The sequence below is a fragment of the Monodelphis domestica genome, chromosome 7 (genome assembly GCF_027887165.1).
Source record: "Monodelphis domestica isolate mMonDom1 chromosome 7, mMonDom1.pri, whole genome shotgun sequence".
In the NCBI taxonomy this organism is placed as follows: domain Eukaryota; kingdom Metazoa; phylum Chordata; class Mammalia; order Didelphimorphia; family Didelphidae; genus Monodelphis; species Monodelphis domestica.
In genome coordinates this window covers 174,203,732-174,325,627 of record NC_077233.1, presented here as the reverse complement: position 1 = coordinate 174,325,627, position 121,896 = coordinate 174,203,732, and the positions used below count along the sequence as shown (strand labels likewise).

The 121,896-nt window shown below is 39.6% G+C and overlaps 5 protein-coding genes across 23 annotated transcripts; 4 read left to right on the top strand and 1 right to left on the bottom strand.

The window, feature by feature from the left end:
* Window positions 1-345: 345 nt before the first annotated feature.
* On the top strand, window positions 346-42,389 carry GLYR1 (glyoxylate reductase 1 homolog). Of its 13 annotated transcripts, none has more exons than XM_056806119.1 (16): window positions 346-447; window positions 1,406-1,442; window positions 2,657-2,736; window positions 16,830-16,968; window positions 20,650-20,751; window positions 27,801-27,887; window positions 28,493-28,549; window positions 29,216-29,266; window positions 29,362-29,435; window positions 34,509-34,608; window positions 36,051-36,161; window positions 37,134-37,235; window positions 38,627-38,789; window positions 39,130-39,309; window positions 39,637-39,761; window positions 40,086-42,389. In XM_056806119.1, the coding sequence occupies exons 1-16, from the start codon at window positions 410-412 to the stop codon at window positions 40,158-40,160; spliced, it is 1,521 nt and encodes a 506-aa protein (XP_056662097.1). In that variant the 5' UTR covers window positions 346-409; the 3' UTR covers window positions 40,161-42,389. The 13 variants fall into 13 exon arrangements, with proteins under 13 accessions (XP_056662097.1, XP_056662096.1, XP_056662095.1 ...); XM_056806118.1 differs by having other exon boundaries at window positions 20,650-20,883; window positions 27,801-27,878; window positions 36,069-36,161; XM_056806117.1 differs by having other exon boundaries at window positions 20,650-20,883; window positions 27,801-27,878.
* Window positions 42,390-42,751: 362 nt separating this feature from the next.
* Window positions 42,752-49,589, top strand: ROGDI (rogdi atypical leucine zipper). Of its 2 annotated transcripts, none has more exons than XM_001367354.4 (11): window positions 42,752-42,955; window positions 43,275-43,346; window positions 44,161-44,243; window positions 44,765-44,819; window positions 45,734-45,814; window positions 46,387-46,482; window positions 47,341-47,439; window positions 48,089-48,202; window positions 48,298-48,347; window positions 48,533-48,659; window positions 48,973-49,589. In XM_001367354.4, the coding sequence occupies exons 1-11, from the start codon at window positions 42,911-42,913 to the stop codon at window positions 49,012-49,014; spliced, it is 864 nt and encodes a 287-aa protein (XP_001367391.1). In that variant the 5' UTR covers window positions 42,752-42,910; the 3' UTR covers window positions 49,015-49,589. The 2 variants fall into 2 exon arrangements, with proteins under 2 accessions (XP_001367391.1, XP_056662099.1); XM_056806121.1 differs by having other exon boundaries at window positions 42,813-42,955; window positions 48,533-48,718.
* Window positions 49,590-49,873: 284 nt separating this feature from the next.
* SMIM22 (small integral membrane protein 22) lies at window positions 49,874-51,427 on the bottom strand. 2 transcript variants are annotated; one of them, XM_056806122.1, is made up of 4 exons: window positions 50,753-51,427; window positions 50,256-50,403; window positions 50,091-50,170; window positions 49,874-50,005 (listed from the first exon to the last, which is right to left on the bottom strand). In XM_056806122.1, the coding sequence occupies exons 2-4, from the start codon at window positions 50,389-50,391 to the stop codon at window positions 49,964-49,966; spliced, it is 258 nt and encodes an 85-aa protein (XP_056662100.1). In that variant the 5' UTR covers window positions 50,392-50,403; window positions 50,753-51,427; the 3' UTR covers window positions 49,874-49,963. The 2 variants fall into 2 exon arrangements, with proteins under 2 accessions (XP_056662100.1, XP_007498792.1); XM_007498730.3 differs by having other exon boundaries at window positions 50,256-50,411; window positions 50,753-51,406.
* A 1,093-nt stretch (window positions 51,428-52,520) lies between these two features.
* Window positions 52,521-63,946, top strand: SEPTIN12 (septin 12). 2 transcript variants are annotated; one of them, XM_007498729.3, is made up of 11 exons: window positions 52,521-52,672; window positions 53,015-53,092; window positions 53,803-53,997; window positions 54,486-54,611; window positions 54,785-54,866; window positions 55,645-55,782; window positions 56,016-56,133; window positions 56,414-56,509; window positions 62,882-62,978; window positions 63,268-63,319; window positions 63,477-63,946. In XM_007498729.3, exons 3-11 carry the CDS (start codon window positions 53,832-53,834, stop codon window positions 63,670-63,672), a joined length of 1,071 nt encoding a protein of 356 aa, XP_007498791.1. In that variant the 5' UTR covers window positions 52,521-52,672; window positions 53,015-53,092; window positions 53,803-53,831; the 3' UTR covers window positions 63,673-63,946. The 2 variants fall into 2 exon arrangements, with proteins under 2 accessions (XP_007498791.1, XP_056662098.1); XM_056806120.1 differs by having other exon boundaries at window positions 63,463-63,946.
* Window positions 63,947-68,462: 4,516 nt separating this feature from the next.
* LOC100616964 (zinc finger protein OZF-like) lies at window positions 68,463-77,265 on the top strand. 4 transcript variants are annotated; one of them, XM_007498733.3, is made up of 4 exons: window positions 68,463-68,689; window positions 71,201-71,289; window positions 72,234-72,360; window positions 75,587-77,265. In XM_007498733.3, the coding sequence occupies exons 1-4, from the start codon at window positions 68,638-68,640 to the stop codon at window positions 76,879-76,881; spliced, it is 1,563 nt and encodes a 520-aa protein (XP_007498795.2). In that variant the 5' UTR covers window positions 68,463-68,637; the 3' UTR covers window positions 76,882-77,265. The 4 variants fall into 4 exon arrangements, with proteins under 4 accessions (XP_007498795.2, XP_056662086.1, XP_056662087.1 ...); XM_056806108.1 differs by having other exon boundaries at window positions 68,464-68,689; window positions 75,590-77,265; XM_056806109.1 differs by having other exon boundaries at window positions 68,470-68,578.
* Window positions 77,266-121,896: the final 44,631 nt, after the last annotated feature.

The following is a 121,896-nucleotide window of genomic DNA, read 5'->3' as shown; positions in this document are numbered from 1 at the left end:
GCGCTGCCGGGGGGGCGGGGCAAGGCGCGCGGCCGGATCTGTCAGCTGTTCGGCTCCGTGCGTCCCCACAGTCGTAGCCGCCCCCGTTACGATCCCGTCCTCTCAGCTACAGCCGTCACGGTTCGGGGGGCGCTCGCTTATCACGCGCCGGAGCCGGGGGGAGGGGGAGCGGGAGGTGAAAATGGGGGGAGGGGTAACGGGAAGTCTAGGGGTTCGGCGCGAGGAGGCCCGGCGTTGAGGTCACGTGCAGAGAAGTTACCCAATGCCTTTCGAGGACGCGGTGGCGTCACGGAACAGCGTGGGAATGACAGCCGGCCCCTGTCACGTGGAAAGAGCCACGCCAATGGGCGGCACCGAGGTAGCCTGAAGTCCCGGCAGCCCGTGCGCTGTGGGTGGTTAAGTCGGTAAGATGGCGACTGTGAGTCTGCGGCTCGGAGACTTGGTATGGTGAGTAGCAGCGGGGCCCCTTCGGGAAGATGGGGTGACCAAGGAGCGTTGGGGTCCCGCCCTAAGCTACAGTTTCCGAGCCCTGCCCCAGAGGCTCTGGGCCTTCCAGCACGTCTCTAGGTACTGGCAGCGAGGAAAGGGGACTGACGGACGGAGGAGGCACCAAGGGAGGGGGCGCTGGGGTGGGGAGAGGCGCCGGACGGAAGGGGCAGCCCGGCCCTTGGGGGAAAGGGGGCTGGCCGAAGGCGGGAGGGGGTGCTTCAATGGGCAGTCTCTCTGTTTTAGAGCCTCGCTGCTGGATCTCTCCCTGGGGTGTCTCCTGGCGCCTGGGTTTGGTAGGGGGAGAGTACGGCCGGCGGGGCGCTGTCGGCGCCAGCTGGTGCCATGGGGTGAGCTCAGATCGTACGCTGTTTGGGTCACCGTGTCCCAGGGGTCGAGTCGGGACTCGCTGGCAGGAAGATCCAGGTGACCAAGCCCTGAGGTTTGTTTGGTGGGACAGGTCTCTATCTAGCTGCGCAACGAAGTAACCGGACCGAACCACAGAGGCAGCGAGTCCGCGGGGACCAACTGTGGTGTTGAAACCGGACCGTTGGCTCAGTTCTATGAAGAAATAGTGGGGGGAGGGACTTCTCTTGTGCGCTCTAAGCCTGGCAAAGATCGCAGTATGTTCTTATCCTCCCCTCGTGGCCCCTGGACTGCTAAAGAAAGAAAGATTTACTGTTACTGCTGCTGGCCTGTATAATTCATTTCTTGATACTAAGAAGGCTTCGTTTGAAACAGTAAAACTACACTTTGAAAGAGAAGAGAGAAGTCTCTCATAAGGAAGATTTAGAGCTTTGTTCTTGTAGTTAGAAGGTGTGAGCACAGATTTGGGAGCTAAATTATAGGCAAGATGGGTTGAAGAAGTGGATGGGCAGGCTTTTCGAGTATAAGGAGCTGACTCTCTGCTTTTTTTTAGGGGGAAGCTGGGCAGGTATCCTCCTTGGCCAGGAAAGGTAAGTGCGTTTATGCTAGAGGAGGTACATTTCAGAAAGTTTGTTATGGGGAAAATAAGAATCATTACTGAAAGTCTAAATAATTAAAGTATCTTTTTATTTTGGTATGAATAAACTGCCTATCAGAATCTCCTCCTGTTTCAGAAAGTGGGAGAATCTCTGTTTTCTATTGAAGTAACTTGTGGGAAGAGGTAAAATTATCCAGCAAACTAATTCTGTCTTTAGTTTAGATCATAAATGCTTGAAAATACTTAAATGTGGAGGACCAAGATTTGTTAAATCAGAAGCCAAAATCTTTTACATTAAAAAAAAAGTGACACCAATGCAGTGATTTGTGGTAGAGCAAGTTCAATATGAAGTCAAGAGGATCTATATTAAACGTTGAATCTTACTGCTTATTCCATAGATAAATGAAATAGATCATTAACAAAATCACTTCTTTCTGGGCCTCACTTTCCTTATCAGAGGAAATTTAATGCTATAATATGGGTCACTTCCAGCTCTAAATTTATGATTTTGTTGATTCTAGTAACAACTAACTTGTCAAGATTTGACATCTTAGATGTAATACAAAAGAGCCCATCATAGTTCTCCAAATATCCTTTTGTCCTCTTTCTTTTCTTTGACACAAGTTAATGAAATATTTTCATCGATTTTTTAAAAATCTAGAATCCCTTAAGAATCCACAACTCTAATCATGTATTTGTCACTTGTTTCTCCTTCTGTACTTTGATCATCTTTCAAAAGATGTCCATGTTTTTCCAGTAGCATGTACATGATCCTTATTGAAATACTAAACTCAGATATTACTGGCATTATTCTGTTGCAAGTCAAGTAATCTTAACAATTAGTTCACATCTCTTTTGAAGTACTAGAACATCTCTGTTATGTCATAAGTACCAATCAATAAGATCTTGGATATTGGGAGATTTTCAGTTATCACAATAGAAAAATAACATTGTGGAAGAGTGTGTCTTGAGCAAAGGATATTTTAGTAAAAATTCTCCTCATTGTGTTTTTTCATGTTTTTCTCTGGAAAGCTAAAGATATAAGAAAGATTTCTATTGGTAAGCTTTGTAAGCTTCTCAAGGGCAGATACTGCTTTATTTTTTCTTTATATCTCTAACATTTAGCATAGTGTCTCATGTTATATGCTTAATAAATATGAATTCAATTATCATAACTGATCCTTTTTTCCCCCTTTTATCCTCTAGATTGTAAATCCACCCAAAGACTTGAAGAAACCTCGTGGAAAGAAGTGCTTCTTTGTGAAGTTTTTTGGAACAGAAGATCAGTGAGTAAATCTCATTTCATTTAATTAATACCTGCTTTGTTTTAAACACTGGGGGTGCAAAGGTAAAGAATAGCACAGGCCTTGAACTTGAGGACTTAAAACCTAATATGAGAGATTGTGACAGGTATATAACTATGATACAAGGTAGAATACAATATGGGCAAGGGAAGATCACTTGATCTAAGGAGTGAGAGTAGCTTATTGGAGGAGGGATACTTAAATAGAGCCTTCTTTGAAAAAAAGAGATGAATTTTATCCTATAGTTAGAGATCCATAACTTTTTGACCAGGCAGTTAGATGGTCATATCTTTGCATTTGGAAAATTAATTTGGCAGCTATAAGAAGGATTAATTTGAAGGGGAAGAGAATTGAGAAGACTCTTAAGAGAAAATTACAGTAGTCTAGGTGAAAGATGATTGCGACCTGAAGAAGGATGGTGCAATTTGAGAGGAGAGATTAAAATAATTATGAGAGTAATTCATTCATTCATTCATGGTACTGACTTAAGAGGACTTGGAAACTCCTGAATCATGAGGTACAAGAGGGAAAAAATCAAAGATGGCTCTGAGATTTCAAACCATAATCACTAAGAGGAAGATTGTGCCATTAATAAATATAGGGAAGTTGGAAGGAGGAACAGATATGGGGGAGGAAGATTTGGTTCCATTTTGGACATAATGATTTTAATTTTTAGTACAAAACTGGAGCTGAGAGGAAATTTAGAATTAGGTATATAAAATTGAGGATTACTTAAATAGACATGATAATTGTAGCTGTGGAAGTGGGTGGTATCTCCAAGGCTTCCACTTTGAAGATTTTGAAAAGTTATTCTTCATTATAGCATCTGACCCACAACCAAGCAGGCATGCTCTGAAGAAAAGAGCTTTGGATTCAGTCTGATCAAACAAGAATTGATTTGGCTTTTATAAAAGTCTAAAGCATTGTGAATAGACAAAAGTGCCAATTATCATAGAACTTAATTATCTATTAATTAGTTCATAACATCAGCCAATTTGTAGCCCATACCATAAAATGGTATGACTTTATTCTCCAAATGAAAACCTTTTTCTTGATGCTGGTCTGGTAGAAATTATAAATGACCTCAGGCAATATGTGGCTGTAGATATTGATAACAGAGGTTGAATATATTTGAGAAGATGAGGGTGTGAGATATTAAACCCTGAAGGTTTTTTTATTTCTGTACAAATTGTTACTATCCTTTCCTTTTAGTGGCTTCTGATATATTGTTGCTTATACCCTAGAGTACATATTGAAGGTATGACTTTTCTGTAAAATAGTTTGTAGAGTCATATAGATTTAGATTTGAAAGAGTTCTTTGAGACTATCTAGACCAATTCTCTCATTTTACAAATGAGAAACTAAAGTCTCTAAAGATTGTGACTTGCCCAAGGTCAGAACTATATGAGTCCAGGTCCTTTGAATGCAAATCCAAAACTCTTTTTACTCTACTGGTTGCCTATTCCTGCTCTTTGTTTTATGAAAATAGGTGACTAATCTTAAATTCTAATCATTACCAAATATTTGATTAACCTTGTTTTAGACATCAGGAAACCAAAGCCATTAATTTGAAAATTATTGCCCTGTCTAAGATCCTACAACAAACCAGATAAAAATAGTGTCCACCACCTGCTTTTCCAGTCATCTATTCAGCTTTTGGAACTGGGCAACTACATCAGAGTTGTATAATGTATATCAAACAGATCTTTTGATGTCTTTGGAGCAGTTTTATTTTTGTTGCTGAGTCTTAAAGGAAAAAAAAAACGTATAAAAGACCAAGCCCTGTATACATAAATTCCTAGAAAACCGTATGCATCATTATACCAAGTTTGTATACATTATAATACTTGATGAACAGTGTTGAGATACCAGAGACTTGCCATAAAAGTATATATATGTATATACACACATGTGGGTGCACTGTCCTCCAGAAGTTAGGGATGATTTGCTTATTATCTTACAAAGTGATATAAAACAGGCCTGTGTTGATACTGTAAAAGATTAGCAGGATTTTTTTTTTCAGTTTCAAATTTCTCTTCCAACCCTTCCCCCACCCAATGTCAAGACTAAAAAATATGATACCTGTTATATATACATTAAATCAAAGCAAAATTTCTTAATCTTATAAGAAAAGACTATCCCACTGCTTTAAAGAGAGTTCATTCAATATCAGTTAAATACCTGCTGTTTAAAGTATAATTAAAGCAAGAATGCATTCCAGAGCACACTTCAGTGTCAGGAGATAAAGCTTCAAATCCCAGCTCAAAAACTTTCTAGCTGTATGATTAATCTGAACTTTTTTCTTCATCTGTAAAGTGGGAATAATACTTAGCACTACGGATCTTATAGGATTGTTGTGGTCAAAACTTAAGTCCTATATAAGGGGCAGCTAGTTGACTCTGTGGATTGAAAGAAGGCCTAGCAATATGAGGTCCTGGGTTCAAATTTGGCCCCTGATGCTCCCTACCTGCGTAACCCTGGGCAAGTCAACTAACCCCAGTTGCCTAGCCCTTGCTGTTCTTCAGCCTTATGACCAGTATTTAGTATCAATTCTAGTACAGACGTTTTTAAGTTCTATATTAGTTTGCTGTTGCTTAAATAATTGCTCAAATATGCTTTAATGTATCTATTTGATAATTTCATCAATATAAATATTCTTCTCTAGGATTAGAAACCATAGCTCCTCCATTAAGATTTAAGATAACTGTTAAAAAGAGAGCTTAAATCTACATTTGGTTTGATTAAATGTCTTTATGTAGTCAAAAAACAGTACTAAGACTCATTCACTACTCAATTATATGACTGAAAAAGTAAACTATTATAAACTCATATTTTTATCAAGGATATCCAGTGTTATAGGCTTAACTCAGACTTATCTAGGACCAATGACCTGACTCAGGTCAGTATTAGAACCAAATAAGACATTGATCAAACATCTAGCAGATTAACAAAAATAAATGTATAACTCTAGAATTGAAAAGATATTCAGCAAATATTAATTTATTTGAACAGTTTTCCTGTCTCTATATTGGCCATGCTAGTCAGATGATCAGAAACATCAAAGAAGAGATCCTGACCCTTCCTATACAGGCTTTTGAACTTAGGCCACCTAGGAAACTAAGTGAATGGTTTGAACTTTAGCTTCCAGGACTAATTGTGTCTCAAATACTATTTCAGGGCCTTTTAAAGAAAAACTAACCCAGCCTATATAGTAGGATCCTATGAAATAATGTTTTTTACCACATCTTCAATATATAATTCTAATAATCATGGCTTAAATTCAAATGGCACTTTAATAAGGTTAGCAAAACACTTTACCGTAATTGATTATAAGACCTTTGTTTTGATCATATGATTAAGGTAACAGATTTGATGCTAGAAGGAACCATAGAATCCTCTAATCCAGTCAAAACTAGCATTTATTATGTACTTACTATGTGTCAGGCACTAGACATGCAAAGGAAAAGTTCCAAATCACTAATAATAAGAAAAATGAAAATCAAGACAACCCTGATGTTTCACCTGCAAATTGACAAAAAGTAGCACTAGTCAGAGGAATTGTGGAATGAGAGACATTGATACATTGTTAGTGGAGCTGTGAAATGGCATAACGGTTTTAGAAAGCAATTTGGAATTATGAAAGTAAAATGACTAAAATTTCTATGCTCTTTGAACCAAAGATTCCATTATTGGATTTATACCCCTAAGGAAGCCCATCAATGAGAAAATCCCCATATACTCCAAAATATTTATAGCAGCTCTTTTGTGATAGCTAAAAATTCAAAACAAATTATTTGTCCATCAATTAGGGAATGGTGAAACAAATTGTGGTACATGAATGTAATGGAATTTTGCTGTATTATAAGAAATGATGCATGTGACAAATAAAGAGAAGTGTGGAATAAACTCATATGAACTGATCCAGCATTAAGTAAGCAGAATTGAGAAAACTATACACATTAGCTACAACAATGTAAATGGGGGAGGGGAACTACGTACCCAAAAGTAAATATAACAATTATAATGGTCAAGCAGGACTCAAATGAAGAGATAGAGGATACTCCACACAATCTTTTTTCTTTAACCCTTCTACCTTATAATCAAATACTAAGAATAAGAGCTAGGCAATGGGAGTTAAATGACTTGCCCAGAGTCACAAAGCTAGGAAGTGTCTTAGGTCAGATTTGAACCCAGGAACACCCATCTCCAGGTCTGGTTCTGTCCACTGAGCCACTTAGTTACCTCATCCCCATCCGTCCCTTTGTCAAGGTGAGGAGTCCACAGATGTTAGCAATTACACATTTTGATCTTTTTCATTATGTTGATCAGTGGTGCTCAAGTTTTCTTTCTCTAAAACTACTCTTTGTTAAATAAGATGGTTCTCTAGGAGTAGGTATACTTCAGAATAACTTAAGATGATGTAAGAAACAGAAGATATCAATAAAAGTTTATTCTTTTAAAACAATGAATATTATAGCAGTTGGAAGGAGAAAACAAGGAGTCAGAAAAGAGCTTTTAGAGAAAGTAGGATTTCATTTGGGCCCTGAAAAATGGTTATACTATGTATACACAGAGAAGCAAGGATCTTCTAGACAGGATGGAATAATGTAACTGACAGCTTGGAACTGACAAACTGTCATTTCCCAAATCTGAGTTTGGGGAAATTGCCAGTTTGTAAAGAGAAGCACTATATCCTGAAGGAAATGCATCTTGGATTTTGCATGCTTTGTGGATTAGAGGATCTCTAAATCTGGAAGATACTTCTGTTTTTTAAAACTTTCAATAAGATTCTCTACCAAAAGCTCTATTAAAACTCAAGTTAGCAGAGAATTGTTCCATTATGACTAAGAAGTTTTCTTAGAGTCTGAAAACTTAAGAATAAGGGTAAACAAGTACTCCTGGCCGCATTATAAAGAGAAGGTTCTTTGTGATTAGGATTAGTCTTATTTAACATCCTTTTTCTGGAGGAAGAAATAGTTTTTCATGCTACTCAATTCTTCTGAAGAATGAAGAGTCATGCTAGTGGAGAAAATCTAAGGGAAGATCTTGAATGTCTTTGTGAATAATCCAAAAAAGTTACAGATGAATTTTAATTAGGGTAACTACAAGGTAATGCACTACTTGTAGAGCCATGTTTCCATGAGTAGCCCCTGCCTTTGATACAGACCACTTTTCCATGCTTTCTGATTCTGCAGCTTTTGTCCATATCATTCTGTAAATCCTCTGATAGAGGATTCACATCTTATTTTCTGGTCCTTGACATTATACTTTACTGCTTCTCATACATAAGTTGTCAGTAGCATGGCTTCTCCTACTTCTGTTCATCTTCCAACTTTCTCCTGCCCTTTAAGTTGTCATTTCCTATTACACGTATATAATGAAAGACTAAGTTATTAATCATAACTTGTGAAATAAATCCAGTCATAGAGGGTTCCCTCTAGATCTTCGCACAGTGGACTATTTCAGCCAAAAAGGCAAGAAGAGGTTGCATATCTTTTAAGAAAAGTACTGATAATGAACCCAAAAACTCCACTCTTACATAAAATCATAGTGTCATCACACCTGAAATATTTTGTATAGCTCTAGTCACCATACTGTTATAATAGTACTAGAAAAGATTCAGGGGGGAAAAACCTGTAAGGATTTGTTGTATATCATTCATTTGTTTCAAGTTTTACTCAATTCTACATGGTCTCATTTGGGATTTTCTTGGCAAAAGATACTGGAGTGGTTTGCTATTTCCTTCCCCAGCTCATTTTACAGAAGAGGAAACAGAAGCAAACAAGGTTGAGTGACTCACCCAGGGTCACAAAACTAGTTAAGTGTCTAAGGCCAAATTTGAACTCAGATCTTCCCAACTCCAGGCCTGGCATACTACACCACCTACACTATTCTTTAATTATGAAAACTGAGGGAATCTATTTGTCCTTTCCCTCTGGGTTCATTTCCAGTTTATCCTGTATATATTTTGTTAGTATATAGTTGTTTGCATGCTGTGTCTCCCCATTAAATTGTGAACTACTTAAGGATAGAGGCTGTCTTTTGCCTTTTTTTGTCTACACCAACTCTTAACACAGTGTTTGACAAATAGTAGACCTTTAATAAATGTTCAATGTTGATTTCATTTTTGAAAACCCTGCCTCTCTTTATCTTAGAACCCAAGGAATAAATTTCCTCAAACCATTTCATAATTTTGTGTGTCTAAGAACTCAGGCACGATACCTGAGGGATATTAAAAAAAGTCATTGTACTTGTCTTTTTTTTTTTTAAGAAGGAAAAAGTAATCAAAGATTATAGTCTTTGACAGTTCTAGATCTGACAGAGTTCTAGATCTAGCTTGATAAAGATCTTGACTTTTAATAAGATTTTGGATAATACAGGTATGATCTGATCATCAAACTAGGAAACTACAGGTGAGAATGCCTTTGGCTATAGGAGTACATTCTAAGGAATGTTCTTAAGTTAATCAAGATGGGGGTGGGGGGATGTCAAAAGAGGCAGAGTTTCACCCAGATCAGTCTAAGGCTTCGAGCTTTAAGTTTTATACTGACTTTGGATGAAAGAGGGAGAAAGTGATGTGTGTTCATTAAGTTTGCAGGTATCATTAAGCTAAACATTGGGAGGAATTGTGATCAGCACTATCTAGAATAAGAATGGAATTCAGAGCTATTTTAGTAAATTGGGGAAGAAGCTAGAATAGAAGCCAAATCACATTAAATTCAAACCCCCTCAAAAGCACCTGCCCCATTTCCCATTGTTTGCTTCAGTCGTGAGGTAGATCTTTTAAAATTTAACCCTCTATACTTTTGATTCCATCTTCCCCTGGAGGTTGCCCCTTAAGTCATCCCTTCTCTCTAAATTTTCAATTTCTTCTACACCACAACTCATACCCCAACAAAGGCATCCTCCTATCCCTCAGAAGTGATCATTGAACCATGATCTATGACCTTTAATTATGAGGAACTCACTAATTCCCAATGTATCCCATTTCTCATATAGAGAGCTCTTAACTATTTACATCAGATTTAAATCTAATTTACTTACTGCCCTTGCTCCTGCTCTGTATGACAAAAGAGAGGAAATCTAAGTCTCTCTTCCTTGTGACTTCTCTTCAGATATTGAGGGTAGAGATTATATTCCCCATTGTACCTCATTTTTTCGTCAAACTAAAATATCCCCAGGGTGTGCTTTGGTGTACATTAGAGGAAATTCTCAATGAAATGAAATAAGAACTATAGCATGTATTTCTATGCATCTTTAAGGGTCACTTCTTCAGCAGGGCTTTAACACTATCTGCACACCCTAACTCTTTCTGGTTATCTCTCATCAGTAAAGGAATTGCCACAACATCATTGGTAATAAAGTTTAAGTACTAAGAAATCTCTTGATTTTTTCAAATTGATGGCCTTTTCATAAAAGTAGTTATTCTCAAAAAACTAGTTTTGAGAAATAATGGACCAATTTCTCTTTTTTTAAGTTAAGATCATCTAATAAGATTTTGCTGAAGCCCCACTATCTTTCTCTAAACATATCTGACCCTAGAGTACGAAAAATTTAAGTGGCTTAGTGCCTTAGGGAACTCTTTGAAATCAAGTGATAGCAGATATTTCATTCATCAGATACCTGGATTTAAAAAAAACACACACAGTAACATCTAAGTCTTTTTTTTTTTAAAACCCTTACCTTCCATCTTGGAGTCAATACTGTGAAGTATCTGAGTCCAGATTTGAACCTAGGACCTCCCATCTCTAGGCCTGGCTCTCAATCCACCAAGCTACCCAGCTGTCCCCAGTAACATCTGAGTCTTACGTGGAGTCAGCACCAAAAAGTGGAAATAATGCTATACTTTGGTTGCCTGATCACCCCAACAAGTACAGGCTACTCGTTTAAGAGAGATTATTCCATTTTCCCCCCCTTTCTGACCTGGATATTCATTTTAACCAGATTTCAGCTTTCTCAAAACATTTTTGGGTTTTGTAGGAGTATGAGGTGTGGGGTCAAGTTGAAGAAGCTTCTATGATTTGTTCCAAATCACAGTAACTAGGGACTAGCCTTACCTCTGATATATTCAGCTTTCATGAACTGACTCTTCTTAAGGGACAGTTTTATTTTTTCTGCATTATCTGTTATTTCTTCATTTGTCCTTTTTGCTTCTTAGTATGATTGAACTATAATCTTCAACATTAGTCATGGTAATAGAAACTTGAAAACTGTAGAGTTAAATGATGGGGCCATTTTCTTATGGCTTCTGGTAGCATTGAGGCATCAAGTTTTGATATTAATGACCCCATAGAATCTGACCAAAAGCTTCCCTAGAAAATCTTAATTCTCTATCTTAACCAACTCTATTAATGCTTTAGTGCAATGGGAAATAATTCCCTTGATGGATGAGTTAAACTCAATAGCAGGTGTTGTGTAGTGTGTTCAAAACCAATGGGGGGAGGGAGCTCTAAGTTGGTTTGGTCTAGGCAGCACAGCTTGAAATTTTGCTCAAGCATTTGGTAAATTGTAGCCTTGAAAAAATATTTTAATTAAGTAAAATCTGCCAAACCTGATCTTCTGCAAGATTTTTTTCACCATGTATATACTCTTGCTTTAAATGGGCCAAAAAAATCCATCAGTTCTTTTGATGCTTTTATTTAAATATTACCCAGTCTTACAGGTCTTAATACTTCAAAGATCTGTGATTTCATTGGTGTCTAAACCAACACAGATCCCAACCACTTAGTGTAATAGTCTTCAAGTTGCCAAGAAATGTATTTCCTTGTTTCCAGCCTAGTGATAAACCTCTCTGAGATAGTTAGGTTTTTTCTCAGACAGTGCTCGTGCAAGTCTTGCATGGGCTTATATTTAGCATTTTCAATCTATCAGGACATTTCAGAGTTTGTGTTCATCTGGCATAATCTTTAGAAACTCAGGGTTACTTCCATAGTACAAATTAGAAATAATAAAGTTTTTATCATAAGTATATTTCTAACAAACTTGTTATTCACCTCTTAGATTTGTGTCACCAGTCTTCCTAGTCATGAGAAATATTTTGGTTTTTATTCATTCCTCTCCACTGTCAAGAAAGAATAGGTGGGAAGGGGAAAGTTTTTACAGCCTTTTTAAATGAAGAAATTTTGAAATTCTTTTTTTTTCCCCTAAAACTCAACTTTCTTAGTAATAATAAGACAGAAAGGGCAAGGACTAGGGAAGCAGGATTAAGTGACTTGCCTACAGTCACTACACAGCCAGGAAGTGTCTTGAGTCCAAATTTGGACCCAGATTTTCATGACTCTGAACCTGGCACTCTATCCACTGAGTCATGTAGCTAGCTGCCCTTTGAAAATTCTTAATGTAACTATGTTCTGGATTTAGCATAAAAAAGATCCAAGCTAAAGATTGGTGGGAAGGAGATTTTTTAACTTAGGGTGGAAAATTCTGCTGGACTTTCAAATCTAATTTATTCATTTTCTAACCACTGAGGGAAAAGACCTCTTATAGTGTAGCACCATTGGTATTTTGTTATTGTTGTTAGGCCCTACAGCTTAGGGGATTGTATGATCTTTAACACAGACAATAGACACAATTCAGTTTGCCATCTTAATTTACTTTGGGGACACATCTGTTTTCTATGTTTGATCAATGATCTTTCCCTCAAAACCAAATTATACATATAGAGAAAGGCCAAATATCTGTATAAGTGTTATGCTTGCCAGAAAATATAAATCAAAGATTCAATTCCCTTTTTCCTGGGTAGTGACATATTTTATCCTCTTGTCCTACCAAAGAGAAACTTAATTTTTTTTTCACTTAATTAAAATACTACATAAGATGAGTATTTCCACATACAGAACAGAAAAGAGGATTGTATATGAAGCTGCAAATCTTCACCATACACACTTAACCTACCGTCTACCTTCAAATACATAACAAATTCAGCATGTTCTTTTCAAAACTGTCTTGCTTTGTTTTCCTACTGACCTTCATTTTCTTCTTTTCCATGTATTCGTTAAGGGCTTCAGTGGTTCTCTTTTTAAAAATATTTTGACAACTGTGTCACTATTACCTTTCTCACTTCCTTCAATTGAATGATTTTCAGAAAAACCTTTTGTATCATACAGAGTAAAGTAAAACAAAGCCCAACATTGTCCATGTTTGAAAATATACTATGTCTTCTTCATCACCTATCAGGGAATGAGTCTAGCAATTCATCCCACTGGTTTTTGCATTAATTAGTATTCTTAAGCCATATGTGTGTATATTCAGTGTTATTTATAATGAATAAATTGTTTTGTATTATTTCATGTCATAACTGGTTTGGCAGGAACCATCCCTTTTGTCCTTTCTTATGAAATATATTGCACTATAGTCATATGCCATAATTTGTTCAACCATTCCCCAGGAATTTACAAACTGCTAGATATTGTGATTTACTGTAGGTGGCATCCATTAATGACTGTTAATTTCATTTGACTTCTTTAATATTTATTAAACATTTGTTAAGCATCTACTCTATGATAGGCACTCGAGAAGAGACAGATATGAAAGAAGACACCATCCCTGCTCTCAAGGAATTTACAGTCTAGTAAAGAATTATTAGATTCCTCCAATGACACCCCCTCTTGCCAACTTTCCCATTTCTTCCTTCCATTCTCTGCCTCACCACCTCAAAGTAATTCTAGAATAATTTTTCACTCTCACCCTCCATGTCCAATCACTGCTCATATCTTATCTCTACAGCTTCTCCCACATTCTACCCTTTCTCTTCATTCAATCATTACTTTAGTTTAAGCCTTCACTTCTCACCTAAATCATCACAGTAGCCTCCCAATTGATATTCTTGCCTCCAAGACTCTTCCCTCTCCAATCCATTCTATATAGCAACCAAAGCTATATTGACAAAAGCACACTCCTGCTGAAGAAACTTCAGTGGCTCCCTGTTACCTATAGGATAAATACAATCTTTTCTGTTTGCCATTTAAAGTTTTTCACAATCTAGCTGTACCTGCCTTTCCAAACTCTTTTTAGGTTACTCCCCTCTGCCTTCTAACTTAAAGCCTTGCTGCTCTGTGAAACATAATATTCCTTATTCCACAAACCTAGCATACCTTCTTACAATTCTTAGTATCCTTAGCTCCTTTCAAGTCTCTGCTTAGATGCCATGGCCTTCAAGAGGCTTTTCCTGATTCCCCTGAGTGATTAGTGTTCCCCTCCCCAAATTACTTTGTGTTTACCTGGTTTATATTTTATATTTACTTTGTTCTATCCACATCCTCCACCCCCACCCCCTTCAGAATGTAAGCTCCTCAGGAGCACAGACGATTTTAATCTTATTTTAATATATTCCCAGTGCCTTCCATTATGCAAGACACAGAATAGGTGCTTAATAAATGCTTAGGAATTTAATTAAGACAATATAACATGTGCTTGATAGTTGATTAGTATACTGGTCTAATGAGACAGTTTGATGGGTTCATTCCCCATTTGTATAATTTAGATTTTCTGTTTTCCTTTCCATAGATTAACCTACTAACTCCAGCCAGCTTTTAGTACTAAAAAAGGATCAAGTCAGGGGTATATGAATAGATTCGTGAAAATATATCAGCATTACTGGAAAAGCTACTAAAAAGTCTTAAGTCATCATTGGTAGAGCATTGTTATCATTTTTTTAATGTAAATGGGTGTAATTCATACTACTATTGTTTGTTGGCAACCAGCAGTTATGTAAAAAGAAAACCTTGAGGTGATCTGGTAACCCAATTTCTGTTGGGTTTAATATTTAATATTAAACACCTTTGTAGTCAGGAGACCCGAGTTTAAATCCTACTTTGATTCTGAACTGTTTGGTCTTGGACAAGTCATCTAATCTCCCTGGAACTCATTTTTTCTTCATTTGTAAAATGAAAGGGTTGAACTAGATAGATTTAGATACATTATCCTCAAAAAGCAGAATGGTATATTGGGAAAAGAATATAGAATCTAGAATTTTAAAGAAGAAGAAAGTATAAGAGGCCAGTCTAAATAGTATTATTATACTAGGTAATGGTTTAGGTCAACAGTCTGAATACTGATTGGAAATATTCCAAAATCAATCACTAACTGCTTTTCCAAAGTAGAGATTAAATGTAGAATAACTCTCAACTGCTCTCCTATCCTAAAATTGAAAGAATTTTCCTCTTTGAGACCCTTATTTTGTTAATGTCACATCATTACAAGTTCCAAACTTTATATCGAACAAATGTTTAGAATGCCTTAGATACAACCTCTTAAAACAGAATCACTGGTTTATGTATATGTATATAATTATAGATAAGTGTTGCTTTTCTTTAGCTTTATTTTCCTGAATCCGAATCAATTCCCAAGTTCTTAAAATGATAATCCTTATCAAAATACAGCAGGCCTAATGAGTAAGAGATATGTTAAAAATTTTATAATATTCTCAATATTATATTCCCAAATTTCAGAACATTATGTGGCTATGTTCCATGGGTAATTTTGGTACTTAATAGTCAGAATGTAAAAGCATCTCTGATTTATGCATTGATGTATAACAGGATGAGCTTAGGTAAACATGAAGAATAAACTTCTAATGCCAAAGATTCCAATGAAAATGAAATTTATGGAGTGTTTTCCTTTTGTCCTTGTTATTATTAGGTTGGGAAGGATATATTTGACTTTTCTCTTATGAGTTTTTGAAAAATGTCTTTTCCTAGTTTTATTTCCCCTTCTCTTCTCCACATTGAACCTTTCCTGTATCACAGCAAAACTGACAAAATGTCTGCTTCTGATGATATATTGCAATATTCTGTTTCAGTTATATGCTTTATCATTTCTTTTCTCAAACCAGGATTGTCATCAATTAATCTGAATTAATCTCCCTTTTAGTGCTATTCTCATTTACAGTACTGTGGCACTATATTTTTTTTCTGGTCCTGTTTACTTCCCTCTGCATCAGTTCTTGCATATCTTCCCATCTTTTTCTGAGTTCCTCATTGATAATTTCATAAAAATGTAGACTTCCATTAAATTTGTATGCAATAATTTGTTGTCACTAGATCAGTTGGAGACCCACTTGTTTCAAGTTTTTTATAACTAACCCCCCAAAATGGAACAAATATTTTTGTATATGAGGGATCTTCCTTGCTGTCTGCTCTCCTTGAGGTACATACTTATTAATGGAATAACTAAAAAAAGTTTAATAACTTTTCTCAAATAATTTCAAATTGGTTTCCAAGTTAATTGGATCATTACCACTAGCAGGTCCACATCCCAAAAAGATCAAAGAAAGAACCTATTTGTACAAAAGTATTTAGTATATCTTTTTATGGTGGCCAAAAAACTGAAATGGTGACCAAAAAACTGAAAATTGAGATGCTGTCCTTCATTTGGGGAATATCTGAATAAATTGTAGGGTGTGATTGTTATGGTATATTTTTGTGCTACAAGAACTGATGAGCAGGATGGTTTCAGAAAAACCTGGGAAGACTTATATGAAATGATGCAAAGTGAAGTGAGCATTTTATTCAGTGTACAATGTACATTATATTGTACAATGATTGGCTGTGAATAACTTAGCTATTAAGGGCAATACAGTGATCCTTGACAATTCTGAAGGACTTATGATGAAACATGCTATCCACTTCCAGAAAAAGAGTTATACTTTTTTACTTTATTTTTTCTTGGTTTGGGTTTGGGTTTTTTATGGTCTGTGTTTTCTTTTGCAACATGGCCAATATAGGAATGTTTTATGTGACTTCATATGTACAGTTTATATCATATTGCTTACCTTCTTTGAGAAGGGAAGGAGTGGGAGAAGAGGGGGAGAGGGAGATAGAGACATTGTGGAACTCAAAAAAATTTTAGACACTAATTACCTGCCATGTTTCTGAATTGATTCATTAGATGTTTACTTTGTGTTGATTTTTTAAAAATAACTTTTTTCAGAGTTCAGCATAACATGATTGATATTTAGGTTCAGTTCGGTGTTTAAAAAATTAGTACAGTTTGTTATACAGTTTAAATCTCATTTTCATGCAAGTATCTGCTTTATATATATTATAGATAACAATTTTTCAATGGTTTTTTATTAGTGCTTGGATCAAGGTTGAACAGCTAAAGCCATACCATCCCCATAAAGAGGAAATGATCAAGATTAACAAGGGTAAAAGATTTCAGCAGGCTGTAGATGCTGTTGAGGAGTTTCTCAAAAAAGCTAAAAGCAAAGACCAGGTAATATGCTTCTTGGTTTGCTCTCAGTGATGAATCAACTGTTACATATGTAAAATGTTACTGAATCTTAAATCTGTTTTATCAGCTTTGCAGAATGCTGATCTTAACCTCTCCTTTCTGGGCTATCATCCTATATCAAAATCCATTTTGCCCAGCAGTTCAAAAATTCTGTAGCTTTTCTTAAATATGCCGTGGCTCCTTTGCACAGCAACTTTAGTGATTCAGTAGGTTCTCAGACTCTGAAAATAATACGAAAGGAGAAAGAGAAATTGAACAAGCCATCAATGAATTCCCTTAGGGAAAAAATCCCTAGAGCCAGATGGATTCATAAGTGAATTGTAGCAAACACTTAAAGAACAATTAATCCCAATACTATTTAAACTATTTCGGAAAATTGGCAAAGGAGGAATCCTACCAAATTCTTTTCATGACACAAATAAGATGCTGATACCTAAGCCAGGAAAAGCAAAAACAACAAAAGAAAATTATAGAACACTTTCCTTAATGAACTTAGATGCAAAAATTTTAAATAAAATACACTAGCAAGACACTATAGCCAAATGTCACATGGATCATTCACTATGACCAGGTGGGACTTATATGAGGAATGCAGAGCTAGTTTAATATTATGAAAACTATCAGCATAATTGACCATATCAATATCAAAACTAACATCACATGATTAACTCAACAGTTGCAGCAAAAACCTTTAACAAAATGCAATGTCCATACCTCTTAAAAACACTGGAAAACTATGTGACCCTGGGCAAGTCACTTACCCCCCATTGCCTAGCCCTTACCACTCTTCTACCTTGGAGCCAATACACAGTATAGACTCCAAGACGGAAGGTAAGGGTTTAAAAACAAAACAAAATACTGGAAAGCACAGGAATAAATGTGCCTTTCTTTTAAATAAGTGATATCTATCTAAAACTGTCAGCAAGTATCATCTGCAATGGGGATAAGCTAGAAGCCTTCCCAGTAAGATCAGGGTGAAAGCAAGGATGCCCATTATCACCACTATTGTTTTAGTATTGTCTAAAAATGCTAGCGTTAGCAGTAAGAGAAGAAAAGGAAATTGAAGGTATTAAAGTAGGCATATGTGGAAACTAAACTGTCATTCTTTACAGATGATATATGATTGTATACTTGGAGAATCCTAGAAAATCAGCTAAAAAACTATTTGAAATAACTAGTTGGCAAAGTTGCAGGATACAAAATAAACTCATAAATTATCGGCAATTCTGTATATTACCAATGAAGTTCAGCAAGAGATAGAAAAATTCCATTTAAAATAACTAGACAGTATAAAATACCTGGGAGTCTACTTGTCAAGACAAACCCAGGAATTATATCAACACAGTTATGAAACATTTTTACCCAAATAAAGTCAGGTCTAAACAATTTGAAAAATATTAATTGCTCGTGGGTAGACCAAACTAATATAATAAAAATGACCATTTTACCTAAGGTCAAGAATATCAGGGGAATTAATTGGGGGTAGGGGGATGTGAAGGAAGGTGGCTTAACAATATCAGATCTCAAACTGTGCTATAAAGCAATAATCATCAAAACAGTCTGATACTTGCTAAAAAATAGAATGGTGAAGTCCAACCTCAGATACTTCTTGGCTTTGTGACCCTGGACAAGTCACCTAACCCACATTAATGGCCTAGCCCTGTGTTGGCAAACCTATCGTGCCAGAGGGGACTGCTCTCTTCTCCCTCTCCCACCTCACCTGTGGACATTTTTAACATCACCCACTCCTCTGCCCAGCAGCCCAGTGAGAGTGCTACCCTCCCTTGTCTGGGGTAAAATGGAGGGCTCACATGCAGCATGAGGGTTGCAGTTTGGGCACTCATTCTCTAAGGTCTCTAAAAGTTTCACCATCACTGGCCTAGCCTTTACCACTCTTAGAACTGATTCTAAGACAAAAGGTAAGAGTTTTGAAGACGAAATAGATTGATCAATCAGTAAAATAAATAAGATGCAAAATATACAGGGTGATGACCATAGCAACCTAGGGTTTGAAAAACCCAAAGATCCCAGCTTTTGGGATCTCACTATTTGACAAAAACTGCTGGGAAAACTGGAAAACGGTATGGCAGAAACTGGATATAGACCAGTGTCTCATACTCTATACTAAGATAAGATCAAAATGAATATATGGAGTAGACATAAAGCAGATTAGGGGAACATAAAATAGTTTATCCGGTACATCTAGGGAGAAGGGAAAAAATTTATGACCAAACAAGATATATAAAATATTATGAGATGTAAAAGCAATTATTTTGATTATATTAAACCTTAAAAAGTTTTTGTACAAACAAAACCAATGTAACCAAAATTAGAAGAGAAAATAATGAACTGGGGGAAAGTTTTCACAGCATATTTCTCTCATAAAGGCCTCGTTTCTCAAATATGTAGAGAACTGATTCAAATTTATAAGAACAAGTCATTCCCCAATTGACAAATGATTAAAAGATATCAACCAAGCAGTTTTCAGCCGAAGAAATCAGAGCTACCAATAATCACATGAAAAATATTAAGTTACTCAATTAGAGAAATGCAAATTAAAATGAGATACTATACTCCACATCTATCAGATTGGCCAATATGTCAATAAAGGAAAATGTTAAATGTTGCAATGTATAGTGTATGTGACATAATTGGGATGCTAATGCATTATTGGTGAAGTTATGAACTGATCCAACCAATCTTGTAAACAATTTAAAACTATGCCCAAAAGGCCATAAAATTGAGTATACACTTTAACCTTATAATACCACTATTAAGTCTATACCCCAGAGAGATCTTTTTTTTTTCCTAATGGAGAAAGGACCTATTTGTACAAAAATATTTAAAGCAGCTCTTTTTGTGGTGGCAAAGAATTGGAAATTGAAGGGTTGTCCATCAATTGGGGAAATGGCTGAATACTATTGTATTCTATCACCTAAGAAATAATAAGCAGAATGATTTCAGAAAAAGTTGGGAAAACCTACTAAACAAATGCAGAGTGAAAAACTCAAGGCCAGGAGAATATTGTACACAGGAATATTGTACAATGATCATCTGTGAAACACTTAGCTACTCTCAGCAAAACAATGATCCAGGACAATTCTGAGGAACTAATGACAAAAAAATGCTATCCACTTCCAAAAAAAGAACTGTTGCAGTGATGGTGAAAGCATATGATTTTTCACTTTAATTTGTTTTTAATTTGGGATTTGGTTTTTATATACATATTCTCTGACAGCAGTGCTCAATATGAAAATATGTTTCACATGATAATATAAGTATAAGGTCCTATTGCTTATCATTTCCAGGATAGGGGCGGGAAAGTAAGGAGTTAACAATTTGAATCTTATGATTTCAGAAAATGTGTAGAAAGTTGTTATAGAATTAGGAAAATAATTTTTTTAATTTAAAGAAAATAATATAGGAGCTACACAATTCAGTAGATAGAGTGCCAGACCTTGGATGGGGTCCCAGTTTCAAATATAACCTCAGGCACTTCCTAACTATGAGGCCTTGTGCAAATCCCTTAACCCCAATTGTCTAGTCCTTACCTCTTCTGTATTGGAACCAGTACTTACTATCAATTCTAAGATAGTATGTATGGATTGAAAGAGAGAAAGAAAATGTAAATCTATCCTCTATTTTTACTCTATAATCCTTCAGTCATCTCACAGTGAAGAGAAGAATCGGCGTAATTCTAGTGAAGAGAGAAGTAAGCAGAATTCAGGAGATGAGAAACGCAAAGCTGGCCTATCTGAAGGGAAGGTGAGAAAGAACATGGGAGAAGGAAAAAAGAGAGTGACTTCAGCTTCTGCAGAAAGAGGCTCCAAATCACCTTTAAAAAGGGCCCAAGAACAGAGTCCCAGAAAACGGGGTCGCCCCCCAAAGGATGAGAAGGTTTGTATGTATCTGAAGTCTCTGAAACCAGTCCTTCTCCCCCCCCCCAAAAAAAAAAAAAGAAAAAGAGTTGAGAGGGGTAATGATTTACTCGAAAATTAGTAAATTAGAATGCCTATATGAAATAAACAGTTTAACTGAGTTTTGACAAAGTGTTTTCTATCTCTAGGACATTATGCTCAATGTTGTAAAAATATACAAAAGAAATATATAAGATATAGTTCCTTCCCTCAAGTAGCTTACAGTCTAATCAGGAAGGTAAGACCTGAATATGTGAAATATTTTAACTATCCTAAATGAAATTTATAAATATCTTAGTGTAGAACTTTAGTTGAGGGAGACTTCACTAGAGACTAGAGTATTGACTGTTTACATTCTTAAATTGTGTAACTTAAGTGAGCAATCTCCATCCCCATATTTCCTGTGCCACTCCAATCAGCATTCCAGTCTACTGATCCCCCCCTATCCATAGCTATCCACATTAGTTGTATGCTGTACATCACATATTCACTTATTAAGCACCCACATTGTGCTACACTCTGGAGATTAACAATAAAAATCAAGCAATCCCTATCCTTGAGGAGTTTACCTTCTATTGTTATGAAACAACATGTAAACAGATAAGTAAATACATTGTTATTTTTAGGTAGGATGGCCAGAACTGACACTGAATCTTGAAAGAAGTTGGAGATTCTAAGAGGCAGAAATGAGAAGGGAATGTTTAAGGCATGGGAACAAATTTATGCAAAGGCAAGGAGGTAGGAGAATGGAATGTTTTGTACAGAGAAAAGCAAATAAGACAATTTATATAGGATAGAGAGGTCATGAAGGAGAGAAATGTTCACTACAATCAGAAGTGTAGGCTGGCACCAAATTGTGAAAGGCAAATAGTGAAGTTTATGTTTTGTCTTAGAAACAATTGGGAACTACTAGAGTTTCTTGAGCAGAGAAATAACATGATCATCATGCTTCAGGAATATCAATTAGAATAGAACAGAGAAGAAAAAATAAACTACAGAACAAGAAAACCATTTAGGGGGCTATTGTATTCCAGGTGAGAAGTGATGAGAGTAAACAGGCATTTATGATTATGAATGAAGGGAGCAGAACAGATGGAAGAGAGGTTGTATAGATAGAATCAAAAAGGCTTGGCATTAATTGGCTATGAAGGGTGAGGAAGAGTTGAAGATAATGCCAATGCTTCAAACCTAGATAGCTAGTCTAATTCTTCCCTCCACCTACTTGAACCTGATGTTCATACACTAGCCCTTTACAATTTGCTCTTATGGACCCCAGCTTTGGGTGTCACAAACCTTCCTACATTCTTGAACTTTTCATCTAGTCCTCTTTCTAATTTCTTATGTTAACAGAAACTGGGCTTTTCCTCCCTAAAAATACAAGTATCCCTGACACTTTGCAGGGTTTAGGACCTGGTGCCCCTGCAATCTGGAAAATCTGTAAAATTTTTTGACCCTCCCCTCATAACCATAGAAGAAGTCTGAATTTTTCCCTTTTCTTTTATAGGATGTTTACAGTACCTTATTGTAAAACTTGGGTTAAGTATTTGGTCATAGGCTATATATAAGTCAATGTTAAGATATCTATATTTCCAGCTTTTGTGTATTGTATGCCAGCTTTCACATTCTTTTCACAAACTTTAACTTTTTCCTTATTTTAACTTTAAAAAAGAAATTGTGTGTATATACATATATATGGTATTAAAAGATAAAATATATTGATATTATACAATATATACAGTACATATATTTTGTGGAATTCTGAGTTTTTTAACTTTTTCTGTGTCATCTGCTGGCCTTTGCATATCATCTACAACTTCCACAAAATTCCACAAAAATTCTCATTTAATTTCCTATGCTGATCTATGATATATTGAAACTACAAATAGGAAAGTCACAGTGCAGAGGAGATGCCTGTAATATAGCCTTTGCAACTCACTTGGAGGCTTCTACTCCTATTGCCTTTGACATCAGGGCCAGGAGGAATCTTTGCTACGTCGTCAACTCTAGTGATCTCTATCTTATTTAAGCTATGTATTCCCATTATTATTTCTGTTTTATCCCTTACTACCTCATAGAATCACAGAACCTCTCAGGATCTAGAATTCTGACCAAAACCTCCTATCCTTTCTCGGATATGCAGAACATATCTTTCACTGTATATAGTCCCTTGACTCCTCCTGATTCATTCCCCATGCATTTAGTAAGGACCCAGCTTTAACCAAATGGTCTACCATCTTAATGTTTGAATAACTATGAACCTGGAATGTTTTCTCACACACACCCAGCCTTCCAACATTTCTAAGCCTGTTAATTTTCACTCATAGGGTAGTCCCACCACTCCCACAGCATCAAACTGGTTTTATCTGCTACCGATTTATCGTATTTAACCTCAGCAAGGTCCTCCCTGTGCCCAGTATTCCTTCTTGTATTCTTTTATTAACTTCCAGTTTGTGGAAGGCCTTGTGGAGCATTTCTGAATTTTACTTGGTAGGCAGAGACATAATCAGATTTATGACAGAGAATATATAGTTCTATCTGGGCATTCCACTGGTAAGTGAAACTCAACATGACCAAAATTAAGCTTGTTTATTTTTTCTCTTAAAGATATACTGAAAAGGTTAAGTCCATCTGAAGGAATTCCAACAAAAATCCTTTTAGTTCTCAGAATCTCTTGATATCATCACCAACTCTTCCATCTGTCCACTCACAAAGTTAATACCACTAACTGCCTTGATCTTATACTTGCCCAGACCCTCAGAACTTTGTTCAAATAATAATCTTCACTCTCGTGTATCTTCCCTTTCTCCCTCTGTAATGGTTCCTTTCCATCTGCCTACAGTTATGCTTAGCTCCTCTGCACACTCAAAAAAAGATTTTATCCTTTTATCTATCTATGACCCCCTCTTTCCTTCTTTTCCTTGCCAAAATTTGAAAAGTCACCATGTCAAGTATCAAGTACCTTCCCAATCTCATTATTCATTTTTTCCTCATTATTTGTAATTTCATTTCTAACCCCACCACTCTCCTGTAAAAGCTCTTAGAGATTACCCAGGATTTCTTAAGTGCCTGATACGCTAGTGTTTTTTTGTTTTGTTTTGTTTTTTATTCTATTACCTCTGCACCTTTGATACCATCAGCTATTCTATTTCTGGATCTTTTCTCATTCCTTAATTTCAGAAAGAAGCCATATGCTACTAGTTTACCTGCTTTTTCTTTTCATTATTTTCTCCTTCAGTGACTCTTCACCTTGTTCTCAACTTCATAGAAGAGTATTTCTCCAAGTTCTTTCATTGACCCTCTTTCTACATTCTCTTCCCCACCAATCTCATGTGCTCCATGTCTTTATATTTCAACTCTCAAATATGTATCTCCAACTCTGACTTCTCTTCTGAGTGCCAAACCTACATCTCCAAATACCTTCTGGGATATCTCTTATCAGAATAGTCCATTTTTGGGACCTCAAATTCAAATCTTATACTTCTCTTATCTTTCCCTCTAAATATGTTCATCCTTCTCACTTAGCTATTTTTGCCTGTGGAACTCCCATTTATATCTAGTATTCAGATTACTCAGTAAATAAGTATTAAGCACCTACTTTGTGCTGGGCGCTATTGTGAGTGCTAGAGAGTCAAAGAAACAATTCCTATGCTTCAGGAGCTTATATCAGGGGAAACAATACTAGCATATACAAGTAAGTATGAAGAAATATATATAATATAAATGTAAAAGAATTTTAGAGAACACTAGTAGCTGGAGTCCTCAAGAAAGGGCTTTTATAGGAAGGGGCCCTTGAGCTCACTTTTGAAAGGAACAAGGGATCCTCAGAGGTTGTAAGGAAGGAGTGCATTCCTAGAATGGTGGACAGCCCCATGAATGTAGCAAATGAGAAACAATAATAAGTAGACCAGTTTGAAACCTTTTTGTTTTTTACTTTGCTCATCCCTTATGTTCAACTTATTACCAAGTTTTTTCAGTTCTACTTAACTCTATCTTTTACATATATCTTCCTCCTTTCATACTTCTTCGACCCTAGTACAGACTCCCTATATTGCCCAACTATGTCATTATAGCTTCCTAACAAGGCTTACTTCTTTCATTCTCTCCTTTCCCCACCCTGACCCCCAAGGCCATTCTTGAAAGTTTTATCAACAATGACACATGTAAAACCCAGTGGAATTGGCTACAGGAAAGGGGTGGGAGGAGGGGAAAGAACATGAATCATGTAACCATGGAAAAATATTTTAAATTAATTAAACACACAAACAAAGTTTTATCAAATGAATCTTCCTTACACCATGACAAGGCCTTATGGCCAAGACGGGCTACTCAAAAAAAATTTTTTTCCTAATTGCTTTACTGAGTAAAGTTCTGGCCTTAGCCCCAATATTCAGTGCCCTCTATAATCTGGCATAAATACTACCTTTCCAACTTAATTCTCTCCACAAAAAACAATTCTTCTGCCAAATCTGATTGCTTTCTCAATAGCATCACCCTGTTTTTTCCCCACTTCCATGCCTTTTTCATGTTAATCCCTATGCCTGGAACGTCCTCCTTCCCAGTTCACTTGTTTGCTTCCTATCCATCTTCTGAAGTCGAAATCACTGCCATTTCTTCATAAAGCCTTTCTTTATTCCTCTGTCAGGACTAACTACTTCAAAAACATCACCCTATGCTTTTTTTGTGCCTCTTTAATGTAATTTTGTGTCATTCTGTATCAGTATTATCTTGCTATTAATAGACCATGAAAAATAATAATTTCTTCAGCTCAATATAACTCATATGCTGGTTCTTAATTTATGGAAATGAGATCTTAAGCTACTTCGTTGAGAGTAAAGCCAAAGACTACTACTATAGGATGTATCTTCAAGGATCTTCTTGCAACCCAGCTTTTATCCTGAAATGAATCATTTAGCCCAAGAAGTAAGGCAGCAGTTCTTTCCCCAGATGGAATGAGACAAATTGGGCTGAAGTCAAACAATTAGTCACAGAGTACTATAAGGTATGAGAAATATATAGTTCAATTTTTGTGATTTAATGACTCTTAAGAATCTGGTATAGGCCAATCATCTTGTGAAGGCATAGGTCCTTTGTATTCTGAGAATAAGGATGAGCATGAAGGATTGTAGATTTAGAGCTAGAAGGGAGCTAAGCAGCCATCAAGTTCAGTTCTCTCATTTTACAAATGAGAAAACTGTGGCATAGAGAGGTTAAGTGACTTGCCCATGGTTACTCAGCTAGTAGGTATTTGAAGGATTTGAATTTGTAGTCTTAACTCAGGTTCCAGTGCAAACTATGCATCTCCTAAGGCTTGGCATTAATTGAGAGTAAGATTTAATTTTTTGATGTCAGTTAAACAGGATTATGCAAGCTTTAGTTTGAGAGGGAGCTCTGTCATTCTTATTTCAGGACTATTTATTGAGGGTTGAAACTCTGAACACACACAAAATAAAAAAGTAGGTTTGCTTGGAGGTAGAGTCAACTCAATTAGTGGGTAGTAGAATAAGGGTCAAATGGCCTAGGTTCCAACATATGTCAAAACACTTTAAAAAGTTGAAAAAAATGTTATACACATATAAAGTAGATCTTTCACATTTAATGACATTTATGATTGCTTAATTGATTACTTTAAATATGTAAATGAGCTTTTGTTTCCTCTAGCCTAGAAAAACTAAAATAGTTTAGAGCTAAAACTGTTGTCTGCCCTGGAGAAGGTTTGAACCAACAATTTTGCAACTCTATTAATCTTATATCTTGCATCATTCAGATTACTGTCTTAGCATAGCATATACTATAGAAGAAATGCCAGTCAGGAAGAAAGACATGAGAATCTAGACTTTTATAATATCAGTATTTTATTTTGAAGTATTAATGTCAAAAACTATAAAAAATATTCAAACCACATATAAATTCAAACATCCTTTTTAATTTAATAATATGTCATATATAATAATAAATTAAAATTATAATTAAAATAATTAAATAAATAAATTTTGGGGTTTGGTTTTAAAGCATGCTTTTTTTTAATAACCATTCCCCAATTAATGGGCATCTGTTTTTGTTTCCAATTTTTTGCTATAAAAAAACTGCTACTATAAATATTTTATTTATAATAATATAATAGTTATATGATATGAAATTACTTTTTTTTTAATGTGGGAACTTTCTTCTTGTCCTTGACTTCCTTTATTGCATTGCAGAAACATCTTAAAAGGTGTTTAAAGAGCTAAACACTACTTAAAATGACTTGTAGGTTAACTTCTGTTTTGTATTTTTCGTGTAGCTATTCAGCTCAAAATAGTTCTTAGGATTGTATATTGAGAGCTAAAAGGGACCTGAAAGGTCTACTCTAACACCTTCCTTATATAGTTGAAATAACTGAAGCCCTTCTGTTTCTGACAAGAAACAAGTCAAGATTCTGACTTGCCCAAGGTCACTCAAGTAGGGGTGGGTCTTCTGCTGCCAAATACCACAGTCTTTACACTTTGCTTTTGATAATTGATTGTATTTCAACTCATTGTTCCTTTATCTTATCATTACTGTGCTTGAGAGATAATGTCAAAAGATTGCATTTTACCTTTTTTAGAAATGAAAACAAGACAATTGTAGTTCCTTTTTTCAGCAGGATTAATTTGTTCTCTATAATAGCTCATGTCACTTTGTAGTTCAGGAAGTGCTTTCCTTTTTAAGATAGGTATTACTCATATCAGACCTTTTTGGCCCCCACAAAAAAATCCTTCCTTTAGACTTTGGAATGAGTCTAAAGCTTCTTTATTATCTAGCTATTCTGTTTCAGTTGATTTGAATTATAAAGCTTATCTAATTATGGGTAGATACTGAGATACTGTCTATAACTGAGGTTGTCACAACATCTTGCTAATCTAGTTTTTCTTCCTTTAGGACCTCACTATCCCAGAATCCAGTACTGTGAAAGGAATGGTGGCAGGAACAATGGCTGGGTTTAAATGGCAACCAAGTGTAAGTGAGGTAAAGAGTTCTTTCTTAAAACAACTATTCCAATAATTTCAGAAAAGTTTCCTATTGCCAATATATACTTCAAAAGATGGCACTGAGATTTCCTGCTGGCACTATCATCTTTCTCTCCTAAAGGAAGACTACAAGATAGGATTCTGTATTTAAGGAAGTGATTGACTTCTAAGAGACATCTTACAATCACAGAAATGGAAGTAATATTAAGAAAAGTGTGATGATCTCTGCCTTTTCAAGCAGATATTTGTCTAAACCATTCAAGAAGGTATCCTTTTAAGAGAAGATCATCTCCAGTGTTACTGATTCAGCTACAATATATCTTAATATTTTAAAATCTGAAGTGTTTTTTTAATACAGATCCATAAATTTTCTTAGATTAGTTCTGGGTTACAAATATCCTTTGTCTCTCTTGTGCCAATATTTCTTTCTGAGTGTATTCTCATTTCATAAAGGACTTGGAATCAACATTCAGAATAGTTTCCAGTTGACAAAAAAAGAAAAGATCTAGATTATCTCTCAGGAAAGACAGGTTAATAAGGTATAAGAATGGTACCTGTCATAGAAGGTAAACTGTTTCTTATTTAGTAATTTTTCTGTTTCAGCCTGTAAAAGATGGGGACCCACATTTCCATCACTTTCTGCTCAGCCAAACAGAGAAGGTGAGTTGTCTTTAGAATTATTGATTCTTGGTCTGTCAGGGACAAGGCTGTGCAGGAGAGGATTAGCAAAAAGGTCAGTCAATGCTGAATAAAAATGTTAGACTAAAGATGTCAAGTTGTAATACTTCATAGAAACTACCCTATTATCCTATTAGTCTCTAGTTTCACTTAGTTCATATAATTTTGCCTTAAACACTTGAAAGGTTATTCAGTCAAAAAGTTTTAATTGATGTCATGCAGATAAGAATAATGGACATTGTGAACTAGTCGAATTAATTTAGCCAGTTGTGTTACTTGAGTTGGTCAACTCAAGTTGATTAGAACTAGTCTGTATGCATTGGCTTATAATACTCATAAGCCATATTTTTAGTCATCACTAATCATAAATAAGTTGCATAATTACTGTTTACCCCATAGAGTCTAGAAGAACCACAAATTGCATGTGAAATGATTATATGCATCTTGCTGAAACCTTAGATTGAGTATTAGTAATGTAGATATTTTGGGAGGGGAAGGTAATTTTCAGTAAGTATTTTCAGAGTACAACTCCAAGTGATGTGGCCTTGCTCTTTATCACTTATGCTTTCCTTTGTTCTTGGGGCAGAAAGGTTATAAATTGGTTCTATAATGAAGTCTATTTAATAAGTGGTTTGTTTCCTCTCTTAGCCAGCTGTCTGTTATCAGGCAATAACAAAGAAGTTAAAAGTATGTGAAGAGGTATGCAGATTTCTCTCCTTTGAATTTTCATGTTTCAGTCACTGGGACTTGATATGGCCATTCTAACTTCATGACTCCCTAATTTATTTCCCTAGGAAACTGGATCCACATCTATCCAAGCAGCAGATAGCACAGCAGTGAATGGCAGCATCACTCCCACGGACAAAAAGTATAACCCTTAAGGGCATGCTCCCTTTGGCTTTGACCACAGTGGAGCATTTGGGGTTTTGTGGTTGATCTTTAATTAGGAACTGAAACAGTTTTATAAGAAAAATTCTGTTCAATGTTAAATTTCAAACTATTTTACAATATTATACATTTTTATCTACTTAGCAATTATATGCCTTGTTCTGCTTCTTAATATTTACTTACATACCATCTTATTCCAACATAGCCCACACACTTATTTTTAATAACTACATAGCTATGTGATCTTTACCTCTTAGCAGTCTTACCTCTTAGTGTCCTAGATAGTCCTCTTAAGACTATAACTTGCAGAAAAAAAATTACTGCCCTGCATTGGTAGAAATTGTTTTTATCTTTTCATTGCCTTTACTAGTGAACTCATGGGTCTCTTATCCATGTTGAGAGCTAGATATATCTTTAGCATACTGAAGTTTGCTTAGCCATTCCCCTGTTGTTGGAAATTTGAATTTTTTCTACTTTTTCCTGTTAACTAGCAATGCTAGCAGCATTTTAGTATTCATTTTTTTTTTTATTTGAGATGGGCCTTATTTCCTTAGGATATATTCCCAGAAAGGTATAGGGAAATCAGTGTTCTCAGAGAAAATGGATGGTTTTGTGTTCTTCCTGTTTCCAGGTTGCTCTTTTGTAAGCATCTACCATTTCTAGTGTCTCCAGCAATATATATGTGTACCTATTTTCTTAAAGTTCTTCCAACATTAGTATCTTTCCTCTGTGTGTGTGTGTGTGTGTGTGTGTGTGTGTGATTTTTAAAAAAAACCTTTCCTTCTGCTTTGTATTAATTCTAAGACAGAAGAGCAATAAGGGCTAGGCAGTTAAGGGACTTGCCCAGGGTCACACAGCTAGGGACTAACTGAGGCCAGTTTTGAACCCAGGTCCTCTTCTGGCCTATTTCTCTATTCTCTGGGCTACCTAGCTACCCCCTACCATTTTTATATGTTTTTGATCATTATATATGAGGGCAGTACTCTCAAGAGGAGTAAGATAAGATTCCCTGTTCGTAAAGAATGTGTGGTCTAATAGGGGAAATGCCATGCAAAAATAAATTATATATATATATAAATATATATAAATAATAAGTAAAAAATAAATAAAGATCACATGAATGTTATACAAGAAGTACTAGTTGGGGGATAAGAGAAGGAAGGTATCATTTGAACTTAAGGATAGCTAGAAATCTCACAAGTGTAAGTGTATTGACACCAACTGAAATGTTTTAATATGCATTTTTTCATTATTTGTGAAGCGAGTTTTTGCCCACATAAGGATCTGCTGTTTTTCTTGTGTTTCTGTTAGTTTCCTTTGACCACTCATTGAATCTAGCTATTATGACTATATGTTAGTTCTTTCTATATTTTGTTTAGTAAGATTTTATCTGTTTCAACTCTCTTTTTCCTGGAGCAAAGGTTTTAACTTGTAAATTAATAACCTGTCCTTTAAGATTCAATCAAAACTAAATTACTTTTAAAATATTTGGTTACATATTGATAGATTGTTCAGCTGAAGTATGTTAAGTTCTGAGTGAAAAGGTTGCTAAGCATGTCCTTAATAAAAAGCACCAGTAAAACCCTAGTATGGGAAGGGGTATCTAAAGGACTTGAATATAAAGCTGAGGTGTGAGGAAGATTAAAATCTCTGACATGGACGTACTTTTACCACCTGTTCCCGAGTGCTCTTCTATCCTAGCTTTTCCTCCCTCATTCCTGGGCATTGGGAGTGCTTTGAGCATAAAATTACTTAGAATCTGATCAGATCATGGTTGAACTTCAAATTTGGGACTAGTGCTTTGTTTGCCTTTCTAAAAGGCTATGTGGGTTGTACTTTTAAAATATATTTAGAATAGAATTAAAGGATTTCAGTGAGCATAAATAGTTCTGCTGTGCAAGGGGCTTAAACTGAGCTTCAAGTTTGTCTCTCAATATTTGCCCTTTACTAGCTTGTCCTTTACCTTGTTCCTCAAAAAATACAGAATATTCATTCTGCAAATATTTGTTGATCCACCTAACTTGTAAATAATGGAGAGGTTTTATTCAAAGTTGGGATTGAAAAGACTAAAAGAATCAAACAAAAACATCTTTAGTTTACCACCTTATTCCATCAAATTGTTTTATCATTTTTAATTATATGAACAGAAATGCAAGGAAATAAGCACCTCGGTTACATTGCTGATAGGTCTCTATATGCTTTATTAAAAGTTTATATTCATCTGGCAGTATACAGTAACACAAAATAAATCATACCCATTGGCCAACTCAATCCTGTTGTCAAAACTATATCCCAGATAGACCACTAAAATAGAAAGATAAATGATTCATCTTTTAAATCCCCCAAAAATCTCCTTTATAATGCAAAATACTGAAAATAACTTATATGTGAAATGATTGAGAAATGATTGGATAAGGAAATATTTCTTATGCTCAAACATCAGAACTACAAAGTCTCAGAAAGATGTGTACGAAGTGATACTAAATAGGGTCTACAAAATAAGAACTATCTTTTGATTATAGTAATTTTTAAAAAGATTTTAGGTATCCAAGTAGATTGGGGGGGAGGGAGACACATTAAACATTTTTCTTATAATGATTATTTTAATCAAGATGTAACTAGCTTGAATTTTAGAGTTTTATGTGAAGATTTGCTGTATATTTGGTTTATTTCTTAGTGCTCTTTGAATGTCCTGCATTTATGGTCATTATTTTAAAAGAATGAGGGGGGTGGGGACAAGTAATGGTTTATTATTCTCTGCCTTGAGTGCTAGGCAAAGGTTTTAATGTTACCAAAATGATGAAAAGCTGTGAGCCCTTAAGCAAGTAAAACATTAAATTGTACTTCAGAAAATAATTCAGGCAGTTTTACTGATTATTTCAAAATGCAAAGAATCTAGAAGCAAAGAAATAATCTAGGAAGATACTGTCATCATTTAGGCACACAATATAATAGGTAATAAGAGTCTGGACTAAGGTGGTGTCTGAATGGAAGGGAGAAGAGGAAATACTGAATCTGAGAAACTATATAAGAATTATCAAAAGATGATTATCATTTGGATATTGGTATTGAGAAAAGAGTTCCTTGGGGGGTAATGCTTTAAACATGTCTCAACTAAAAGGACAAATTTTTCTGAAATATATAATATTTGTGGCAGACTGAAAGTTAAAAGCTAGAGATTTAAGTATGGGTAATATCTGCATACAGATGGTTGCTTTTAAAAATGAGAAAGGAATATTTCCCAGAGGAATGAATTTTAAAAGAACCACAAAAGCTGATTACTCTATCAAGGGACAGAAAAATAAAAAGAAATAACCAAAGGAGGAAGCATATAGTAGAGAGTTGGAGAAACAAGGTCTGTGAGCAAAGCCACTAAAGGAATAATGGTTAGCCATGTTATATGTCACTAAGAAATCAGAGTAAGCCACCAATGATCATTAAACTTGTTCAAGATAAAATCATTGCTAACCAACTAGGAGGTAAACAGAACCAGTTTTAGAGGAGCGGTGAAGATAAAGGACAATTCAAAAAAATTAAGCAGAAAATGGTAAGGAATGGCAATAGTGGGTATATTAGCAGGGGGAGAGGTGGGGCAGGGAACAGTCTATAGATAAGGCTGGTTGTGGAGAATTGTAATTGTAATTGGTAAACAGTTGGGTCCAGAAATAAGTATTCTCAGTTCCACAAACACCCTCACCCCAACTTTAATTCATAGCATGGGGAAGAATAGTAAAGTCAGTGGGGAAAGTGAAAAATTAAACTTGTTAGGGTGAATGTGAGGACCTGAGCTCTCACGTGTTTAGATAGAATAAAATGTGAAACCAAGGAAGAATTGACTAGAGAGAAAGAAGAAAAGACATATCTCTGTAAAGATGGCTTGATTTCAAAATGAAAAAGGATATAACTTAATATGCCTTTGATTTCCAGATAGCAAGTGATATAAAAAGATTTAGGGAGTTTAGTAGCAGTACAGCTCAGTACAAATCAACAGTATGATGCCCAAAAAAATTTTTTTTAATTTTCTCTTAAACTATGGTAAAAAAATATAATTTCCAGAGTAAGGGAAGTGTTCCTGATCTGTGATAATCAGACCACACCTCAAATACTGTGTTCCATTCTTGGGACTACTTTTTAGTAGGAACATCAAATTAGAACTCTTATGATGGTGTATGGTCCTTAAAATTGTGGGTGTCATAAGTATTGGTTCAAGGGGCAAGGGATATTTAGCTTGAAGGTTAGAAAATATAGGCAAGTCCCATGATAATTTTCTTCAGATATTTGAAGGATTGTTAAGGAGGAAGTGGGCTAGAAAACCTAGAACCAATGAGTTGGGAGTTACAGGAAAATTAATCTTAGCCTGATATATAGATCTTCCTAATGGTGAGAGCTATCTAATAATGGAATCGACTTATCTTTGTATAGATGATGAATTGCTCATCACCAAAGGTGCTCAGGCAAAAGTTTGATGATTATTATTACTATTAAACAGGTAAAGTTGTTTGATTAGATAGTTCTTTAAGATCCCTTCCAGTTCTAAGTGATTCTTTGCAAAATTTGAGAAGACCCTTTTGGGAAAGGTAACAAATACCTTTGTTAGTCATTCAAATCAAAAATATTTCTGAAAGTAATCAAAAACCTCTCCTAGCAATTTTTTTATGCTTAAAAATAGCATCTGAAAGCATAATAGCCAAGGTTCAGCTGAAATTGCTTCAGGAATTATATATATTAGCATATATTCTTTGTTATTATAGTGCCCTTTATCAAAATAGGAGAAAACTTTGTCCTTACCCTGAGTCATACTAGTCATTTTCCCCAATATTCTCATTTTGTCGATTAAAGAAATGCTTATTTTAATTTAGTGTAACAAGAAGCCTAGGAACCAGTTTTATCTTGCCTCAATGACCTAAATTCATTCCTCAGCAGTTGAAGATAATTTTGGTCCTCTGTGTATATGTGTGGTGTGTGTACATGGGTGTGGATATATACATATATATGTTTACATATAAATGCATACTCTTCCTTTTCCACATACTAACCTTTTTGTTCTCCCCAGGATAGGATTTTTGGGCCTTGGCCTCATGGGAAGTGGCATTGTCTCCAACTTACTAAAAATGGGTCATACAGTCACTGTATGGAACCGGACAGCAGAAAAAGTAAGGATCTATGGACAATGGGACTAAAGGGCAAGATGGGGAGGCAAGATGACAATTTGATTTGGAAATTAAACCAATACATGAGTAAAGAGCTCTGCCTGGTACTTAACTTGAAAAATAGTTGGCCTCATACCCAGAGTTGTACATTCAGTTAGGGATAGTGTCAAAATGTTTGGGGGGGGGGGGGAGTTTCCCCACAGTATTCATTACAGTTGACTAGTAGGGAAGAAGCATGAGAGAAACATGTTCTCGAGGAGCATAAGCTCGCTTGATAAGGAGGTAAAATGTGAAATATAACAAACTAGAATAAAATGTAGCAAACAGAAATGTTGAAAAATTTGGAATGAAGAAGTAAGCAAAATAAGATGGAGCTGATTAGTAAAAGTCTTCCTGAAGAGAGGTAGACTGTAAAGGAAAATTTGGGCATAAATTAAAAAACAACAGTAAAAAGTATTCCAGTGAAGGGAACGATTTTTGTCTGGATGTTGGTTTTGACTGGAGTCAGAGTCATGTTGAGAAATAATGAGAAATGACTGAATTGGAAAAGATAATTGGTGGCAAATATTGAAATAGTAAGTTTGAGTATTACAGTGGGCAGCAAAGAATTGTCAGAGATCTCTGAGCAAGATGAGTGATGTGAAAAAATGTTTGAATGGTGTTCCAAGTTCTTCCCTGAATTATGGAAGAACTAATGTAACTAATATCTTTGTAATACTGGAGCAAGTCATTTAAACTCTGGACCTCTTCTTCTTCAGTTCTAAATTTATGATTCTGACACAGTAACCAAAAAGGAACTTCATAATAGTTAGGAGGGACCTACAATCAGTTTTTACGGGCCATTATAAGCTTTTGTGTTTTGAGTTTAATGGACCCTTAGAATTAGGTTTCTGGGTGATACATTCTGACACTCCCCTATCTCTACCACAAGCCAAAAAATAGACTGTTTAGTACTTTGCTTCTTGTGATTCATACAGTATATTAGTCAGTACTTGGAAAGAGCCTTTTCAAAAACTGCTCTAACTGCAGAATGGACTACGGAGCCATTCACAATGAACCATGGTGGTTCTTGCTGCAATCCCTCACACTAGCTTCCCTGGCATCATTTCTAATAATAATGCCCAGGTAAATTCAGTTGTCCCCTTTTCACCTTTTTAATAGTAGATCAGTAATAGCAGCAAACATTTATTAACCACCTATTATGACAAAGGCATTGAACTTAGTTAAAAGGAATACAGTTACTCATAATCTAGTCCAAAAGTTACCATCCCTTATTGATGTTTTCAACTACTTGCCAGGTGCTATCTTTGACCCAGTGAACCCTTAAGTCTTCTGTCTTATGGGGCTTTTGGGGATAAGCTGAGGCAACCAGAGGCCACAAAACCTAAGAGGCATGTTTATTATATGCTACCTTCTCCTTACGGTTGGATCTGTGACTTTTGCAGTGTGATTTGTTCATCCAGGAGGGGGCCCGGCTGGGAAGAACCCCCGCTGAAGTGGTCTCCACCTGTGACATCACCTTCGCCTGTGTGTCGGATCCCAAAGCAGCTAAGGACGTAAGGATCCCCTCTCGTCCTCTTTGTTGTTGCCTGTCTTGTGTGAGAGATTGGCCACTTGACCTTTTCCCATTCAGAAAATTGTGTACTTCAAACTCTAGAAGAATTCAATTTCAGATCTCCAAGTCTTAACCAGTGAAGTTGATTTGCATAAATTAATGTTTTTGTAAACAAACTTCCTTGGACTCAAAACAATGGTTTCAAAATCCTGATAGCTCCAGAAGGCTAGCCTTGCAATTATTTAAAATCTTTGCTTTTCCTTATGTTCTTTAAACTCTCATTCTTGTTATACTTATAGGCTATATGCCAAAGGATCCTTTCTGTGTTCAGTAGCTATTTGTGTTTATTTCTTATATGCTTAAATGGCAGTGGTCACCCTTTTAAACTGTTTAAGATTGAGACCTGAGTAAATCAAGGCAAGCTCTAAACAAAGGTAAAACCAAGCCTTTTCTTCCTTTTTAGACTAAATAATTAGCTCCTAGTCATCTGGGAAGGTAATATGGAAATAACATGATTCTGAACTATGTTTAAATATAGTACAACCATCATTCAAGAAGACATTGCTCAGGTGGACTGCATCTTCCACAACTAGTGCCTTGGCTCTAGTCAGCCTGATATCTGGATCTAACTTTACCGATGCTTCCTTTAATATTATTGGGGGAGGAAGGGATGTTGATTTGAAAGGCAGCTAGGTAGTTCTATAGAGAGCCAAACCTGGAGACAAGATCCTGGGTTCAAATCTGGCCTCATACTTCCAAAACATGACCCTGGGCAAATCACTTAACCCCAGTTGCCTAGCCTTCATCATTCTTCTTTCTCCCTTGTGGAACTAATAAGTAGTATGAATTTTAAGACAGAAGGTAAAGGTTTTCCCAAGAAAAGAAAAAAATTGATTTGGGAGCCTGGGGTAGGGAAACAGGCCTTCAGGCTGTTGAGGGCCTGGGCTATTGCTTTCCCCTTGTGTTCCCACAGCTGGTGCTGGGCCCTAGTGGCGTGCTTCAAGGGATCCGCCCTGGAAAATGCTATGTAGACATGTCAACGGTGGATGCAGACACGGTCACTGAATTGGCCCAGGTAGCATTCCAATGTAAACTCTCCCACCCTTCCTAAATGAAGTATATGACCAGGACTAACCATTCTTTGACCTGGCCATTCTAAAAACTAATCCATAGAGAGCAAAGATTGAAGAGTATTGATCTGTCTTTAGTGAAATGTTAAAGCAATGATGAAGTCTAACCTGCTTTTGGAGAGTTGTTACCTAAATGCCTAGAGCTTTGGTCGTACAAAAAACTAGCATTCCATCATAACCTATCTTTCTCTGATTACTAATACAGAAAAAAAGTATTTTTGTTGTCCCAGGAAATAATCTGGGCTAACAGTTTAGAAATGTCCAGACTGATCATCAACCCTTACAGTTTCTCTTGTCCTCTGTGTGAAGCCTTGCCATCGGAGGGTGGTTGAAGGCAAAGTCACAATAGGGATGGCTACCTGAGCATAGCTTGTGAAAGAAAGGACTGGGAGGGGCAGTAAATGGCAGAAAAGAGGTGTTTGCAGTGCTGCCTTCTTGGTCACACTATGCTTTAGTTTCATTAGGGAAATTCAAAGTAAATAATCATTTATGGCTTTGTCCCTTCTCCATTCCCTCTCCCAAAAATTTGGCAACATAATCTTCCTAAAATACAAATCTGACAATTTTACTCACAACCCTCAAGAATCACAAGTGACTCTTCCTTGCCTTGAGGATCAAATACAAACTCCTTACCTTGCTATTTATCACAAATGTAATACTGTTTTTACATCTCATGCCTCCCCTTCACACATTTTGCTTGCTTCATGTCCAAATACAAGCATTCCATCTCCCGCTTCCATGCCTTTGTATGGGATGTTTAGAATGTACTACCTCTTCACCTCTGCCTTTTAGAATCCTCAGTTCCTTTCATAGTTCAGCTCATATAAGCTCATATAAGAAGCCTTTCCTGATTCCCATAATTGTCAGTGCTCTCTTCCTCCTCAAATAATCAAATATATACATGTGTATATTTGTTTACATATAATTTCTACCCCTACAGAAAATATGTTGCTTTAATAAATACAGATTGGTTTGGATTAGCAGAGTCCAAGCACTTTTCATCGTTAGTTCCACTTGAAGGTAGTGTCTTGTCTTTGGGGGAGCATTCTTCATGCCAAGCCTCCATTCTTATATTATAGCACAGGTTTTGAGCTTTGTGATCCTAAGCATAGACAGCCAAGTTACTCTCCATCTCTTAAATGCATGCATGGGAAGAGATGGTGAAGAACCCTGGGCTCATTTGACAATTACACTTAGGTGGGAATGGGAAAGCAACATGTTCTAGTAGGTTCTGCCATCTTCCCTTGTCCATTGTGTTCTATACCTAGAGAACATCAACACTACATGGACACCTGTGGGAGGAACAGCCTTCAGAACCTGTGAATTTCCTTTCCAGGTGATTGTGTCCAGAGGCGGTCGATTTCTAGAAGCCCCCGTCTCAGGGAATCAGCAGTTGTCTAATGACGGGATGCTGGTGATCTTAGCAGCTGGAGACAGGGGCTTATATGAAGACTGCAGCAGCTGCTTCCAGGCAATGGGGAAGACCTCCTTCTTTCTAGGTAACATGTCTGCGTGCCTGCCCTACCACTTCAGACCTGGATTCTGGGTTGGGCCACATACCCTATAGACTACACTGATGACAGCACCAATCACAGCCTCTCTGCCTGGGTCCCCCAGTGGGAAGGTTTTCTTTGATTTGCACACTCAGTGCCTGGAAGGAGGAAGATGCAAAGGTCCAGGAGGGTCAAAACCAGTTCTGTCAAGGGCAGGTGAATGGGGCCTCCCCTAGGTTTAGAGGTGGGTCCAGATTGGATGGGTATAAGAATAGAGATGAGGGGGGAAAAGCCATTCATTAAAGGAGATTTTTGTGAAGTGATCATGTTTCTTTGCTCTGGGTAGGTGAAGTTGGGAATGCAGCCAAAATGATGTTGATTGTGAATATGGTCCAGGGGAGCTTCATGGCTACCATAGCTGAAGGACTGACGCTGGCCCAAGTGACAGGACAGTCTCAACAGACATTGCTTGACATCCTCAATCAGGGACAGCTGGCTAGCATCTTCCTGGATCAGAAGTGCCAAAGTAAAGTCCACTTTTATTTGTTATTTTCTCCTTCCTGTTTTACAACAGTTTAAGCACAAAGATCTGAGATCATGTTGAGTGGATGAAGCCTAAGATTTCTCATCTCTGACTATTCTGTACTCTTTTGTGCTAGAGGAACTGCACATTTCTTAAGTTTCTGGGAGTGTGTAAGATATAGGGATAGTCATCCTTGTTGAAGATAACTTAATTGCTGGTATACTTTCTTAGATTTTGTGTATTTTCTAGCTATTTTTAATCAATAGTTCTTTTCTTTCCTTTTATGATTTATAAGGCTTTTTTTATTGCCTGGGGTTTTTTTCCCTCTAGATATCCTACAAGGGAACTTTAAACCTGATTTCTACCTGAAGTATATCCAGAAGGATCTCAGATTAGCCATTGCACTAGGTGATTCTGTCAACCACCCAACTCCTATGGCAGCTGCAGCAAACGAGGTACATATAATCCTGTGATTGTCCTTATTATGAAACTCGAGGATGGGAATTAAATAAAATTTGAAGAACCATTAAGTAATTTCCAGAAAAGAATATAGTAAGACAAAAATGCAACAGGTGGAACTGGAACAGTGAGCAAGCAAGAGGGGCACTAACTAAATAGTAAGCCTGTGACTTTTAATTCATCTGTAACTCAACTGCTACCATATCGTACCATAGTGTCATTTACACAGTAGATGCTTATTGATTGCAGTTATACAGTATTTTCCTCACAGACTTTATTTCTGGGGACAAAAAAATAACCCTAACTCTTTGTCATTTCAGGTATATAAACGAGCCAAGGCGCTGGACCAGTCTGACAATGACATGTCTGCTGTGTACCGAGCCTACATACACTAAGCCCTAAGGCCCTATCTTCCTGCTAATCCCCATTCCTCACATGGGGTCAGGGTCCTGGGACTTAACTCTGGACCAGTCCATCTGTCTCTACGTTTCCTTTTATACACAGACTTTGAAAAGATTTGCCATGAGTGCAGCTGCAGCATCAGGCCTCCCCTGGGGGCTCAGGGAAAGGGGGGAGGGGGTAGGGAAAGATGATATTGGATTGTGGAAAACTGATGAGCAGTCCTGCTGTGCACTTGCTGCCTGGATCAGAATGGTGGCTGTGTGTTCAAACAGGCCCCACCCCTTCACCCCCAGAAGCAATGCTGCCAGAATCTGCTTGGCTTCTTTCTCCTTCCTGAGTTTGTCAGAGTCTGAGTTCCTCCTAGCATAGGGGGTCAGAGTCCATCTTGCCCCCTTCCCCTTTCATTGGGGTTGTAAGAAGCAGCTTCCATAGTGTCCTAGTTGTGAAATGAGTTAACTCTTGGGATTGGCTCTTCCTTTTGATCCTGCTGCCCTGAATTCCCTGGGAACAGAGCCTGCTCCATTAGGAGGCCACCTAGGTCTCCCACGTCAGCACATGCCCCCCAGGGGGGGAGGGGAGGACAGTGAGGTGGCACAGACCCCAGAAAGGGGCCCATGGTACCTCAGGCTACAAGCAGCCAGTAGGAGAAGATTTGGGTGTTTAAGCCACCATCATTCTAAAGAAAACTACTAGTAAACAAATTCCTTCTTACATGGTTTTATGAACTAGAAAGATTTCTTCGGGTTTGAATGAAAAACAGGCCCACCCCACCATCACCATCCCATCACAGAATCCACCATCTGCCAAGACCCAGTCTGAAATTGGAATTCCTGGCCCTTATAAGCATAATCAAAGGGGTTTATCTGATAAAATAGATGGGATTTAGCCATCACTGATCTGATTTAGTGTTTGGATTTGCATTCCAGCCTGGATGGGGTGGGGTGGGGTGGGGAGAGTGGAGTGAGCACACCAATGGGAGAGCAGTGAGGAGGTATGTGTAGAAGATTGACTCCTTTCTGTTTCCGTTATGTCACATGCTCTTCTGGCTCCTTGTGGAGTCCTCTTGATCTTCCCTTTAGGCCCTTCCATCTATGTCCATACAGAGAGCCCTGTTGTGCATGCCACCAGTTTTTTCTTCCTAACCACCCCTGCCTTTGAAGAGACAGTGGGTGTGTCTTTTTGCCTACTTTGACCCAGACCTAGTTTCCCCTGCCCTGGGTAACCAACACTGACCAATCATGGGATCAGTTCTTAGTAAAGGAATGAGTAATTGCACTCCAGCCAGCATCATGTTCTTTGTGCCTCTGGGGCCACAAAGTCCCTGTTTGGGGAAAGAGAAGACTTTGTCTGAGATGGGTCCTGACAGACTAGAAAGGTAAACCCAAGTCCATCTTGGAGATCCCTATATTCTCTTTGGGGAGGGTACCTGAGTGGGACTGAAATGGTACATAGGAACAAGGAGAAACTGTCATCCCTGAAATCTTAAACTTACCTTCCCCTTCATTTGGGTTGGTTTTCTGAAGTCACATAAAACTTAAGATCGATATTCATTGGGGGAGGGGGGGTTAAGTGACAGCTCTTTGGGTATAGTTTGGTTTTGTTTTTTGTGTTGTTTTGGGTTTTTTTTTTTCCAGTATCTGGAGGCTTGTCCCTCTTTCCTCTTTATCTCTTACAGTCTAGGTTTGAGAAATGAAACTTGTGGAAGAAGAGAGGGGACACAGGAAAGATGCAGTAATTCTGGTCCAGATGTTTGTTTCACTGGCAATACTGTCCTTATCTCTGTCTCTGAACATGCCAGTTCTGTTTCTGGCCAGGATAGTGGGAGGGAGTATTGGGTGGGGGGAGGGAGGGGAGAAGCTCTGGATCTGGGTGATGCTGTAATGAAACTGGCTAGTCAGTGTTGTCTTAATATTGTTGACAATTCTGTAAAGTTCCTTTTTATGACTTTATGTTTTAGCTATTTCGCTTTTGTTTTTGACTCCTTTTTAAGAGAGAAAATGTGACATTTGTGAAAAGCCTGTAAGAAAAGCAGTTTTCTTTTACCCCTTTCAATGACAAACCCTCTAGGTAATTAAGGTTGTGAATTTTTATTTTTGCTTTGTTTTTAATTAACGTTTGTCATTCAGAATAGGATTGTGTGATAATGTTTAAATGGCAAAATAAAATATGATTTTGTGCAATTAACAAGGCTACTGCAAGAAAATAAAACCTTTCTTGGTAAATCCATGTGTTTGTGTTGCTGGAGAATCTTAGGTGGGAGGGCTTGCAGGGGCTGGTAGGCCCTGTGAGCGCTAAAGGAAAAGAAACTGCACAGAGCCAACCATCTAATGTCATAAGGCTCTCCTGTCCATTTCCACTTGTCTGTTAAACTAATCCGTGAGCAGAGTAGAAACGAAATGTCCGATTAGAGAAATGGGGAGATGAGGATACACCAACCAACTGCTTCCAAGACTGAACTTGATACCTAAAAGACTGAAGGGAAGCCCAGTCAAGATTAAAGCAGAGTGGGGTGCGGTGCAGTTTATCTGCAAGCCCAACTAAATGAGGAGGGAGCAAAAGGCAGCCCAACCAATGAAATTGTGCATCGCAGCCTTCATTACCTATCAGAGCGCAGGCTGAACTCCAGAAGCCGCCTATCCGCTCCCCGGAACCCATCAACCTATAGACTGCGGAGTGGGAGGCGGGGCCACGGGTCTGAGGGCCTGGGTAAGGGCCGGCGGCGACGTTTTCGGAGTTGACCGAGATGGCCACCGTGATGGCTGCGACAGCGGCAGAGCGGGCGGTGCTGGTAAGTCACCCGAATGGGCACCGCTCCTGGGCGCCCTCTCCAGCCGGACGTGTACCCAGCTCGGAGCCTGGGGCCGACTGGGCAGGTCCTACCGCCCCCTGACTCCCTACAGCTACGCGAATTTCGCCCCCAGTTTGCTCCTTCCATCTGCCGTACCACCCCCACTCCATCTCGGACCAGCCGAAGCGGAGAGGCCAGCACCTACTGTGTTTGGGAACCCCCGAGGCCTGCAACGGCCCAGGCGTCCCCACCCCTCCTCCACCCATACCCTTTGAGGGCATGCCCGAGGGCGCCGCTCATCTCACTCTCCCTTGGGTAGGAGGAGGAGTTCCAGTGGCTACTTCACGACGAGGTCCACGCGGTGCTACGCCAGCTGCAGGACATCCTCAAGGTAATCCTTCCTCGGGCCCTCACAGCTCTGCCCCGCCTCCCCATCTGTGTTGAAACCAGAAGGGGTAAGGAGAGACCTACGAACTGAAGATCATTCAGATGGCTGGTCAGTTCTGGAACCCAACCAGAAAGTGTGTAATTTAAAGGCTCGGATTTGAAATTAGAGGCCCTGGTTTTCAGATGTAAAACACCCGTGGGATCGTGGGCAAGTCACAACCTCTGTGGGCCTCACCCTTCTCCGTCTGAACAGGGAGGTGATTGGGAATGAAATAAGCATTTGTTAAGGGCCTTCTATGTGTCGGGCACTGCTAAGCAACTTTACGCCCATTTTATCCTCACAGCTACCCTGGAAGGTAGGTTCTATTATTATTATCCTCATTTTGCACTGAGGAAATTGAGGCAGACAAAGGTTAAGCGAATTGCCCAGGATCAGGCACACAGCCATTGTCTGAGACCACATTTGATCTCTAGTCTTTCTGACCCCAGTCCCATTGCACGACTTAGCCGTCTTCTTTCAACACTAAATCTGTGTTCCTCTGGTCACTTCCTGCATTCCAGTGATCCCAGGAAGATCCTGGGGGGTAAGTATGACTTCTGTGTTGTGAAACTTTGCATTGCCAGGGAGCACCTGCCCTGGGGAAAAGACATTTTTGGATATATGCTGACTTTGCCTCTTGATTAACTGTGTTGTCTCTCAAGGTAGCTTTTGAGAAGGAAGTTTGATTGCAATAGTTTCTCTTGGGCTCAGAGCTGCATCTATGTGGCAACATTAACTTTAAACTTTCTCTTAGCTTATCACCTCTATTCCACAACAGGAAGCCTCTTACCGATTTACTCTGCCTGGGACAGGAACGGAAGGACCAGCCAGGCAAGAGAACTTCATCCTAGGAAGTTCCACGTAAGTCTGGGAAAGAAGTTTGGGGTTAACTCCAGATAAGCATGTCATCTCTAAGATTTAAGATCAGTTCTAATACAGGATCAGGAATAATGTAGAGGACCCTACTGTATCATCACCCAGTCTTTACCTTGGGTATAAAGTAGGTGCAAGAGGGTGAGGGTCAATAACAGAGCTACCCTAATCCAGATTGGACTCTCTTTGCTGTCTAATCTTATCTCAAATATTGACAGCTTTGGTATCCATATATAGTATATAAGAAGGTTGCAGATAACAGCTATTTTTACAAACTAAAATCATAAATATGTTCTTGTAAAGGCTTCTATTCCTACATGGAGAAGTATCTAAAGACCTTAAGAATAATCTTTCTCCATAATCCTGAAGGTGTTTGCCTTAAGATATGGGGTGGAAGTGAGGAGGGATAGGGAAGGTCAAGGATTACACAAAAGCAGAGGGAGGTGTCTCTGGGCTTAAAGAGGGGGCTGACAGGAAGAAGATTTTGCCCTAACAGTCATGTATTACAGCACAGATCAGGTGAAGGGCGTGTTGACTCTACAAGGGGACGCACTGAGCCAAGCGGTGAGTCTTTGAAGGGAAGAACCTGTGCTTTCCCGCCTCTTTCCTTTTGATTATATGTTCTCAAATTAGAATTCCTTCCCCATATCTTTGACTGCTGAAATCCTACACACAAGGCCTACCTCAAATCCTACCTCCTCTGTGAAACCTTTTCTATGGGAGATCTTTCTGAAACTCCATGGCACATTGTACCTCTTGTCTGAGTGACCCTACATTTGTATATTTGCCCTTTCCACATTTACTAGATATTAAGCTTCTTGAGAGCATTATCCATGAACAGGGAGAATTAAATAAAGGCTTGTTAAAGGAGTAGATTCTTGGAAACTAGCTTGTAATGAAGCAGAAAATATCATCCTTGTCATTAGATCCTGAAAAGACCAGACTTTTTGGTTCTGCAATTTTTCTTACCAGGAGCACTGTTTCGATAATTAGCGTTACCCAGTTATCTAACTTTGCTTTCCTTCTCACCCTGATCTCAGTAATATCAAAACAATGATTTCCTAAGTACCTGCCACCTAGCTATGTGTTAGCTAGGGCCAGTGGACAGAGCCACAAAAGAGATTTATGATGCAGTCTTTGCCCACAAAAAAAGTTAAAATCTTAGCTACTTGCTATATTCCTCCCAGGATCATTAGCACCGTACCTGTTTCTGTCCCCTCTTTTGGAGCCTCTCTCTGAGCCTGAGCCTAGCATTGTTCCCCAGGATCTCTGATCCTCCTGGGAGCCCAGGTCTCCATATAAACATCCAGCCCAAAGTGAATGTAGTAGGCCCTTACTGCCCTTGGCCCCAGGTGATATTCTTATCCTAAGGGCTCTTGTTGCTTGTGATTATGTGGAAGGTAGAAAGAGAACACACAGTAGACTAGCATAAATAAGCATCTCCCATTTGACTGCTGCTGTTCTTTGTTGATTCTCAGGATGTGAATTTGAAAATGCCCAGAAATAACCAGCTGTTACACTTTGCATTCCGAGAAGACAAGCAGTGGAAACTACAGCAGGTAATTGTCTACCTCACACTGTTCGGCTGTATTCCGGTACAGGAGAGGGTGTGGGTGTTCTACAGCAAGGGATTTGAACTGAGAAGACTTACTGGGGGTTAGTTGTCCTGAGTGCTAGATTACGATGGTTGCTTGCTAGCAGCGGACCTTAGGAGCTGGAATCCGACCGCAAGGATTCTGTGGCTGCTGTTCCTCCAGCACCCGTGCCTTGATTCGGGAATGTGTTGGACATGCATGTTTGGGAATCATGAGACGTCATGCTCCCCAAAACTCCTCTCATGCATATATATACATACATGTACTCCACACACAAAGAGAAATGTTATTACACATGAATCCTCTCAGAAATGTTTAAAGAAATGGAGCAGAAGCACCACCCAACCATTACAGCGGGAGGTAAGCCCTGAGCACATTGCACTGCATTTAAAAGGCAATGCATCAAGTCACCTAGAAGGCTCTGAGGTTAACTCCCAATTCTAACTGATGTTAACTAAACTAGGAAGCCAACTCCTGGTAGAGTATTTCTTCCTCCAACCCACATCGGGTGGTTGGTGTGGGCTTTGTGTCTTCAGATCCAGGATGCCAGGAATCATGTCAGCCAAGCAATTTATCTCCTTGCCAACCGGGATGAGAGCTACCAGTTCAAGACAGGAGCTGAGGTCCTAAAGGTGAGTGCTCTGAGGAAAAGATTCTGAATGGGAGAAGGCTTGCCTGATGGTGGCTCCCTTTTATATCTCAGTCCTTTCCATCCTAAAGACTGTCTTAACTGCCCTGGTTTTCCTACTCTTTGGGTCTCTGATTCCAGAGTGTTTTAATGATACAAACAGGGAATAGGGAAATTTTGGGTCTCCAACACCCAGATCCTGATCAGTTAGGACTCATAAGTGGGAAATAGGTTATTGAGGCTAAGGGGTTCTGGATGATCCAATGGGGCTGTTATCTTTCACTCTTATAATCAACTATATCCCCTTAATACTTACTGCCTTGGGGGCAGCTGGGTAGCTCAGTGGATTAAGAGCCAGTCCTAGAGACGGGAGGTCCTAGGTTCAAATCTGGCCTCAGCCACTTCCTAGCTGTGTGACCCTGGGCAAGTCACTTGACCCCCATTGCCTAGCCCTTACCACTCTTCTGCCTTGGAGCCAATACACAGTATTGACTCCAAGACGGAAGGTAAGGGTTTTAAGGAAAAAAAAATACTTACTGCCTTTTACTGTCTTCAGATTATGGCAATAAAAGGAATAAAGTCAAGGGAAAGGCAGTTCATCCTGTCCCCCCAGAATCCCTAGTTCATACTAGCAACTTCTGGTTAGGGAAGGTGAGGCCCTGTTCAGGCACTGGCTTCAAAGAGACATTAGAGTCTTCAGAATATGCATAAAGTGCCTAGAGGAACTTTGGCCCTCCGGCACAGAAATAGTGGTCCTGACTTGAAGGAATCCAAGGGCCCTTACTCCACCTTCCCACAGCAGCTTGGGGCTCTGACCCGTTCTGCTTTGGGAACTCCTCTGACTCTTCATGTCTGTCCCCAGCTAATGGATGCCGTGATGCTGCAGCTAACACGAGCACGAAATCGCCTCACCACTCCTGCTACGCTTACGCTGCCCGAGATTGCCTCCAGCGGCCTGACGGTCAGTGGCCAGTCATTACACTATTATATGGCTTGTTTGGGGTAGGAGTCCTGGCCCCTGGGGCCCTGTCACTCCCAGGTGAACAGTGGCCAGGGAAGGGAGGGGATTTTCACGGAGATTTGAATGATCGCCCACCAAGAAGGCCTGCAAAGGACAGCCCGGCACCCCCCCCCCATTCTGGGCCTTTCTCTTTCCTGCATGTCCATTTCCCATTCAGGGATTCTCAGGCTGGGGTCTTGGCCTAACTTTGTTCTGCAATTGGGGTTTGGGGGAGGGGAGTATATCATTATTAACATGTTAATAACTATCCTAATGCGTTAGGTTTCCTTGTAATCCTATCTCTTTCATGCATTTATTAAAATACTAATCTAAGAAGATTTCAGCAGCTGGCCCAGGGTCATGTTAGGAATCCCTGCTGTGGAGAGACAGATCCCAGCTCTGCCTCTAGGCGTCTTATTCTTGAACCTCAGTGACTGGGAAGATGAGCATTTCCTCTTCTCTGGGGCCTGGGATGAGCCAGGGGGGGCAGGGTGGAAGAAAGACCAACAGCCAAAGGGCGCGAGGCTCTTGTTCCCTCTGCCACCCCCAAGCTGTCTTCTGCCGCCTGGAGGGGCTGATCTGACCTGAGACTATGTCCGCATTCCCCCAGAGGATGTTTGCTCCCGCTTTGCCTGCAGACCTTCTGGTGAACTTTTACATCAACCTCAACAAGCTCTGCCTGACTGTGTACCAGCTGCATCCTCTGCAGCCCAGCTCCACCAAGGTAAGGAGCACTTGGGACCCGGCTCCCTACTGCTGGCCGGCTGCTGGTGTGGGCTGCCCTGGCGCTACCCTCCTTTTCTCTGATGCTTTGTCTAGAACTTCCGCCCTTCGGGGGGAGCTGTCCTTCACAGCCCAGGAGCCATGTTGTAAGTGATCGTTTTGAGGTGGCGGGTAAGAGCAGTGTCCCCAGGCCCCTGCGCTTGTCCCCGTTGACCCTGGGCGCCGTCCCAGGGCCTGCTGGCCCTCCGCCCCCAGCCAGGGTCCCAGATGAAGTCCTCCCTCTCTGGTCACCTGTCGTCCCTTCTTTCCTCTTTCCCTGTGCTGCCCGCAGTGAATGGGGCGCCCAAAGATTGGAGGTGAGCCACGTGCACAAGGTGGAGTGCGTGATTCCCTGGCTCAATGACGCCCTCGTCTTCTTCACTGTCTCCCTGCAGCTCTGCCAGCAGCTCAAGGACAAGGTGGGTGCCAGGGCGGTCCTTCCTAGCGCAGGAGTTAGACCAAAGCGGATTTCATTTAGGTACAGTGTGCTCTGAAGAGCGGGTCCTGGCGGGTCCTCGACAAGTCACTTAACCCCCCGCCCGGCCCTGACCCTCGTGCGCCTCACTGGGCCGCCTCGGCTTCTTCGGGCTGTCTGACATTGTTTCAGAGGTTCCAGGCAGGCCCGTGATCTCTGCTCAGGCCAGGAGCCGAGAACTGAGAGGGAGGGAGGACAGTGCGGAGGGGCGGGGAGGCTCCGCAGAGGCCGCTGTCATTGCTCTGCTCTGTCCCCAGATCTCCGTCTTCTCCAGCTACTGGAGCTACAGGCCCTTCTGACCAAGAGGAACCTCGGACAGATTTCCCCCGGTAAAGAGGCGCCCGGCCCGTGGTCCAGTCCCCAAGGGGGCTGAGGCAGCCCCCACAAGCGAGCCCTGGAGGGAGCAGCATAGACGAGGGACCGCATGCTGCTGGTTCAGCATGGGCAGCGCGCTATTTATTTCCCTCATGGCCCCCAGACCCGAGGAGCCTCTGCCCGGGACAAGTGCATGGATGCTAGTGAACATTGGAGGAACTCGAGGCCTGAGAGGGGCGGGGAGCCGGCGCCACGGACGGCTGAGGAAGCGCCTTGGGAGACTAGAAACCCAAAGGCCGGCCCGAATGAGAATGAGCTTCCTGAGTGTGGATGACCTTTGAGCCCAGGCAGAAGCCCTGGTTCTGCTCCCTCCGCAGCAAAGCTGCCCCTGCACACAGGCACGGAGGGGTGTGGGAAGAGCGAGAGTCGTGACAATACGTGTAAAGGGTGGCTGCCTGGGACGCAGTGTTTGGGCTCTAATCTTCCTGTCTGTTCTGTAAAAGTATCGTCATCCGTAAAAGTATCGTCATCCGCTGAGAAATAAAGAATCAAGACCCAAGCGCGGGGCCTCTAGTCTTGGAGTGCCGCTCCTATGCCAGAAGGAGGGGGAGGGGAAGTCTGCCGGGAATGTGCAGAAGCACCCCTGGGATAGGGTTGTTTTTTGTTGGCTTTATGCTCTCTTTTCCCCTGTGGCCTAACTTGCTGTCAGTGTTCCACCGGCCTAAGGCGGAGCCTTCTCCAGCCAGGATGGCCAGGAAAGGACAAGCGGGGTTGGTGTGCTTGTATGGGGTGGGGAAGGAAGATGGGGGAGCCTGAGGTGGCTTGAGAGAAGCTCTGGAGAGATGGAGTCTGACTTCTTTAATGTTTGCTGCTTCATGGTGTGGGCTGTGGGATGCTGGTCCTGATGGTCAGGCCAGGGCGAGAGGCGCAGGACTACGGTTCCAGGGCTAAGTTGTCCACTCCCTTGGGTCTCCTCTGCAAGAAGGAGAGGAAGGTTTTAGCAGGCCGCTCCACAGGAGGCCGGGGGCCACCCCGCCCGTGGGAGGGGCCTCGGGGTTACCTTTGGGGGGCTGGAGGAATGGCAGCCGCAGCGGCAGCAGCAGTGCAGGAGGACGAGGAGCATCAGCACCAGTACGGTTCCTGGGGGCAGGAGGGAAGATGTCACTCAGAACTTGGGAGGCAGCGCTGAGGGGCGATCCCCAAGGCTGTTTATTGCCATACTCACCAATGAAGGTGAGGAAGACCACACAGGCCGCAATGTCCCACTCAGACTGAAACAGACGGTGGCTCTTCAGGCGGCCCAGCAGTTGCTGCACAGTCTCCTCCAGCTCGGTCCCCACATCCCTGCTGGACGGGGCCATCCCCGCGAGTCCCTGGATGCCTGGCGTCCCAGGCAGACGGTCAAGAGCCCATCACCCCTCTCCTCCCCCCTCCCCCCAGGCCAGCCGGGGTAGGGCAAAGGCCCCCGGGTGGCCTCATTGCCCCGAGCTTCACGGTCTTTGAGGGCCCCTCCAGCTCTGGCCCTGGCCTGAGGTGGGGCACAAAGCATTCAAAGGAGACCCTTCCTACCTGACTAGCCCGGCCTCAATGCCAGCAGGAAGTTTCTCCCTCACCCCCCATCTCCACCCTCTTTCCTGGGGTGCAGACAGGAGCTGCCCAGACTGTTCCTCTCCCCCCTGGGGAAGTGCCCACTGGTCCCCCAATTAAATCCCCAGGCCTTACCTGGGAGGAGAAAGTCCCGTGTGCTGGAGACCCTGCCCTCCGCTTCCTGCTTCCTAGTCCTGCTGCACCTGTGGCCGCCCAGCCCCTCCTCCGGGCTCTGGGCCAGCCCAGCCCAGCCCAGCCCAGCCCCGCTAAACTAAACTGCCCAGGTTACCGCTGTGATCTCTGCTGGACCCCCAAACGTGTCCTTGTGCGGGAAGGGCGGGGCACCCGTCCCTCCTCCGGAGCCGGCGCACACACAGGCACAGCCCCAGTTCCTTCGGAGCCCTTGTCCCGGGACAGATTCTGAAAGAGGCTCCGGGACCGAGCGGGCTAAGATGGCGGGACGGGGTCGGAAGAGGGGAAAGAGGGAGTCCCGCTGGCATCGGACAGAAATCGGGCCATTCCCTCATGCGCCGTACGCCCCTCCGTCCCTGGGGAGATGGACTGTCTCCTCGCCTGTTACCCTGCTTTCCCCTTTCCCTGCTGCTTATCTGGGGAAATAATCACATCATAGCTCGCATTTATATCGCACCCTCTCGGTGCCAGGCTTCACAAATGCTTCCTGTGCTCCTCACAGCAGCCCAGAGAGGCTCATGCTATTGTGCTCATTTACAGCGGGGGGAACAGGTTCAGTGACTTTCCCAAGGGCACAGCCACTGAATGTCTGGAACTGGATTTGAACTGAGGCCCTTCTGCCTGGAAGCCCAGCACTCGAGTGCTAGCCTCCACTCTGCCTAAGTCCCAGGGGCTGAGACCGCAGAGCTACATGACTGAATTGTTATGTAAACGTGAAATAGTATCATCTGTGCTCAGACCTGTGACCTCCTTTTGTGGGTTTGATTCTTCTTTTAAAATTTGAAAATAATCTTTTTTTTGGCCTAACAGACATTTCCCTCAAAAAACACCCAAATAAACTGAGTACAATCCGGGGGGAGGGGTGGGGGAGGGAGGAAGGAAAAGCAAAGATCACAACTAATGATGCCCCTGGCCATTTTTGTCGTTTTTTTACATGTTCTTTAATTAATTTTATTTGGCTCAAGTTGTGTTGCCTCTGCTCAAGTTTATTTACATTGTGCCCAGTGAATGTGTACATATTCTTTTCTGTGACGTCTTCTGAAGATTAAAATGGTGTGACTGGAGCTATTTTTTCCTTGTTAGATGTTTTCCATTACTGTCTCCTTTTTTAATCATTTCTCATAAAAAACTTCTAGTATGAAGATGGGCAGCGTCCTGAAATATTCCACAAATAAGTTGTCCAAATATATCTTCCCAGCTTCCATTTATGTTCTTTCATGACTTGTCTTTTTAGACAGAGAGAGGTCGGGGCTGAAGCGAAAGGATGATGGACTGGAATAGGGAGGGAGAGAGTACTGAGGCAACAGGTGAGTAGTAGGAGAGACTTCCTAACGTGCTACTTTCCCCTCCTCAGCTCCCATTTAGAAACATGAAAGAGGCTCTTTAAATCCTGTAGTCTATTTCCCCTCATTTTTATAGATGAGGAAAATGACAAGAGATGAAGTGACTTTTCCAAGGTGTCACAGCTAGTCAATATCAAACCTAGGATTTAAACTTTGGGCTCCTGCTTTCCAATCTAGTTTCCTTTCCGCTACACTGAGATGCTGCAGGCATACTTATGGAGATGAGCTGTGTGGCATGCACCTTCCGAAGATGCCTGACGATGCCCAGGACTCTCTGAAATATTTCTATGTTAAACAAACTGACTTTGTATTCAACTTGGATGCCTCCTACACCAGAAGAGTCCTTGACTGGGAAGTTGTAGAGGTGAGGGAAGGGGGGGAAGGGGGAGAGGAAGAGCTCAGATTCTTCAGTTAACTGTCATCTACTCCCCCACCCATCCCACCAGAGTCATACACTGAACCTCAGAGATTGGGGTGACCTCCCTCCGTAGCTGGCTCCCTACAGAGTGATCAGGGCCAGGTGATCAAAAGAGGGAAGCTCTTCATCTTTGTCTGTCTTTTCCATCTGTCACTCCGTTTCTTTGTGTCTCTGTCTCTCCTGTTGGTCTCTATTTCTTGGTGCCTCTCTTCTCCATCATTGCCTTGTTGCCTTTGTCTCTTGGTGTCTCTTTATTATTGTCTCTCTTTCCTGTTCGTCTGTCTTCTGTTGCCTCTTAAATTCGTGTCTCTGTCTCCCATATTGAAATCTTTCTCTTGATGTCTCTCATCTTCTGCCTCAGTGACCTGTACCTCTGTCATTGTCTAGTACAGCTCTACCTCTCTTTGTTGTTATCTAACTCCCTTGTTGATTTGTCTTCCCAAGTATCACCACCAACAGGACAAATGGATTCTTGGTCAAGAAGAATCTCCCCTTGATGAATCCTACTTCTACTGCTGGAAGGTGAGCTGCCACCTTTCCACAGATGGGGACAAATCGCCCCTCCCCAACTCACCCACTGGCCAAGATACATCCTCCAACCTGAGTATACTTTCCAATCAATCAAGAAGTCTTATTTATTGTGTCTACTATATGCCAGGTGCTGTACTAAGTGCTGAAGATACAAAGAGAAAAGTGAAATGGTCCTTGCCCTCCAGAAGCTTATATTCTACCATAATATATGGAATACAAAACCCTGCAATATGGCTAGACGATTGGCTTTCTAGTGGGAGTGTCTGTAGAGGAAATATCCAACCTGTCATGAGTGCAGCTGGTCAATGAATTAGGGGGAGAGGGGGCATTGCCAGGGTCTGGGGGAGTTATTAGCTCAAGCTTTTCTCTACATGCAATGGAAGTAGTGCTATCTCTGTAGCTGGGCTTTTTCTTTCTTTCTTTTTTTTTTTACTAATCCACCAGGCTACCAAAGCTCCCTGCCAGGTCCTTTTTCTCTCTTTCATACTCTACCCCTACCCCAACCCCTCCTGGGACGTCATCATCAGCTAATGTTCATAAGGTATAGTACATCTTGTACAGTTAGGAATCAGGTGTCAGAGATCATGGATCAAAGAGGAAGACTAACGCCTCCAAATGGAGGGATCATGAGTCAGCTTTGCTCCTGAGTTGTAAACCAAACTACCTTTCTCTTGCCTTTCTCCCCTCCCCTACAACGACAGGGCTGGACAAGTTGTGCAGAACTATTGTCATGGCGGGGACTTCAAAGCGTTCCACATCTCCCCATGCCTCACGATCTTCCAGCCCTAAGGCTTCCCCCTGTGAGATGTTTGGCTATGTGGGGATTGAGGCTGTGCTGGACCAGCTGAAGATCAAAGCCATGAAAACTGGTTTTGAATTCAACATCATGGTTGTTGGTGAGCGAAAAGGGAGGAAGAGAGGAGTAAAATCACGTTGAAGGGCAAAAGAAAGAAAATAGAATCAATTCAGGGCTTTCTCCATCCCCCTTCAAATCTCTTCCACTCTGTGGGTCCATTCAATGACCTGCACTAACCCTACCTCCCTATAACCAATTCCTCCATGATTTTAGTTCCTTGAGTGTCAGAAACACACGTTTATATCTCGAAGGGGCCTCAGCACTCCGTAGTCTAACCCCACCGGAGTACACTGAGGTCCCTGGAGGGTAGGTGACTTGCCACACAGATAGAAGCTGCTTTTTTGAACCCAAGTGTTTTTGTTCCAAAGAGAGCATTCTCTCCACTGTATCATGTTACCTCCAATAACACTCCAAGCATGATCAGCCACTGTGTGACCATGCATGTCATTCTCCTCTTCGCTCCATTAAGTATCTCCATTCCCTTCCTACCCCTCTGTTTATGAATGTGTCCTTCTGGTATATCCCCAGGGAGGAGTGGATTGGGTAAGTCCACAATGGTAAACACTTTGTTCAAGTCCAAGGTGTGGAAATCATCACCAGTGAACAAGTTGGGGCCTTTACCTCAAACCTTACAACTGCAGTCTGTTACCCATAGTGAGTACTCCCTCTTCTCTACCCTGCCCTGTGGACCCACCAAGAACTGCCCCAATTTCCTAAAACTGTCCTGCCTCCAGAGTTCATCCCCCTTCTTCAACTGTTCCTCTGGTCCTGATGGCTCCTCAGAGTTTGAGGTCCCCCAGTGATGCTCCCCAACCCTCCCTCCATAGCAATTGAGGAGAAGGGGGTGAAACTGAAGCTGACAGTGACAGACACACCTGGATTTGGGGACCAGATCAACAATGACAAGTGGTATGTGCCTTCTTGGGAATCCTATCCTTATTCAAAGTAGGAGGGATTCCCTTTTCCACATTCTTTCTTTCCCTTTCTTATTCCTTAACCCTTTGCCATCTCTCCATCTATCCTGGCTCTAATCCTTGACCAAGAAGCTTTTCTACCCTTGCCCAACTTGCAGACAGAGATGGCTGGCTGGTGGAGTTTAGGCTCTGAATTAGGAAGCCCTGTGATGAGGGAAGCTATTTTATTATTATTAGTATTATATTTTTAAATTATTTTAAATTTAATTTTTATTTAATTTATATTCATTTAATAATTTTAAATCATTCAATTAAATAAAATTTAGTCTTTAATATTTAAATTGATATTTTAATATTAAGAATTAAAATAAAGTTTAATAAATAAAACATTTTAAAATGCTTAAATGTAAAATTATTATTATATTTTAAAATCCCTATACTAAGTCTGACTAGGAGTTAAGGGAGGCCTGACCTTTCAGGGATCAGGTCAAGTCCCAAACTTCCATGAAGACTCACCCCACCACCCAAGCTTCAGTGATCACTCCTCCTTGCAATACTTGCTAAAGGCTACTTTGTGTTACTATTTACATTTGTCTGTATAAGCCTCTTCTCCTCATCTGGATTATACTCTCCAGGGAAAGAACCATATTTTAGATTATTCTGTAGCTCTTGAAATGAACCCTAAATTGTTGGTGACAACAATCATAGGGGTGGGACGGGAAGTTGGGATCCCCAAGATGCTTTCTCACAGTGTCTTCCCTTTTCCTTTCCAGTTGGGACCCCATCCTGAACTATATCAATGATCAATATGAGCGCTACCTGCAGGAAGAGGTTCTCATCACTCGGCAGCACCACATCCCTGACACACGGGTGCACATCTGTGTGTACTTTGTGCCTCCCACAGGGCACTGGTGAGGGGAGAGCAAAGGGGAGCCACCACTGGCAGGGTGAGGGGATGGCACCATTAGACACATACACATGATTTGTGGGACTAGCCTGTTATGGGTCCCAATCCCCCAAACCTGACTAATATTGCTGATTGAAAGCTCTAGGTACTAGCAGGATTTGAGATAAAAAGAGGGATCTAGATTCACTTGAGTTGGAAAATGGGCTCATTCTCTCCCCCCACCTTCCTGTCTCCTAGTCTTCGGCCCCTAGACATAGAGTTTCTGAAGCGTCTGTGTCGGGTGGTGAATGTTGTTCCTGTTATTGCCCGGGCAGATAGCCTCACCTTAGAAGAGAGGGAATCTTTCAGGTGGCAGGTAAGGGGGAACTGGGCCAGGCCTGGAGGATCATTATCAACTGGAAACTGGACATTTTAGGGAACTGACCAGGAGACTTCATTCCCAGGTTTAGGGTAGAGTTTCATCAATAAGTGGAAATAAAGACCACAACTGGGAGAGAGAAGGTCAGTTGGATGAGAGGTGGGAAAGGGAGGAAAGATCTTCCCATGGAGTAGTTGGGTCTTTGGTGGGAAGCTATATCAGGGAGAAAGGGTCCATGGCCTTGCAAGGATTGAAGTGAAATTTCTGCCTCCCTCAGATTCAGGAGGATCTGAAGAACAATGGCATCTATGTTTACCCCCAGAAGTGCTTTGATGAAGACTCAAATGACAAAACTTTGAATGACAAGATCAGGGTGAGAGACCATGGAATTTTAATAGGAATGGGATCACTTCAGGGTTGGTAACCTCTCTTTTGGGAAATTGCCTCAAGATAGCAGCTTTTTATCTCCTCCCCCACCTCCCCCCTTTTAAAAAAATACTTTATTTTACCCAATTATGTGTAATAACAACTTTCCACATTAGTTTTCTGAAATTATATGATCCAAATTGTTTCCCTCTCTCTCCCTTCTCTCCTTTCCTAGATATGGTAAGCAATTTGATCTGGGTTATACATGTATATTATGTAAAACATTTTTCCATATTGTTCATTTTTGTAAGAGAATACTCATATGAAACCAAAACCCTAAAATAAAACCCAAATAAATAAACTAAAATGAAAAATTATATGCTTTGATCTGCATTCCAACTCCAACAGTTCTTTCTTTGGAGGTAGATAGCATTCTTTGTCCTAAGAATTGTCCTGGATCATTGTATTTCTAAGAGCAGGGAAGTCTATCACAGTTGATCATTCCATAATATTGCTGTTACACGATAATGTTCTCCTGGTTCTGCTTATTTCATTCTGCATCAGTTCATGTAGGTCTTGCCACCTCTTTCTGAAATCATCCTATTCATCATTTTTGTAACTATTTTTAAAATTGTTTTATGTATGCCATTCTTCACTTTATTTCCTTCATGGTTTTTTCTCTATTGTAGGAGACATGTTTTCTTTTACAATATGACTGTTCATCATTTCTTACAGCACAATAGTATTCCATCACCAACATATGTCACATTTTGTTCAACCATTCCTCAGTTGATGGGCATTCTTTCAATTTCCAATTCTTTGCCACCACAAAAAAGGCTACTATAAATATTTTTATACAAGTAGGTCCTTCCCCACCAACTTTATTTTATTTTATCTCTTTGGAATATAGACCTAGCAGTGGTATTCTTGGATCAAAGGGTATATACATTGTTTTATAGCCCTTTGGGCATAGTTTCAAATTGCCCTCCAGAATAGTTAGATCTGTTTAAAACTTCCAACAGCTCATTAGTGGCCTAAATTTACCACATCCCCACTAATATGTATCACTTTCCTTTACTGTCATATTGGCCAATCTGATAGATATGAAGTGGTACATCTTTTAATTTGCATTTCTCTAATCAACAGTGATTTAGAACATTTTTATATGATTATTGATAGCATTGATTTCTTCATCTGAAAACTGCTTATTCATATCCTTTGACCATTTGTCAACTGGGGAATGGTTTGTATTCTTATAAATTTGACTTAGTTCTCTATATATTTGAAAAGTAAGACCTTTATCAGAGAACTCTGTTATAAAAAGTTTTTCCCCAGTTTTATTGTTTTCCTTTTAACTTTGATTATATTGATATTTTGTATAAAACCTTTTTAATTTTATATAGTCAAAATTATTCATTTTACATCTTATAATGTTCTCAATATTTTGTTTAGCCATAAATTCTTCCTTTCTCCATAGATTTGACAGGTAAAAATTCTATATCCCCCTAATTTACTTTACAGTATTACTCTTTATGTCTAAATCATATACCCATTTTGACTTTATCTTGTCATAGAATGTGAGATATTGGTCTATGCCTAGTGTCTGCCATACTGTTTTCATTTTCCTAGCAGTTTTTGTCAAATGATGAGTTCTTATCCCCAAAGCTGGGATCTTTGGGTTTATCAAACACTAGATTTCTGAGATCATTTACCCCTAATTTATTCCATTGATCCTCCATTCTTTTTCTTAGCCAGTACCAAATTGTTTTGATTATTACTGCCTTCAAATACTTAAGATCCAGTACTGCTAGGTCACCTTCCTTCACATTTTTTTTTCACTCGTTCCCTTAATATTCTTGATCTTTTATTCTTCTAAATGAATTTTGTTATTATATTTTCTAGTTCTTTAAAATTTTTTTGGTAGTTTGGTATGGCACTGAAAAAATAATTGTTTAGGTAGAATTGTCATTTTTATTATATTGGCACTGCCTACCCATGAGCAATTAATGTTTTCCCAATTGTTTAGATCTGATTTTATTTGTGTGAAAAGTGTTTTATAGGGGGAAGCTGGGTAGCTCAGTGGATTGAGAGTCAGGTCCAGAGATGGGAGGTCCTGGGTTCAAATTTGACCTCAGACACTTCCTAGCTGAGTGACCCTGAGCAAGTCACTTAGCTCCCATTGCCCAGCCCTTACCACTCTTCTGCCTAAGACGGAAGGTAAGGGTTTAAAAAAAAAAAAGGTGTTTTATAATTGTTTTCATGTAATTCCTATGATTATCCTGGCAAACAAATTCCTGGGTATTTTATATTGTCTAGAGTTTTGTTTTATTTTTAAACCCTTATCTTCTGTCTTGGAACCAATTTGGTTCCAAGGCAGAAGAGTGGTAAAGGCTGGGCAATGGGGGTTAAGTGACTTGCCCAGGGTCACATAGCTAGGAAGTGACTGAGGTCAAATTTGAACTCAGGACCTCCTATCTCTGGACCTGACTCTCATTCCACTCAGCTACCCAGTTGACCCTTTAAGAGTTATTTTAAATGGAATTTATTTTCCTATTTCTTGCTGCTGGACTTTGTTGGTAATATATAGAAATGCTGATAATTCCTGTGGTTTTATTTTGTATTCTGTAATCTGCCCTCTCTTCTTAGGAAGTCTTTACTACCATACACACCCAGAAACTACTGTCTCAGGTATAAGAAATTATGTTCTTATCTCATGAAGAACCTGAGGGTATTCCAGATAGGCAAATGATAAGGTGTGGTCAAAGAGTTCATCCTAGTCCAGCCTAAGAGAAGTCCTAGAAAAGATTTATGCAGTTGTTTCTAGTCCCAAGTGCTTCTCTATGCAATCCCATTAGAAGTCTGGCTCCACCTGATTCGATCTGACTTCCCACCACAGCCCAAAAGTAGAACCCTCCAAGTTCTCTTAGTTCTTGAGGAAAACAGGCCTTTTCTACAGGTTCTACTCTTATGTTCGGTTTGTACGGAAACCCCAGGCAGTCCCTGGCCTCCCCTCCCCACAAGTAGTCCCTGGTCCCCTCCCAAAGTTTTTCAAGCTACTGGTATGATATAATATAAAGAAAAATTAACTTTGGAGTCAGATACCTGGGTTCAAATTTAGGCATTGCTACTTAATCCTTAATAATCCTTATTATCCAGGTTACTTTTGCTGCCCTAAACCTCAGTTTCCCCATCTGCAAAATGAGAGACTCAAACAAGAGGATTTCAAAGGTCCCTTTGAGCTGCACTGCCAATCAAAATACAAAAATCTCATGCTTCTGAACAAGGAATAGATTGGAATATTTCAATGGATCCAGGAAAACATCTGCATGAATATTCTATTACCCTCTAACTCACAACTCTTAATGATGTCCTTTCGTCCTATGCAATTCTTGTCCACGTCTTTTCCACAAATTTTCCAGAGTGAATTCAGTATGATGCAGGCTTTTCTTTGGTTCTTTTAAGATTCCATAGATACTATAGCAACCCTGTCGCTTATCCCTCCTCACTCTCAACAGGGGACAAGCCTACTTTCTTTCCTGATCATGCATATTCCTGAAGATGTCTTCACGTAGCCATTTTACATATCTAGGATGATACAGTTTTGACCCTTCGGAGATAATGCTGTTTCATAATTTCTCAGCTGTGCAACATTCCTAGGAAAATATGGGTGTTAATAAAATTAGCTTTGGAGGTATTGAGCAGCTGGGGTTCAACTGAAGGGCAGCACAATTTTCCAAGACTGATACAACCTCATCTTTTTTTCCTACTAAATTCTGGACTATTTCCAGCTATTGGTCATCATCCATCTTTAGCACCTGTTTGAGATATGCATTGGGATAAAGTTCCTTGGGCTGCAATTCCAACTACAGGCTGGGCAAGCAAGAGGCTTTCCCCATCCACTCTACCACTCCCACTTCCCATTTTTTAAATACAATTTTTATTTTATTTTTTAAAAAAGATTTTTCCATGGTTATGTAATTCACGTTATCTCCCTCACCTCTTCCTTGCCCCCTCCCAGAGCTGACAAGCAATTCTACTGGGTTATACATGCATTATCACTCAAAACCTATTTCATTTTTATAAGGGAGTAATCTTTTAAAACCCAAACCCTAATCCATATACCCATATAAATAAGTGATAAATCATGTTTTCTTCTAGATTTCTACTCCCACCATTCTTTCTCTAGATGTGGATAGCAAGTCCCACAGAATTGTTCTGGGTCATTGTATTGCTATTAGTAGCAACATCATCCCATAATGTCTCAGTTACTGTGTATAATGATCTCCTGGTTCTGCTTATTTCATTCCACATCAGTTCATGGAGGTCTTTTCAGTTCTTATAGAAATCTGTTCATCATTCCTTCTAGCACAATAGTATTCCATCACCATCAGATACCACAATTTGTTCAGCTGTTCCCCAATCGAGTTAACGTCCCCTCATTTTCCAATTTTTTTGCCACCACAAGAAAGCATAGCTGTAAATATTTTTGTACAGATGGGTCCATTTCTATTTCTACCTCCCATTTGGACAGCTAGACTAGTTCCTTTTTAGTTACTATCTCATGAGAAGTGTTCTGGAACTTGATGCAAACAGCAAAATGCTGCTCCAAGGGAACATAAGAGGGGTAACAAGTTAGAGTCAATAGCGTGCGGAAGCTAGCATCAGAAAGACGGAAGTTTAAATCCTGCCACACAGATTCTTTCTCTTTGGGTGTCCATGGGAAAGTCACTCAACATCACTGAGTATCATTTTTCTTCTCTGTGAAATGGGAATAACTTTAGCACCTAGTTATAGGATCAAGCAAAGTAATGGTCTTAAGCACTTTTTAAGTCTTAAACCTATATGCCAGCAATTGTGTTATAGTGGGTAGGGTGGAGCAGTAGTGCTCTTCTTTTTGGAGTTTAAAGAACATCCTCCCTGTCACTGGCAAGCAAGGATGGTCCATCAGCAACACTGTAAAGTGAGAAAAATTTATGTTTAGTCCCCTACCTTCCCTTTTATGAATCTTTTCCTGCAACCCCCATAGCACCCATTCTTCCCAAGCCTTTAGTTTTCCATAGCTTCTTGTTCTCTTTCTGCTATTAAAACATGCTCTCAAGAAAGGCTCCAGCATCAATCACTCACTCTTTGGTGTGAATTTAACTCTCTTAAATCTACTTTCCCCAGAAGGATTTATCTCTAAGTGCTGAAAAGCTGTGTCCTATAATTTCCATCATTCTTGAGTTGATAGGAAAAATGTATTTTGAAAGACAGTAGAAGAATCATGCCATTAAAAATCTAGCTCTTAGTGAATCCATTATCCTAGAAGGTTTCCACTTAATCTACTTCTTACTCTTCTCTCTTTGGAATGCTGGGTATAACCTTTTACTCACTGATGGCTCCTAGGTAATCTGACTGCAGACTTTCTCATCACATATAAATATTCCCTCTTATACACCAGTATCCCATTGTCTTTTTCTTGCCTAAATTACATTTCGCCTTTTGGTCTCCCACCTCAGGTTCCATATACACACCTCTCCCTTCAAACTCTAGCTGCTTTGAGAGGCATAGCTTTGAGAAACAGGGTGATGAAATTCTCCCTCTCCTCTGCCCTGGAGCATTGTGTTCAATTCTCTGAGTGCCACATTTAGGAAGAACATGAATAAGCTGGAGAGTGTCTAACATGGATGTAACAAGAGGCTTGCTTGAAATAGGGATAACTAACCTAGAGAAGACTTTGGGGACATAATAGTTATATTCAATTATTTGAAGAGTGTTATATGATGGAAACTTACTCTGCTTGGCCCAAGAGGGCAGACCCATAAACAGAGACTAGAAGTTGCAAAGGGACGGATTTAGGCTTACTGGAGGGAAATGTTCTTAGATAACTATCCTGATTTGGGTGGTGGAAGGTTAATTCTCAACAGAAGCCTTTTGGGGGGAGGGCAGCTGGCCTGGAATCAAAAGGACCTGTGTTAGGATCTGACATCACATACATCCTAGCTATGGGACCCTAGGCACGTCACTTAACCCCATTGGCCGAGCCCTTGCCCTTCTGTCTTAGAGTTATTACTAAGAGGGGGGGAGGCGTGGAGAAAGAAATGTATAAGGAGCAGCTAGGAAGCAGAGTGGACAGACCTCCAGGCTTGGACTTGGGAGGATGGGTTCAAGTCTGGCCTGAGGCATTTCCTAGCTATGAGATCCTGGGCAAGCCACTGACCATTCTTCTCCCTTGGAACTGATACTTTGAATTGATTCTAAGACAGAAGGTAAGGGTTAAAAAAAAAGAGAAGCAGCCTTATTGGATATGTTGTAGGGCAGATTCCTTTTCAGATACAAGTGGGACTAGATGATTGCTGTGGCCCCTTCTAATCCTATCATTCTGTGGCCACTCCTTCAGGAGAAGATCCCCTTTGCTGTGGTTGGAGCAGACCGAGAGCACTTGGTTAATGGGAAGTGTGTCCTTGGCCGGAAGACAAAATGGGGAATCATTGAAGGTGAGGGCAGGATTGGTGAGGAAGGAGAATCTGAGGGGGTGGAGGTTATGAAGGTTGGGACATGATGGGCATTGATGGTTGAGCTTCAATAGAAAGAACCATTTGTATTGGAAGGATTGTTGTGGAAGCTGGCATGGCGCCTTACACCCAATAAAGGGCTCAATAAAGATTGATTGAATGAATTCCATGAGATGATACCAGGGAAGAAAGCCCTTACGCTCAGCTTGTCCAGTTTGGTCAGCTTAAAGAGCTATATAAAAGTTAGCTATTGTTATTTTTCTCATTCCAGTGGAGAACATGGCTCATTGTGAATTCCCTCTACTGAGAGACCTGCTCATACGGTAAGAGGGTAATCAGAAGAGGTTAAACGGGCACATAGAAAGAAGGGCAAGAATGGTTGGGTTCAGTTGAACCCTGTGGGAGGAAGAGGGCTAAACGGGGGACATTGGACTGGGGTTTAGGGAAGTCTAAAATCAATAGTTAGCCTTCTTTCTCAAGTTCCCATATGCAGGACCTCAAAGACATCACCCATAATGTTCACTATGAAAATTATCGAGTGCACAGATTAAATGAGAGCCACCTATTGACAAAGGGGGCTGGATGGGTGACCTTGAGCCCACCGACCAGAAGGAATACAGGCGGATCCTCTCGAGGCCAGCGCTGGAACCGAGATGAGTCAGAAAATGCCTGCTGAATGCTAAATAGGAATCTTTCAAATCTCATACCCAAGACCCTCCGACCTTCCATGAATTCTCTCCACATTTTCCCCTTTGCCATGAGCAGATAAATATGGGCTCTCCAAAGACTCCAAGCCCTGGTACCACTCATTCCAATCATCCTTCTTATACCTTTGTGTTAGTTCTGGGAGCATTAAGTTAGAAATTTCGCCTTTGAAAAGTTGTACTTTGTAAATTGCTTCATTTTTTGCGCTTCGATTAATTTTTATGAATAAAAATGTAACTTTTAAACTAAGGTTTTTATAAGCCAAAGGCTTTCTGGGCCCTTTTGCCAGGAGTCTTGGAGAACTTGTAGGGTTTCCCTAGGCCCACTCTTATTCAAACCTGGTACAAGTTACAAGGTACATATATAACTTGTAACTCCAAACAATTGACAAGCTATCCATCCCATTCTCCTGCTCAAGACCCAGTCCTAGGTACAGAGAGTACTTGTTGACTTAATTTGACTCTGTTTGCCTTTACTACATTTCCCATTTGTCTTCCTTCATCTATTTGTTCTTCAGTATCTCATATCCTTCCTATTGCTCTCTCTCCCTTTTTCTTCTGCCAGAGCAGTCATGAAAGCTGAAGATCTTTTGCTCTCTGGGTCTCAAATAGTAATTGATTTCATCATTAACCAATATTCACTAAATAGGGCACTTTGTTGAGCAAACAAAACCACTCCCCTAACTCTTGTATAGGATTAAAATTTATTCCAAACTGGCTATAAATTTTGCAGTCTATATTCAATCTGAAGCATCAGTGGGGATAAGGTAAGGGAGGAGGACCATCCTATTTAATCCCACCCATTACATAAAGCTTTTCCTGATGACTCTTGGTTTTAGTGACTTCTCTCTGAATTCTCAATGATTTAGTGAATGCAAAAAGCATTGGATTGGGCACTGATGAACAACCTGGCCAAATCACACATAATACCCATTTGACCTTGGACAAATCTTTTAATCTCAGCCTTTTCATTTGCATAACAAAGGGGTTGTCCTGGGTGATCTCTAAGGTCCTTTCTAGTTCTAAATCTATGATCTGATGGACTCATTATTCCATAATGTCCTCCTCCGAACAGCCCTGAGAGGCAGGGAGATAGCGTGGCACTGTCAACGTGGAATCTAGAAGTCCCCAAGCTTGTAGCCTAGGAAGATTAAATGAGCCCCAGTTTACTTGGCTTAAGGGTGAAGGCTCCTGCTTTGACCTTGTCCCATGAGTTTCCTCCCTGAGGGAGGGTCCTACTTCACTGATCTCAGACTAACAATAGACTAGTCAAACGGCTCTCCTAGTCTCCAGAAGGCTCTCCCAGTATATCACACCTTCCTTCCTAGGATTGGACTTCGGACCTTCAGCTTGGGAGACCGATTTGCTACCTACTGTGCCAAGTCTTAAAGTCTATTGTTTAGACTGAGATCGGTGAAGTAGGAGTAGGAAGGAGGAAACTCTCATGTTACAAGGTCAAACCAGGAGCCTTCACCCTTAAGCCAAGTAAACTGGGGTTCATTTAATCTTCCTAGGCTACAAGCTTGGGGACTTCTAGATTCCACATTGACAGTATTATGGGAAAAGCATTCAAATTCTGCCTCTCACTCCCCTGAGGCAATTATAACTTTGGCCAAGACACAACTTCTGGGGCCTCAGGTTCTTTTCTGTAAAATAAAGAGATCAGATTGGATGGAGTGCTCTTCTGGTCCAGTGATTTAAGTTTGGGACAGGAACAAAATGGAAACATTTGTAGACTAACATTCAATGAAGATGTTTACTTAACCATAGCCTAATAAGGACAGAGATGCAGCATTTTTCAAAATTAAGCACAGTTTCTAGCCCAGGGACCTTCATTCTACTGGAAGCAAGGGAGAAGGGGTGGAATACGATGATAGACCCTGGGACCAAAGCAGCCCCCCACCTTTTCCCTCTTCCCCAGCACCTGAATCTGGGACAGGAACTGCCACAATAGCACCTGGCAGAACATCAGACTAGATAAATGACCTCCAGCATCATAGGCCATCAGGCCTGAGAATTTACCACCCCCAGAGACTGAGATTCCCAACCCATTTAGGGCCATCCAGTCAACTAAACCCAAATAAGCAAAACTGACCAATAGAGGCAACACAGATTACCTCATCCCAGACCACCACCCAATAAAAGACCCCTTTCTCCATAGGTGGAGACCCCTAGCCATCTGCAGGATTCTGGCTCCCCCCCTTCCTCTCCCCACCCACCCACCCCCACTGCCACTTCTACTGCCATCAGCCTCCCATCCCCTTCTGCCCTCTCCTTTCCTCTAATAAAAGCTTTGCTGTATTATTACTCCACTCTGTCTCATTTGCCTCGGGTCAGACCCCATCAGCCACGACTGACATACAATATAGCCTCAAATACTTTTTAAATGCAATTTCAAAGATGTAGATTTTTTCCTTCAAGGTTGTAGATCCCAGTCCATTATGTCTGCCTACACTATGTGACTCTTGTCTATGTCCTCTCATAACTATACCACAGAGGCTCCATCCACTAGTTTGAAAGCTTTCCTTGCTTCCTCTAGACATCATAAAGATGCCAGCAGAGCACACAGGCCCTCCTTTAGATTTCTCTTATTCTTGCTCTATGAGCAATTCATATTTTCTGCTAGTATATTTCTTTAAAGTCCTATTTTACTCTAAGCTACTTAATACCTCGGTTGTTCTATGTTGCAGTTTATACTCCAAAGGCACCTTTTCACTGCCCCGTGGGTAATACTCATTTTGAATTCTTGCGCCATGAACAGTAGGAACATACATTCAATAACAGCAGTAGAATGTGGGTATTTTTTAAATGGGCCCCTTTAAAAAGACAAAGATTATCAAAAGAGTCATATTTCCCAAAAACAATCTAGCCACTCTCCTGAGTGCAATTCATCATCCATCATTTGCAATGTCTGTCCAAGAGCTTCAGGTTGTCCATTGAACTGCTGATCATCCACTAAATAAAAGGCATTCCTTCTCTACTAATATTTTCCATGTGTATAATTAGGCCAAATTCTTTTGAGTGGTTATTTTCTCCTGGAAGTATTGAAATATTCAAGGGTTTCATATATACAGAACACTGTCTTCCACAGAGATTCTCTGCATAGAAATCCTTAGTCAACTTGAATCCAAGTTTGTTTTTCTCCTAACACTCTTATTTTTCTGTCTTAGTAACAACTCCAAGAAAGGGCAAGGGTTAGGCAATTGGGGTTAAGTGACTTGGGCAGGATCACACATTTAGGGAGTATCTGTGGGCAGATTTGAACATAAATCCTCTCAACTTCAGATCTATCTACTGTGTCACATAGATGCCCTTTGAGTCTCTTCCAACAGTAGAAAACATTTTTTTTTTTTGCTGGAGCTCAGCTCCCTATTTTATGCTTTGACATTAGAGGTAAGGAAAAGAAATAAACATGTCAAACTTACAATGTGACGGATCCTGTGCTAAATATTTTTTTTGCATATATGACTCTCACAATTCTACAAGTAAGAGCTATCTTTACTTAACAGTTAAAGAAACTGAGGCAAATGAAGATTAAGTGACTTGCCCAGGGTCACACAGCTGGTTCAAATTTAGGTCTTTCTGAATCTGCCTAAGGCTCTAAAAGTGGCACCACCAACTGATTCTATTAATGGTAGGGACCCTAGAAAAAGGTTATTTGTCTCAAGGATCTTTGTGTAATTTTGATGTCTTCATGGGAGGCTTCTAGCCAAATACAAAGTGTATATATTATAATTTCAAGAGAGGTAACTACTTGTATTGGAGGTAACAGCTGAATTTATTAAAAACAAACAACCCTTACCCTTTGTCTTAGAATCAGTACTAAGGAGGGGCAGCTAGGTGGCCCAGTGGACAGTGGGGCCTGGGTTCAAATTTGACCTCAGATACTTCCTAGCTGCATGACCCTGAAGCAAGTCACTTAACCCAGGCTCTTACTACTCTTCTGCCTTGGAACCAATATTTAGTATTGATTTTTTTTTTAACCCTTAACTTCCTCTTGGAATCAGTATGGGTTGCAAGGCAGAATCTAGGCCCAGGGTCACCCAGCTAGGAAGTGTCTGAGGCCACATTCGAACCCAAGACCGTCTGTCTCGAGCCCTGGCCCTCTCGCCACTGAGCCATTTGACTAACCCCGAGCCTCCACCTTCAGTGCCCCTCCCCGTGTATATCTTCTCACTGAAGCTCAGGATTCCATGAGGTGTGGAGAAGGGAGAATACATTTTAGGGCTGGGAGCCTATTTGGATCGTCTGGGAGGAGCAGCCAGGTTGGAAGGGAAGGGAGTGTGACAGGTCAGAGCCGGTGAAATAAACCATGAAAGGGGGATGGGAGCCCGTTTGTTGACAGTCTGAATACTATGAGGCCCGTGGAAGATTTGTCGTAGGGAGGTGCGTGTTCAAGTTTTATGAATAGCGATTCATACCAGTGAGGCGGCTTATGCATTTTTGTAGGTCCTGTCAGTACCAAGGCAAGACGTCAGGGCATCAAATAACTAGACGCCTCCAATCAGTTCATGAAGTCACGTGCCAGGCAAACGCAAAGTCCAGAAGTCCCCACAGGGTTTTTTTCACCTGCTTACGCTTTCTTTTGAACTTCCAAATTTTGTAGAGTGGTCCGACCTCTGCCCGGTAAAATCCCGCCCCATCTCCGTTCACGCCTCAAAATCCCTCAAGGGGAGGAGCCGGTCCCCAACGCGCCCCCAGACTGCAGAAGCCTTAGTGGTGGCGCTGGCATGCGGAAGGACGCGGTGCTCTCCGGGACTTGAAGTCCACATGTATAGTCTCCCGCCTTCCAATCCTGGCTGCTTCCGCTTTCGTCGGAGCTCCATCCCCTCGACACCGGCGCGGCTCCGGAAAGCTACCGAAGTGTACCCGAGGGTGGTGAGCAGAGCTCCGGGATCGGGGAGTAGGGCCTCACGTCGGACGGGCGGACGGGCGTGATGGGCGCCGGTCTCGCCTCTCCCTGCCCCTGCCTCTCAGAGCAGGTGCAGGGTAAGGCACGAGGTCAAGGAGACGCCTCTAACACTCTCGCACCCCCGGCGTCCTCTGCCTCAGTTTCCCCCCTTGGCGCTTGGAGGGACTGGCCGTTTACTTACCCTCCTCCCCACTCTGGGTCCCGGAACTGGCAGAGAGAGAAGAATAAAAGACCATCCCTGCGTCTGACCAAAAAAGGAGGGAGGGAAAGCCAAAGTGTGGGCTGGGGTCAGGGGCACCTCCCCCCCTTCTTCAAACCCGCGCCGGGGCTGGGGGGTTGGGGAGGGAGGCGAGGCCCGGGAGTCACGGGGAAAAAGATTCAGGCCCAGGTAACTTTTTTTGACTAACACCGAGGTTGAGAGTCGGGAATAGAGAAGCAGTCTTGGAGTCAGGAAGACCTGAATTCAAGTCCAACCTCTGACATTCTTTCTGTTTTACCTTGGAATCAGACGTTTTGAGTTATAGATTTCGTTCTATATACTACAGCTAGCCATTTAAGTATATAGTAACTAGTCACGGGGGTGGGGCAAGGAATTTTGGCTTTTCCTATGCCAGTGGGGCAGTTAGGTAGCTTAGTGGATAAAGAGCCAGGCCTGGAAATAGCATGTCCTAAATTCAAATATGGCCTCAGACACTTCCTAACAGGGTGACCCTGAGCGAGTCACTCAACCCCAATTGCCTGTCTTTACCTGCTCTTCTACTTTAGAACTGATACCAATTCTAAGGCAGAAGGTAAGGTGATTTTTTTTTAAACCCTTACCTTCTGCCTTAGAATCAGTACCAGGTGGTTCTAGATCTCCTCTCTCCAGGCCTGGCACTTTATCCCCTGAGCAACCTGGCTGCTCTAGGTAAGGGTTTAAAATAAAATCTGTGCCAGGAATTGGCCCAAACAGTCCCTGCTTCAAGCAGTTCTTAACAAGGGGACAGCTGGGCAAGTATATATTTATACAGCAATATAATTGAGTCATTCAATAGTCTGATTCTTTGTGACTTCATGGATCATAGCACCCTAACCCTTCTGTCTCCCACTGTCTCTTGAAATCTGTCCAGGTTCCTTTTCCTTGTTTCCATGACGATCCCTAACTGCCTCATCTTCTACCATCCCTCAGGCTTTCCCAGCATCCGGGTCTTTTTCAATGAGTCTTGTCTTCTCATTATGTGGTTAAAGTATTTAAGCTTCATCTTCCATATTTGATCTTCCAGTGAATAGTCTTTAGGTGTTGACTGATTTGATCTCCTTTTGTCCAAGAGACTCAAAAGTCTTCTCCTAACATCACAGTTTAAAGGCATGGATTCTGCAGTGCTCAGCTGTCCTTATAGTCTAACTCTCACAGCCATACATTCATTGCCTTTGGAAAAACCATAGCTTTGATTATTCAGATTTCTGTGAAAAGGCGATGTGTCTTTATTTTGCTATCCAGATTTGCCATGGCTTTCCTTCCAAGAAGCAAGCATCTTTAATTTCATGGCTGCACTCACCATCTGCAGGGATCTTTGAGCCCAAGAATATAAAATCTGACATGGCTTCCATTTATTTTTCCTCATTTTGCCAGGAAGTGAGGGATGGGCCCAGTTGCCAAGATTTTAGTTTTTTTGGTGTTAAGCTTCAAATTAGCTTTTATACTTTCCTCTTTTGCCCTCATCAAAAGACTTTTTACTCTTCACTTTGCTTTCAGGATGGTATTGTCTGCATATCTATGATTACTGATATACTGATTTTTTTTAACCCTTTCTATCTTAGTAACAACTCCAAGACAGAAGGATGAGGGCTATGCAAATCGGGTTAAGTGACTTGCCCAGAGTCACAAAGCTAGGAAGTGTCTGAGGCCAAATTTGAGCCTCCCAACTCTAGGCCTGGCTCTCTATCCACTGTGCCAGTTAGCAGCCCTTAGGAATAACTTCTTATAGAGGAAGACAGGCACACTAGAGCTGAGGTTTTGAAAGAAGTTAAGGATTCTGAGAGGCAGAAATCAAGAGGAATTGTATCCCAGGCTTAGAAACAGCAAGTAGAACAGTTTTGTAGCAACACCAAGTATGTACAGGGAAATTTGAAAAAGAAAGTGAGAGGCAGATTATGAAGGATTTTAAATGCTAAATAATGGAGTCTGTATTTTATCCTAAAAGCAATAGAGAACCCCTGGAACTTGTTGAGCCAAGTAATAGTGTCATCCTGTTCCTTAACAATCAGCATGACTGTTCTGTTAAAGATGAACTAGATAAGGGAGACTTTGGATGCAGGTAGACCAAGTAGGAGGCTATTGCAAGTGTTATTGAGAATCTCTATACCTGTTCCTTGAAAAAGATCTTTCTCTGATTTGAAACATGAGCTTGCTGTTGGTGGAGAGGGTAAGAACAGGATAAAGAGGCAGTCTTTGGCACAGAAAGACTGAGTGGTGTTCACCCAGATTCTGTCATTGCATGAACTGATTTCCAGTCATTTACATATTCAACTTCTTCCTACTACAATGCTGAGGATCTAGGATCCCCAGCAGGTGGGAAACCTCCTTCAACTTTTTTCTCTTCCTATAGCTTGGGATTCCCATCTGTTTATGAAGGGCATTCAAGAGCCAACAGATGACCAGGAAATGGTGGTGGCTCTTGGTGCAGTGGAATCTCAGGTGAGCCATGATTTCCCTTGTACAATCTAAGGGCTTGAGTGCTTCTTTGCTTTCTCCTTTCTCTTTCCCCCAAAGCATTCCCTGCCCATATATACTGAAAATCCATTTTCCAGGTTTTTTTGATGAAAGAGATTGCTGTCTGATGTCAAAATTTGTATGTATCTAAAACCAATACATAACCCATTCCTCAGTGGATAAGTGGGCCAAGAATTTTAACAAATAATTCCAAAAAAATTTGCAAACTACTAACAACCATATAAAATATTATTCCAAATGACTTATATCAGAGCAGTACAAAACAAAACAGTTCTGGGGTTTCACTTTACACTTCAGTACTTTGGCTAAGATGACAGAAAAGATAATAATCATTGTTGGAGTGGTTGTGGAAAGATGTGTTTACTAATATATATATATATATTTGTGAAGAGAGTTGAGTGTTTTAGTTTCAAATTCTGCTATGGATGTGATGAAAATGTTTTGCACCCAGAAAACTTACTGCTAGGCAGAATGCCTCAAGAAGGTCAGAGGTAGATACAAAAATATCATTAACACCAAAATATTTAGAGCAGCACTTTTTCTGGTAGCAAAGACAAGGAAATAAAATAAAATGGACATCCATTGCTTGGTAATCGATGAACAAATTGTGATACACAAATGTGATGGAATGTCAAAAATGACAAATGAAGAATACAAAGAGGGCCATAAGGAGTTGCTTTTTGAAGAGGGAAGAATAAATTTGTAAATTAAGGGACTGTAACAAATTTTCTCAAAGAGACTGTTGTAAATAATTTATTAAAGGAGTTCTTTGTTGGTTTCTGTGCTTTTATACCCTCTGCCTCTCATTCCTTACTTCCCTGAATTCATATACTTTGCCTCCAAATTATTTCCTTCTATACTTCTAGAATTTATATGAAGTGCTACATGAGGGTCTTTCATGGTTTCAGGGACTGGTGGTCTTTGAGGATCTTGCTGTGTATTTCTCCCAAGAGGAGTGTATTCATCTTCACCCCATTCAGAAGGAACTCCACTCAGACATCAAGCAAGATAGTTTCATGGATGTGATTCCACTGGGTAAAGATTTGAAAGTGACTTATTATCCCCCTTCTTTTCATTTTCTTCCTATTGTTTCATTGTTTTTATTATTCTGACCTGAGAAGTAGCCTCTCCCTCTAAGTGACCTTCAAATAGTTTGTTTTTTAAAAAAATATGCCGTTTCCTCTCCATACACTATACTAGTATTCCATGTGGTTAAAGGGATAAACAAGTTGAATATCTAATGTTTTGTGTTCTTGATTTATAGCTATGTATATTTAGTATTTTATTTTAGAATCATAGCTAAAACAGACTTAAAATTTCTCCATTTCAACCTTTTGCCTCCAAAGAAGATTTTGCCTAAGCTAAAACCATTTAGTTGGTTGACCTTTTTTTCCTGATCTCTAGGGAAAGTTATTTCATAACGTTCTTCAATAACCTGTTCTAGTATCATTAACAGCTCTTAATAGCTAGGAAGTGTTTTCTTCTAGCTAATATAAATATTTTCTTCTGTGATTTGAGCTTGTTTCCTCTCATGATGTTTTCATTTGAGAAGAAGAATAACAAGGAACTGTGTTCTTTTTAACAACCTTTCAGATTCTTGGCTTATTTTTCTACTGAGGTGAAGTAGAGAGATTGGTCTAAGAAAAACCTGGAGAAAAACTTGAAAGCAAGGCCTCATAATAATGACAGTCAACTACTTCCTGATTGTGGCAAACCTTTTACTTCCACTACAGTTTCAGCCTCTTTTTTCCTTTATGTTTCTCAATGATAATGGAGAAAAAATCAGTCACCATCATCTGTCCAGTAACTTAACTCTTCACATATTTGATGATTGAACTTTAACATCATAATTTGTTCCCATTCATGGAAGAGTACAATTCCCACCCCTTTACATTGCTAATATGTTGTTTTAGTGTAATTATTGTAGATCTTTATTAACAAATAACTGAATGGCAGCAGTGTTCAAGATTATAATATGTGTTGTACTAGTTGAAAAAATTTGAATTAGATAGAGTTCTATTCATTAAAAAAACTAATATTATTTATGGAAAAGTTTCTTTTTCATGTATGTTGTGAACTTGGAAACTACTCCACCTTAATTAGACATACTTTAGGGGAAGACAAAGTGATCCTGATTGAACAATGAAGGTACTTAACTCATACCTTATAGTGAAGCTAAAACTTAAGCTAAGTCTATTTTTAGATCTAATACAAAAGGGTGTTAAGTACCTATAAAGGTTAAATTAATCACAAAAAGGTCAAGTAACTCACAAAAGGCAAGCTTAACAAAGAAGTGTGAAGTACTCAAAAGATATAATCTAACCAGAGAAGGTAAAAACTAAAGAGTGGTGAGAATTAAAGAATGGGCAGTTCTGGAGAAAGCGTCTACTGTGATTGATAGACGTGAAAATTTAGAGGAGGAGACATAAGAGTGAAAGGTCTATAAAAGAAGATGAAAAGTTCAGATTGAAGCTCAGTTCAGAAGATTGAGTTCAGTGGAGAACTGGAACTCAGCCTGTAGGAATCCCCCTCCAGTCTCATGGTGAGTGATAAGACTGATTCCCTTTCCCTTAGGCTCAGGGAGGCTACTTTGGCCAAGGCCTTTAACTACTGCTTGACTCAGCCTGAGCCAGAGCAGTTTAAAATAATTCTCTCTCTCCTTTCCTTGATTCCTTCTCTCTCTATTAATTAAAATCACCATAATTCCCAGCTGACTTGGGTAGTTTATTATTTGGGAATTTTCCCTGGCGACCAAATTAATTTAGATTTAAGTCAAAACACTAAAATTATCCTTTACAATGTCCATCAGTTTCATATTGGAATTTTAGTAACAAAAATGAGGAATTACTAAGATGTCAGGGACCAGCTAATTTTTTAGCAAATGCTCTTAGGACTGTTAGTGGAATGTTTCCTTCCTTTTTTTATTATAATAGCAAACATCCAAGTTCCCTGTGAATTTTTATTTAATTTATGGAATTATGAAATGGGAGAAGGCATGCCCAGTTCTTTGGGTACTCACTGGGAAGGACCACAATGGCATTGGGAAGTGAAGCTGCAGAAACAATGTTTTTCTTCTTTTTAACCTTTACTTTCTCTCTTAGAATTGATATTTTTTCTTTGGTTCCAAGGCAGAAGAACAGTAAAGGTTAAGCACTTAGACACTTGCCCAAGATCACACAGCTAAGAAGTATCTGCTGTATTTGAACCCAGAACCTCCCATCTCCAGGCCTTGGTCCCAATCCACTGAGTCACCTAGCTGACCCTGTAGTCACACTTTAATAAGGCATAGAAGATTCAGGGGCAAACAGACACACAAAATCCTGAGACAAGCATCAAAAGTGAGGGTACAAAGGCAATGATGTAGGGGTGAGGATAGGATTTTGGATAGAAGTAGGTAGACATTATAAGGAAGAGGATAGACAGGGGAGAAAGGAATAGAGAATCATTCATGCAACAGTAGATTACACTTGAAAGCACTGAGCAACATGGTCCTGAAGGAGATGGAAGAGTGCTTGGAAGGGAGGGGACACAGAAGTTTGATGTCTCATTTTTATAGGGTTTTTATTGGGGAAACATCTCTGTGCCACCTTGGGATTAATTCATTAACATATCTATAAGTCATCTCAAAGTTGTCAATAAAACTTATATGTTATGTTATATGTTAACTTAAGTTAACATATCTGTGTCATCTCAGCATCATTTGGTGTTTTGTTGGTCTATGGATATATGGAATTTATCTTATATATGCATATTATAGGACCAAAGGGCCCTGACAGCACAGGCTAGATAGCAGGCATAGAGATAGGAGGTCCTGGGTTCAAATTTAGCCTTGAATGCTTCCTGACTGTATCATCCTGAGCAAGTCACTTACTTACCTCCATTGTTTAGCCCCTACTGCTCTTTTACCTTGGAACCAATACATGGTTTTGATTCTAAGATAGAAGGTATGGATTAAAAAAAAAAAGACTAGGTACAAGGCCTTTTGATTCAAATTTGCTTTCACCATAAGTTTTTCCTTCAGATTTTTCTTAAATTAATCTGTCAGCCATAATCCAGAAAGATAAAAAATGTTAGCACCATGAATTGCTACCCTTTGTCCTTGCCTCTGATTATTTAGCTTGAGCATTGATTATGTATTATATGTATCTTGAATTTTATTATCAAATGGTTTTTCAGTTGTTTATATTGTATTGTAATTTATAGCTTCCTTTCTCTTTGTCCAGGGAAATAATTATACCAGGAATTCCTCTCTTTGTCTTAGCAGGAGATGGAAATAAAGAGGAGAATCTTCAGCAAGAGAATGCAGAGAGTATAGTATCTCAAGAAGTGTCTCCAACTCTGATTTCTGAGCTGGGAAAAGTTACTATGGATGAATCGAGAAGGCCTGAAGGGAGAAGACTAGGTTTATCCCAAGAAAAGAGATTTATAAGCCTTTTAATTACCATTGACAATCCGCCATTAAGAGAATTATCTGAATGCATAGAAAACATATTTTTTGAGAGGGATATTTACCTCCCAGAGCTAGGTGTAGCAACAGCCTACAGATGTCATGAATGTGGTAAAAATTTCACTAAAAGCTCACGACTTACTTCACATCAGAGAATTCACACAGGAGAAAAGCCTTATGAATGTGCTGATTGTGGAAAGAGTTTTACTCAGAGATCTACCCTTACTACTCATAGGAAAATTCACCTGGCCGAGAGACCATACCAGTGTGCTCACTGTGGGAAAACTTTTCGCCGAAGTACACATCTTCTCCAACATGAGACTATCCATACAAGAGAGAAACCCTATAAATGTGACCAATGTGGGGAAAGCTTCACTTGGAACTTCCAAATTTTGCAACATCAGAAAGTGCACACAGGTGGGAAGCCCTATAAATGTGTCTTGTGTGAGAGAAGTTTCCGTCGGAACTCAGACCTTACCACTCATCAGCGGATCCATACTGGAGAGAGACCCTTCAAGTGTGTAGAATGTGGGAAAAGTTTCAGTCAGAGATCAAATCTTATTACTCATAATAGGACACATACAGGAGAAAAACCTTATAAGTGTGTTAACTGTGGGAAAATTTTCCGACGCAGTTCACATCTTACTCGACATGAAATTACCCATACAAGAGAGAAAATCTATACATGTAATGAATGTGGGAAAACCTTCACTGTACATATTGAGCTTGTGAGGCATCAAAAGATTCACGAAAAAGAGAAGCCCTATTGCTGTAACAAGTGTGGGAAAAGTTTCAGTTGGAGAGCAGACTTCATTACTCACCAGAGACTCCACTCGAGAGAAAAAATTTATAAGTGTTTCACATGTGAAAAAAGTTTTGGACTGAATTCTCACCTTATTATTCATGAGAGAACCCACATAGGAAAAAAACGCTATCAGTGTACTGAGTGTGATAAAAGTTTCTGTAGAAATTTTGACTTCACTGTTCATCAGAGACTCCACACAGGAGAGAGACCCTATAACTGTGGCAGCTGTGGGAAAAACTTTAGTCGGAATTCCCATCTCATTCGGCATAGGAAGATCCACATTCGGGAGATATTATATTCTTAGAAGCAATTTCCAATATTTTGGCTTTTACATCTTTGGAGACTAATGAATATCACATAACAATTTCTAACAAAATAGACCCTCCAGAAATAAAAAAATGTACAATTTGATCATATTGAAGCATTTATAGTTTTCTGGGTTTTTTTCTGTTTGTTGTTTTTTTTTTCTGATGATTTTACTATTTGAAATGCTTGAAAAAAGGATTTGTGAAACTGGGTGGGTAAGATTTTGCAATATCAAATATTAGATTTGATTCTGAAATAAGCATTTTTATTTTTAATTAATTAATTAACTAAGAATATTTTCCCATGGTTACATGATGCATGTTCTTTCCCTCACTCCTCCCTGAGCTAATGAGCAATAAAATGAGCATTTTTATAAATTAAAGCTATTTCCAAGATTGCCCTTTTGTTCTTACTTTTCAAATCAGAATGTGTTCATTAGAATTCAGAGTCACAAAAACATAAAACTTAGCTAAAATGTAAAAAGGATTTTTGTTTGTGTGAAAACTTTTTTTTCATATGCTGTATTAAATTTCATATCTGAAGTAGAAAGGTCCCAGTTCTTTTTTGTTAGGGAAAACCACTACATTTTTCTGTGTCTGGAGTCTGAATCAGAGATCTATGAAGTCTACTGCTTTTTGCATTTTCTTTGTCCTTAGGAGTCCCAAAGAAATGTTCTCCTTTTTTAACAGAATTTGATTAATAAATGAAGGGGACAAAGATTCTATGCCAGTGTACATATAGACCTTCACCTGCCCACCATCAGGTGTGGGGAAGGACTGAGAGGACCACCTCTTAATGAGCTATGTGAATTTTAAAACTATTCCACCCTAATCAGACCATTCTTTAGAAGATCTGATTTAGCTATTTCCTGATCAATAACAATGGAGATACTTGGAAAAACAGAATCAGGTCTTGTAAACTCTACATTCTCCACCCTACTCAGTTTAACAAGGTTTTGAAGGTCTGCATCAAACTCAAGATTTAATTATCTGAGGAGATGGCCTTCAACAGACATGTGCAAAAAAAGGATAGACCCCCTGGGCTATCCTAAGTCAAGCTAAGTCCTCATTTGTACAGATGGGACGCAGAAAAGTGATGTAAAAACATCCATATAAGGCACGTCACTTCCTGCCTCTTTCTCTTTCCCTGGAGAGGCGACTCTGGCTGGCAGTGTGCTAGGCAGGTGGCAGTTATTGCCTGGGTTTTGGCGGTGAGTTTTGTCCTTCACCTAATTCAGGTTCAGGCATCTCAGCTGAGCCCCTTTTGGAGTTCAGGTTGATTCCTTCCTCCTTCATACTCCAAACCCTTACTTTCTAGATCTTCTAATCTTCCCGCCTGGTACCAGCCAGGCGGGAGGAGGGAGAAATCCTTCTCCCTTTCCTTCTCCCTTAATATTCTCTACTATATCAATTAAATCACCATAAAATTTGGCAGCTGACTTGGGTATTTTATTTGGGTTTTTCATTAGGATTTTATAAATAAAATCCTTGGTGACCTAAATTAATTATATATTCAGTCTTAGCCATAATTTCACCCTTTGCAGTTAATTACCAATTAGAAATATCTTTGGATGTTCTGGGTAGAGGCTGAATAATGAGCTCTTAAAATTTTATTTATTGAGTTGGCTGACCCATGTATGAGGTCAGTGGTCATTCAAGAGGGCCATGTGTCACTTTATTGGTTATGATGCTGGCATAACCAATAAATGGATATGTATTCAAAAACAGAATAATTATCCCAAATCAGTCTAAAGATCATTTTAATTGTAATTTAAGGGCAAAAACTAGGTGTGAGTTCTGTATGCAGAACTGAAGTTATATTAGTATCATTCCAGCACTTCCTCAGTGCCTTTACATATAATGGGGTCTCAGTAAACCTTGTGTTTAACTGTTTCTCACAGTCTTGGGGTCTGTATGTATATAATCCCTGTGTCATTAGTCTCTTTGAATGGCAAGAACAAATAAGCAGTTTGTACCTTAGATGATTAAAGGCTAGAATGTCCAGCACAGCTTGAGGATTTGAAGTGAGCCTTTATTATAAACACAGCTGATTGGCCTTTTCATTTGTTTCCACTATTGGCCTTTTTCCCAAAACTGGCCTTTGCCAGTTGTACCACTGTGTACTCAGGTTCTATGCCAGATACCTTCTCCAAACAATTTCTCCAGCCTGATAATTGTCTATTATATGTGATTTCCTCATATCACTACATTTGGTTAACTGCCCTTGGCTCTGAGAAAGACCCACTTCCTTGCTTCATCCTATTACTTACCGTCTTCTTTGTTGCTGCTTAAGTTTCAGAGACTTCTTTCAAAAGACAATCCTACACTCATCTCTGCCATCTTTGGTGCTGTGTTATTGGTGTCAAACCAAAGTATGTATTCTAGTGCTACATTCACAGAATCTCAAAATCTGACAGAATGTTTGGAAATTTTGTATTAGTCATATTATCTTTCACAAAGTAATTTTCAGTAAACATAGGAAGAGTGAAAAGATGAGGAAATACAATCAGAATCAGGGTACTGTTTTCAAGAAGAACTCACAGTTCCATCTTCTTAGGAAACCAAGAACATTCCATAAGCTCACTTTTGCAACCCTCAATACTCTTAGGTCACAGCATAAGGTCTTAGGGTAGGGGTCCCCAAACTTTTTATACAGGGGGCCAGTTCACTCTCCCTCAGACTGTTGGAGGGTCGGGCTATTAAAAAAAAACTATGAACCAATCTGTATACCTCTGTCTGTGATAGTGGAGGCTGCAGTGCTGGCTGGGATGGGCCTGTCACACCTTGCACAGGCCCATCACCGCCACCACTATACCAGGCAGCAGTATACATAGTGTGTAATCCCCTCCTCCAGATTGCTGTTCACCATGTTGACATCTTCCATTGTGCAACCACATAATCCTTTGCACAATGCCTCGTTCTTGTTCAGTTACTCTCAGAACAAGGATTGTGAGAATGCAAAGGGTTATGTCACTGGAAGTAGTACTGTATGGAAGTAATGCTGCACTTTGAGGTGCCACCACATACAGTGCTCCTCTCAATGACCACCAAAGAAAGAGTTGCCCCTTCCAGAAATGCAGTGGTGGGCTGGATAAATGGCCTCAGGGGGCCACAGTTTGGGGACCCCTGCTTTAGGGACTGTAGGTTCCCACATCTCCCCCTTTTGTGTTCAAGTATAATCTGTTGATAAGGATTTCATTTTTAATAAGGTCTTTTCTTTCCTTAAGGTATATATAATCATTAATATACATTAGTTGTCTGGTATAAATATAGAGCTCTCAATATCTTATTTTGATACAGAGAATATGGCAAAAATAATGAGTTCTGTATTATCACAGTATGCAAAATGGAATGATAAGGTTGAGGATTGTATGGAATATATGACAAGTTAAGTTGGTGGGAGCTAAGTTGTGAACAAAAAAGCCCACTGATACTAATCAAACATTTAATAAAACAAATATAGGGGTAGCTAGATAGCACAGTGGATAGAGCACCAAGCCTAAGAGTTGGGAGGACCTGGAATCGAATCTGTGTAACCATGAAAATGTGGTTTGCCAAAACTGTGAATTGCCAAAACTGTAAAAGTTTTGGCCAAACTGTAAAGATAATTTTTAGTGTCTTGATTTAAAAATCTAAAATTAAGTGGTTGCCATGGGAAATTTTTCAAATATGAAAATATCCAAGTCAGCTGGGTTTTATGGAGATTTTAATTAATATAAATGAAGGAATTAAGGGAAGGAGAGAGAGAGAGAGAGAGAGAGAGAGAGAGAGAGAGAGAGAGAGAGAGAGAGAGAGAGAGAGAGAGAGAGAGAGAAATAGTAGAAAGGGCCTAGGCCATTTGGCTTAGGCCTGAACCTAAAGGAGAGCAAGTCAGTCTTTATCACTCACCACAAGATCGTCTTCAAGCAAGCTCCAGTCTTCACTTCAACTGCGAACTCCAACTAACTCCAAAAACTCCCCCCTTACCTGAACTGCCTCCTCCTTTTAAATAAATTTTCTCTTATGTCACCTCCCCTAAATTTTCACGTCTACCAATCCAAGTAGACACTTTTTCCCAGGACTGTCCATTCTTAGTTCTCATCTTCTTTGGTTCTCATCTTCTCTGGCTAGATTAAATCCTCTGAGTACTTCACACCTCTTTTGTTAAGCTTGCCTTTTGTAAGTTGCTTGATCTTTTAGTGATTAATTTAACCTTTATAGGTATTTAGCACCTTTTTGTGTTAGATCTAAAAATAGACCTAGCTTAAGGTTCTAGCTTTACTATAAGTATGAAATAGGGACTTTCCATTGTTCAATCAGGAGTTTGCAAATTTATAGTCCCCTAAGGCACTGTCTGAGTAGGGTGGAATAATTTTAAAAGTTCTCAATACATTCCTGTTCAAGTACCTCCATTGTTAAAAATGGGGAATAGTGTAATCAAATCTTCTGAAGTAGAGTCTGAGCAGTTTTAAGATTCACATCTGACATGAGGCATTTCATAACTTGTAACCCTGGGTAAGTCACTTAACCCCAATTACACAACCCTTTCCACTCTTCTGTCTTAGAAAGGTAATGGTTTTTGTTTTGTGTGTGTGTGTGTGTGTGTGTGTGTGTGTGTGTTTAAGAGTCATTCATTCAGTGTCACCTACATTTTGCCAAAAAGTAGGAATGCAAAGACAAAACCAAAAAAAAAATGCCCTCAAGAAGCATACATCCTGAAGGGATACAATAGATCTAGAGGTTTATACAAAATACAAAGTAGATATATGCTTTAACCTTAGGCTAGAAGGCCCTAGAAGGTGATGGGACCATCCAAACTTTGTGTGGAAGACATTAAGCTAATTTTTGAAGGAAATTGGAGTCCAAGAGACCAATTATTGGACCACCAGAGTAAAAGCATAGAGGCGAAAGATGGGTGATTATATGTGAGGAACAATAGATCCAGTTTGTACTAAAGGGTGGGTGAAGGTAGTAATGTGTAATAAAGCTGTAAAGGTAATGTGGAGTCAGCTTGAAGAGATCTTTAAATGTCAAATAGAGAAGTTTGTATTTTATCCCAAAGAAAATGGTGCTACTGGAATAATTATGGGATTAAGAGGTAGGTGACATGATCAGAGTTATGTTTTAAGAAAGTCTGGAATATCGATTTGTGAATCTTAAAATTGCTCTGACTCTATCTTAGAAGATTTGGTTAAGGCTATTCCCTTATTGTAACAAATGTAGGTACTTGATCAGGAATGTATTGGGAATTTTAACATTACTCCACCCATACTTAGACAGTGCCTTAGGGGAAGATAAAGTTGTAAACTCCTTACTGAACAATGAAAAGTCCCCAACTCAAACTTAAAACCTTAAGCTAGGTCTATTTTTAGATCTAATACAAAAGGGTACTAAGTACCTATAAAGGTTAAATCACTAAAAGGTCAAGCAACTTACAAAGGGCAAGCTTAGCAAGAGGTGTGAAGTTTTAGTCTACTCAGGGAAGGTGATAACAAAAGAAGATGTGAATTAATAATGGACAGTCCTGGGACTTCTGGTCAATATGGCAGCTTAGAAGCAGCAAAAGTTCAGACCTCTGAAAACCCTTCCTTACTGATCACAAACTGAATGCTCCTAGGGGATGTGAACCTTAAAAATTCCCAGACCCTACTTCATAAGATTGGATTAAGACCATTCCCCATTTGGGCAGTGAACTCTACTTAGATCAGGAATGTGAGAACTCACCTACTTAAGTCTGCCCTAGGGGAAGATAAAGTTGTAAACTCTTTTCTGAACAATGAAAAGTACTTAAACCCATACTTAAGCCATGCCTATTTTAGGACTAATACAAAAAGGGCGCTAAGTACCTATAAAGGTCAAGCAACTTATGAACTTACAAGGAGCAGAGAGGTGAAAACTTACTCAGAGATTCTAGTCTACTCAGGTGTGAATTACCAAAAGATTAGTCTACTCAGGTGTGAACTAAGAATGGTCTGTCCTTTGAAAAACATCTACTGTGATTGGTAGATGTAAGGACTTAGGGGAGGTGACATAGGAGAAAATGCCCTTTAAATAGGAGCTCAGATAGGAGCTCAAGGGACATTCTGAAACATTCAGATTGAGGATTGAGCTGGTGAAGTCAGCTGAGATGGAGCTGGCCTGGTGTCACTGGAATCCTTGCTTGGACAGATCTTGTGGTGAGTGATTAAGGACTGATTGATCTTTTCTCTTAGGGCATAGGCCTGGGTTGGCCAGGACTGGCCAGGGCTGGCTTATCCTTTTCTCATTATTCCCCTTCTTCTCTCTTTCTCTCTTTTTCTTTAATTCCTCATTTGTATTAATTAAAATCTCTATAAAACCCAGCTGACTTGGGTATATTTGAATAATTGGGAATATTTCCCTGGTGACCACCTTATATTTGATTTAAAAACAAAACACTGTAGTGAAAACACATTTCCTGTGGTCACAACTTACTCATCCACTCTTTTTTTTTTAAACCCTTACCTTCCATCTTGGAGTCAATACTGTGTATTGGCTCCAAGGCAGAAGAGTGGTAAGGGCTAGGCAATGGGGGTCAAGTGACTTGCCCAGGGTCACACAGTTGGGAAGTGTCTAAGGCCAAATTTGAACCTAGGACCTCCCATCTCTAGGCCTGGCTCTCAATCCACTGAGCTACCCAGCTGCCCCCTAGTCATCCACTCTTATATCTACTACAATTTAAGTCTTCCACTATTTTAACTCCTACAGTTTATGGCTCCCACTCTTTTAAATCTTAAAGGGACTGAAATTCAAACATAACAACAGGACAGAGCCTGGGAACCCTCCTTCTGGACTCAAATAAAAAGGTATGCCCCCCCCAAAAGCCAGAATCCTAGAAAAACTTGGGTCTAAGGGGAAGGCAGAAGGAAGGTCGCAGGACCCCTCCCCCCCAACCCAGAGCACTGAGCCTGCAGCAGCAGCGGGAACCTCAGGGCCAGCAAAAGTGGTGTTTTGAAGGGCGTACCTTGAAAGCAACCTGGGCCAGTCTCTGGGCGTCCAATACAGATGGCAGGGAAGGAGCCTGAGAGAGATGGGGGGAGCCTGTAGCCCCTACCTGGGTCCTTCCTTCAGAGTCTTACCAGAGGTTTTTGCCTCAGGGAACATCCAGACCAACCCAGCTGAACCTAATCCCATCAGGAGTCCTCAGAGATCAGGGAAGCCAAGACCCCTCCCCCCTTAGAATACAGGGCCCTCTGAAAGGACAGGAACCTCAGGGCCGGCAAAGGCACTGAGGTACCTTGCGGACAGTGCTGTGCCAGGCTTGGAGCATGGAAGTAAGGCAGAGGAGAAGCAACTGGAGGGAACTGAGAGCAGTAACACCTGAAACGCTGGCAGGAAGGGGAGGGAAGACCCTGGGCTTCCCCAGGAAGACAGCACAGCTGAGGAGAATGGACAATTTGCCTGGGGCTAAAGCCTCGGACCATCAAACAGATACACTAAGAGCCAGTCCCCCTCACTCCGATTTCTGACTAGAAAGGGGAAGAAAAACCATAGAGATGGCAAATGGTACAGAAGTGCAAAAGCCTCCAAACACCAAGAAAAGCGAGAAGAAGGGGGTGACTTTGGACACATTTTATGTAGCAAAAATACAAAATACAGAGGAGATAGAAGAGGAAACACAAACAAATGCTCCAAAACCTTCCAAAGGAAATGGAAATTCTCCACAAACTCTTGAAGAACTCAAATCGGAAATTATCAAAAAGATGGAAGTCTTCTGGCAGGAAAAATGGGAAACAATGCAAAAGGAACTCAGCAATCTGAGAGACCAAACTATGCAAATGCAGAAACAGCTCGAAGTCTCAAAAAAAGAGGTCAGACCAAATTGAAATGGAAAACCAGTCTTTAAAGGTCAGAATCAGGCAACTGGAAGACAATGATCTTGCAAAAGAGCAAGAATTAATAAAGCAAAGTCAAAGGACTAAAGAATTAGAAGATAACATAAAATATCTCACTGACAAGGTGACAGACCTGGAAAGGAGAGGAAGGAGAGACAATTTGAAAAATCATTGGTCTGCCAGAAAAGTCAGAAATAAAAAGTAATCTTGATATCATAATACATGATATCATCAAAGAAAACTGCCCAGAGATTCTAGAACAAGGGGACAAAATATGCATTGAAAAAGTCCACAGAACACCCTCTACACTAAATCCCCAAAAGACCACTCCCAGGAATGTAATTACCAAATTCCAAAGCTTCCAAGCAAAAGAAAAAATCTTACAAGAAGGCAGAAAAAAATAATTTAGATATAAAGGAACACCAATCAGGGTCACACAGGACCTAGCAATTTCCACTCTGAATGACTGTAAGGCATGGAACATGATATTCAGAAAAGCAAGAGAGCTGGGTCTTCAACCAAGAATCAGCTATCCATCAAAACTGACTATATACTTCCAGGGGAAAGTATGGGCATTCAACAAAATACAAGATTTCCAAGTGTTTATAAAGAAAAGACCAGAGCTCTGTGGAAACTTTGAGCCAAACACAAAGACCAAGAGAAACATGAAAAGGGAAATATGAAGGAAAGGGAAAAGGAGGAAAATGTTACCTTTTTCTTTTATTCAAACTCTCTTCTATAAGGACTACATTTATATCAAATTACATATATTAATATGTGGGGGAAATGTAATGTGTAACTCTCAAAAATTATATGCATCATTAGAGTAGTAAAAAGAATCACGCATAGGGAAATTTTGGGGCATCAAGATGATATGGAGAAAGGGGGGATAGAAAGAAAAAGGGAGGGGGGAATCATTGATGGTACTAAGATATACTCCAAGAAATAGAAAAAAGAACTAAATAGAATAATCTTTCTCACACAAAGATACACATGGGAAGGGGAGGGGAAGAATTCTCCTATAAGAAGGAGAAGAGAGTTTTTACTTAAACCTTACTCTCAGTGAAATCAACTCTGAGAGGGAAGAGCATCCAGATCCATTGGGATCTTGAATTTTATCTTATCCAACAGGGTACAGGAGAAGGGAAAACCAAAGGGGTTGGGGGGGAGGGAACACAAAAAGGGAGGGAAGGAGAGGGGGAAGAGGAAGAGAACAAAAAGGGAGGGACTGGAAAGGGAAATCTATCAAGGGAGGGGACTAGGGGGACTGATTTAAAGTAAATCACTGGCTTGAAAGGTTATATTTAAAGAAGAAAGGTCAGAATTAAGGGAAGATAACAAAATGCCAGGGAGTCCACAAGTGACAATAATAACTTTGAACGTGAATGGGATGAATTCACCCATAAAACATAGGATGAACAGCAGAATGGATTAGAATCCAAAACCCTACCATATGTTGTCTCCAAGAAACACACATGAGGCGGGTAGACACCCACAAGGTCAGAATTAAAGGATGGAGTAAGACCTTCTGGGCCTCAACTGATAGAAAGAAGACAGGCGTTGCAATTATGATATCTGACAAAGCCAAAGCAAAAACAGACCTGATTAAAAGGGATAGGGAAGGTAAATATATTTTGTTAAAAGGAACTATAGATAATGAGGAAATATCACTAATCAACATGTATGCACCAAATAATATAGCACCCAAATTTCTAATGGAGAAACTAGGAGAATTGAAGGAGGAAATAGACAGTAAAACCATATTAGTGGGAGATTTGAACCAATCACCATCAAATTTAGATAAATCAAATCAAAAAATAAATAAGAAAGAGGTAAAAGAAGTGAATGAAATCTTAGAAAAATTAGAGTTAATAGACATACGGAGAAAAATAAGTAGGGACAAAAAGGAATACACCTTCTTCTCAGCACCACATAGCACATTCACAAAGATTGACCATACACTAGGTCACAGAAACATGGCATACAAATGCAGAAAAGCAGAAATAATAAATGCAGCCTTTTCAGGTCATAAGGCAATAAAAATAATGATCAGTAAGGGTACATGGAGAACCAAATCAAAAATTAATTGAAAATTAAATATGATACTCCAAAATTGGTTAGTTAGAGAAGAAATCATAGAAACAATTAATAATTTTATCGAGGAAAATTACAATGGTGAGACATCCTTTCAAACCTTATGGGATGCAGCCAAAGCAGTAATCAGAGGAAAATTCATATCCCTGAGTGCATATATTAACAAACTAGGGAGAGCAGAGATCAGTGAATTGGAAATGCAAATAAAAAAACTTGAAAGCGAACAAATTAAAAAACCCCAGAAGAAAACCAAACAAGAGATCCTAAAAATTAAGGGAGAAATTAATAAAATCAAAAGTGATAGAACTATTAACCTAATAAATAAGACTAGAAGCTGGCACTTTGAAAAAACAAACAAAATAGACAAAGTACTGGTCAATCTAATTTAAAAAAAGAAAAGAAGAAAAGCAAATTGACAGCATCAAAGATGAAAAGGGGGACATCACCTCCAATGAAGACAAAATTAAGGCAATCATTAAAAACTACTTTGCTCAAATATATGGCAATAAATATACCAATCTGGGTGATATGGGTGAATATTTACAAAAATATAACTGCCTAGACTAACAGAAGAAGAAATAGAATTATTAAATAATCCCATATCAGAAAATGAAATCCAAATCAAAGAATTCCCTAAGAAAAAATCCCCAGGGCTTGATGGATTCACAAGTGAATTCTTTCAAACATTCAAAAAACAGCTGATCCCAATACTATACAAACTATTTGACATAATAAGCAAAGAGGGAAATCTATCAAATTCCTTTTATGACACAAACATGGTACTGATTCCAAATCCAGGGAGGTCAAAAACAGAGAAAGAAAATTTTAGACCAATCTCCCTAATTAATATAGATACAAAAATCTTAAATAGGATACTAGCAAAAAGACTCCAGCAAGTGATCAGAAGGGTCATTCACCATGATTAAATAGGATTTATACCAGGGATGCAGGGCTCATTCAATATTAGGAAAACCATCCACATAATTGACCAGATCAACAAGCAAACCAACAAAAATCACATGATTATTTCAATAGATGCAGAAAATGCCTTTGATAAAATACAACACCCATTCCTATTAAAAACACTTCTAGAAAGCATAGGAATATAAGAATTGTTCCTAAAAATAATAAACAGTATATATCTAAAAGCATCAGCTAATATCATCTGCAATGGGGATAAACTAGATGCATTCCCAATAAAATCAGGAGTGAAACAAGGATGCCCATTATCACCTCTATTATTTGATATTGTACTAGAAATACTAGCAGTAGCAATTAGAGAAGGAAAAAATTGAAGGCATTAAAAGAGGGAAGGAGGAGACCAAGTTATTGCTCTTTGTGGATGACATGATGGTCTACTTAAAAAATCCTAAAGATTCAACCAAAAAGCTAATTGAAATAATCAATAACTTTAGCAAAGGTGCAGGATACGAAATAAACCCACATAAGTCATCAGCATTTTTATATATTTCCAACACAGCTCAGCAGCAAGAACTAGAAAGAGAAATCCCATTCAAAATCACCTTAGACAAAATAAAATACTTAGGAATCTATCTCCCGAGACAAACACAGGAACTATATGAACACAACTACAAAATACTCTCCACACAACTAAAACTAGACTTGAGCAATTGGAAAAACATTAACTGCTCATGGGTAGGATGAGCCAATATAATAAAAATGAACATCCTACCCAAACTTATTTATCTATTTAGTGCTATACCCATTGAACTTCCAAAAATTTTTTTTACTGATTTAGAAAAAACCATAACAAAGTTCATTTGGAAGAACAAAGGATCAAGGATATCCAGGGAAATAATGAAAAAAAAATACAAAGGATGGGGGCCTTCCAGTCCCAGATCTCAAACTATATTATAAAGCAGCAGTCATCAAAACAATTTGGTACTGGCTAAGAGATAGAAAGGAGAATCAGTGAAATAAACTTGGGGCAAGTGACCTCAGCAAGACAGTATATGATAAACCCAAATATCCCAGCTTTTGGGACAAAAATCCACTATTTGATAAAAACTGCTTGGAAAATTGGAAGACATTGTGGGAGAGATTAGGTTTGGATCAACACCTCACACCCTACACCAAGATAAATTCAAAATGTGTGAATGACTTGAACATAAAGAAGGAAACTATAAGTAAACTAGGTGAACACAGAATAGTATACATGTCAGACCTTTGGGAAGGGAAATATTTTAAAACCAAGCAAGACTTAGAAAGGGTCACAAAATGTAAAATAAATAATTTTGACTACATCAAATTAAAAAGGTTTTGTATAAACAAAACCAATGTAACTAAAATCAGAAGGGAAACAACAAATTGGGAAACAATCTTCATAAAAACCTCTGACAAAGGTTTAATTACTCAAATTTACAAAGAGCTAAATCAATTGTACAAAAAATCAAGCCAATTGATAAATGGTCAAGGGACATGAATAGTCAGTTTTCAGATAAAGAAATCAAAACTATTAATAGGCACATGAAAAAGTGTTCTAAATCTCTTATAATCAGAGAGATGCAAATAAAAACAACTCTGAGGTATCACCTCACACCTAGCAGATTGGCTAGCATGACAGCAAAGGAAAGCAATAAATGTTGGAGGGGATGTGGCAAAGTAAGGACATTAATTCACTGCTGGTGGGGTTGTGAACTGATCCAACCTTTCTGGAGGGCAATTTGGAACTATGCCCAAAGGGAGATAAAAGACTGTCTTCCCTTTGATCCAGCCATAGCACTGCTGGGTTTGTACCCCAAAGAGATAATATGGAAAAAGACTTGTTCAAGAATATTCATAGCTGCACTCTTTGTGGTGGCCAAAAATTGGAAAATGAGGGGATGCCCTCCAATTGAAGAATGGCTGAACAAATTGTGGTATATGTTGGTGATAGAATACTATTGTGCTCAAAGGAATAATAAAGTGGAAGAATTCCATGGAGACTGGAACAACCTCCAGGAAGTGATGCAGAGCGAAAGGAGCAGAACCAGGAAAACATTGTACACAGAGACTGATACACTGTGGTACAATTGAACGTAGTGGAATTCTTCATTAGTGTCAATGCAATGTCCCTGAACAATCTGCAGGGATCTAGGATAAAAAACACTATCCACAAGCAGAGGATAAACTGTGGGAGTAAAAACACCAAGGAAAAGCAACTGCTTGACTACAGGGGTTGAGGGGACATGTTTTAGGAAGAGGCTCTAAATGAACACTAATGCAAATACCAACAACATGGAAATGGGTTCGAATCAAGAACACATGTGATACCCAGTGGAATCCTATGTCGGCTATGAGAATGGGGGCGGGGGAGGAAAAGAAAATGATCTTTGTCTCCAATGAATAATGTTCGGAAATTACCAAATAAAATAATGGTTTTTTTTTTTTAAAAGAATGGACAGTCCTGTGGAAAACATCTATTATGATTGGTAGATGTGAAAAATTTAAGTGAGGTGACATAAGAGAAATTTCTCTTTAAAAGGAGCTGGTCTCTCTGAACTTAGTTGAGTTTTGAAGCTGAATTGGAGGGTCTCTCTGAACTCTAGAGCTTGCTTGGAATGATCTTGTGGTGAGTGTATAAAAGACTGACTAGTTTCTCTTAAAGCCTTTTCCTACTATTTCCTCTTACTCTGTCTCTCTCCCTTCCCTTAATTCCTTCATTTGTATTAATGAAAATCTCCATAAAAACCCAGCTGACTTGGGTATTTTCATATTTGGGAATTTTTCCACGGTGACCACTTATTTTTTATTTAAAATCAAGACACTAAAAATCATCTTTACAGTTTTGGCAATTCATAGTCTTGAAACCCACATTTTTTACGATTACAGATTGAAATGGAGAGAGCCTTGAGACAGGAAGGCCACTTTAGGAGGCTGTCAAAGGAGCCTGCCCAGGGGCAGCCAGGTGGCTGAATGGATAGAGTCCTAGGCCTGGAGTCTGGAAAACTTGAGTTCAAATTCAGCCTCAAGCACTTCCTAAATCAAGTGACTGGGCAAGTCACTGATCCCTTTTGCCTCATTTTCCTCATCTGTAACATGAGCTAGAGAAGGAAATGTCAAATACCTTTGCCAAGAATATCCCAAATGGAGTCATAAAAGAGTCAGATACTATTGAAAGGACTGAACAACACAGGAATCTAGGTAAGTGGCGAGAACGGCCTGATTTAGGGTGGTGACTGTGTAAATGCGAAATAAGGAGATATAGATGAGAGACATAAGTGTAGAACCAGCAAGATTTGGCAACTCATTAGCTATGTGGAATGAGGGAGTGAGGAATTAAAGAATGAGACCTAAGTTTCAAACCTCAGAGATTGAAAAGATTGTGGTTCCCTCAAAAGAAATAGGGAGGTTTGGAGTGTAAGTTAGTGAGCTCTGTTTTAGACATTTTGAGTTTGAGTCATTCACATAAAGATAAGGGTCATATGAGGATGGAGGTCAGTGTGGTTATATGATTTCTTCTAGCTGTGTTTAGGAACACATGAGCTAGAATAGAGGAGACAAATGGGAGCAATCCAGGGAACAAGGAAGGGATCAGGAATAGAGGAAAGCAAAGAGCTGAATGGGTTCATTTTAAGATTGGGAAGGGAGAAGAATGTAGCTCAAACAGGTATGGCATTTGGGAAAGTACCAAGAAGGGGAAGATTTGAAAGTTCTGGTGAGGAGGGACAATATCTTTAGGAATAAGGCACAAGAAGAGACAGGTGTGATTGCATAAGGGAATTTCACAATTCTTGATTTGGGAAGTAAAACTTCTGGTTGATGGCAAAATCAAGGGCATAGCCATTCCCTGATGTAGTTGAAGGATAGATCAAAGTAGTTGAGTAGGTTAAGGAACTGGGAGATTAGTGTATTTAAGAAAGTATCAATACAGACAGACAGTTCTCACTTTAAGGGGACCATTCTTCAGACCTCTATAAAACAATTTTTACACAATTTAAATTTGCCCCAGATGTAGGGAAGGGAAGGAGGGAGAGAGGCAGGATGGGGACTTCCACACTGTTCAAGGACATGTGGGGGCTAGGGGCAGAAAAGGTGTAGCAGGGATGAGATGGGGGCCTGGCCAAACTGGGGGGAAGAACACAGCAGGGCAGACACTGACACGAATAGGAGGATGGGTGAAATGCAGGCCAAGGGCAGACACATAGTACCCGGGGGCATACTGATAGAAACAGGACAAAAGTCTTTTCTGGTCCCAGAGGTCTCAAGCCAAGCCCCCAGTTCAGGGCCTGCCATGGTGGTCTTTCCATACCTCCATTCTTCTGCTTTCATGTGAAAGATTATTTTTAAGGTTTTCAAAAAAATGTGTTTGATTGGGGATTTTTATGTGAAGTGGGTGGGAGGCTGTAGAGGAGCCTAGCGGAGGGGCAGGAGCAGAGAAAAAGTGCAGTACTGTACAGAAAAGTTAATATAGGTGGCAGGTTTACAGATTTATTTCAGAATTCTTTATGTAAAATCGAATTTGCTTAATGCACACTTACATAAAGTGAGAATTGTGTGTCTATTGAGGTCTCCCAGTTTGAGGGCAAGAGTTGGAGCAGAAAGAGAGAGACTGTGAGCCATGCACTGAAATTAATGAAAAGAGGGTGAATTGGAGTCACCAACAGCAACTGGAATGAGGAATCCTTGGTGAATAGAAATTTAAAAATAAGACAGTTTGGTCTACCCATTTCAAGTCCTTGAAGTAGCAATAAAAAAAATGAGTTTTCCAAATCCCCTTCTAGGATCTCATCTAGGAGATGAGGACATAGGGGAAGGTGCATCCAGTGCCAAAAAGGATGGCCAAGGATGAAATAGCATTGGGAGGAACCTGCTCTCTCTAAGTACCAGAAGATTGAAGAGGCATGAGAGACAGAGGTTTAAAATGAAGGAAAGTTTATTAATTATGAAATGAGAGTTCTAGAGGGTATTAGTGGAAGGGACAAACAGGTCTGAGAAAGGCCACGGGAGGAGTAAAAATGAGGTAGAGAAAGATGAGATAATTGCAATTAGGGGTTGAGGAATGAAGTGGTTTTCTCTTAGCTGAGGATTCAGTAATACTGGGATTGGGATAATAAGAGTGTTGGCTATCCATTGACAATATGGAGTCTGGATAGAGGATCAGTTAGAAGCAGCTGCTGATAGAGGCAGATGACTAGAATGTTTCAGGTCATAAATGCCTTTCAGTTATGGTCTTGGTGAAGTTGGAGTCAGGGTAAAGTAACACTATACAGTCATGGTTGTACCAGTCACTGCCTGTCTATAATCCTGGCATAGCCTAGTTTGTCTTACGGAGCACCCCTTGGCAAAGCATGGGCTGTCTCAATGATATCAATTACTCAATTCTTTAACAACATCCAGAAGACAATTAAAATTAGAGAAGAAATGTGGAATCAGGAGAGTTCAGTCAAAACATATTTGAAATTTGCAGTTACTATGATTAGATCCCCATTTCTTATTCTACATACCCTCCAATTGATTTGGTTATAAAGCCTAAGATGTCAATTGATTTCCAGTTTCATGTATTATTACAGAAATACATGGAATGAATTGACTAGGCTCTGATTGGGATCAATCTTCCATACCTCATGGTGGTGGTCTTTGTAATCTCATATGGCTCATAGAGTCCCCTCTAGGTTGAGGTCTTGACTCGTAATAAGACCAGACATTTGAAAAGTGTGTTATTAGTTGAACTATTAGCTGTGTGTATTATTAGCTGAATTGGGTGGACTTAGAACTAAGCATTACCTTTATGACCATGGGTCAGAAGGGATTCCAAAACTGCTTGAACTGACAGGTCAGTGTTGGTGAGTTAGGTCAGTATGTCTGCTCTAAATGTTAGACTTCAGAGGATCTCTGTCTTGTTGCACTGCTGGTTTGACCATAATAGCTGTAAGTAGTGATGAGGGTGCATTTGTGATTGCCCAGTGCAGAAATTGTGTGGAGCTTTTCCAAACCCCCAAAGATTGATTCATCTGGGCTCTTATAATAATGCTATGGGGGTGAAGAGGTGAACCCCTGGGTTTCAGGAAGGATACCTTTTGCAAGAATGCAAGACTCTGAAACTTAGCTTAAAAATAAAAAGAGAAATTCATTAATTTAGAAAGTAATGTTGAGGATGGCCAGGAGGATAATACAGGTGGAGCAGCAAGATGGAAGGCTGCTCCTTGAAAAGACAGCATGGATGGAAAATCTGCCCCCTAGACAACATCAATTCTGGGGATTTAATACTCTTTACAACAGATACTGTGTCATGGTGTGGAGGTGACTCTAGAGTGGTAAACCCTCAGGCATTTAGTCAAGGGTTTGGTCATCTGACTGGGGTCCGCCTGGACAGATGTCTGAGATACAGTCCAATAGTATCAAGATGTAGTCTGGAGATGCATCTCTCTGTTGATATTAAATCTAAAGGAAGGGGGGCAGCTGGGTAGCCCAGTGGATTGAGAGTCAGGCTTAGAGATGGGAGGTCCTAGGTTCAAATCTGGCCTCAGACACTTCCCAGCTGTGTGACCCTGGGCAAGTCACTTGACCCCCATTGCCTAGCCCTTACCACTCTTCTGCCTTGGAGCCAATACACAGTATTGACTCCAAGATGGAAGGTAAGGGTTTAAAAAAAAATCTAAAGGAAGATCAAAGGAGGACAATCCTCTCAGGGTCCTATCGGGGTCATTAGATATTTTGGATTAGGAGTCACAAGGATGTAAGGGATCAGAGGAATTTCCCTGATAATAGTTTGCCAGAGTTTCTGGGGGTACACTGCCCATGTTATCTCCCCCCTCTCCAAATATATAAGGAAAAAGGGGCTATGGTCTCGGAATTCTGTAGCTTCTTCAGAGCTGAGAATGGTTGTAGGGCTGCCCCTGCCTATTGTCAGGAGAGAGAGGTATTTACTGTAGACAATGTCTTGCGCTTCAGGCTGGGATGGTGGCAGAGGTTTCAGTGGCATCTGGGTGACTCCTCTAAGTGCTTTTACCCTAGAAGCAATAGAGAAGTGACAAGGTAACAAATGCAAGGTCCATATATGCCACAGCGGAGTAGTCAAAACCGTGGATGAGAATCTCCTTGAAGCCTTAGGTTTTGGGTTAGCCTCAGAGGCACTGAGACCACAGGCTAGAGGACTCAGATTCTCTGTACTTTGGGGGAGCTTCATACACACCCAATAGTCAGAGGAACCTGCTTTGGCTACTGCTTTCCCAAGTTGAATCAGAGAATTATCTGTCCAACTGGCTGGGTCTGGATGATCTAAAACATAGGAGAAGACCCAAAATGTAAGGAAAGAAATTGTTATGGGACAGATAGTTAAGAGCTCAAGTAAAAGGGATTAAAGAGGCAGGTGGGTAGCTCAGTGGATTGAGAGCCAGTCCTAGAGACAGGAGATCCTAGGTTTAAATCTGGCCTCAGACACTTCCCAGCTGTGTGACCCTGGGCAAATCACTTAACCCCCATTGTCTAGCCCTTACCACTCTTCTGCCTTGGAGCCAGTACACAGTATTGACTCCAAGACAGAAGGTAAGGGTTTTAATTTTTTAAAAAGGGATTAAGATAACAGGGAGGGAGAGGCTGTGGAAACAGGGTCTTTAGGGGCATGTCCTCAGTGAATGCCTGGGTCCTAAGTAGCTGGGGACCTGCTTGGAGATCTGAAGGATGTGTCCAGCGAGTGCTTCCCCTAATTGGCAGAAAGGTCACAAGGGAAGAGTCAGCCCCTAAGATAGAAGTGTAAAAACCAGGCCTGGGGTGAAAACTAGAGCAACAGATATAAACAGAGAAAATTAGTACAATAGAAATTTATATTAAACATTTGCATTTGGTTATTTTAGCCAACAGACTTCTTCAGAAATCATCTTCTGACAGGAATAGATCCCTTTAGGAAATTGGATTCCTGAGATGTTTGCAGAGCTGTTATGTGATGTTTCTGTTGAAAAATATCCTTTTGCAAAGTACACATTAATATGGCATCTATAAATACTTTAGTAAAAATATTTTACAGATAAATTTCTTTTACCCCAGATTCTGGGGGAAATTCAGAAAGTTTTGAGTTATATTTCCAAGCTCAAGATCCAAACTTCAATTGTGGTAAATTAAGGCTGCAAATACAAGCCATCTATTAATAAACTTCACCTACTTCTCAAAGTATGTTCCTTAAGAATTTGAGAATTTTCAATTATTAACCTAATAGGTTGTTTGGGGAAATGGAAACTTTAATTTTACAATTTGCATTATGTGCTGATTATAGGAATTTGTCACAAAGAAAAAGGCAGACAGAGAAAATATTTCCTCACGTCTCAAAGGACACAGTGAGTGGCTTCATGTACAAGCCAAGGCTGTCACTGGCTCATGCCATTATTGTATCACTCAAGGATCAGCAGCCTAGATGATCAAAAAAGTTCAGTCCAAGGTGAGCCTTGGGTTGCCATCCCAACCATCCTAGGACTTTTTCTCTCCTTAGAGTACTTCGTTGCCATTTGATCCCAGAAACCTTTTTACCTTAGAAGACAAGTCTCACCCATTTCATCTGAGAGGAGTTCTGCTTATCAGCAAAGAGAAAATTTCCATATACCTCAAACAAGCTTTTCTGATCACTTGCCCTCTCTAAGGATTCCTTAAAGCCTATGAGTCTACATTATAGCAGTTATTCTTACATATTTTGGCAATAATCAATTTATTTCAATTTAGTCACAAAACCTGAAATAAAGAACAGGAATGTTGAATTCATTAGCTCTATAATAAATACAAATCTGGGCTAGATCATATCCAGGCCTTAGGCCATGTGAAGAAACTAAGACAAGATCAGTCAGGAATCTCTCTAGGGAATTTTCAGAGAAATTCCAAAATTATTTGTGATTTTCCAAAACCATGTACATCAATTCTAGAAACTATCCCTAAGTTAAAGATCCAATTATGAGAGCAGAACATCTATCTGTTCTCTTTTACCTTCTGTGTGTGTGTATGTGTCTTGTCTTCCATTCTTCCTTCACAAACCTGCATACTCAAGCTTTATGGACTTTAGAGCAAAGTCCCTCTTTCTTCTGAATTCAAACCCAACATACCTCTCCACCTTCTCTGACTTGCTTTTACCATCATAAGTCATAGCCATTCCATTCAGTATCACTTCAATTGCTAATTGGTAACCCAAAAGAATTCTGATTAAAAGGATCACATCATTGAAACACTGTATCTGTAGCATAGTACTCATCAGTTATAAATTTCAGTTCATTGTACAAGTTGGTAAACTGAGGTAAACACTGAGTATTGAACAAAATCTGTGGTACAGTCAGGTTTACAAGGAGCTTTTGTTTATATCCAAACATACTTAAAACACATGTTTCAGCAGCAACTCACATAACATATTTTTTAAAAAATTCATAAAGCATTTAGTATTACAGGATCTATTTTAAATTTAGAGATTTGAAAACTTAAAGCAAGCCTTTTGACAAGCAAGCTGGTTATCTATTTTTGAGACCAGGAAGTTAAATGTAATAATAAAGTTAGTCCAACTTTAATACACTGGGTGGAAACCATTGAGATGAAAACCATTTGATAATTTTAAACAAAAACCCAATTTTGGTAAGTTTAAATACTTTAACCCATTTTTTTTCCCTTAAACCTCTTATGATGAAAAGATAGATAAGGATGGAAAGCAGTCTTCTTGAGGCTATACTGCTAAAAAAAAACCTGTTTTACAAAACTGATCCATGACTTTTCTATACAGACTGAAATTTCACTGTCTGACAAAATCAAAATTAAGATGTTGTTTTCTAAACCCACATATACATATGATCACAATTTAAAAATAAAATACCAATAAAATAACTTTATTAGAGAGATTTAAACATTACTTCCTTCTGGCTAGCAGATAGGGAAAGGAGATTTATCAGGATGTTTTATCTATCCCTGTTTATCCAAAAACAGAGGATAATTAATAGGTTGTTCTACAAGTTGAAAAAAACCCTAGTTTTAAAAGTGTAAGACATTGAAAAATCCCAAAAGTAGAGGTATCTCACCAGTTGTCTTTCTGTTCAGAATCAACCCTCTTTCTCCCTGCAGCAGAGGAGCAAGGTAGATCTGATCAGTGAACTGATAGCTTCCAGGTTTCCTTTTTTTCCCCTTCTCTGCCTGGATTTCTCAGTGGGCCTTTGCCCACTTAAAATCCAAGTAAAGAGTAGAGTTTGGAGAACTGGGAGCCTAGTGAAGGGATAAAGCTAAAAGGTAAGAAGCTTCTGTCCATATGCTCTCTTTCCTGCAAATATGTCTAATTGCCACCTGGTATTAGAATTTAGGGTATCAAAAAGCCAATTTCCTCATTTTTTTCCTTGATGTTGCTCAGCTACGCAACAGGAGGAAAAAAATCAAAAACAAACAAAAAACCCAATTGAATTTTCAAAAGGCTGCTTAGATTTGATCTCATCCCAACAGGAGGGGCCTGTGAGATTGTTTGTCCCTTTGTCTTAATTGGGTTAGCTAATCCCTATCTGGCTCAGACCTCAGGATCGGTAGCCACTCCACATCTGAGGCTTCCCAGACCAAAAAGGGGGAAAGTACAGTACAGCCACTACCCAAGGGAGGATACAATTGTCTAGGATTGATAAAAAAAATTATTTTTCAATTGTAAGTAGAGAATGGTATTACAATTTTAGAATGCCATGGATAGGCCATGCCTCTTGCTTATCAGAGGTGTAACATGGTCATTCAACATTACAAAAAGAAATTAGGTGTTTTTTTTAAAGTTGTTTAGAGCCAGTTTTTTCCAATTTTTAAATATACACCCCAAAGGGGAATCTCCGGATATGCTCTGTTTCTGTCCCATGTGGATGCAGAATGGCCAATTCCACACCAGAGGATCAACAACTGTTTGTCCACAGAGGTTGCCCAACCTAGAGCACTCAGTTTAACACTAAGGCAAAAGACTTCCCACACACCAAAACATCTTCCAGTATCATAAGGGGGAGCCAATAGACTCCAAATCCAGTGGCCAGACTGACCTCTGGGGATGATGGGAGAGAGAGCACAAAAGGGGTCCCACAAAGATATCACCCAAAAGATGGGGGTTACAGGAGTCAACGAAAGGCTCCTTCCTACCTGAGAAGCTGTGTCCTCATGGAGAATCCAGGGTACAGGAGTAGCTTTCAGGAGAGCCAAAAACATTGGGCGCCAAGATGTTATGGGGGTGAAGAGGTGAACCCCTGGGGTTCAGGAAGGATACCTTTCTGCAAGAATGCAAGTCTCTGAAATTTAGCTTAAAAATAAAAAGAGAAATGTATTAATTTAGAAAGTAATGTTGAGAATGGCCAAGGGGCCATTGTAAGGGATGTAAGGGATCAGAGCAATTTCCCTGATAAGAGTTTGCTTGAGTTTCTGGGGGTACAATGCTTATGTCAGTAAGACCAGTCACTTTTTCTAATTTCCCCTAATCAACCATTTCTTTATAGGCTCTTACATATATGGAGACTTAGTCTGTAGTGTTGGTCCTGTCCCAAAGGTGTCTATATGTGTTTCTTTTTCAAAGTAATAAGGCACTTAAATGTTCTAAATATTGCCAATTAGATAGCTGCTCTACTTGGAGCAATAAGGCTATTGGGAAGAAGTGTAAAAGGTTGTTAAAAGAAAAGCAGATTCTATAACAATCAATATGCATTAAGTATTTACTTAATTCACTTTTTAAAAAAATTAATTTTATTTTATTTAAAAAATTTTTCCATGGTTACATGATTCTTGTTGTCTCCCTCATCTCTTCCCTCCCCCCGTCCTGGAGTTGACAAGCAATTTCATTGGGTTATACATATATTAACACTGAAATCCTATTTCCATGTTATTCATTTTTGTAATAGAGTAATCTTTTAAAACCAAAACCCCAAATCATATGCCCATATAAACAAGTGATAAATCATATGTTTTCTTCTGGATTTCTCCTCCCACAGTTGTTTCTCCGGATGTGGATAGCATTCTTTCTCATAAGTCCCTCAGAGTTGTCCTGGACCATTGCATTGCTTTAAGAAGCAAAGTCAATCACATTTGATCATCCCACAATGTTTCAGTTACTGTGTATAATGTTCTGGTTCTGCTTATTTCAGCCTGCATCAGTTTATGGAGGTCTTTTCAGTTCTTATAGAAATCAAGCAGTTTATCATTCCTTATAGCACAATAGTATTCCATCACCATCAGATACTACAATTTAAGCCATTCCCCAATTGAGGGACACCCTCTTATTTTCCAATTTTTTGCCACCACAAAAAGTGCAGCTATAAACATTTTTGTATAAACAGAACCTTTCCTTTTTTTAAAAAATCTCTTTGGGATACAACCCAGTAGTGGTATTGCTGGATCAAATGATATGCATTCTTTTAAAGCCCTTTGGACATAATTCCAAATTGCTCTCCAGAATGGTTGAATCAATACATAACTCCACCAGCAATGCATGAGTGAGGGAGTTTACATTCAAATGAAGACCAGAACATGTACATATATAGGATAGATCTCTCTCAGGGGTTTGGTGTCAGGAGGACAAGGTTTGGTCTATTGGTCCTTCTTTGCAGTGTTTGCATGGACCATGATGTTAAGGAAGAAATTGAACTAAAAATATTAGGATTGAATTACATATAAGAGACTTATACTGATCCAAATTCTAGACTACCAGAGGTAGAGATTGCCTATTGGAAGGGCTTAGCCCTTTGGAATTAAAGGACCAGGAAAACATTAATGAATCCTTTTGGACCAAGCTACCCATCAACTGATAAACAAGAAACAGAAAATAGATTCAAAAAGCTAAACCTTTCCAAGTCCTCTAGTGGAGGAACCTTTTATGATGAATTCAAGTCCACTTACCTTCACGTCATGACTATGCTTCCTGTCTTGTGCCCTCAGCCATTATCCATGGGAGCATCCCCTACTGAAACTCAGCTGCACAACTGCCTCTGCAGATCTCCATCTTCCAGTAGTCATTGATACTGAAGACCCAGAAAAGAAAATACTTGGCACCAAAGTCCTTATCACTGTCAAATAGTTCATCATCAGAAATAGATATGGGTTCAAAAATGGGGAAGCCACTAAAGAAGGCATATACTGTCTGCCTTGTCCCTATCCCCTAAGACCCTGTACCACAGGTCTTTTCATCTATCCTACAGCTGCATGTATTGTGTCTGTCAGTTAAAATGCAAGTTACTTGAGAGGAACAACTGTGTGATTTATCTTTTTGTTTCTCCCCCTACCCAGCTCAGTCTTACACATAGTAAATGTTTAAAACATGTGTTTTAATTCATTCATATAAGCATATGCTAGATGTACACGTAGTAGTTATAGGGTAACTTTAACAGGAAAGGAACTAGTAGCTCTGCTGACCAAGATGGTCCCTAAATCTCTTGTACTAGTAACCAAAACTAAATTAATTATGTTTTAAAAATCCTTACCTTCTGTCTTATAATTGATACAGGTTCCAAGGCAAAAAAGTAATAAGGGCTAGGTAATTGGGGTTAAATGGCTTGCCCAGGGTCACACAGCTAGGAAGTGTCTAAGGCCAATTTTAAACTCAGGACCTTCTATCTCCAGGCCTGACCTCTATTCAGTGAGTGACATAGCTGCCCTTAAAACCAAATTAATTCTTGACTTTCTGGGATATGCATATTTAAATATTTAGATAATATGTCAGAAGGAGAAAGTATTAAGGACCCTACAGAAATGTTTTAACTACCTGTTAGCCTTATATTTTCTTGCTTTCCTTCCTTTTGCCACTTTCACTTTGTAGTAATTCATCTCCTAGAACAAGAGATAGTTTCTTTTATAACAAACAAGTAGAGTCAAGTAAAACATTTAAATACATTGACCATGTCTAAAAACGTGTGTCTCATTCTGCATCTCCATCTAGTCCATTATCTCTTTGCCAAGAGGTAGGAAGCATGCTTCATCATCAATGTTCTGAAGACAAGATTGATCGCTGCATTGTTCAGAATTCTGAAGTCCTTTGAATTTGTTTCCTTTACATTATTGTGGTTATCATGTAAATTATTCTTCTACTCCTCCTCAATTCATTTTGCATCAGTTCATAGAAATTTTCCCAAGTTTTTCCAAGTTCTTTATATTCAGAATTTTTTTTTATAGCTCAGTATTCCAGTGCATACTGTACCAAATTTGTTCCATCATTCTTCTATTGATGGGCATGTATTTTTTTTCTAATTATGTGCTTACCCCCACAAAAAAAGTATTGCTATGTTTTCCCTTTATTTTTGACCTCTTTGGGTTATGCTATGAAGGATAGTTTAATTAGCAGTTTATATATACTTCATAAAATATAAATAGAGTATAAACTTCAGTTTTTATTCATTGTTTGATGCCTCTTTATTGTAACATTTGTCTTCTACATATAATTCCATTAGATCTTGTTGATAAATTGTAACTATAGGCTTAATAATATACAATAGTCCCCAGTTATGAAGACTGAATTGTCCCAGAAAGAACATTGAATGAGTAACTATTTATAAGAATCAGTAATTAATGATCATAGTGTAAGTAACATGAAAATGTGTTCTCTGTAAAATATTCTTGCCTAGAAAGTTTGTGCAGGCTGTGGAATCATATCATCTCTCATTTTAGCTTTGAAGAAACCACAAAATGGCCTTGGCTGTTTTTAGATCATACTATGCAGATAGGTTGCTTGGTAAACCCCCAGGAGGGTACCCTGGTTCCACGGGAAGAGCAGCTTTCACCAGAAAGACCCCACTTGACAGACCCCCTCTCAAATGAATTTGGATAATCTCATTCACTTATAAATACCACCCAGCTGACAAGCTCAGGGTTGCAGACAATACTGGGGATGTCTATAGACCACTGGTTTATGTGAGTGGCACATTCATAATGAAGTTAGTTCTCAGAAGATTGTTTCTCACTATTTTTCTTTTACAGTGCATCTGGGTTATTCTTTTATAATTTTATAATTTTGTATATAATTTTGTAATGTCTTTGCCTTTCTATGTATTTCCAAGGCTTGGTGCCTGGCATATAGTGAGCACTTAATAAGTGTTTGTTGATTGGTTTTACTGAGATTTATCCATCTCTAGTAAAGAATTTGTTTCAAATAGGTACGGTCTCATCCTTATTTCTATGGAATCACTTTCTCCAACATGACTACTTTTAAATGGGTCTTCCAGGTAAACTTCCTCCTTGATGAAGCTAATGGTGTATTCTGGTCTTGCCCTTGGACAAGAAAGACAGTCTTCTTTGGTCCCATAAGAAAACTGAAAGAAGTAAAGAGATTAGGACAGCAAGTAACTGGTTAATTGTGGGAACTGAATGAACCACACTGATTCCATCTTGTGACTCCATTATGGAGCTAGCTTAGTTCTTTTTCTATTCAATTATGGGTCTTGTCCAAATTCTGTCTTGTGAAAAATTTGTGAGACCTGGGCGAAAACTTTATTGCATTGGAAACTGGGCTACCTGTACCTGCTATTTAGAGACCCTTAACCAAGACCCAAGTTATGTTCACCAGGAATTTTCTCATAATTGAATTGTACCTCTCAAGCAACCTCTGTGTCTTATCTAAAAACTGGCCCCAGTCTTCATTTAGGATCTAACCTTAAACTGAGGAAGGGGCCTGGTCCCAATTTGTTAGACAATTGGTATGCATTACTTAATAAACTGATATACTCACAAGATCAAACCTTTGTTTTCTCAGTCATTTGGGTTTTTTTAAGCCCTTATCTTCCATATTAAAATCAATACCAAAGACAGAAAAATATTAATAATATAGATTAAAATTAAAAATGTGTCATATGTAAAATGTTTTCCAAAGAGCCATTTGTTAAAAATATAAATATAAAAAATATAAATAAAAATCAGAATGCTCTGAGATATAGAAAATATTATGTCCTACTCTTTCCCTTCCTCCCACCCCCAAAAGAAAGAACCCAGTAGCAGACATGGATTATTTCATTTAAACTTCAGCATAGGTAGATTAAAGGTCAGACTGGTTGAGAGTAAGGGGCTTACTTAAGGTCACTTCCCAAATTAGGGTTCCAAATTGGCTTCTGCTTCCATGTCTGGGGTTTTTTATATTATGCCATACAGATAGGATAGTGCCTGCCCAGCAATTGCATTGATACTTGTCAAATTTGTTTTCTCTGGAGTTATTTTTGTTAATTGGGAGTTAAAAAATATTTTATTAATATGTTTTATTTTTACATCACAGTTCAACCCCCTGCTGCCAAATGAAATCTAATATAGCGATTACCTCTGACAATGTACATATTAGTCTGCTTAGCCATCAGGCTGCCATTTCTCTGCCCTGGGATGGGCATATTTCATTATTTGTCATCAAAAACTTTTTTCCCCTAATTTCTCCAAATTTGACTTCCATTGTTACATATTGTTTTCTGATATCTGTTTTTTCTCTCTGCATCCATTCTTATGTATCTTCTCAGACTTTTTGGATTTCTCGTATTGGTTATTATTGTAGAATGAAATTCCATTTTATTCCTATACCATTTCCCAATTGGTATTTATATAACTTGTTTCTGGATCTTTTCTTCTATGAAGAATGCTTGGAAAAGCCAGGAATTTTACAAGGAGCTAGGCCTGGCGTCAAGAGGACATAAGTTCAAATGAAACCTCAAATTGTGTGACCCTGGACAAGTCATTTAAATTTATCTCAGTCTCTTCAACTATAAAATGGGAATAATAATAGCACCTAACTCTCAGGGTTATAATGAGAATCAAATAAGATATCATTAGGTAAGCTACAATTTATATGTGTATATTATGTAAGACACTGTGTTAAGTGCTTTACAATTCTTTATTTAAACTTAGTATAGTGTCTGGCACATAGTAGCCATTTAATCTTATTTCTCCCTTTATTTTCTTGAAAAAATATGAAAGGTTTCACATTAGAAGGCAGCATTCTATAAAAAATGAGGGCTAGTCTCAGTCAGAAGAGATCTGGGTTTAAAACTGACCTATGAACTTTATTTATTACCTATGTGACAGTGGACAAGCCATTCAACCTCTCTCAGACCTAGTTTTCTCATTGATAAAATATGGATAGTAATATCTGTTGTGCATGCTTCATAGGATTGATGTAAATATTAAGTGAATTACTATATGAAGCATGTTATAAGCCTAAAAGTACCAAATCAATATAATTATTGTTATTGTGTGTTGTAACAAGGGAATCACTTTAAAAGACTGATATATATATTAATTTAAGGTCGCCAAGGAATCAGCTATGTAATTCCTAAATGAAAAACTCAAGTCAGCCGTCAGCCTTTGTTGGAGTTTAATTACAATAGGAGTAAGAAAGGAATTAGAGATATATATATAGAGAGAAGGGAATAGGGCTTAAATACCCCTTCTGTTTAGGCTGGGCCAAAAGGCCCAAGCCCTTAGATAGCTGGGGCAAAGAAAAAAGATCAGTCCCTATTACTCACGTGTCCAAAATGGAGAAACAGTCTCAGAGGCCCCCACCTTCAGCTTCCTTCCGAGCAAGCTTCCTCCGAGCCCAGGAACCACACCGACCAAAAAATCAACCCCCCTCCTCGAGTCTCCAGACCCTCCTATCTTTAAGGAAACCATCCAAGTTGCCTCCCCTCAGTCCTCACATCTACCAATCACTCTTCATCAATTTCCCTGTCAATGGAGGCTCTCGCTTAACCCAGGACCGCCCAGAGGTTTCTGGCTTTTGCACATGTCTGTTGAAGGTCATATTTTTCAAATGATTAAATCTTTACTCCTTTGTTACAGCCCTTTCTAAATCCTGTTAACTTGAGTAGGGTAGAGATTGGAATAATTAAATTTTGATCTAGGCTGCAGCCCTTACTCAATCCTATTAGGACTGAATAGGGTGGAGATTTATTCCAAGTATCTCCATTGTATCAATTCTAAAATCAATCAAGACTCAAAGAAATTCCTGTTCTATGCTTAAGCATAGGTCAAAGTCCTTTCCATTGTTCAGCAAAGGGTTTCTGTCCTAAAGTAATCTTAAGAAGGGAAGAGAAGGAACCTCCCATGCCAATGGGGTTCCCATTCCAATAGACTATCAGTAAGAAATTTTCCAAGTATGAAATATCCCAATGGTGAAATTACCAACATTTATAAGTCTAAGGAAATTTGAGGTTTACAGTGTGTGTGTGTGTGTGTGTGTGTGTGTGTGTGTGTGTGTGTGTGTTCCTGGTTCTAGTTCCCCTGTAGGTCAACATTTTAGGAGAATTTTACAGGACTCCATATATCCTCTTGGCTGCATAAAGATGTGGGCTATCAATTTGATCATAATACTCAGATTGCTGAAAGTGTTTTTTTTTCCCCTAAACCCTTACCTTCCATCTTTGAGTCAATACTGTGTATTGGCTCCAAGGCAGAAGAATGGTAAGGGTTAGGCAATGAGGGTTAAGTGACTTGTCCAGGGTCACACAGCTGGGAAGTGTCTGAGGCCAGATTTGAATCTACATACCAAAGCCTAAGCCTCCCCTCAGGATTACATTCCTTTTTAAATTTTTTTTAAAAAAACAATTGGCACCCCAGATTTAAAAGGACCCAATTTATTAAAAAAACAATACTTTAGTGACTGTCACCAACTGCCATCAACTGTCAGTTGTGAAGTTTGTCAATTACAACTCCTGAGGCGAGCAGCCTTTGTCACTGACTCTGCCTAGCAGTTTCCACACAGGATCAAAAAACATCTTGATTCCTTGTGGGGGGCAGAACAAGTCAGTTACCAACTGCCACTCTGGTCAGTTACAAAACTGAGGGAGAGAGTCTATTGTAAAAGGGAAGCTGTACTAGGACTGTCTGCGATAGGATCAAGCCATCTTGGGTCCTATCTAGCTAGAAGCAAAGCTTGTGGAGACTATAACCATTTTCTGACTGTTAACTCCTGGCAGTTAGAGCCTAGAAAACATCTAATGGGGAACATGTTACAACTAATACTGTGGTCTGCTGTTCTAGGAATAGTTGCCATTTATCAGGGCTTCTGTATCATTTATAATACAGTGGCAGGATGATAGACAATGCTCTGGAGACATTAACCAATATGACTATGGGATGGACTCAGTTGCCAATGAATTATCTAGATGTAAATTACCTCTGGCAAATCATACCCCAAGTCTATGTTGTGTTCTTGGCAGTGACTAACATCTTAAAGAATATCAAAGCTGGTGCCAACCTGATTTTCCAAAAGAAAACTGTACATGCTCTAGTCATTGATAAACGATTAGAGACATTGTTTGGTCAGATCCCTATTATAACTGAGATGTTCCAGGATTTCATGCAGAGAAAACAAAGCATGGGTAAGGGAACCGACGAGGAGACTGGGAACATGACGAGACAGACTAATAAGGACTATGTAGTTACTCATACTAATACTGGGACACCATTAGGTGCAGTAGGGGGACATGACCTTGCCAATAACATACAGGCACCAATTAATGCATCTGCTAACAATCTTGCAAATGCATCAAAGGCTCAAAAGATTATGCCTTTGCGCGATGTAGCTAAGGTCACTGATAACTCTGGCATTTTACATGCAAAGGTTCATAAGTCATTCACCACCCATGACTTAGAGTTTTTACATAAATGTATGCCTAAATTTTTATTAGAGCCACATCTTGCAATTAAAGAACTAAAGAGAGCATTTTGCCTCTATGAACCAGATTTTGAGGATGCAGAAATTCTTTTATCTGAACTTTTTACACCCCAGGAAAATAAGAATTTTACTGAGCAAACTAGAAAAGATTCTTCACTCATGAGCTGGCCAGAAGTTTTTGAGGATCTGGATTTTTCTAATCCAAGATCAATGGCTTATCTAAGAAAATGCCGTGAGGATTTATTGCAGGGAATGAAACAGTTATCAGAAAGACCCAATGCATGGGGAAAATTTGACAGATTATCCCAAGAAAAAAATGAACACCCAAGTACATTTATTGATCGCCTTATTGAAAAAACTGAGGGACTATTAGGTTTTAGCCCAGATTCAAAAGAAGCAGAAGTACACATGAGGAGACAATTTCTCAACGGCTGTGATAAGCACTTGAGGGATTTCTTCAGGAACTATTGCCCTATGTTTGACACCATCTCACTTAATGAACTTAGAGATATAGCTACCTATATTCATGATAACAAGGTAGATCAAGAAAGAGAAAAGAATGATTTAAAGAAAAAGGTCCAAGAGACCTCTGAAATATTAAGGTGGAAAGAATTAGAGGAGGTTAAGAACCTGGCTACAATTATGACATTTAACAGACAAACCACACAGTATAGACAGACACCCCTAAGTCAACAGCGGGTGCAAAGAGATACCAGGACTTGTTTTTTGTGTTCTCGTCAAGGACACATAGTAAGAAACTGCCCGATGAAACATCACTATGAACAGGGCCAAAATAAGAGAGATGGGAAAGGTCAAAATGCATATTATCAGGGAAAAGTATATAATAACAAAAACTATGGGAGACAGGACTCTAAAAGCAAGCAGTGTTGCTCTCACTGCAGACTTAGAGAATAGGAGACCCCAGACCTGAAATCCATGGAATCAGCAAAAGCTTCTGGAGCAAAACCCCGTTGTTCAGAAGTTGTAGCGAGAAACGAGCATTATACTGCAAGATGCCAGTCTTTAACATTATCTAGTAAAAAAAGACGAATTTTGGGGTTATCCCAGGGAGGATACATGAGGGCATAATCATAAAGGGAAAAAAAGGGAGATGGTAAAAAGGAAAATGAAACCTTTAAAATTTTGGTGGTGGAGAAATAGATAGTTGGACAAGTTGCCAAGGGAAGCAACTTAAGTACAAAACAAAAAGCTATTATTGAGGTGGAAAATGAAATTGCATAGATAATAGCAGTCATGAAACATGACATTTATGGTTCACAATATATGGGTACACAAAACTGCATGGAGAAAAGCAAAAAACAGATTAAATCCTTTTTGGAAAATTTTTTAGCTTGCAGAATGGATCTAGACAGTGGAAGATCAAATGGGGCTAGCAAATCTTTCAAACAGCAACTTAAGTATGCAGACCATTCTGACAAGATAGCTAAAGGAGACATTGTTACAACAGACTTTGGAGCTGATACATTTATACATCTAAGAGGGGAAAGAAAGTCAAATGAGGGGAGAACTTAAATCCAAAAGCCAAAGGCTTTTACCCACGAAATCCTATAACACTCAAAGATACCAGTCCTGGGGATGGTTTTAGCACAGATCAATACCAAACTGCCAATGACTGTCTATTCCCTGAACCAGAGACTGCAAAACAATATAAAGAAGTGGGAACAGAAGAGTCTTTGATAGTGAAACCTCATCCAAGCAGTTCTCAAACTGAAATTAATACAAAAACAAACCTTTCCTCTGAGCAAGCTGTTAGCTCACAGACAGCAGTGGTCCAAAGTGATACAAGTATATTACAAACCCTGGGGAAGAAAGTAAAGATGATAATAGGAAATCTGTGTATTGCTATTACATCTGTGTATGTAAACACCATAATAGCTAATTTACAAAAAAACTCCAGAACCATATCTTAGGATGGAAGTGGGAGAACAAAAGCACAAACCTTTCACTGATATAGGGGAAAGTGGATCTATATTGAAGTCATTCCCAGAAGATACCACCATAGAGGGAATAGTTTCTATGTTAATAGATTCACAAGAGGGAGTAGATACACAAGAACCTGATCCAAAAGATATGGTAGAACCTGTGCACTCCAGTAACATAATAGCAGATCTGCAGGAATCAGTAAACCCACAAGAATCAAATTTGCCACCACAGAACACAGAATTAGAGCATATTACTGGTCAACAGATAGAAAAAGAATTGGGAAATACAGAAATCACTGAAATAGGATCAGGCCAAGACAAAAAACCTGAGTTAACAATATGTGACACAGAATTACAACAGGTCACTGGAAAAAAGCTAACGAAAGACCTAGAGAATACAGAAATCAGTGACCAAGAGTCAGACTCATACCCAGATAATACAGTACCAAATGGTACAATAATAGTTGAACAAAACAGTGATGAAGAACAGGAACCCTATGAATACATCAAACTTTATGATAAAGTTCACAAAAATTTAGATGAATGGGACACAAATTGGCATAGTGAACACCTGAATTCAGAACAAACAAGTTTTTCTGATTCTGATTCTGATTCTGATTCAGCAATTGAAAACATAGGTAATTCATTATTAGTACAGGAAATACTGTATATTACAGAAGTCAGTAGTTTTGAAGAATTTTGTAAGAAATATGACTTAGGGGACAGTGACACTGAATTGGAAGTAATATGATAGAGAACTTGGTACCAGGACTGTTTTGAATTCTATAGGGTAGCAAACAACACAATACCTTAGAAGAACACAGACTGGTACTAGGCATAAGATCTGACACATGATCCACAAAGAAACCTTATTCAAATCAGGAAAACCCCTAAGCCCATAATGACAATCCCTGGCTGAAAAAAAAAACTGAGACAATTCCACGAACCCCAATAAATGTAGATGAAAAACATCCAAGATGTTATTGGAGCATCTTACCCAAATAGAGAGACTGAATAGAGACAGTGAAACCATCTATAGAATGATGCCCAAGATAGATAGTATAAATTGGGGTTAGTTAGATCAGGGAGGATTAGCGTAGCCTGTGAAACAGAGGAGAAGTGGTTCCTTAGGGAACCTGGGAGTTTATTTGGGTGGATTTAGAATCCCTTAGAATTATTAAACCTATATACAAATTTCAATCTCAAGCCTAGACTAAAATATCATTAATCTCTACGATCAGCCACGGAGGAATAGAATAATTGCCTTACAATCACACATTATGAAAGTTACCTACATTCATTACATAAAAAAAAAATCTCACTTGTACACATGAGGATGGCACATACATCCTGTATAAAGTTTCACTCATATGCATCAAAATGTTCACTCTTACATGCACACACATGTTAATCTTACACACACACATGATCCTGTAGTTCCAGATTCCTGAAATCATCTTTCAAGGTGAGACAACAGGAAAGTATGTATCCTGTAAAGGAGAAGGCACCCCGGACCTGTGACAAACTTCAAGCAATACCAAAGGATGGAAGATATATGGACAACTGGAAAGAACTTTGAATCAAAGACATTATGGGAAATGAACTTCGGGAAAATGGGTCACGTAAGAATAATCGCCAATCACATTAACTTCACATATATGGAAGTATATCCACATATACATTGGAATAAATATGCATCCACCATGGCATATCTAGAACATGAACAAATTTCACATTGGCATTAGGGGCTGTGCCGTAAATAAGGACAACCCATAAATTGTATATTTGTAAATAGATCTCTAGTACCAGAAGATGTATATGTATAGTAGTAGTCTCTCAGTAATCAAGGATGACGATTGTCTTTGTGCACTTTCATCTGTGATGTAGATGAGTATGCACAAAAACACTTGTGCGTGAAGGTGATTTAAGTGGAAAAGTTGATGCGCAGAGACAGTCCCTCTCTCTTGGCATTGGAAGACTGGGTCCAGTGGCACGAAAAGTCGTTACACCTGGAGATTTCCTCAGCTGCATTGGATGGCCGCGTTGTCTTTTGTGCTCCAACACACCCTGAGCACTCCACAGTGCTTTGCTGCATCACCTTCTCAACCGTTGAAACTTCTTATTGGTTTCTTCCATCTGTTCGGCCAAAGCAGTCTTTACATGCTGGGTGAGCAAAGCCCTGGTTCATCAGGGGTCTACAACCCGACAACTACCCTCACAAGGTTTAGCCGGCCTGTCAAAGCCGTTGCCCAGGGTGTGACTGCTGCCACATGCTAACAGCTACTGGGAGCCACAAGTGAGAGCTGGGTGTCAGGTGAGGGTCACAGGTTGGAGAGCCCTCCATACCAGAGATACTACTCCTCCCTGAGCACATGTGAAATATGCAAATGTGTGAGAAAAGCAGACATGTATATATATAGCATAATAATGATCTTATCAACAAATATAGATAAAGAGGAAAGAGTTAAAACACTAACCGTTAATAGACAGGGACAGAGTAGTTTAGGGTGGAAAAGGGAATATTGTAACTAGAGAGGTAACATAGGGACAGAATGATTCAGATTTCATTTAGATACGAGTTTATATATATATATATACATATATATATATATGTATACCTATAAATGTTATGAATTGTTACATTGAAATTAGCATTATATGCAAATACCAACAAACAACAAGGAAATGGGTTCAGAGCAAGGACACATGTGATACCCAGACAAATCGCGCATCGGCTAGGGAAGGGGGGGGAGGGGAAAGGAAAAGAAAATGATCTGTTTCCATTGAATAATGTATGAAAATGACCAAATAAAATAATGTTTAAAATGAAAAAAAAAAACCTCATGGAGGAAATAAAGTGGAAGATGGCATGCTTTGATCTTCAAAAAAAAAAGAAATTAGCATTATATAAGACATAGTATAGTTCAATTTTACTTAAGATTTGAATTTTATATTGATTGCAATAGGAATGAATTTTGTATTAAGAAATTGTTATATTGTAAAAAATTTTGTTGGCATATAATCCTAACCTTCTTCCCACAACTCAGTCTTAACATAAGATAGGAATTTAGTTTAGCAAATACACAGATTAGAATAAGATTTATTATTTTGGGAGGGGGAGGTTAGATGTGAACAATAAGTAGCATAGATAGATTAGAATAGACATAGAAGATAAGTAATTGGCATGGGCCAAGGTGGTACCATGTGAACAACAGGAAATGGAAGATTTGTGATAGAGGCTGGCACTAGAGAAAAAGTGTCAGACTGAAGAGTATATGAAATTGATCACCTCAACAGGGGAGGTTCCCCAGGAGTGAATTTCCTGAGGAGAGAAGACTCTGGCTAGAGAGCAGTGAGGTCACTCTTGGTCTTGAGACATTGAAGAGAGAAGGTGGATAAAGACTTTCTCCTGAGGGTTACCCACTTTTCCTTCTGATGACTGGAAATCTTTCCCCCCATCACTTCCCAATTGAAAAAACCTTCTGAAGAGAAACCTGAGCAGACTTTACCTCAACTCCTGTTGCCCAGGGGTGAATCAACCTGACTTTCTCAGGGGGGCTCAGGCTGCCAAGGCCTGAGTTCCCCCCAAACTTGAGGAGGGAGGAAAAGGGTTTAGATAGAGACAGGGACCCCCTTTCCCCACTTTCCTTTTCCCATTCTTCCCTGCCCATTAATTCCTTTTGTATTATCTGATTGAGTTAACATTAAAGTTATCTGTTCCCCAAGCTGAGTGTGAACAAACAGATCAAGGAAAGACCTTTTTGGTCTCTAGTAGTGGAGGGGGGATAAGAGGAACAAGAGCCAATTAGGGTGAGCAGCTTTAGCTAAGGAGGGAAGGCAGAAGGAGGAAAATCTTCAAACCCCCTCTCTTCTCTCTTAGCCAACCCATTACATCTGCTGTCTCCCCTGAACCCTGCTTTGTGGGAAGGGGGGGTTCTCCTCTTTCCCCCTCTCTCCATACCTCGGAGTCCAAGCCTCCCCTTGCTGGGAGGTACATTTCCTCCATTTTCATTTTTTTTTAAACAGACCTCCTGTCTCTAGGCCTGACTCTCAATCCACTGAGCTACCCAGCTGCCTCCTGAAAGTGGTTTTTTTATTGGAAAAATTTTTGCAAAAGTCAAAGCTTTAACTTCTGACGTATTCATTCTTGATTCTTTCTGGTTAGTTTGTTTTGACTCTTCTGAAATCTTTGTAGTAAGAATCATGATAAAAGGTCTCTGTGGGTACTTACTATATCTTGTAAACCTCAAAATTTCTTAGACTTATAAATGTTGGAAATTTCACCATTGGGAAATTTCATACTTGAAAAATTTCCTATTGATAGTGGGTCTTGACTATTGGAATGTGAACCCCATTGGCATGGGAGGTTCCTTCTCCTCCCTTCTTAAGATTACTTTAGGACAGAAACCTTTTGCTGAACAATGGAAAGGACTTTGACCTATGCTTAATCATAGAACAGGAATTTCTTTGAGTCATGATTGATTTTAGAATTGATACAATGGAGATACTTGGAATCAATCTCCACCCTACTCAGTCCTAACAGGATTGAGTAAGGGCTGCAGCATAGATCAAAATTTAATTATTCCAATCTCTACCCTACTCAGGTTAACAGGATTTAGAAAGGGCTGTAGCAAAGGATCAAAGATTTAATTATTTGAAAATATGACCTTCAATAGACATATGCAAAGCCAGAGACCTCTGGGCGGTCCTGGGTTAAGCTAGAGCCTCCATTGGCACAGGGAAATTGATGGACAGGTGATTGGTAGATGTGAGGACTGAGGGGAGGGAACTTGGATGGTTTCCTTAAGGATAGGGGGGTCTGAAGACTCGAGGTGGTGGAGGAGTTTGTTGGAGTGGTTGCGGTGTGCTCTGAGAAGCTTGCTCTGAAGGAAGCTGAAGGTGGGGGCCCCCGGAGACTGTTTCTCCATTTTTGGTCACGTGAGTAATAGGGACTGATCTCCTTTCATTGCCCCAGCTATCTAAGGGCTTGGGCCTTTTGGCCCAGCCTAAACAGAAGGGGTATTTAAGCCCTATTCCCTTCTCTCCCCTTTCTCTCTCCCTCTATCTCTCTATCTCTAATTCCTTTCTTCCTCCTGTTTGTAATTAAAACTCCATAAAAGGTTGACGGCTGACTTGAGTTTTCATTAAGGAATTACATAGCTGAATTCCTTGGCGACCTTAAATTAATATATATCAGTCTTTTAAAAGTGATTTCCTTGTCACAATCTCAACATGTAACCGTCAAAAACTTTTCACTCGTATCCCCATGCTAGATGCATCTGTTATGTAAGTCTCTTGGTGACTCTTGAGTCACTAACAACTTTGGCCCTGTGATACCCTAAGATTCATGACTGTACATCACCAAGAGAACATTTGTGGTTAAAAAAAATTTTGTGCCAAGGAATAGCTTGGTATTATTGAAAATATTGCATAGTTTTCCAAATACAACCCCAGTCTCTTCCTGCTATTCAATTCTGGGTCCATCTGCATCCAGTTTTAGGTATAGGCTCTGATACAGTAGCTCCAAGGGATTAAAACCATTTGACTGTATATCATATGATAGACACTTTTTATCCATTTAGTTTTTCCTGAATAGAGGAAGGTTTTTTTTACCAATGTTTCAAATAATTTATAGATACATTTAATTTCACCACAATAAATACTTTGCAAACTCCCCCAAAAAAGCCCTCTACAAAATACAAAACAGGTCACTGATTGTTGCTAGAAAGGAGGACCATGCCTTTTAAGGCTGATAGTATGGTACCCTTGCAATTTTATTGATGCTTTTTAACTTTTACTTGACTCATTTCCCAACATCCCATTGGCCCTTCTAACAAAGCAAAACAGTTTTACAAAACCAACGGACAAAGACACTAGCCTCTTATTTTGTATTTGGCTTGCATGTTGTTGCCTCTTGATGTTTATGTTGTTGTAGTTTTGTATATATTTTTCTTCTGGCTCTGCTTTCATTCGGTATCACTTCATGTAACTCTTTTGATGTTTCACTGAATTATTCATGTTTGTCATTCCTTACAAAGAACTTCTGTAATTCCCCAATCCCTTTTTTTGTTTAAAACTTTATTGATGATTTTTACACTACGCAATGGTTGCTGGTGTATTCCTCACCCCACCCCGCCCCCATATATTTAAACATAACCTTACTTTGTGACAAAGAAAAATAATAAGATCATGTGACAAAAAGAGCTTATCTGACAGCAAATAAAAATTCTGTAACCAGAGACCTCTGCTGAGAGGATGGAAATATGTTTTATTATCTCTACTTTGGGGCCAAGACTTACGTTATGATAAATTATAAATAGTTCAACGACTCTGCTTGATTTCTCCTCCACATCAGAATAAGCTCATCATCTGAACTCGCCATGGGGAAGATTGATTCAGCTTTGATACTCAGTACCTCCTTGGCACCCTCTGGGTACCCTTAGGTGCCTATCCCTCACCTTTTCAGCTTCCTTTTTCATACTGTCATTTCCCCCATTACATTGTAAACCTCTTGTATACCCAGAGCTTAGCACAGTGCCTAGCACATACATAGTAGGGGCTTAATACATATTTATTGATTATTGACTATCGCTTTCATTATTATAGACATTTTGTAACAAAAATTATTTCTACATATAATAAAAAAAATAAAATTCAATTACAAAAAAGACTATATGCATTCTCCAATTGATAAATGGGCAAGGGACATGAACAGGCAGTTCTCAGCCAAAGAAATAAAAACTATTAATAAGCACATGAAAAAGTGTTCTACATCTCTTATGATCAGAGAGATGCAAATCAAAACAACTCTGAGGTATCACCTCACACCTAGCAGATTGGCTAAGTAATGAATGCTGGAGGGGATGTGGCAAAGTAGGGACACTAATTCATTGCTGGTGGAGTTGTGAATTGATCCAACCATTCTGGAGGGCAATTTGGAACTATGCCCAAAGGGCAATAAAAGATTGCCCTTTGATCCAGCCATAGCACTGCTGGGCTTGTACCCCAAAGAGATAATAAGGAAAAAGACTTGTATAAGAATATTCATAGCTGCACTCTTTGTGGTGGCAAAAAATTGGAAAATGAGGGGATGCCCTTCAATTGGGGAATGGCTGAACAAATGGTGGTATATGTTGGTGATGGAACACTATTGTGCTAAAAGGAATTAATAAAGTGGAGGAATTCCATGGAGACTGGAACAACCTCCAGGAAGTGATGCAGAGCGAAAGGAGCAGAACCAGGAAAACATTGTACACAGAGACTGACACACTGTGGTACAATTGAACGTAGTGGAATTCTCCATTAGTGTCAATGCAATGTCCCTGAACAGTCTGCAGGGATCTAAAAAACACTATCCACAAACAGAAGATAAACTGTGGGAGTAAAAACACCGATGAAAAGCAACTGCTTAACTACAGGGGTTGAGGGGATATGACTGAGGAGAGACTAAATGAACACTCTAATGCAAATACCAACAACATGGAAATGGGTTTGAATCAAGAACACATGTGATACCCAGCGGAATTGCGCGTGGGCTATGGGAGAGGTGGTGGGAAGAAAAGGAAATGATCTTTGTTTCCAATTAATAATGTTTGGAAATGACCAAATAAAATTTAAAAATAAAAAAAAATAAAAAAAATAAAAGTAGAAAAAAAAAGACTATATGGCTTTTACTATAAACTTCTTCATCATTTAATTCAGCAATTCTTCCCCATTAAGGAAATCTTAGAGGAAAGGCACTGCTGGAGTTGGGGACAACCAGGAATCATTTTTTTTGCAATGCTGTTCAGGGTTCACAGGATAAACCTCCCAATTTCTACTTGTTCCTATACCTATTATCATAATATGCAGTTATGTTATCATTTTTATTGTTTTTCCTAATTTGGTATTGATTTTGATCTTTGTTCTAGTTAGTTGGATGGTCTGACTTCACATAACTGATTCTGATATGACTCTCACACCCATAACCCATGATTTCCTTTCTGTTAAAATACAAACATTTTTGAGAAATAACTTTTTGTAGGCTGACTTTTTGAAGTCTGAACTTGTGTTAAAGTCCTCTCTCCAATGCGTATTGACTATTTGACAAAGGGCAAGTAATTTAACTTCTTGGTGTCCCAGGCAACTTTATAAAGGCCCAAGTTAAAAAAAGGAGTTGCAGGCTCTTTTTTGGTGATAAGAATTAGAGACTAAGGGGGTACCCATCACTTGGGAATGGCGGAACAAGTTCATTAACACCATAGAGAACTATTATATTATAAGAAATGATCAAGGGGGTGATTTCAGAGAAACATGGGAAGATTTGTATGAATGGATGTAAAGTGAAGTCAGGGGAACAATTCATACAATAACAACAATATTGTAAAGACAAACTGAAATGGCCGATGAATCAATCCCAAGGATGAAATGATGACTAACAATGTAAAGCATATATCAGGAGGGATTGAACAGGAACTTGACAGGAACTTCTGGGGCTGGGGTTGTTATCGGCTCCTGGCATATGTCAGGATGTGACAACTTGCCTGCAGGGTTTCTGTGGGTGAGAGGGACAGAGAGGGGAGAAAGTAGGTTCAGGAGTTGGTTCTTCATTCCCCACTTCTTCTGCTGTACATGAGGAATCTTCCTCATGCAGCCGTATCATCATAAGGGGATTCGGTAGGAGTCAGGGTTTGATAATGCTGGCAAAGGACCATTAGCTGGATGGTATTAATACAATCCTTGACAAAGGCTACTAGGTGATTAAGAATGTATGGTCCAAAGGTTAAAAGGAGAAGGATGAGGATCAGAGGACCTAATAACATAGATATGAGAGTTGTCAGCCAGGGAGAGCAGTGAAAAATTTGTTTATACCACAATTCTTGTGACTCCTGCTCCTTTTGGCGTTTGGCCAGGCCTTCTCGGACTTTGGGTTAGAGTCCATAACTAGCCCCATATGATCAGCACAAAAGCAATATTCCTCTTTTAAGGCTGCACAGAGGCCACCTTGCTGCAGAAATAGGAAGTCTAATCTTCACCTGTTTTGGAGTACTACCTCTGATAGGGAGGTAATAGATTTTTCAAGGTGGGTGTGAAGTAAAGGAAAAAGGGCACAGGACCTCCAACCCATCTGACAAACACATCCTCCAACTATGCTGCCCAATTGCAAACATTTCAGCGAAATAGCTGACTGCAGGGTGTTTCAGGACTTTGCAACACCAGTTGCAACATTTCAGCAAAATAACTAGTCATAAGGTACTCCAGGGTTTAAACAATCATCCAGGTTAAGTAATATTGTGAGGTTTATATGTAGGGTCCCAACTCTGGCAGAACTAAACTCCTTTGCTGAGCTTTCCCCTAGCATGCTAGTGATAGCATGCTAGTAATAAAGGCTTTCCCTTGCTTCAATTGCATTGTCTTCGTGTGCTCCTTGGGTGGTCTGCAACTCGGACCCTAACAGGTGATAGAAGCCTCAAACCTAGTGAGATCCTCATCTACTGCTGCTCTAAGTGCCGAGAGACTCTGATGGCGTAGAGTGAGAGAGGTAACACCCATCTCTACCCCATCGAGGCCAAAGATGATGGCGAGGGTGATGGTAGTTATTATTGGCTCTCTGTGTGTTCTAATAAGAGAACCTGACTGGGGTTCCCAAAATCTAAGGACATTATCCTCAGTGTGATAGAGGATGTAGGGCACAAGGATAGTAAGGAGGCACATCTTGTGTGTCTGTTGTAAGGTGGTGAGGGTGATACAAGGTGTCAGACTGGTAGTTGTGCATAACCACCGGGCTCTGGCGGGAGGGATAAGGTATTTACCAGTCGTTGGGGTAGAGTTTTGGGCACAAATGTAAGACTGAAGGGGGGAAATATTCCCCATGCAGTGATCACTGCCTGAAACAGACTGCATGGTCAGTCCCAACTTCATTTCGTTCCAATCATACTCAAGCGGGGATGTCTGTTGGGAGGCATTAAAATTTGAGCACCATAGTAGGGGGGCTGGGTGTCAAGGCAGAGCCAACACGAATCAGTCAGATTCAGCAAGGTATGACTTAAGGAAGTGTATGAGGCTTGCAAGAGGGACCACAATGGGGGTGATTCTTGGGGTACCAAGATGGGGCCAAGGGGGTTAGGTCCAGCTGACGCACCTACTGAGGGGCTGGGAAGTGGTGTTGGCATGGCAGATTCACTGGGATTCAGAGGGATTTGGGGGAGGGGGTTAATACGTTGTTGAGTCCCAAGAGGGAAGTGGGGGCCGTAGGTTCCTTTTCCGTCTTAGAGTCAATATTGTATATTGGCTCCAAGGCAGAAGAGTGGTAAGGGTTGGGCCCTTTGGGGGTTAAGTGACTTGCTCAGGGTCACACAGCTAGAAAGTGTCTGAGGTCATATTTGAACCCAGGACCTCCTGTCTCTAGGCCTGACTCTCAATCCACTAAGCCACCCAGCTGCCCCCAGGTTCCTTTTTTATAAGGAACAGGCCTCCCAAATCTGAACCACCAATGTAAGCTCTTAGCCCCCAAGTGCATCCCCTAGGCCATTGTAGGTCTAAGGGTCTAAGACCATCAGGTTAAGGTAGGTGCAAGAGGTCCACTTCCCCTTGTCCCTATTGGCCCAGGATTGTTGTGCTCCTGCCTTGGTTCTGCACTCGGGGGGTCCCCGATGCAGGCTTAAGAATGTTAGATTTAAAATGATTGAGGTCTTAAACTGTAGTGATTAAAATAGTGGAAGATATAAATTGTGATAGATATAAGAGAGGGTGAGTAAATTTGACTGCAGAAAATATGTTTCCCTACAGTGTCTTGGTTTTAAATCAAATATAAGGTGGTCGCCAGGGAAATATTCCCAATTATTCAAATACCCAAGTCAACTGGGTTTTATAGAGATTTTAATTAATAATATAATGAGGAATTAGAGAAAGAGAGAAAGAGTAGGAAAGGAATAATTATGAAGGGCCTCAAGCCAATATGGCCTAGACCTGATTCTTAAGAGAGAGAATCAGTCAGTCAGTCTTTTAACACTCACCACAAGGTCTGCCTAAACAAGGATTCTAGTGGCACCAGGCCAGCTCCATCTCAGCTGACTTCACCAGAGAGCCTTCCAGCTAGAGACTGTTCCAAAGGGCCTCTCTCCAGAGCCTCCAGAGGGACAGAGTCCCCTTAGAGGAGCTCCAGGGAGACCTCCTTAGAGATTGTCCTCCAAGAGCTTCCCTTCTCCAGAGCCTCTCTCAAGAGATTCTTCCCAAGCAATCCTCATCAGAGATCCTCCAAAAGGAATTCCTCCAAAAGGATATCTCCTCAAGAGATTCTGCTTTTTCTTATATAGGGGTTTTTCTCCCATGTCACCTCCCCTAAGTCCCTACATCTACCAATCACTGTAGATGCTTTCCAAAGGACTGCCCATCTAAATTCCTGCTAAGTCGACCAATCTCCTCAGTAAGTCTGAATCAGAAAAAATGCTGCTGTGTCGACCAAGATCCTCAGTAAGTCTGAAGGAGAGAAAACACAGCTGAGTCAACTGATCTCATCAAGAGAAAACTTGCCCGACCCTTTTAGGTACCTAGCATCCCATTGTATCAATTCTAAAAACAGGCCTGGCTCAAAAAACTCCTTGCCCCACCATAAGCATGGATCCAAGTACTTTCTTTGTTTAGTAAGGAGTTTTCTGCCCTAAAGCAGTCTTAAGTATGGTTGGAGTAGAGGTCCTCCCATTTCTGATCCTGGCGAGTTCTCACATCAAAATGGGGAATGTTTCTCAGTAGGGAATTTGAGGATTCCTCAATGTGGAGTAAAATTTTTAACAATTTAATCTGGGTTATACATGTATTATTATGCAAAACTTACTTCCATATTTCTCATTGCTATAAGAGAATACTCATATAAAACCAAAACCCCAAAATAAAACCACAAATAAACTAAAGTAAAAAATAGTATGCTTTGATCTGCATTCAGACTTCAATAGAGTAGGAATTTTTCAATATGGTATCAATCTGAAAGTCTTTTGTTCTTTAATTCAGCTTTGTTTTACTTTCAAGCCTGTATTTGGTTTTATATGAGTATTCTCTTATAGCAATGAGCAATATGGAAGTAAGTTTTGCATAATAATACATGTATAACCCAGATTAAATTGCTTACCATCTTCACGAGTAGAGAAGGATAGAGGCAATTTGGATCTTATAATTTTGGGAAATGTATCTTGAAATTTGTCATTGCATGTAACTGAGAAAATAAAGTATGGGGGAAAAAAAGAAAAATTCCCCCCCTGAAAAGTTCATTGGTCTGGACCAAAATATATATCAATTACTATGGGCTTGGGGCAATTAGGTGACTCAGAGAATAGAATGCTGGGCCTGGAGCTAGGAAGACTCCTCTTTCTGAGTTCAAATGTGAACTCAGACACTTAGTAAGTGTATGACCATGAACAAGTCACTTAACCCTGTTTGCCTCAGTTTCCTCTTCTGTAAATTAATATGGAGAAGGAAATGGTAACCTGATCTAGTGTCTTTGCCAAGAAAACCCCTATTTGGGGTCATAAAGAGTTGAACAGGACTGAAACCAATCAATAATATGGGCCAGACCTGTGTTAGTCTTGGAAGATATTAAAAAAGATAAAAACATGGTTTCTGTCTTCAAGAAACTAA

What these genes read in the sequence shown, in the direction of transcription:
- ROGDI (XM_056806121.1), top strand. Translation starts at nt 42,911, where the DNA reads ATGGCCACCGTGATGGCTGCGACAGCGGCAGAGCGGGCGGTGCTG. An exon ending in TTCATCCTAGGAAGTTCCAC is followed by an intron (nt 44,244 to 44,764) that starts GTAAGTCTGGGA and finishes CATGTATTACAG; the next exon opens with CACAGATCAGGTGAAGGGCG. An exon ending in AGCAGTGGAAACTACAGCAG is followed by an intron (nt 45,815 to 46,386) that starts GTAATTGTCTAC and finishes TTGTGTCTTCAG; the next exon opens with ATCCAGGATGCCAGGAATCA.
- SEPTIN12 (XM_007498729.3), top strand. Translation starts at nt 53,832, where the DNA reads ATGGCGGGGACTTCAAAGCGTTCCACATCTCCCCATGCCTCACGATCT. An exon ending in ACTGCAGTCTGTTACCCATA is followed by an intron (nt 54,612 to 54,784) that starts GTGAGTACTCCC and finishes CTCCCTCCATAG; the next exon opens with CAATTGAGGAGAAGGGGGTG. An exon ending in CTGAGAGACCTGCTCATACG is followed by an intron (nt 63,320 to 63,476) that starts GTAAGAGGGTAA and finishes TTCTTTCTCAAG; the next exon opens with TTCCCATATGCAGGACCTCA.
- GLYR1 (XM_007498717.3), top strand. Translation starts at nt 711, where the DNA reads ATGGGCAGTCTCTCTGTTTTAGAGCCTCGCTGCTGGATCTCTCCCTGG. An exon ending in ATCCTCCTTGGCCAGGAAAG is followed by an intron (nt 1,443 to 2,656) that starts GTAAGTGCGTTT and finishes TTTATCCTCTAG; the next exon opens with ATTGTAAATCCACCCAAAGA. An exon ending in TGGCAGCTGCAGCAAACGAG is followed by an intron (nt 39,762 to 40,085) that starts GTACATATAATC and finishes TTGTCATTTCAG; the next exon opens with GTATATAAACGAGCCAAGGC.
- LOC100616964 (XM_007498733.3), top strand. Translation starts at nt 68,638, where the DNA reads ATGGGCGCCGGTCTCGCCTCTCCCTGCCCCTGCCTCTCAGAGCAGGTG. An exon ending in CCTCTCAGAGCAGGTGCAGG is followed by an intron (nt 68,690 to 71,200) that starts GTAAGGCACGAG and finishes CTCTTCCTATAG; the next exon opens with CTTGGGATTCCCATCTGTTT. An exon ending in CATGGATGTGATTCCACTGG is followed by an intron (nt 72,361 to 75,586) that starts GTAAAGATTTGA and finishes TCTTTGTCTTAG; the next exon opens with CAGGAGATGGAAATAAAGAG.
- SMIM22 (XM_056806122.1), bottom strand. Translation starts at nt 50,391, where the DNA reads ATGGCCCCGTCCAGCAGGGATGTGGGGACCGAGCTGGAGGAGACTGTG. An exon ending in GGTCTTCCTCACCTTCATTG is followed by an intron (nt 50,171 to 50,255) that starts GTGAGTATGGCA and finishes TCCTGCCCCCAG; the next exon opens with GAACCGTACTGGTGCTGATG. An exon ending in ATTCCTCCAGCCCCCCAAAG is followed by an intron (nt 50,006 to 50,090) that starts GTAACCCCGAGG and finishes TCCTTCTTGCAG; the next exon opens with AGGAGACCCAAGGGAGTGGA.